The following is a 144,179-nucleotide window of genomic DNA, read 5'->3' as shown; positions in this document are numbered from 1 at the left end:
TGAGTCCAAACAGCCAGCTTTCAAGAAAGAAAACTTTATATTTTTCTTAAACTCTGGGTAGGCAGTATGACCCGGGGTATAAGGACTAAGAAATAATCGTCGTGACCTCATCACCGTGCTTATTGTCATCAACAGCAATGTCATGTGGCTAACACACTGGACATTAACTGAAAAGAAGCTTTTATTAAAATGCAACCGTTGTTAATTCAGCATCGCTGCAAGCAAATGACATTAATATATAAAATATAATTACAGAACTAATATACATGATTTACTGTACAGCACAGAACACGGAATGGCAGTATACAGTACAACAAACAGAAAAAGGCCCTGTAATGGAGACACAGGCATAATCAGGGTAATTTACATGTAACACATTAATAGGAAAATGATAATTGGTGGCTCTAAATTGTTGAGTAGCCTAAGAGAAGTGAGGAAACAGCTGTTCTTAAACTGTGAGGTTTTAGCTCTAAATGGCATATCTGAGGGGAGCCATTGAAATACATCTTGCAAGGAGAGTGATGGGTCTACCAAAATCCAGTTGGCACATTCAGTGGTACATTGAGCAGAAGGATGTGCCGATGAGTTTGATGCTTTTGTAAGAATACATTGGGGTCTTTCTCTTGTTAGGATCCCATACTTTCATGCCATACAAAATTGGGAAATGTCAGAATGCCATTCATAAAGGATGAGTAGACTCAGCCAAGAAGGTATTGCCCAACTGTAAATCTCTTCAGCTGTCTGAGGAAATACAGTCTTTGATGTGCATGATAATTGCCTCACAGGACAACAGCTACAAGCTCAGGTGTGTAGTATTTATATCTCCAACTGCTTATTTGTTCTATACTTTAAGTTTAGTACATGAAGACTGGTAGTGGCTCTGGGCCCTGGCAAGCCTCTTCTTAGTTTGTAGCAATGGTTTTCTTACTGCCACTTAGTCTCGCTGAGGTCTGATGTATAATATGTATGTCTGAATATGTATGAATTTTGCTTCATTCAGCTCACTGAATCTTGCATTCCTAAACCAATCTAATGCCTCATGAAGGCAGCACTCAAAGTAGGGTGGTCATTTTGAACCACAAAGATCAGAGGTGCGCTCTTTAACCTGGTCCAACAGACCACAAACTTCTGATTGCAATAAACCATCTACAGTCAAACAATTCCTAAAAAAACTTATTAGACATATAAATGTGTTTAGGGACCATGTTGCACGTGTTACTGTCCTGTGAGGCAACTATTACACAAGTTGTCGACTCTCAGAAACTTGTTTTCTGATTCTGATGTGGCTCTGGGTCTGCCAGACCTGTTCATGTCAGTTTCCTCCAGTTTTCAGGTTCCTTTTGATGGTGTAGGAAACTGTACTCAATTTTCAAGTTCTCTGAAGGAAAGACCTACATTTGAAAGGGATATAATGGTCTGTCTGCCTTCCTTTGTTAACTGACTTTTTTCTTGTCATTATGAGTAATGGAAAGATGCTATATAAATAAAATTTATTATTATTATAGCTTTATACTGTGTGAGGGCAGGGTGGTGGCTCTGAGGCTAGGGATCTGCGCTGGCAATCTGAAGGTTGCCAGTTCAAATCCTGTAAATGCCAGAAGTGACTCTACTCCATTGGGCCCTTGAGCAAGGTCCTTCACCTGCAATTGCTTCATCCTGGGTATGTAGTTAACCTGCATCCAGCCCTGAACGCTGGTCCTCCAATGTGCAGGCAAAACGTGGGGGCTGGTGGCAGGATTGGCACTCCAGCCATTGTAAAAAACCTCACACTGTTCCAGTGTGGTGCAGAGGTGTCACCCATTGCATAGCTGCACTCGGGTCCCAATCGTTTGTCATGTGGTGGGTGCGGCAACATGCTGTAATCAGCGCATGCTCCCAACCTCTCCTTTATACTGTGCAGTATTGTCCAAATGATGTTTCAGAGGATGTAGTAATGTAGTTTGTTGCAACACTGCTTTCATGCAGAGGGTTTGTAAGTAATCAAGTGAAGTTGGGACACCTGCAGAAATTGTTTGAATTACCTTTGAAGGCTTAATTAATTTCAATTGCTGCAGAAAAGTTGTAAGTTAACCCATTACTTGTTCCCTGAAAAGAGCCTATTTGTATCAACTCTAAACAGTTAACATTATTTTTCAGTTTTTGGTAATTTTTTAAACCTAGTTTACTGCTTACCTGTACAATTTCAGGTTATTCAGTGGACTTGAACTGAGTAAATATTAATAAAAACTGAAAAAATTGGGATGTTCTAAAAGTTTTGACTGGTAGTAAATAGTATATACACATACACACAGTCATATGAAAAACTAAACCCCATGAAATGTTTCTTTTTTAAAAAATGTGGACATTTCTTCTTTTAAACTATATCTGTAGATAAAGGTTATATACAATCATCATGTCACATTTACATTGCATACTCCATTATATAATTTAAATAAAATAATTGCAAATTTCACATTTGGAAAAAGTAAGTCCATCCCTTCATTTACTGTTATAGATGCCTGGGAAGGGAATTTAAAAATATCTCCAAACAAAATGCAAATCAACTGTTCTACTGTTCATCTACAAGAGGAGAAGATTTCAAACACGTGTAACTTTTCCAGGTCAGCCAGCCCCAGCAAGTTCAATCTGAAAGCAGAATGCAAGACGCTAAAGAAGACTTTCATCATGGGACCTACAGGTCGCTCTTGTCATTGTTGATGCCAGAGCGTATATCAGAAAAAGGCTGTACAAATGACATTGGCATGGGAGGTGTGACAGAAGGAAACCTTTCCTGTGAAGAATGAACATTATGGCAAGACTATAGTTTGTGGATTTCAGTAACAACGTGCTTTGGACAGACTAGTCAAGGGTAGAGTTATTTTGCCACAGCACTAAAAGATATGTTTGGAGAAAACCAAAGACAGCACTTGAGAAGAAGACCCCGATACCAATTATAAAACGTAGATTGGGGCTTCTTTACTGCATCAGGACCTCAGCAGCTCACCATCACTATGAATTCTTCATTGTACCAGAGGATACTTGAGGATAATGTAAGACCACCTCTCAGAAGACTGAAGCTCAACTGAGAGTGGACCTTGCAATATGACAATGACACTAAACATACAAGTAAATTCAGCAAGGAATGGCTAAAAAGAACTCTGCAAAAGCCAAGTCAAAGCCCAGATCTGAGTCCCATCATGATGCTGTGGTGGGATATGAAAAGGGCTGTGCATGCAAGACCTCTCTCAGACATCACACAGCTGAAGATATTGTGCATGGAGGAGTGGGAAAAACTCTCTTTCAGGTGATGTCAAAGTCTGCTAAACAGTAATAGGAAACACCTGCTTGAGGAGGATTCTGCCAAAGTGGGCAATACCAGCTATTAGAGCCAAGGGTGGGCTTAGTTTTTGTACAGATAAAAATGGCATATCTGTTCATTTTCACTGAATAAATTATTGCAAAGTCAATTTTGCATCATTATTTTTTCACCAATTACATCATTACGTCTATTTAAAGATTCTGTTTAAATGACGATCAAATCTTGTTATATCCACATCTCTCTATCAGAGCCGTTCTTAGCAGTTTGGGGGCCCTACGCAGTTCAGAAATGTGCAGGCCCTGAATGGAGGGGGGGGGGGGGGTCCAGGGGGGGCTCCTCAGGAAGGTGTTCTAATAAAACGTCCGGAAAAGGCCTTAGATGACCAGTAAGCCTACATGTACGCTTGTGTGTATGCAGAGTGGTAAAATATTGATTTTGTTCTTGATCTGGTAAAGGCCGGTAATATAAGGATATTTCATGACTTTATGGGAATCCCTCTGAATGAATCTGAAACGACTCTCTAAAATTAACGTTTGCAATAGTGCATTTGGCAAAGTATTGACGGCGTGACAATATTATTAGGGATTTAGGTGAAGATTGCAATTTGGATAATAAATTACCATTGTTAATAAGACTAAGAGATGCACTGAACTGAATTTCCTGGGACTGGCACAGATGGCTGCAGTGCCAGGGGCATGACAGGAGCCCCAGGCCTACAGCCCGACAAAAAAAAAAAAAAATTGTAAGTCGGGGCCAGGTTGGGGCCCTACGCAGATGCGTAGTTTGCGTATGCCTAAGAACGTCCCTGTCTCTATTATAAAAAAAAATCTTGGAAGGAGACAAGATGTGATTTTCTCGGAGAGACACTTATACGTCCCGCAAGACGAGTCTATGCCCGGGGCTGGAAATAAAGGAAAAAGAGTAGATGACAAAGTAGAACGTCATGAAGAATTCAAAAACGTTGGTGCAATACACTTGCAGAGCAGGTTACAGATAATGGAAGTACGAAAATTCTAAAGTCTCAAAAAAAGGATAGGAAAGATCACATTAGTGCAAACAAATGGAAATTATTACTCAGTGAAATAACAGAACAGCGAAAAGAAATTAAATATATTGTTTGGATTTAAACTTTAAGTCGGAGACTTGTAGATCGTTTAATTCGTGTTGCCAGCGAGAATTTAAAGATTCCAAAAACGTTGGTGCGGTATGAAGTCCAGTGAGACTGAGACTTTTAACATGAGATTCTTTCAAGTCACGCCCTACTTACAACTATTTTCAAACAAACCACGGTCATCTAACCTCAGTCGTGTGAATGCTTTTGTCAGACACAGTTCCTGTGCTCTCAGCTCTAATATAATATTATCAGGACAATAATTTTATACGTTCTAGATGAAACTTCAACGACTAAGCAAAGAAGAAAGAGCAAGTACAAACACTCGAAAAAGTCATTTTATTTATTAGAGAGAAAGAAACGATATTCACTCACAAGCAGTTACACGTTGTGTTGTCACAATGTAAGTCCAAACACGGAATCAAAATGTAATGCGATCTTGAAGAAAAGATCATTCCAAATATTGTTTTTACAAAAGTTTTAAAGTAAAAGTGAAAATAATGCATATGTAACAATTACCATGATAATGACAATCTCTTAAAATTGTATATCCGGTTAACCAAACCTGGGGGTGAGCGAGGAAAGCGAGCAGGGGGCAGAGTCCCCTAGTATGTTAAAAAAGAAACAATATTTGATGCGATGAACTTAGTTTTTCACTTGAGTGTATATGACATAAGCAAGTATGGTAATGTGTTCAAAATTTCAGCTCTCAAGTTTTAGGCATTCCTGTGCTCAATTTGTCTGCTATCTGTATATGTGACAGTCTGTAAACACGGTAATTTAAAAACAAATCACTCGATTTGAAATTAGACTTGGCCCTTTTATTAACACTCTAAATACATGTCATTAGATGTACACTTATTGTAAATATGTATTAATTTTTGAGAATTGCAAAATATATATTTTTTTCAGCACAGCGTGATTCTACCATTTTATTCCACATATTAAAATGCTGGCCTGTAATATTATACTGCTAACATGTCAGCTTCATGCAGGGAAACCGGTGACATTTTCTAAAATTGTACACTATATCTGTACTTAGATCCTTGACTGTTACAACACACTATGTTCCCCATATTGTGTGATTATTCTGCACACAGTTCCAATTGAGAAAATATTACTGTAATATTGCAAAATTCAATTTCAGACAATACTATAACAAATACTGTTGAATTGTGCTTGTTTAAATTTTCTTTGGCATCAAAGTGTCAGCTAGCTGAGATCATAAAAAGAAATCAATACTCATTTGACAGTAAAACTAAAAAATGGATTTTAAATCCAAGCTAAACATGACTGTTTATATATTATACTATTATTTCTAAATTTCCCCATAGAAAAAATAGTGTGCCATCTATCGATATATCATTCACCTCCCCAGGAAAGTCTTACTCACCTGCTCTTTTGTGTTCTGACTGCCAGTATTCTTCTCTCCGCCAAGGATAGTTTAGAGGGGTGCGTGTCACATCCATCACCTTGTGCCTTATAAACAGTGGTCTTTCCTGGATGTCCCTCTGGCCACCTGCTTACGCACAGCAGGGAGCCCCAAGACAGGAGATTAGCTCCACAGGAGTGAGCAATGACTGATCTGCCATCCAGGCTTAGCACTTAAAAATTGGAGAAGCTGTTCCATTAATTCTCATAAGTGCAGGATGCTGCTTCAAAGCTTAAATTGTACACACATTCTAACTTCAAAGTGTTTGATCACTTGTATTTAACAAATGATCTTCTCTATATCCAAAGCATATTATTTATAAAGCTTTTTGGTGGAACAGATTTTCTAGTAAATTGATCAAAGCCTGAAGGGTAGCAATAATTTGTCCATGAGCCACTTCAGCCTTGAAAGACAGGGCACTGCAAAAAGGAACTATACAAGCAAAATTAGGCAGGGCTCAGAGCATCATGCAGACCCGCGGTAGATACTTCATACATGTAATCCTAATTTATTCCAGAAAGAAAAAAAAAAAAGATTGTGCATTACAAAATAATATGCAGAGAAACAAATGATGACTTTTTTGAATCACACACACACTCCACAAGCAGCAAAAGAGACACTTCAAAATTTCTTAAATTAAACATTACAATGTAGTGATTATGATGATAAGTGTGCTTGAATGCCATGTAAGAGGATTAGCACAATAAATCCTTGTAAAAGGATAAAAGCCATGTGAAAGCCAGCTGAGACCACTGATGGGCACTGTGTCACTAATTGATGGTACCCTCCATAGAGCCTATTATCAGGAGGTGCTTGCAAAGCAGAAAAGAGAACAATTGAAAGTAACAAGATAAAATACAAGAGCATTAATTTATCTGTCCTTTGACTAAATTGGCTTATTCCAATGTAAGAGAATGCTGCCCATTCCAGAAGCATCAGGTGCAGGACTGGAATCAACTCTAGACAGGCCTCCAGACAAGATCATTCAATGCATGATTAACGTTTTTTTATAAAAATCAAACAAATCAATTACCATTGCAAGTATTGATGCCTGCTAGCTGGAATATACAGCTTTCATAGGAAAAGGAAAAGATGAATTTGTTTAAATGTTACAAATGCTGATATTTTATTGAAGTAGTATAAAAGAAATAAATGTAATTATAAAATGACGTTTAGAAACAGTATACAATGCCCATGTGTTTAGTTTAATGCTTATTAAAGATGTGTTTCACAAGAGATGGACTCTAATCAAAATGAGAATAAATGGGTCTGCAATGCTGTTAGTTATTAACACATTTTAATGTTAGTAACAAGCTGAAATATTGGTTAGAAAAACACAACAATGCAAGTATAACAATTTTCTGGACTAAAACATATAAACCAATAGGCTATATGGGTGAGAACACCTGGGGGTCTCTTTCATAAACCTTTCCATAGATGTGAGCATGAAGGTATGCTTATATCAAAAAACAGGTAAGTGAGTACCCAATGTACCTCTTAAAAATTACAACCATCTTGTAAATGTGTGTAGCTGAAAGTGCCTCAAACTCCTCCTGGTTGCAACCCTGTAACAACCATATGTTGACCATGGCAATCAACCTGGTACATACAGTATGCAATCATGATGCTGCAGACCTTGTGTGGCTGTTAGAGCAGCCTTCCACCTCATGCATCAAGACAATGTCACCTGCATTTCAGGAGTCCAATACTGTGCTCCAAACCTGAGCACTCAAGAGCATGTGTGGAATTATAGCACCTCTTCTCAGTGTTCTGGAGGTTAAGGAAAGGTGTAAGGAGCTGGTAGCCACCATCACTTTGAACATGTAATGACATGATGGCTGAATAGTACAGGCCATATGAAACACTAAGCATTCAGCCAGTTGCCTTACCAACAGCTCAGCCAATCCATGCAGTACCATCACATCTGCCAAAAATACTTTGCCTCAAAATAAATAAATCAGGGGTTCATCCAGGCCACCAAGCCATGAAGTTTGTCAGTATCATCTTGGCATTAATTTGTAAGTTAACACAAAGTAAATTCGTACAGTTATCAAAAACACCATCATTTTTGCTAGGTGCCCCTTTTGCAATAGGAGTGCAGTCAATTGCTCCAGTTACATTAGGTGAACTGGACACTGCTGAATATTACCTTTTTATATTGGCCTGTACACCCACACCATACAGAAACTGAATATAGAGCCTTGTCGGTCAGTTTACAGCTTTGAGTAGAGAAGGCATGAGGGAGCTAATGTTTGGCTGAGATATTGTTTCAAGAATGAGCCTAAATCAGCTCATAAGCCAGTCATTATCATGCGCAAAAAAGCTTGTCCCCTTCATATATGACCATTTGGATAGTTTTCAAGTAGCACCAAATAGGCCATGTTGTGTCAAACCATTAGGCTTTGAACAGGCCGTAAGGCACAAGATTTACAGCTTTCTTCTGTATGCAGGGAGTGAAACAAACCTGTTTTTTTACTTAATTCAATTATTGACAACAAGGGATTGCATTGGTTTCTAATACTGAGAAGTTACAACAGGTAGCCGATATAAACTGATGAACAACCAAATAAAGATCTTCAGTGGAAATATGCAGCATTGACCCTCTTAAAAAGGGAGCTAAAATAGCGTGTCCACATCATACTCATCACTTTTGCAGATCATGGCTCTACCGTGGGGCACTGGGGTCTCAGAGCCTTAGAAATGACTTTGTAACCCTTTCCTGATTGGTGGGTTTCAATTTCCTTTGATTGAGACACAATTCTCTTCTCCAATCCTTGCGGAGATTATTTCACACTAAGTGAGGGTCAATACGTGGTGAGGTCAGTTACAGGACAAGTTACATTTTCACATGGGCAATGCATGTGTTGGATAACTGTTACTTAAATAGTGGCTTACAAATAATGTTACATTTTTACTCTTGTTCCCTTTATCTTATATTACATTTTTTCTAAAGATTTCACACCACTCATTTTGACAATAAATATAAAATAAAACAGAAACAATCAGGATGAGGACAAATGCTTTTTCCCAGCGGTTCCAACAGTGTTGCTAGACAAAAGGCTTCCATTTTGATTATTATGATTTAACACCTGTTTGTGATTTATTGTACTTTTGTCATATCTCAAAAGCTGTATTAAATTAATGAGATATCGCAACTTCCTTTCTCTGTTTTTTTTGGAGGCTTCTGCAAAGTAGTTATTTTCACACGGTCCATCTCACTCACGTTTATTCTATCCAATAAAATAATGCATTCACAGCTCTGGAAAAACTCTTTCTGTTTCCGCTGTGCCAATAACTCATTATCTTTTCATAATTCAGTCATTTACCTGTGCAAGTCTGTTTTATGTGCACCACAAGTCTTCTTAGTCTGCTTTGCTTATTTTTCTGACAGATTAGTAAATGGTTGAAAATAACCTCTCATACAGCTGTATTTGTTCTCGATTTGCTTCAAATCTGAAGTGTATAAGAAAAATACGCACAAAAACAGATACATTTGAGAAGAAATCCAATATTAATGTAACAGTTTTAGCATAACACTGTAACTGGAAAGGAACTGCCATGGATCAGCAAATTAAAAGCAGTAATTGCACTGATAACTGCAACAAACATAAGAAATCACCTGTAATAGCACAAAATGCTTTCAAAATTAAACTACAAAATCAAAATGTGAATGACTTTAAATCTAAAGAAGACTGAAGATGCAGATAAAGTTCAGTAACCTAGTTCAGAAATTCTGAAATGATTGATTATGAGAAATACTAAGATATGAATATATTAAACATGACTTAGGCTTTTTCATTTTGAATACAACAACAACATTTATATATAATAGCACATTTTCATACAAATGATGTAGATCAAAGTGCAATTCCAAGATGAAAAAAGAAATTTTTATAAAAAATAAAAATAAGATTAGGCAATACTAAATAACAGAATAAAGTAATGTCTGATAGCCCGGAGGACAGAAAAAAAAAATCTGCAGGGGTTCCAAGGCCATGAGACCACCCAGTCCCCACTGGGGATTCTACCTAACATAAATTACCTAAATCAGTCCTCATGGTTTTGAGGCTTCACATGAAAGAATTTGATGATGATAGTCATTTGGACATCTGGCCTTCAATCCATTAATGTAGGGACTGCATGGTGCCTTGTTCAGGTGATGGTGGTGCAGAATGCCACCACAGAAAAAACAGAAAAAGAACAGCAGAGAAAGTAAGGATTAGTACTGATTGTGGAGCCATGATAAAAATGATAATTCAATGCATATACACTTTATCAGGGTTATACTAAAATGAAGCTATGACAAAGCCAATAGAAGGGAAAAAAAACAATCCTTGTTTCACTAGGGTGGTAGCATTGCTATGATGCCTGCCAGCTTACAGTTCCCAAGCATCCTGACACCAGCACTCCATGTATCTGTTGTTTGACTTCAAAGGCCATTTGCAATGAGATATTCTTACCACATCTGCTTCAAAATATGTACCATACAATTAAAACATACTAAATGTAAAAGCATTGGCTTCAGTTTATTTAATAATTTGTATCAATGGCATCATGGACTATCACGTTATCACCAATTTTTTACTCACACTTTCTTAGAAGTCCTTGCTTTATTGTTTTCTAACATTCTACAAGATTTTTTAAAATCTTTGCAATGTACCAAATGCTGTATTTCGTGAATGCTCATATACTGATGATATGGCTAGATTTAGCTTCTTGCAGCTGACTGACTGAGGGCGAATGACGTTTACTGGCATCTGTGTCCATATATCTGAAATCGACTGCTACGCATAAATCTCCATTTTAGGAGCTTTCGCATATAAAGTGTGAAGCGCCTATTGCTATAGCCTACGTCTGTCCGAGGATTCCCATTGGACCAATCTTGCTGAAATGCGATACATTTATTCTTCAAAGACATCTTTAGAAACAGTTCAGTTTTCGAATTTCGTTTTGAATTCTCCCATTGAAAAACATTGGTGAATCTACGTACTCATCTATCTTAAACCGGATAAATTTTTTTTATTGAAAAAAAATATTAATATTACCTTGACAGAGGTTACACCAACTTGTATATTTTGTATATTTTACTCTTTTCACCTCCGATTGCTGCTACTGAGTGCAAACAGATCCCGAATACAAGTGAACGAAACTCGAACCTGTGAGCGCGGGAAGAAGTTCCTGGCGCGCGGGCTGACGGGAAGTCCTGTCTGGAAGGTGTGCGCGGACTTCTCTGCATCAGCAAGTTGTTTCTGCTTTAATCAGTGTTCTCAACTGCTAGAGTACAAACAGACGTGGCCCAGCTCACCGGCATTTCACCCCTTGATGTTTAAAGGTAAATTAAACGATATTCATAACCATAAAAGTTTAGATATGCATGCAGCAACCCGTGACACGTAAGAAGTTATGCACAAGGTAAATAAACACGTACTCGATATTAACCTGACACTAAACCAACGTCACAGCCCCATTATCTGCATTTTATAGTGATTTACTATTTCTCTGATACTGTAATTTACCCGGGTGAGCGTGCTTCCCGATGACAGCCTGAAATCTGGACTGTTGCTAAGAATAACTGAAGAATATCTAAATGTCCCGGTTTTATCAGACTGGCCATCTAAACGTTTCTCCGTGCCACAAACATTGCTTCGCCAAAACAATCTCCACGATCTATTTAGGACAGCGTGCACGAAGATCCAAGGGGAACCCCTTCTTGATTAACAACATGAGTTTTACTTGAACAGCATCGGGAGGAGGTACAAGAAGTACACACAAAAAAAGAACTGCCATTTATTTGTTTCCACTTCAAGCACTTGTGGACTCCTATGCGTTCATTTTTGAAAGTGTGTTTCTTTCTTTCTTTTTTTTTGCCGTACCCTGGTTCATCTCTGAGGAAGATGAGATAAAGCAGCCATTAAACAAATGAGGATGGGCTTTATGGTGGGCATACATCCTACGCAAGTGTCCAGGTTTGGAACTTTGAAAATCTGATCGTCCTATACGGTCACAGTGCCACAATCACCTGATATCCATAATAGTCACTCGCTGTAGTACAGTTTGCCTTTAACTTTTATTATTCTCTAATATTTGTCATAACTGAATAGCTTTGCAAGTCTTAGTACTACCAGATATGCAAGGACAAAGAAGGAATTCGTTACAAAAGATTTGGATTTTTAATATCACTTAAGTTATGTTGATTGGCAGTTACACATTATTGATGTATATGGGAGTGGTGCCCGAGTCCTGCGCAGGCCAGTTTTCAGGTTTTTGCTGAGTCCAGGTGGGACAGCCCCTGTCCCTCACAACTGTAACATGGATTGAGAAGGTCCTAGAGCCTATATACTGAGCTCTATCCACAGAAGGCTGCAGTGCCTGCGCAACCACTGAATGCACCTGAATGTTATGCTATGTGTGCATTTTCTAACTTGGTTTATTTGGAAACAAAACATTATAACAGAACACATCGCAGGCATACGACATTAGCATATGCCTAGAAAACGATCAAAAACTCCATCTGACAGAGCAATGCAAATCGAGACTCCATCTAAAACAGTTCTTGATACAATAAAACAACCTGTAGAATAAAAAAAAAAAAGTTAAGCATGGGCCCAGGAAGTTACATTTTTCCATGTCTTTAAAATGTTGTAAACAGACCCTCATAATGAGAATTAAGATTTTTGTTTCAAGTTTGAGATAACATACACCACCACTTTCCAACTGAGCGATAGAAGGTGAATTGCATAAAATGTTTGCGTAAAATATTCTGCAGAGTGTGGTATAGGATATTACAACTCGCTTTATAACCATTTGTTTATTAAGTATTACTCCAAATAGTGATGTCAAGGTGTTGAAAGAGATTTTAATTTAAGACTGAACCGATTCCCAGTAAAATAAGCATGCAGACTTCTTAAAGGCTCATATTACAAAATAAATACCACGATATGTGTTAATACTTATAGAAACGTCACAATGTGCTTTATTTTAATAATGTTTTTAAGCAGTACTTTCCAATTACACAAGGGAAAATATCAGAATACATTTATAATGTGAACATATGAAGGTAAATCGGGTAGTCTATGGTGATATCCTTATGCTGAAAGGCCCCAAGATTATAACATTCCCTCACTTGTTGTTGAAGTGGGGGAATCCCCGTGTTTATCGCACATTAAAATGCAAGCCCTTGATGGATATACTAGTATTTTAAAGCTGTTGTTACTGTTAGTATTTATGTGTAAAAAGCTACAGTATTGTTCACATACTTATTCAATGTCGAGCCAAAAATAAAAATCCCATTCAAGCACTTTTTATTAAAGTTACATCCATTATTCATGTGAACAATATTGTGGCTTGGGGGTATTTCAGAATAAGGTTTATAGAAGGATGTCACAATTACCGGGTTTATCTTATGTTCACATTATAAATGTATTCTGATATTTTCTCTTTAGTAACTGTTAAGTACTGCTTAAAAACAATATTAAAAATAAAACTTAAAACATTAGTATATCTGTATTGTTGAATTTGTAAATTCCAAGATAATTCATCCATCCATCCTCTTCCGCTTATCCGAGGTCGGGTCGCGGGGGCAGCAGCTTGAGCAGAGATGCCCAGACTTCCCTCTCCCCGGCCACTTCTTCTAGCTCTTCTGGGAGAATCCCGAGGCGTTCCCAGGCCAGCCGGGAGACATATTCCCTCCATCGTGTCCTGGGTCTTCCTCGTGGCCTCCTCCCTGTTGGACGTGCCCAGAGCACCTCACCAGGGAGGCGTCCAGGAGGCATCCTGATCAGATGCCCGAGCCACCTCACCTGACTCCTCTCGATGCGGAGGAGCAGCGGCTCTACTCTGAGTCCCTCCCGGATGACTGGGCTCTCCCTTAAAGATAGGGTGAGAAACTCAGACACCCTGCGGAGGAAACTCATTTCAGCCGCTTGTATTCGTGATCTCGTTCTTTCGGTCACTACCCATAGCTCATGACCATAGGTGAGGGTAGGAACATAGATCGACTGGTAAACTGAGAGCTTCGCCTTGCGGCTCAGCTCCTTTTTCACCACGACAGACTGATGCAGAACCCGAATTACTGCGGATGCCACACCGATCCGCCTGTCGATCTCACGCTCCATTCTTCCCTCACTCGTGAACAAGACCCCAAGATACTTGAACTCCTCCACTTGGGGCAGGATCATAATTCTATAAAAAGCCACAGTATTGTTCACATACTTATTCAAAATAGAGCTAAAAATAAAAATCCCATAATTCAGAAATATTAATTAATTAAATATTCAGGATATTTTCATTTAAACAAATGCTTTAAACGCTAAGCTGCTTTTGTTGTTTTTTTTGAACAACATGCCTTTATAATCTCATCAATCAGAGAATCACTATGTTACGTTTGTAACATTTGCTACTGTAAGTATTCACATCATTAGTTCGAGAAAAAAACCCTAAAGAATTAATAATTAACAGACGAGTCAAACCCAGGGTGCTTTAATTGTTCACTGTACAAACTTTTAAGGTTTCCTGTGTGAAATCAACATTAATCCATTATTCCAGAAGTCTAGTGAAAAAGCCGTTTTCAAAGTATCTTACACGAGTGTTAGTGCTTATGTCTGTGTAGAAGTTTGAACAGTAACTGGACTGACGTTACCTGTAGTTAATTCATCTTAACCATTCAAATATAGGACATAGGCGCTTTTACCATGTTCACATTATAGGGTTTATTCTTATGAACGTTTAGATTTCCTTTAAAAACAAATAAATGCCACAGATTTAGTGTTTGCATAGTCATCTGCACTGCCAGCGTGCAGTTTCCTCACACGTCCCACTGTCCTACATGCATGATTGCAGAGGAGTGCTAAGTTTGCTCCGTGACCTTGCACTGAATATGCCGGATAGCAAATGCATGAAATTTTGGACATGAATGCGAAACTTCTGTACCTTCATCAAGACACTGTATTAAAGTGATTCATCTCACCATCAGGTTATCTCCTCTTACAAATTAGTGACACTGCAAGTTAAAACAATTACAGCTCGCATCCGATACTTAAGAAATCGATTTGTGCAGGCTTTGTAACTAACTTTATTATGAGATAAACGGACAAGTTTTTTTTTTTTTTTTTTTTTTAAATAGTAAGCACAATTCCCAGATCCATGCGCTTAAATTCTTTTGCCTTGAACACAAACCATTTCCTGACACTTTTGACATTTTTCTCTCCAACACCTATGCTGCAGGTCTGTATCATTACTACTGTATGCCATGTTTAAATGTAGTCTTTAGTCATGTATTATGCCTTTTGAAGTAATTCTTCCAGCTCCAGTCCCACGTGTGCACTACTGAATTTCATTCGGCATTATTGATAATATAAAAAACGCTACAGCAGTACCAATGCATTTTCTGATTTTTGGTATCAACTTGGTATTGAAGTATCACTTCTTGTGACATTATAGTTAACATTAATGTACATTAATGTATTCGTTCCAAAACTCTGGTCGTAAACCGATTTGGTCGTGAACCGAAGCAATTTCCCCCATTGGATTGCATGTAAATACAATTAATCCGTTCCAGACCGTACGAACTGTATGTAAATATGTATATTTTTAATTTTTAAGCACACAGTTAATTATACCATAGAATGCACAGCGTAATAGTAAACTAAATATAAAAACATTGAACAACACTGAGAAAACCTTGAACAACAGAGAAAACTAACACTGCAATAGATCGTGCTATAGTGCTAGCAATTGCTCTCTAAAAAACACGTTTTTTTAATGAGTTTTAAGCACAGGGGAAAAAATGAACATTTGAAAAATCCGTAATTTAATAAACCACCAAGAAAAGTAACATTGCAACAATGCAGGCCACGAACCGATCACTGTAAACAGAAGTGAAAACAAAAACAAGCCTCTACCTTATGCGTCCCTCCCTCCCTCTCTCTCTCTCTTTTGTGAGCCTGGAGCGCCTGTGTGTGTGTGTCTCTCTAGCGTGCTCCTGTGTGTGTGGGGCCTCTCTCTGGCGCTGCCTGTCTCTCTCTGGCGCTGCCTGTGTGTGTGCACGGCTCTCTCTCTCACGCGCTGCCTGTGTGTGTGTGTGTGTGTCGCACGCTCTCGCTCTCTCTCTTGCTTGCTGCACAGGAAATGCTCAGGGAGAGACTGAACATGTACAAACCGAAAGGGAACTTGGCTTGTTCATATACCGAGTGTGTGGTCGTGAACCGAGGCAAAAGTTTGGCGAACTTTTTTGGTCATAAACCGATTTGTTCGTGAACCGAGGTTCCACTGTACATCAAACAGATCAGAAAAGCAGTAAAATACAAGTCAATGTTTACATCCACTGATTCAGAAATGGAGAAACAATCAAACATAAGGTTTTGGAATAAAAAGTCAAACTGCCATGAAAAGCAACTTACTGCACTTCATAATACCTGTGTCTTACTGTAGTGCCCACAGGTTTTCTTCTCTTTTGCCATGTTCTTGCTCTGAAAAGTAATATGCTCCAATTGTTAATGATACTGCTCTCATATAATACATTTACTGCAGCTTCCCAGAAACAAAGTGAAAGTTGAACAGGTCCCAAAGGTCACAGGTTTTGCATACCCACACCTATTATACTGATACAGAATTAGAAATGAAAATGAAAAAAAAAATACAGAAAAACAATTTATTTCTTAAAATATTTAATTAAAGCAATATTACTTCCATTGAGAATTAAGTGCAAATATCAAGACAGCTGGGTACAACAGAGGTAACATAAACCCAGCTTCTTTTTAAAGGCAATAGTTTCAGTTTTCATGTAGATAAAATATATTCTGGCATTACATTAAAATAAATAATAACTTTCCTCCCCTCACTGCAGGGTTTCATAAAATGCTACAATGTTTTGGAAACTTTTTTCCTAACTACATTCCACAGATACAGAACTAAACAAATTAAGTACCTTTATGAAAACCATGGTGCCACTGTGGAAAGCAGCAAAAAAACAAAACAAAACAAAACAAAACTGGCTTTCTTCATTCTTATCCAGCAGCATCTGTGTACAAGAGTCCCTAGTATATTCTAGGTTAAAATAATCTGACCTTTACAGAAGTCAGTCACTGGAAAGAAAACCAAATGCACCAGCATCCCAGCACAAACAGTAGGATGACTCTTACACTAAGGATTCATTAGACTTAAAGCTTGAATTTTCATCACAAAAGCATAAATGACTCACATAAGTCTCCCACAATTACATATTAGAAACACACAAAGCAACAGGACACTGCCAGGATGATACATGGAACAACAAACAGAACCAAGACCTGCTTAAATGGACTAAATAAAAGGAAACAGGCCCTGAAATCTAACTGCAATTTGTGTCCAACTTCATAAATACGGCGGAACACTGGGCTCCATAACAAGTACAACATTTTATACAAGAAAGAAAGAACACTTAAGTGCTCAACAAATCAATTAAAGATTACTAAAAATAAACAAAAACCGGGTAAACTCAAAAAAAAAAAAAAAAAAAAAAAAAACAGTGTAGAATGCTCTTACAAAATACGCACTCCAACAAAAGATTCTGAAGTGGTTTTTTTTGTAACAATCCTTCATAATTAGTAGTATGAACAAAATGAGGAGAAATCAACACAAATATGCATCACTTAATTATGGGCTTTGGGTTTATACAAATTACATCTGAAAAAATTAAACACAATGTACACACAAGAGGGTCAAAATTAAATATTAACATTAAACTACTGCATGGTATGTCCAAAGATCCACTTCATTCATGGCAGGCACTGGCAGGATGTATGGCTTTTGGAACAGCTGATCAATCTGGTTTGGTTTGATGCTTTTCTGGGGAAGGAAAGAACACTTCAGCAATTAGCCTGATTTACTGTGGAAACTGGGGGAGATGAAGGAAGGCAGCTTATCAATACAGGTGAACAGTCTTCACTGCCTGGCATAGTTATCTGACACTTTGTGACATGTGCAAAGGTGTCAGCATCTCTTCAAAAATGGCCCCTTTGACATTGGAACCACGAAGGTTTGCCTCCTGCAAGTCACAGCCTGAAAGGTCACAGTTCTGGGAAAAAAAGAAAAATATAACCAATTAATTTGCCTCAACTGAACTTCAAGTTAGTCAATTGACAGTAGTTATATAAAAAAAAAAAAAAAAAATAATGTCTTTGAAGAAGTAGAAGACTACTTTTTGTAATTACAAAAGGTAGCTCTTAATGCAACTGAGAAATCTACTAAAACCACAGGTTTGTTTTATTAAGCATAACACAACCATGATTTATCACATTCAGTATTAAGGGTAGTCTGTGCCTACTCTGGCCACAGGGGGTACATAGGAAAAAACAACCCCTGGATAAACCACCCTTATCCAAAGCCAGTTTGAAATGGACAATTCCAGCTTAGATACTTCAAAACTGACATAAGTTATTCTTTCAATCAAAAAAAATGTACATCGTATTGAAATAAATATCTAATTACCATGCATAATACTTTTACACCCTGAACATACCTCAAGGTCTGTCCCTGCAAGTGTTGCACCTCGCAAGTTGCAGTTCTTTAGCTTTGCATTCTTTAATGTAGCAACCCTCAGATTAATGCCGGTCATCTGACTGCCCTCCATATCCACCCCTTTCAAATTTGCACCTAAAAGAAAAACAACTTTTTAAAATGATGGATTTGTCATAAAGCACACACACCACAGCATTCAGCTTACCTCAATAACTTAATATATCTGGTAGAAACATTACACACGTCATTTAAATATACTAAGTAAGAGACATTAATAGATAACAAAAGTAAAGAAGAATGAAAAATACATAATCATTAAAATATACCATATTGCAAATACTTTACACTCAAATATAAGACAAATGAAACTATGTAAAATATATAAAAATACCGTGGTCATGTAGAAAAAGAAAATTCCAGTGTTTATCAATATTAACAAAAATGAAACTATGAATATAACCAGTGTGAAAATTATGCAAAATTGACAGACTCATTCATATACTCAATAAAAAAAAACATTTGTTTAGTTAAAAAGCTGAATTTTGACAGGATGGTACATGTTTTGCTATAGCAGTCTACATTAAAATTGTTAGTTTTATATAATTTAATTTCCCCCTCCTAACTTGTAACACATGGGTATATCCTTAGCTCCATTACTGCCCATGCTCAACTTTAGTTTTAGTTTTCCTTTAACCAGATTGTATTACAGGTTAATGAGACTATCGTCTTTTACTTTCAAGATGTCACTGGTTAATGCATCTTTCATACTGTGTATGACTTCTTATCACAAGCCTATTTTAAAGTATACAGATTCTCAGTCCTTTTATATTCTTTTACTTTCTCAGCCTTTTACATTCCCACCCCCACAACGGAAAAACTAAATCTCCAAAATGCCTTGGAGGATTTGATTTAAATTTGGCAACGTTATGCAAAAAGGAAAATTAGTTGACATGTTTTTTTTAATTTTCAAATGTTCTTGGCTATGGGTAGATGGATGACTGAAGACAGGAGAGAGAAAAAAAAAAAAAAAGGACATGATTATGTTGTAAAATGGAGAAAGAAAGTTCAGTGAAGCTCAAGGAAGAAGCCAAGCTCAATGATTAGAAGTGCTTTTTTTTCCTGTTGACTAACGGCACTCACAGATGCCCACCAGCTCTCATTTCAGTTCGGCGCCAAACCCAGCACTGAAAAATCAACCCACTTCCCAACCCCACTATTCAAATGAGGCGCTTACCACCACTCTTCGATCACTGTGCTGCAAGCTCCAAAGGAGAAGCATTGGTCTTAGATACTGGAGCTTTAATTTCTAATGGGGAAGCCACAGAAATTGTGCTGGGATTCTTGTAATAAATTGTTCTGGCTCTTCGCTCTTCACATTAATACATTTGTGTAACACATAGGGTGTTCTGCCATTTATGTATATCCACTTCAGCACTACTTTGCAAATACATTCACATCTGTAGACTTTAAAGGGGGCCTACATACAACTGACGATAAACATGAAAATATTGTACTTCAGGGAAAAGCGTAAACAATGATAATACATACATATTTAAACTTCATATTTTAATACCCATTTCATTTCAAAACAACAGACTTTCCTGTAAAACTGTATTTTGCAATGGTCATCACCAAAGCCATGTGACTAGGAAAAGCAGAAAGAAAATGTAATGCAGGAATGTTTTATTCATGGACAATGGTGTATAGCATATTCAAGAGTAAGCAGCTCTAATAACCTAATAATATTTACTAGCCAACCAGCGGCATAGCATACGCCGCATAATTATGCCACTTTTTTAACGAGTTTTGAGGACAGGGAAAAAAATGAACATTTGAAAAATCCATAATTTAATAAACCACCAAGAAAAGTAACATTGCAACAATACATGCTACGAACCGATCGCTGTAAACAGAAGTGAAAACAAAATCAAGCCCGGTGCATTCTTTAACTGCCTTCTCTGCCTTATGCGTCCATCCCCCTCTCTCTCGTCTGTCTGTCTGTCTGTGTGTGTGTGTGTGTGCATTCCCTGTGGAGAGAGAGAGACTGAACACGTGCAGAAATCATCGGCGTGCACGGCTGCTTAGTGAATTTTTGGTGGGCGTGGCTCTGTCTTGCATCTTGCCTGCCATGGACTCGTGTGTGTGTGTCTCTCTCTCGCCTGTATGTGTCGCTCTCTCTCTCTTGCTGCACAGGGAATGCACAGGGAGAGACTGAACACGTGTGGAAATCATCGGCGCGCACGGCTGCTTAGTGAATTGTTGGTGGGCGGGGCTGAGTTGGTGGGCGTGGCTGTCTTGCGTCTTGCCTGCCATGGTCGGCTGCCTTAGTGAATTATGGGCGTGGCTCTGTCTTGCGTCTTGCCTGCCATGCGAGGGTGGATGCGGGCCGGGGAATAAGGACAGTTTGTGAGTTAGCAGCTGCGATAGTTTTACACTCCAGTACATTGTGGTGAATCCTGGTAACAGGTGGGCGGGCAGGCGTTCTCGTCCCATGGTCTTAGAGTTGGTGGGTGGGGCTCTGTGAGTTGGCGGGCGTGGCTATGTCATGTGTATCCCATGGTTGTCTTGCGTGCACTGGTTGGCTGCTTAGTGAATTTTATATATATATATATATATATATATATATATATATATATATATATTAGATACTTATTTGATAAAATCCTTCATCTAAGGCAACTTACAACATCTGAGATACAACTGATTATATTTTTCTTTTTCCAGTTAAAGCACAGACAGGTTGAAGTGACTTGCTCATGGCCACACAATGTCAGTAGAAGGACTGGAAGCCACAACCTCAGAAGTCTCAGGTTCAAAGCTTTATTAATGCACAGCATTGTGGGAATGACATCTTGTGTGTTTCAATCAAAGCAGCCGTTTTTAGGAACTGTTAAAAATATTTTTAGCAAAAAAAAATACAAACATTTTATATATACACAAATGTGCAAATTGCAAATGTGTGGATTAGCAGAATGGAGCCTGCTACAACCCCCTCCAAACCCCTCCGCCCCCACCCCCCAATTCGATCAGATGAAGGCATCGCCCTGCTACTGAACACAAGCTTAAAATAGAATATGTTTTCATATGTTATAGTAATAATGACATTTTGATGTGTAGTGTAAGATGTGCTAGTCATTTGCAAAACAAAAGCCGTTAGCACAGTGATAAGGAGCTACAAGCTTCTTTCCATATGTTAGGAAAATTTAAGGAGGTCAGGGACAATAGAAAAAAAATCATAAGCTTCAGGCATTGTAGTGTTAAAATTGTTCCAGTAGAAATCATTAAAGAATATAAACAAGACTGATTAATGCAGACATATGTTGTAGCCTGAACGGACTAGCAGAATCTTCATATTGGTGTGATTGTATCAATCAAGTGAAATCAAGCATTTATGAAGTGTTTTAGAGGAGATTTCATAATTCAGAGATATATATCATGTATCACAAAATACCCTAAAAATATTGTGAAATTATTTATAGACCATATCACCCAGCCCTATTGCACACACTACTGGTCAAAAGTTTTACAACATCTCAGTTTTTCTAGTTTTTCATCAAATTTAATCAGTTTAAATGTAATGAATGACATAAAATGGTGAAAAGGTAAGCAGTAAACTGCCAGAGGTCTAAATTTAAAGTTTAGCAAAAACTGAATAAACAGGAGATTTCAGAATATTACAAATTGGCCTTCTTCAGGGAACAACTAACAGGTTACAACCTACAGATGTTCTGCAGCAGTTAAAGTACATTATGCCATGCATGTTAAAGCAAATAATTTGCACAGGTGTCGTAATTTCTGCTGATTACTTAAAAACCCTCAATAAGCAGAGTTGGAACAGACTTTGTTACTACAACCTCTGAAGTATCACTTGGACAATATTACACTGTAGAAAGTTGTAAATCCCAGGGATAAGGACAAGAAAACATAAATTAACAAATGAAATGTGACACAGCATTATTACCCTTTAGAGAAATTGCCAAAAAAAAAAAAAAATCAAAGTGTCAGCAAGTACAATGGTGTCCTACACAATCCAAAGGTAATTAAACCTCTGATAGAAGAGATCTGGCAGACCCAAAGTCAGAACCCAATCAGAAGACAAGTTCCTAAAGGTCACCAGCTTGTGTGATAGGTGCCTCATAGCACAACGGCTTCAAGCACAGCTTAACAGTGGTCGAAAAAAGCAAGTCCCAGTTTCTTCTGTGAAGCGGACACTTTGTACTTCAGGTTTGACAGGACAAACAGCTGTAATAAAGTAATTCCTTAAAAGGACAAAACAGGGCCTTGAAATACTGTCTTTGGACTACTGCAGACTGGAAGAAAGTCTTACAAATCAAAAATATATATCTTAGGTTCATCATGCAGGGTATTTGTATGCCATTGAGCTGGTGAAAGGATGGTTCCTCGGTGTGTGAGACCAGCTGTGAAGTATGGAGGAGGAAGTGTGATGGTCTGGGGTTATTTTGCTGGAGGCAGAGTTGGTGACTTGCACAGTGTGACTGGCATTCTGAATCAAAAGCATTACCACAGTTTGGCTGTTACAGCAAAAGGTGGCTACTTTGATGAATCAAAAATTTGAAAAAAAATCTGGCGCACTTAATGATTCCTTGACTTATTTTTAATTTGCCATTATTTATTTGTTCTATACCTTGATTTCATGTAACACTAAGAACCTAAACTGAATGCATTATCATAAAACTGAAAAAACTGAGGTATTCTAAATCTTTTCACCTGTATTGTACAATATTACTTATTATATGACTGACAACTTTATCCAAGTCAGATTACAAAATATGAGATACAATGGGTCACATTTCTTTTCTTTTCCCAACTGGAGCACAGGCAGGTAAAGTCACTGGCTCATGGATATACAGTGTTAGTAGCAGGATTTGAACCCACAACCTCAGGGGTTGAATTCCTAGGATCAATAATGTTATTCTGATACACCCAATTACAGATATTACTACAGCTGAGGCCCATTGTGGTAACACAACTAGATATTAATAAAACAAAGTGCAGAAATATGTCGTTTTAACCAACCAGAGGGAAGGCTACAGTACTGTTAACTAGCTATGTTACACAAAAACAAAATAGGACCAACTCAGCTTCACCAATTCACTGCATTTGGACATGTTTCATGGAATCAAAGCTGCCAAAGCAAAACCACAGGAATATAAAGAGAATATACACATTCCAGAAAGAACCCAAGCTAGAAATCACACTGGTATCCAAGCTCCATAAGTCAACAGTTGTACTTTCTATACTGGATAGCATAATTAATACCAAACAACAAAAGGAGAAATAAAAGCAGTTCAAAAATGATTTACAAACAGCACATTAGAATAAAAACATTTAACATATTTAACATATTAACATTAATACTGATATAATGGAGTTCTTGACACTAAAACAAAATACATAATTTTAGTACCGTTTATCAATCAGAAATTTTAGAATACACAATTATCAGGTCTTTAAAAACTACAGAGCGAGTCAAAATTATGTTAACATTTGAATGGCGGAAACAATTTATTCATGAAACTTACTTCATATGTGTAAGATGATTTACAGAAATGTCTAAACCTGTTCACCATCATTTTCAACACAAAAACCAATGAGCAACAGTACCATTTAAAGCACAGACACACATTTCGTAGGGAATAGATGATACCACAGTCCGTATTCTGTCCTTCAGGTGATTGATATCACAAACTTTCTTGCTATACACACACTCCTTCACCATACCCCATAACCAGAAATCACAGGGTGTCAAATCAGGGGTGTGGAGGCCATGGCAATGGTCCACCACAACCTATCCATCAAACTGGAAAGGTGTGGTCGAGATAAAAATAATCCACTAGTGTTAACATAATTTTGATTCACCCTGTATATACTGTACATACATACATACATAGTATATATAATATATATATATATATATCACCTTCCAGATTGGCCTTGAGCCCTGAAGGGTCCTCAAAGTTGCAGCCCCTGAGCGAGGCCCCCTCAGCATTAGAACACAACATCTTCACTCCTTGTAAATTAGCTCCCTGAAGAGAAAGAAGTATAAAAGGGTACAACCCCAGGGTAAAATTACAATTTTCATTCTTTCAGCCAAACAGAAATAAATCTGTATTAGTCAGTACACAAAATGAGCCTCTGACTGTACTCCAATACAAAACATCAGTACTTACTCATGGTGTACTTCACAATATTGATCCCTCCCTCTCCAAATATATAAATCTATATGTAAAAATCTAAATACGGTTTACTGAGCAAATATGTAAAATAACATTAGAGAACATTAAATAAAATTAGATTTTCTAATTTCTTTTTCAGAACTACAGTAAAGAAGCTATTCCGCTTATATTTACACAGAATTTTTCATTGAATACTTAAAGTAGCATGAGAAAATTCAGATGAATATATTTAAGATGCTTAATAAGGGAAAATAAATATTTATAGATCTTGCTTATAAATAGATTTGGACTGCATGGTGGCGCAGTGGTAGCGCTGCTGCCTCGCAGTTAGGAGACCCGGGTTCGCTTCCCATGCCCTCCCTGTGTGGAGTTTGCATATTCTCCCCGTGTCTGCGTGGGTTTCTTCCGGGTGCTCTGGTTTCCTCCCACAGTTCAAAGACATGCAGGTTAGGTGCATTGGCGATCCTAAATTGCCCCTAGTGTGTGCTTGGTGTGTGGGTGTGTGCCCTGCGGTGGGCTGGCACCCTGCCCAGGGTTTGTTTCCTGCCTTGCGCCCGGTGTTGGCTGGGATTGGCTCCAGCAGACCCCAGTGACCCTGTAGTTAGGATATAGCAGGTTGGGTAATGGATGGATGGATGTTAATTGCCAGAAGCAAAACAGTAGCCTTATTGTGTGTATCATTTTTAAACACTTGCTTTGCTTGTTTTGGTGAAAAATGGGATGACAAGTCACTGTTCTACAAACAAAGTTTGACAGTGTTTAATACAACCTGGATACTTTAGTCTAAAAGAATGCCACTTAATTACCTAGCACACTCACCCAGACTCATCCACTCCTACGTATACTTGCTAAATGTCTATAAAAGTAGTAAACAAACCCTGTTGGGAATTTTATTGAATCAAGATCATAACAGCATAAATAACTTCAATTTTAGCATTGCTTTGTGTGTCAGGAGACAAAAGAGAGCAAAACAGTACAAATATCTGAATTCATTTTATTTTATACTAAAATAGCAATTACTTATATTGTCTACGTCATTATCTCAAAACCAGTAAAGAAATGGGGGAAAAAAAAAAAAAAGAGACGACCTACATCTAGGTTAGCTCCAGAAAGGTCAGCCCGTTCCAAGTTAGAACAGCACAGGTTGGCATGTGTCAGATTGCAGCGACTAAGATTGGCCATTTTGAAGTTGATGTACCGCAAATCAAGTCGGGACAAATCTGCACCACTGAAATTAAGACCCTGTGAGGCAACAATAGAGAAACAATTGCAGTAAGCTATGATAAATAGACCTAATACAGCAATAATGCATTTATAATGACACACATTACCATGACCAAAAAAAAAAAAAAAAACACTACATAATGCAGGCAGTAGAAAGAGAAAAAGAAAGTGCTAGATATTGGAGTAAGGAGATAGGGGATTAAAATTCAAAAGAGAGCTGTTACCTGGCAGCGCAGCTCTGATTTGGTTGGAGTAGCTAAAAGGAATCGGACAAACTCCTTGCGTGAAATAGGGGAGTGATCCTCAGGAGGCTGAGAATTCTGAAAAAAAAAAAAAACAAATTGTTAATGTTTACAAATTAAAAAAAAAAAAAAACCAAAAAAAAAAACCTTCATTTTAACAATAGAAATTATAAAAGAGCTCCTCAAATCTGTTTTATTTTTTAACATTTTAATTATGTGTTGGTAATGCTACATAATTAAAATGAAGTTATGCATTTTTGCTTTTCATGGCACCAGACAGTAACAACGTATTATATGTTGGTGGACACGCAAATAGAGTAATTAATCTGTATATGTTAAAATAATGTTGCTAGGTTTCATAACTTCTTTCAGTTGGCTGTCTAGAATGTTGGAATCTGTTTCTTTACTAGTTTCAATCACTTGATAAATAAATCAGACTTAGAATGCCAAATTAAATTGTTATTTAGTACTGAATTAAAAGCTTTTTTTTTTTTTTTTTTTTTTACATCAAAATTTGAAGAGCTCAGAGATCATGGAGCATCTAGTGAGTCACAGACCATGTTTTTTTTTTGTTATATATATATATATATATATTTTATATATATATATTATATATATATATATATATATATATATATATATATATAAAAAGTTATCAAGTACAAGAGACTTGTGACACAAGAACATCACAAATTAATTTTCCATGACTGATGGTATTATTGTTAACAAAGCATGATTCAACTAGATTATTCCTTCCTTAAAGAAACCCCACTATCTGTAATCCAGAACAGGATAGGTCCAAAACTTTCAGGACTAACATTGTTCAACTGTAGCAGGTTCTCTTTACCTTTATGGCAACTTCTAGCTGTTCAGCCAGCTGCTCTATTCCAAAAAAGCGAGCCTCTTCAAGCACACCTACACAGAAAGAGGAGCAGGCGAGTGTATGAATGCTGCCACCAGACAGAAATATTTGATCAAATGCAACACATCGCACCTCAACTATCTTAAATATGCTAACTTATTATCTGATATCGTATGACTTTGCTACTGACTGACAAAGATGTAATTCCAGCACTTCAGACTCTCATCAATACTTGTCTTTATCTGCAATACTTTGCCTGCCCCACAGTGAAACATTTTTTGACCCCAACATTAACTCTATTTCAGAAAAGGATATGCAACTCTTAGCAAATAGTTATGCAGCCTTGTGGCTTTGACTCTCTTCCCAAGTTTGTCTGAGAGTTACCAAAAGCATAAAAATTGAAATTGTGACTTAGAATCCACCTCTGTGCTTATTTTGTAGACCAGCTAAAACTGCATTTACTTTATTTTCAGATACTTGTGTTTATACTATAGTGATGACTCCACCATGTCTTTATTAACTTTTACTATTTTTTTCTATTGTATTGTTACTTTTTCAGGATCTTCCCTGTTCTTAATAATTTTTCACTTTGATTTATCATATTTTTGATTAATCTTTTACTAAACTTTGTCTGGTTGCTTTGAAATGCATTATTGCGTGTTCAGTAAAATACCTTATGGGTTTTCCCACATATGTGAAAACAATATAGACCACTTATTATATTATTGTTACAACAACACAGTGAAACCAACAAAATAGGGTATGTTTAATGTATTGCATTACCTTTCCTTACACGTTCCTTTATTAAGAAGATACATAAAATTTTATAATTTAAAAAGAACAAAAGTAAAACATTTTAAGTGCACTTTTAACTATTTTATTTGTGTTATCACATTAAATGGTTGTCTGAAGCTCAGCACCATGACACACACACACACACACACTCTCTGCAGAATATAACATTACACACCCAAAAGGTTGATGCCTTCATTGACAATTAGCTGGCCATGTCTTAGGTAGTTTAGGATTGGTTCAAAGTACTCAGGGCTACGATCAATCAAGTATGCTCCATTATGATCTTGCTTGTTTCCCCAAACATCTAAAAGGAAGAAAATAAATGTTTTCAAAATCCTGAACAGAGATTTTCCACTTAATTTACAATGCATGTGCATTTACAAGCTTCCTGTAAAGATTTTAAGGAGAATAAAGTTAGCACATTAAACAAATCACAGTACAGTAAATATGAGGTTTACCCTTGACTAAAAATGACTTACACCATTAGCAAAGAGCCATGTACAAAAATAAGTTTAGCAGCAGATGAAACACAAAAAAGGTAATGAAAAAAATAAATTATTTCAAATGCTACCACCATATAAAAATTCTGTAACACATCCATGTAGTCTGCCTAAAAACAGATTTGATTTTAGGGTGGATAATAACAAAAAAAAAAAAAGTAAAAAAAAGGAAGGGGAAGGACTGGTGGAGACAAATTATTAAGGGCATTGCCTTCCCTGGAGCACTAGGTGGCAGTGGTGAATCAGACTCCCACAAGTCTCCATGGAAGTTGGAGTTTGGCACAACCTTATTGGGTTCTGGGGGCGCTGCCAGGGGGTGCTCCAGGTACTGCTGTGCCCTTTGTTGAAGCACTTCCACATCACCCAGAAGTGATGCCGGAAGAAGTTCACTGGACACCTGGAGCACTTCCGGGTGCCCTATAAAAGGTGCCAGCTGCCACTACTCCAGGAGCCAGAGTTGGGAGGAGGGGAGACGAAAAGGAGAGAGAGGAAGAGAAAGGAAAAGAAGAGGGTATTGTGTGGTTTTTTGGTACTGTGAACTGTGCTGTACAGGTGGGAAACAGGGGAAAGTGATTCCCAGGGAGAAAAAATTTAAACGTGTGTGCTGAACTTGTGTCCTGCGTCTGTCTGTGTCAGGTTTGGGTGGCAGAAGTACTCTCTGCAGGCCATATACAGTTAGGTCCATAAATATTTGGACAGAGACAACTTTTTTCTAATTTTGGTTCTGTACATTACCACAATGAATTTTAAATGAAACCACTCAGATGCACTTGAAGTGCAGACTTTCAGCTTTAATTCAGTGGGGTGAACAAAACGACTGCATAAAAATGTGAGGCAACTAAAGCATTTTTGTAACACAATCCCTTCATTTCAGGGGCTCAAAGTAATTGGACAATTGACTCAAAGGCTATTTCATGGGCAGGTGTGGGCAAGTCCGTCGTTATGTCATTATCAATTAAGCAGATAAAAGGCCTGGAGTTGATTTGAGGTGTGGTGCTTGCATGTGGAAGATTTTGCTGTGAACAGACAACATGCGGTCAAAGGAGCTCTCCATGCAGGTGAAAGAAGCCATCCTTAAGCTGCGAAAACAGAAAAAACCCATCAGAGAAATTGCTACAATATTACGAGTGGCAAAATCTACAGTTTGGTACATCCTGAGAAAGACAGCAAGCACTGGTGAACTCAGCAACGCAAAAAGACCTGGGCTTCCATGGAAGACAACAGTGGTGGATGATCGCAGAATCATTTCCATGGTGAAGACAAACCCCTTCACAACAGCCAACCAAGTGAACAACACTTTCCAGGGGGTAGGCGTATCGATATCCAAGTCTACCATAAAGAGAAGACTGCATGAAAGTAAATACAGAGGGTGCACTGCAAGGTGCAAGCCACTCATAAGCCTCAAGAATAGAAAGGCTAGATTGGACTTTGCTAAAGAACATCTAAACATCTAAAAAAAGCCAGCACAGTTCTGGAAAAACATTCTTTGGACAGATGAAACCAAGATCAACCTCTACCAGAATGATGGCAAGAAAAAAAGTATGGAGAAGGTGTGGAACAGCTCATTATCCAAAGCATACCACATCATCTGTAAAACACGGTGGAGGCAGTGTGATGGCTTGGGCGTGCATGGCTGCCAGTGGCACTGGGACACTAGTGTTTATTGATGATGTGACACAGGACAGAAGCAGCCGAATGAATTCTGAGGTGTTCAGAGACATACTGTCTGCTCAAATCCAGCTAAATGCAGTCAAATTGATTGGGCGGCGTTTCATGATACAGATGGACAATGACCCAAAACATATAGCCAAAGCAACCCAGGAGTTTATTAAAGCAAAGAAGTGGAAAATTCTTGAATGGCCAAGTCAGTCACCTGATCTTAACCCAATTGAGCATGCATTTCACTTGTTGAAGACTAAACTTCAGACAGAAAGGCCTACAAACAAACAGCAACTGAAAGCCGCTGCAGTAAAGGCCTGGCAGAGCATTAAAAAGGAGGAAACCCAGCATCTGGTGATGTCCATGAGTTCAAGACTTCAGGCTGTCATGGCCAGCAAAGGGTTTTCAACCAAGTATTAGAAATTAACATTTTATTTCCAGTTGTTTAATTTGTCCAATTACTTTTGAGCCCCTGAAATGAAGGGATTGTGTTAAAAAAATGCTTTAGTTGCCTCACATTTTTATGCAATCGTTTTGTTCACCCCACTGAATTAAAGCTGAAAGTCTGCACTTTAAATGAAACAACTCAGATGCACTTGAAATTCATTGTGGTAATGTACAGAACCAAAATTAGAAAAACGTGGTCTCTGTCCAAATATTTATGGACCTAACTGTATTTATACACACACACGCGCATACATTTTCAGAGTACAATCCTGCAAAATAGATAAAAAAATTGTTGTGGCTGAAAATGAGATATGAAATTATATAAAAATGATTTCAAAGAAAATATTAAATCATTTTATGTTAACTATTATATCCTGCTGATGAAGGTAAGGACTTGCCATAATTCCAAGTTCAATTTACTCATTTTGCATCCATCTCCATACTTTAACTGCTTTATCAGCACAAACAGCTTTCAATTTCAACCCCTGATTTAATCAACAATAACTCACTTTTTAGCTACTGGACTAGCACCTTTCAGACCAAAAAAAATATCGAAACTGACTGTATTTTTAATAATAATAAACAACTTGTTAATGGGTATTTTGTAACTAAGAAACCATTTATGTGAATGTTGGAAGCTGTACTGTAGAGCATTACAAGCTTCTTAGCATTTAAGAACAACTTTACCAATTGCTCTTAAATGCTAGTGTTTGTAAATATAAAGATATTAAAACATTAAAGAAACATTCAAGTAAAAAGAACATTAGTGTGGCCTTGCTTTCCAAAAAACAAGGCCCTTGGCCCGAGAATTTCTCCAGGGATGCTGTACAATGGCTGATCTGCACTCTGAACCCCACAAAAGGTCATGCGAAAAGACAATTTCCCCTCAAGGATTACTAAAGAATATCCCAAAAAACTACACCACAGAAACAGACCACTAACACATCTAAAGGCCTTACATTTCTGTGTAACTAAACAAAAAGGTTTTTGTAACATTCACATTTTTTGCAAGAAAGAATAGCATGTCGATGTATTCTTTCATGAGGTATGATTTTGTTGGGCTGCAAATAAGCCCCAATGTAATGAATTCCCATTTCTGTAGCAACACCTGAAAGTATAGGAGCACACAGAGGAGCAATGCCACTGTTTATCTATTTGAGGACTGAAACGTTATAGCCTCACATTATATAGTACATGCGATTAAATTTTTAAACTGCTAGTAATAGAATAAAAATGTAGCACACTTTGCAGCGAGTGGTTAAAAATCAAGAGAACGATGGAACACTAGTGCTAAAGAATTCCGAATGAACATCACAGAATAAAACTATCCTGAATGTAAAAACCTCTCTGGCAGTGTCTTAAATTGGTTTGAGTCTTACTTAACAGGTAAAAAATTCTTAGTTGTGCTAATTATACTTTGAAGATGCATGATATTTTGTATGGCGTTCCACAAGGATCTATCCTGGGTCCACTGCTCTTTTCTATTTACATGTTTCCATTAGGTCAGATTATCTCAAGGCATAACATCAGCTACCACAGCTATGCCGATGACACACAGCTGCATTTACCAATAGCACCTGATGACAAACTCTGTTGGCTCTCTCTGAGTGGATGAGTAGTAATTTTCTCAAACTAGATAAAAAGAAAACAGAAATCTTAGTTATTGGCAAAAATGGATATAATGAGGGTATTAGAAATTAACTTGATCCATTAAGCTTAAAAGTCGAGATGGAAGTAAAGAATTTAAGGATAATTACTGGCTATGACCTAAAATTTAAATCACATATTAATCAGATTACCAGGGCAGCATTTTTCCACTTAAGGAATATAGGAAATGTTAGAGCACTTATAACTTTGCAAGATGCTGAAAAGTTAGTTCATGCTTTTGTTTTCAGTCAACTAGTTTACAGTAACGCACTCCTTTAAGGACTATCCAAGAAAGACATGATTTGTTTGCAACTAGTGCAAAATACAGCTGCAAGAATCTTAAACTAGGAAAAGAAAATCTGAGCACATCCTCTCCAGTTTTGATGTCATTACATTGTTTAACCATGCCATTCAGAGTTGACTTTAAACTACTGCTAATGCTTTACAAAGCCTTAAATAATCTCGCTTTGTCCTATATTTTGGAATGCCTGTCACCTTGCATTCCAAATCATAACCTTAGATCTTCAAATCAGTGTCTGCTTAGAATTCCAAGAGCTAAACTTAAAAGAAGTGGTAAGGCAGCCTTCTGATGCTATGCATCTAAAATCTAGAACAGTTCACTGATAGAAATTTGCCAGGTGAATACGGTGGAGCATTTTATGAAAATGTGCTAATATGAAAATGTGCTATAAAAATAAATGTTGTTGTTGTCAGTTAAATGAATAATGCATTAACTACAAAAGAAAAATGTTTATTTGGTTTGTACAGATTAAAACATTAAATCCCTACTTCAAATGCCACACTTTACAGGTTTATACTTATTAATGTTTCCATAATTTAAAAATAAGGTTCCTTCTATTGTCTCACGTGTCAGTCCTTCCAAATGTTTGACCAAATTGGCTGCGTTAGCCCCTGTAGTTGGTATTGCGTGTTAGCCAATCTTGCATACAGGTTTGCATTTATCTTGTGTTTTTGCCACCATTTGCGATACCATGAAAAATGAGTTTTGCAGTAATTTTAAAAAGTTAAAATTAATTCACAGGTCTACAAAAAAAATTTCTTTTCAGGTGCCAAGGTTTTTGTGAATGGATTTAGGGTATTTTGAGGGTGCTGAATTCAAAAATCCCATTACTTTTGCTGAATTGGTTCTAGTTTTTGAGATAATGAACATCCATGAAAATAACGCATTCCCCCAATGCGACTTGTATGTGATAACAAATGCAATAGCTTTTGGTCCGTCTTTTGACTCTTTAACAGTGTCTTAGGTAATGAAATATCCCATATAATTATTTTGTATTTCAATTTGTAGGCCTACAATGCTATAAAAGCGACTTTTTGAAGCCAGAATTCAACTGTGAATTTGCAGAGGAAAGAAGTTGGCTACAGTATAAGTTTGTCAACCCAGTCTTGGTTTACTGTATATCCAAAAAGTTCTGTCTTAATAAGTATATAAATACATGTAAAAATTATGACTTCATCAAGAACAGCCTGCATCAACAATCCTGATGTATTCTGCTACATCTGTGGAGAGTACATGGTTGAAAACCAAAGAATATCACACTTTGTGCATCGAGTATACCAGCTTGGAGACCAGGATACGTCTTGGGCTCCACATATGGTTTGCAAAACATGTGTGGAGCACCTACAACAGTGGACAAAAGGGGAAAGAAAAAGTTTAAACTTTGGTGTGCCAATGGTATGCAGAGAACCGAAAAACCACCATGATGATTGTTATTTTTGTGTTGTAAAGATTAAAGGCTTCAATCGTTACAAGAAAGCTCGGTTGGATTATCCTGATTTGGAATCAGCAAGACAACCTATTCCACATGGCAATGACATTCCCATACCAGTGTTTACCAGACTACCAAACCAGCCACTGTCAGAATCTGAAGAGAGGCAGGGATTGGAGTGTATGGGAGGTAGTAGCAGTTGAAGTGAATTTGAGGGAAGCTCTTCGATGCCTCAGCCATTAAGCCAAAAAGAACTCAATGACCTTATTTGAGACTTACATCTGTCCAAGCAAACATCTGAACTTTTAGTGTCCAGACTTAAACAAACCCTTATAATACGTGGAAGTTAAAATTGCAGCCTATTGGACAAGAGAAGAGAGGCTTCTCCCATATTTCAACCAAGAGGAAGAACTTGTATACTGCAATGATATCCCAGGAATTGTACTTCAAATAGGACTAACAGAATATCGTCCAGAAGATTGGCGGCTTTTTATAGACAGCTACATTAGAAGCTTGAAATGTGTTCTCTTGCACAATGGTAACCGTTATGCATCTCTTCCCATTGCTCACTCAACAAAACTTAAAGAAGAATATGAAAATGTAAAAATCATATTACAGAAAATCCGTTATCATGAACATCAGTGGTCGATTTGTGTTGATCTGAAGATGGTGAACTTCTTGCTTGGACAGCAATCTGGATACACAAAATACCCATGCTTCATGTGCCTCTGTGATAGCAGGGCAAAGCAAAGTCATTGGACAAAAGTGTCATGGCCTACAAGAGAAGAAATGATTGTTGGCGCTGCGAATATCATCAACAAGCCACTGGTGGACAAGAACAAAATCATTCTCCCACCGCTTCATATTAAGCTAGGATTGATAAAGCAATTTGTTAGGGCTTTGGACAAAACTGGTGATTGCTTCAAGTACATTTGTAGATCATTCCCTGGACTGAGCATGGAAAAACTAAAAGCTGGAAGCTCTCTGTTGTGAACAACTACGTGGGTAATCACAGAGCAGACAATTATGAAGAATTTGTGTAAGATATGCTTGCTAACTTCAGAAATTTGGGAGTTAATAAGTGCATCTTTATGCTCAATCTCCATAGCCATTTAAACAGATTTCCAGATAACCTTGGAGACTTCAGCGAGGAACAAGACAAGAGGTTCCACCAGGATATGAAGGTGATGGAGGAGAGATATCAAGGCAGATGGGACATACACATGATGGCAGACTACTGTTGGAGTCTCCAACGTGATTGTCCCGATGACACACACAAACGGAAATCGCATAAACAGCATTTTTTGAAGCATTGACATTAATAATTAATAACTAATTAATATTGTATTAATTAATCAAATCATACATAACTTTTTTCCTGTCACTGTTAGATATTTTTAATTTCTTTTTTGTATGATGTTAGACTGTTTACTTACTAGTAGTAACTAAAATAAAAATATTCTTGCAATTCTGAATGCTTTTCAAACGTGTTGTGTTAATTAATTAATTAACTATTAAATATCTCAGAAACTAGAGCCAATCTGGCAAAACCAAAGTCATATTCTTAATCAGCACCATAAACTTAATATAAAACCGTTCAGACATCGTTGCCACCAAAATCACTGTATGCCAGTGATACTTTTGACAGCCTTACTGGGTGACAGTCCTTCTTCAAACATAAGGACTCGTCTTATAAGTCTCCACGACAGAAGAATGTGTTCTGTGCACCATAAGGAAGGATTCACAGTTGTACTTTGGAGACCGCAAAGATGCTTGAAAGTCTTATTTTCTCTCTAGTGATCACAATCATTCATGTAACATCTGTAGGAACCTCATTAAAGAGCTTATCATATAGCTTAGGAGTAAAATTAAACCATAAATGTAATGAATTATTATTATTATATATTTGCACACATTCTTCATTAAATTTGCCATCAACTTATAAATGTATATCTGTTATTTCATATGTAAATGTGGTATGGAAAAATATGAAAGAATTTTTGAAACTGTAAAATAACATTGTTTGTGGAGGCTGGTATACAATGATCCCAATGCCATGCGGCGATTCTTAAATCAAAGCATTGCTTGAATTTTGTAAGGAAGAATTTTATGCAAAAAAAAAAAAAAAAAGAGGCCATATCAAAAGTATAAGTAGCACTTGAAATCTAAATCATATACACATTTGCTTGGAGCTTCTTTCTTTTAACAATTAACAAGATCACCTTAAATGCACACTAAGCATATGTGTGCAGAGATACCCAGAAACAAAATGGTGGACTTCAAAACCTGTATCTCATATTAGTCCGAATTCCCTTGTAACAGTATCCAATTATTATACAGATGTATTTTATATATGCATTTAAAAATTATTTTTGTCCAAGCTCATTTATGTTCAAACAAGAAACACTACTGAACAAAAGCCTAAGTCCTGAAGATGATGACTCTTTGGTGAACAGCCAACATGAAAAACCATTGGTATAATATACATTTTATTCCATGTACATGAGTATACAAATAGTATTACACCAGAATATTATATATGAAGCTTCTTCAACATACATCATACACTGCTATATTATGACAAACTAGCTACACTATCTTTGAAGACATGTAATACAATAATTTTAAAATATTTGCTCTCTCTTGCCCTAAGTGCCCCTTTAGTGCCTTTCTTTTCTATCCATGTGTCTAAACATTTCTTGACTGGTGCTTTCTCTTTTGAGCACATTCCTGTAAAAACTGCTTCTCAGGTCCTGTCATTACTTTTGGGGAGCCTTTCTAGTCTCCTGTCTGGTTTTATACTTCCTGTCTTTGAAGGGAACTATCTTAGTGTGCAACCTATGCCTTTTCTCTTCCTCATGTGTCTACCCTCAAACTTCCTCTTTTGATCACATCACCAAAGCAAATTTGATCAATTAGATTGCTCTGAGAGACTGGCCACACACACAGACCTTAACTTTTTTATTATATAGCACACAGTTGTGTTGAGAGTTTTCGGGTAAATGAGACAGTATTTACAAGGTAATTATAAATCGCTATTCATAGTGCCAGACAGTGTGCATGACATATGGCTCATTAATTAGCACACACCAAGTAAGAATTTCACTGTACTGTGCACATGACAATAATGACTCTATAAACCTATTACAATGTGTCTATATTAATATTAAAAACTGGTCACATTAATAGATAAAAAAAATATTAGCATTTTACACTAGTTTGTTCAAATGTCATTGCATTTGACTGGGTATATGCAGTTATTTGATGCACATAACAGTTTATCATCAGGTTAAATTTCTTAATATTGCAACTCAATTTTTGTAAAAACATGTTCTTATTTTTAGCATAAAACCTTTGTACCTCTACCAACTATTAATGTGCTTGAATAAAGGTTACCACACCAATAACTAGTCTGTGAAAGTAGTAAACATTTAGACTAAAATACACTCTAGTTGCTAATGTATGACTGAACTGGGTGAGAAGCAAGTGTGGCAGGTCTTGCTTCAGTTAAGGCAAGATGACAAAATCAGCAATGTTTTTCTGCTTGCATACTCACTCACAATATGTACTGTAAATCGGGGTCCAAACTCAATATTACCAACAACCAAAAATAACACTTGATTCTGGCCTGAGTCTGGCATAAACAACTGCTGGCTCTAGAGTTTTTGCGATTGGCATTAATTACCATAAACTTATAAATATACCACATTTTTGCAAGATAAAGGAGTAATATTATAATAAAGCAATCTTAGTAAGACTATACCCTAAATGGCACTTACAGTATTATACCTGATAGAACCACACACCTATCATTCAGCAGAAACCCACCTTTCTCTTTGAACATGTGTGCCAGCATGCTGTCTGGCTCCTTACTGACCAATGTGCTCCTAATAAAGAGGGAGGAAAAAAAAAAAAAAAAAAAAAAAGATTAGCAAAGAAATAGAACCACTCTATTTTTTAAAGACTTAGTGGTCAAAAATTTGCCACATGTCACATGGAACAACTTTTTCCTCTTCATTTCAAAGCATATTACACATTTAAAACTTCTAATGAGAAAAAAAAATCAAAAACTACCAAGTATCTCATTGGTTTTGAAATATTCATTTTTAAATAAAAATCTGTTTATAGGCAGTGAAAAATTACCAGACAGCTGGGAAACTACAGCAGAAGTAGTAAGGGTGACAGCAAGAAGGGTGATTGGCGTGACATCTGGAAAGAGGAAGGAGGAAAAGGAAACCTGGTGGTGGAATGAGGAAATACAGGAGAGTATACAGAGGAAGAGGATGGCAAAGAAGAAGTGGGATAGTCAGAGAGATGCAGAAAGTAGACAAGAGTACAAGGAGATAAGGCGCACAGTGAAGAGAGGTGGTGAAGGCTAACGAAAAGGCGTACGATGAGTTGTATGAGAGGTTGGACACTAAGGAGGAAGAAACGGACCTGTATCGATTGGCTAAACAGAGGGACCAAGTTGGGAAAGATGTGCAGCAGGTTAGGGTGATAAAGGATAAAGATGGAAACGTACTCACAAGTGAAGAGAGTATGTTGAGCAGAAGGAAAGAGTACTTTGAGAGGCTGATGAATGAAGAGAACGAGAGAGAGAGAAGAGGCTGGATGATGTGGAGATAGTGAATAAGAATGTGCAACGGATTAGCAAGGAGGAAGTAAGGACAGCTATGAAGAGGATGAAAAATAGAAAGGCCATTGGTCCAGATGACATACCAATGGAAGCATGGAGGTGTTTAGGAGAGATGGCAGTGGAGTTTTTAACCAGATTGTTTAATGGAATCTTGGAAAGTGAGAGGATGCCTGAGGAGTGGAGAAGAAGTGTACTAGTGCCGATATTTAAGAATAAGGGGGACGTGCAAGACTACAGTAACTACAGGGGAATAAAATTGATGAGCCACAGCATGAAGTTATGGGAAAGAGCAGTGGAAGCTAGGTTAAGAAGTGAGGTGATGATTAGTGAGCAGCAGTATGGTTTCTTGCCAAGAAAGACCACCACAGATGCAATGTTTGCTCTGAGGATGTTGGAGAAGTTTAGAGAAGGCCAGAAGGAATTGCATTGCATCTTTGTGGACCTGGAGAAAGCATAGGACAGGATGCCTCGAGAGGAGTTGTGGTATTGTATGAAGAAGTCGGGAGTGGCAGAGAAGTACGTAAGAGTTGTACAGGAAATGTACGAGGAAAGTGTGACAGTGGTGAGGTCTGCGGTAGGAATGATGGATGCATTCAAGCTGGAGGTAGGATTACATCAGGGATCGGCTCTGAGCCCTTTCTTATTTGCAATGGTGATGGACAGGTTGACAGACAAGATTAGACAGGAGTCCCTGTGGACTACGATGTTTGCTGATGACATTGTGATCTGTAGCGATAGTAGGGAGCAGGTTGAGGAGACCCTGGAGAGGTGGAGATATGCTCTAGAGAGGAGAGGAATGAAGGTCAGTAGGAACAAGATAGAATACATGTGTGCAAATGAGAAGGGGGTCAGTGGAATGGTGAGGATGCAGGGAGTAGAGCTGGCGAAGGTGGATGAGTTTAAATACTTGGGATCAACAGTACAGAGTAATGGGGATTGTGGAAGAGAGGTGAAAAAAAAAAGTGCAGGCAGGGTGGAATGGGTGGAGAAGAGTGTCAAGAGTAATTTGTGACAGATGGGTATCAGCAAGAGTGAAAGGGAAGGTCTACAGGACAGTAGTGAGACCAGCTATGTTATACGAGTTGGAGACGGTGGCACTGACCAGAAAGCAGGAGACAGAGCTGGAGGTAGCAGAGTTAAAGAAGCTAAGATTTGCACTGGGTGTGACAAGGATGGAAAGGATTAGAACGGAGTACATTACAGGGTCAGCTCAAGTTGGAGGGTTAGGAGACAAAGTCAGCGAGGCGAGATTGTGTTGGTTTGGACACGTGCAGAGGAGAGATGCTCAGCATATTGGGAGACGGATGCTAAGGATAGAGCTGCCAGGGAAGAGGAAAAGAGGAAGGCCTAAGAGAAGGTTTATGGATGTGGTGAGAGAAGACATGCAGGTGATGGGTGTAACAGAGCAAGATGCAGAGGACAGAAAGATATGGAAGAAGATGATCCGCTGTGGCAACCCCTAACGGGAGCAGCCAAAAGAAGAAGAAATAAAAATTTGTTTAAACAGATCTGATGTTAATGAAATGTAAATTGGGGTGCCTCCTTCCTTGTATCTTTTGCTGATCCGATGGGCTCCAATCTATGCTACTGAATTAACCTACTTTAATGTTAAGTGTAAGCCCACGCAAATTTAAAAATCTCAAAGACTCTAGCCAACCCTTTTCTTTTCATGTCGGAAATTATTTTAAATACATGCAAGTAGGTAAAGATCATCAGTAACATGCACTATATCCAAACATGCAATTCATACAAAAACTCCTTCATTTTCATTCAATCACAGCAGCCTTTAAATTAAAGAATGCATTACTGATGGTAATTACAATAAAAGTTTCAACACAATATAAAATTACCCATAGAAAAATAAACTGTTAAGAAGAATGCAGTTAGCCATGTAAATTAAATTTCTACTTATTTTGTATGTTCTCAAAAACATATTAACTTAGTCATTGATTTACAAATGTGAAAGACAAAGAGACTTGAAAAATAAACCAATAAGTAAACTAAGGTGATCTTTACTTTCTCCTCAATTTTAAAACATAGACAAATATATTCTCATCAATTAATTACATGGTTCTAAAGTAGTGTTTGGTCTAGTATGTGTTTTCGGAGCGTTTGTCTAAAAACGAAGGTTGTCATTTAGTCAGTATTTAGACAATTTAAAAACTATCTTTTAATGTAAGTACTTAAGCACGGTTGTAAAAAATCACCACCATTAAGTGAAATTACTAAAAGTAAATATTTGAAGGCGTCTTCACAAATTCTTCTATCTGCCACAGCAAGAACATAACTGGAACAATGTATTACTGAATGTTACCTCAAAACACGACTTGCTTTAGTGTGTACCGAGTACAACATTGAAAAGTACAAACATGGAATATGTTATAACTTTATTTTGTCTCTTCTGAAAGAGCCATGATAATGTAAAAGAAAGTTTGTTTTTTGGAAAAACTCAAGTTTACTCTTGGTTACTCACTCCAGGCCAAAAAAGTGAAGTTGTAAAGTTTTTTACAGAACAAAGTCAAAGCAATTATTGTGTTATTGATTCACACTTGCCAATGACCATAACCTTTAAAATCAAATCTCAAAGAAAGATCTATTCATAAGAAGGCGAACTTAAGTTCAAACAGATGCAAACTGAGCTGTTAGTTCATAGTACCGTGTTGTTGTGAAACAGCGTCCACCGATGTTTAAGGTCAGCCAGTCTGTATGATTACTCAAGCTATCAGCCAGCTTTGTTTCAGTTTGGGGATCTACAGGGGTAAAAAAAAAAAAAATAAAAAATAATAATATAATTTGTCTGATAGCTTGGTTTTGTACATTTTGATAGATATCAGAGGCAATAAAAGTGGAACAAGGTACTATCCCAAGTAAAGGAAGCAATACAAAAATTACTAATATGAAACACAATATGTACTGTACGCAGCACTATTAACTGTATAGAAAACAAGGTGATCAGACTCAGCTATATTAATGTGGCACAGGTTATAATGTTCAAACTATGTTTAACTAATTCACCAGAAAATTAATCAGGAACATTAATATTTAGGTAAACCTCATTTTAATTTTGATTTGACAATGATGTTTGCATTAGAATATATAAATGCCTATTTCATATGCTAACACAGGCTATCCAAAAATATGTCTGTTTTAATTTGTAGGATGAAAATAAAATTAAAGTTATGTCCCATTTCTATTTTTCTTGCAAAAACTAAACAGATTCTTGGCTTGAAGACAGGATTGTTAGTGCATAGAGAAGCTAAAAATGATTTCACATTAATGGCAATATTCCACTCATGTATGTGCAGCCTAATAAAATGCTTCTTTATTGGAAAATATTAACATTTTACTCAACATTATCAATATATCAGACAAATGGTCGAAGAATGTCTCTCAGAATTGCATACTAGATTTCACCACTCAAGAATTTATGCTTAACAAAATGACAGCTTCAACACACATTCCAAGTTTTAGACATGCACTCAACTTAAAGGTTGCAATAAATGACCATGAAACTTCCAGAGAGCTGCTGCTTTTATTAAATACTAGCTGTCCTACATGGCTACGCCCACGCAGTAATGAAACAGGACAAACTTTAAAAATCAATAAACAAACAGGTATCACCAGCTAAGCAGAGGCAAGGTAAACTCCAAAACGTGGCAACAGATAGACCAACTGGAATGAAGGCTGGCGCATTAGTGAGGAGGGCCCTGCCCAGCTCCCTGACGTCATGCTTCCCCCTCCCCTCGGCCCGCAGCCTATGTCAGATTAGCGCGAATATAGTTTGCTTACAGAAGCAATATGATTCTTAGCGCAATGAGAGAAGTCGCAAAATCAACCGGAATGTTCAAGCAAATAACGGATTTAAATTGGCTTTTATTCTGTAAAGTAGTTCTCTCGTTCACTAGCTAAGCAGAGGTAAGGTACACGTCCCAAGGCTGGCATGTGAGCGAGGAGGGTACCGCGCGCCCCCCCCCCCCCCCAAAGTCCGCTGTGTCTCCCTTGGATGCGTGCAAACAAATCAGTACCACAAGTGAACTATGATACAGAGCACGATGAGAGAAGTCACAGAATCAACTGGAATGTTCAAGCAAATTATAGAAAAAAAAAAAACCCAGCTAAATCCGTTAAATAGTTCTCTCATGAAAAGAAAGGAAGTGTAAAAACTGGTCAGGGTTCCCCACAAATATAAACCCAATGCAGGGAGATACAGCCTGATTTTGGACACTGGTAACTGCTAGCGTAAGTCAAAAAGCACTATTCTAAACAACAGCCTCTTTAAATACTGTACTCCAAAAGATTAACTATGGTGGACTACTGACAATATGTGTTTTTTTTTCCTTTGAAGTACTACTATTTTTTTGGTCTTAAGTTGTTAAGTACTGTACTCTTACTAAGCACAACTACGTTCAGCCTATTCTTGCACTTACTTTTTTAAATAAGGACCAAGGTTACCAAACATTGGTAACCATCTCCTGTTGATTAATACTAATGAACACTAAACTTAAAAGTTGTTTATTATTAATTGTTAACACTCACCTTTGTTCATCATTGTAAATAGTTATATTTTGCATTAGTCTGCCAACTGCTAAAACTATTTCAAAAATAATGGTAAACCAAAGAAGTTTACCAGAACTAAAAATACTGTAACATTGGCAGACTGGTTTTGAGAGAGACACAGACAGCAACATACAGTGCATACTGCTCATGGGAGGTTGGCACTCACCTGTTAAGAAGCTATTGCACATAGTTCTGGGGTTGTCTCGATGCTGGCATGAACCAGTTAAAGAAGGTGTGTGTAGGGGTGACTGAGAGCTTTAACTCCAAGCCCCATGTGAGCAGTGGGTTGGGGGACTTCAAATTGGTGCAAGTGGTGGACATGGAGGAAAAGAACAAAGCTAGGTGGGATAGAGAGGAGTGGAGTCTCAAAACAGGAGGTTGGTGTGATGAAGTGGTGGAATGGAAGCATGGCCAAGGATAAGACTGAGGTTTGCCTGCGTTGTCCTTTTAAGGTCCACTTTTTTACCCTGATTTTTTTTTTTTTTATTGTTGGATGCATTCAAGCTGGAGGTGGGATTACATCAGGGATCGGCTCTGAGCCCTTTCTTATTTGCAATGGTGATGGACAGGTTGACAGACGAGCTTAGACAGGACTCTCCATGGACTATGATGTTTGCTGATGACACTGATCTGTAGCGATAGTAAGGAGCAGGTTGAGGAGGTGGAGATATGTAACACCAAGACAGAATGTGTGTGTCTAAATGAGAGGGAGGTCAGTGGAATGGTGAGGATGTAAGGAGTAGAGTTGGCGAAGGTGGATGAGTTTAAATACTTGGGATCAACAGTAGAGAGTAATGGGGATTGTGGAAGAGAGGTGAAAGAGAGAATGCAGGCATGGTGGAATAGGTGGAGAAGAGTGTCATTAGTGATTTGTGACAGACGGATATCAGCAAGAGTGAAAGGGAAGGTCTACAGGATGGTAGTGGGACCAGCTATGTTATATGGGTTGGAGACAGTGGCACTGACCAGAAAGCATGAGACAGAGCTGGAGGTAGCAGAGTTAAAAGATGATAAGATTTGCATTGGGTGTGACGAGGATGGACAGGATTAGAAATGAGTACATTAGAGGATCAGTTCAAGTTGGACGGTTCGGAGACAAATTCAGAGAGGCGAGATCGCATTGGTTTGGACATGTGCAGAGGAGAGATGCTCAGCATATTGGGAGAAGGATGCTAAGGATAGAGCTACCAGGCAAAAGAAAAAGAGGAAGGCTTAAGAGAAGGTTTATGGATGTGGTGAGAGAAGACATGCAGCTGATGGGTGTAACAGAACAAGATGTAGAGGACAGAAAGATATGGAAGAAGATGATTCGCTGTGGCAACCCCTAACGGGAGCAGCCGAAAGAAGAAGAAGAAGAGTGTTACTTCACTGGTTGAGAACTGCTGCTATAGGCCATAACATCATTGATAGTGGCCTACTGTTATGCAACAATTGAAGAACATTTTGAGTTATGTTTATTTAAAAGCTAAGAGGGACAATTAAAGACAATCTTTAAAACTGGAATAACTTAACTTTTCTTAAACAATGCCAGTACGGTCAGATTTTTGTATACACACATTCAGAGTTCTTACCATACAAAAGTCAGGATTTATAAAAGAAAACAATGCAAGAACATGCATATATTTATGGCAACATATTTAAAAAAATGCTCTTCTGAACAAAATATTTTCTCCCTACGATATTGCCAAAATGAAACTCCCAAAGAAAAAAAAAAAAAAAAACACTTACTTTCAGCATCAAAACTGAAACAAAAGCAGTGTTTGTTCCCTAATTGTATATAGGAAGTTGGTTATGAGTGCATCTCAATTGTTTTGAGATTAAATGCTCTGTATAGACCTTAAATGAAATAGAAAAATAACCGCATCTTTAACACTGCTAAAAAGAAACCAATAATTTTAGACAACACCCATGATGACAAAACACTGACATAGTGGTTTGCACTGCTGCGATAATGCTTCAAGACAACAGATTCAAAGCCCAGCTCAGTCCTTGAACATTTGGAGTTTGGTCTTCCACCCATATCTCTGTATTTTGCAGGTTATGAGAATTTACAATGTTAAACAGGCCTAGTTTTCCAAGGCCACTTGTGCAGTTGGAGAACTATCTAGGCCAGGGGTGGGCAAAGTCATTCCTGGAGGGCCGCAGTGGCTGCGGGTTTTTGTTCCAACTCAGTTGCTTAATTAGAAAACAATCCTTGCCAATAATTACATTTCATGGCTTGTTAGTGCTTTAACTCTGCTATGTCAAGTCATTCTCATGTCCTAGATTTTTTTTCCATTCTAAGGATATCATCCAAATACTTTGAAGTGTAAAACGGATGGGTAATTCTCAATCCTTCACTTTTTTCTCTTCTCTTTCCTTCCAAGTATTTAATTAAACCAAATAGTGCACGATAAATACACACAGGTGTAAAGGGTAACAAGCAAAATGGATAACTGCTGGTTTCTTTTGTCATTTGCATCTTATTGCTAATAAGGAGCAATTAAAAACAGAGGATGCAGCTGTTTAAGACTTAAATAAGCAATAAGGGTTCAAAATCTTAATGAGGGAGACAACTAAAATGAAGCAGAAGTGTTTCTAGAGCAGTAAGTGCTTCTTATTAAGCAATTGGGTTAGAACAAAAACCTGCAGCCACTGCAGCCCTCCAGGAATGACTTTGCCCACCCCTGATCTAGGCAATACTGAGTGCCAGTCCACCACAGGGTCTACATATGCGCACAACCATACTAGGCAATTTAGAATCACAAACTAACTTTACATGCACATTTCTGGAATGTGGAGTACACAAAGAAAAAACAGGGAGAAACAGAAAAAATGTAAACTCCACTGTGACTGCACACAGTAAGGGAATATAAGATTCATAACATGTATTTATTTACCATGCCACTTATCAAAAAATTGATTTTGTGTTAATTGCATCCCGTATCTTGAGAAATTCAAGGCACTGGACCAATGAGGCAGCAGCATAAACCACTACACTACTGTGTTCCATAGCTCCAAAATAATATATGGGAATGCTGCCCTACAAAAATTTAAAAAATGGGATGGGAATATGCTACAACTGTGTCTTCTAAGTCCACTGCTTTCTCATATTATTTTTGAACACCAAACACATAACATTTCCACTAGATAGAAAAGCCAAACCTTTCATAACCCTTCAATAAAATTTTGTGCGAATACCATTCTTAGTGACTCAGAACATAAATGGGTTTACTCACCAACAAAAGGGTCACCTTCTGAAACATACAAGACGTCATCATCTCTGACATGAAAAACATAAAAAATAAATCAGTTGCTTGTATAATATATTGATTTGATCATTTAATTGGATATCGTAGAAGAATTAACATGTATAAAAAATATTAAGATTAATCTCATAACACCAAACTGCCAGTAAATAAGTATCTTTGCCCCCCAGAACCAGTTTTTCTATACTTAAAGCCACAAGCTGTTCTTCTATCTACATTAAGTTAGAAATGACATACCTGATGAGAGCAATATCATCAATCAGTCCTCCTTTTCCATTATAAAACGATGATGCTTTTATTCCTAGCTTGTTACTAGCAACTGATAACAAATCCGCCAGAGTGCCATAAACTGCAACCACCTGTTTATGGAAGAAGTGTACATTATTGCATCACTTCACTATAGAATAAGTCAAATTAAGAAAACTTACATGCTGGTTTATTTTAAAGTATGAAATCGTAGTAATTTAATAAGTGGTTTACTTCAACATTACGCTATTTATGTGTATACCGAGTTGAAAAATAACATTATCAAAGTCTTGAAGCAATTCATGGTCGTAATGTACTGTACATACCTAGATTGGGTTTACTTAGAATGGACAGCTGTGTAACACGGATTTAAAACCTGGGTAACCAGAGAAAAATTAGCGAACACAATATGAGAACATACAAAATTCAAGTACGGAATTTAAACCCTGGATGCAAGATACGTAATGCAGCACCAAAACCTGAGCCACCGGGCTGGCCCCATTTTTGTTACCCGATACCTAACAATGCATTGTTGTTTCTCTAGTTGTTGCTTCTTTCCTTTGTGCTATTTCAGAAAAACGTTTAATATTCTCGCGATTGTTGATTTGTTTTCAATGTTGTCATTATTTTTACTAATCTTTAACTGAACATTTTTTAATCATCGCCGGATTAGTACATTACTTCTCAATCACAGGATTAATAGCCATATAAAAACTACAATAACTACTAGTGTCAGTTGTCAGCAATATAACAGTACAAGGATAATTTACAAAGATAAACAAATATCTCCTTCATTTAGCTTTCGGGCGTCTCCCTCTCCATTTCGAACTTTTCCGTCTTTAACTCTCAGTCTCTTTCAGTTTAGGCTGTCATCTCGTTACTAGTGAGCATGCATCTCTGCATTTCTATTACTACCCGCTGTTTATTGTCTCTCAGATTCTCCTGTGTTAATTTTTCTCATCTCGTAGCATTAGACGTTGGTGTTTAGTGCTTTAATTAAATCATTCGCGTCAAACTACCTCAAGCTTTGCTTCTTACCTTGCCGTTTTTGGAAGTACCGTTTACGAAGAGTGTTACCCTCCTCATCTCTAGTGCACTGATTTAATAGTTTAAACAATACAAAAAATACATACATAAAAAAATATAACTTTTGTACTAATCAACCTTCCCTATTAAGAGAGGCAAAAAAAAAGATCAGCCTATCCTAAGTGCAGCGAATGGAAGCCTTGCAAACCAACCACGAGTGAGCAGGCGCGTTGCTAACACGTCTGACCAATCGAAAATAAGCATGCACAAGAATCCGGAAGAACAAGCACCCAATCAGCAAGAAGACAAGTGGCATCAGTGGCGTTGGATGAAATCGTGAAGAAGTCATCCCTTTTAAAATTTAAAGGGAAGTGTGCTACTTTTTAAATCAAAGACTAAAAAAAAAAAAAGAACAGCTTGGACCGGTAAACGTGAGTAAGACACATGTATTAAATAGAGTATTTAAAGACTGATTTATGTTGTACCACAAAACAATATTAAATTAAATATTACAATTCATTTTGGTTTACATTTGAGCAGGAGTCTTAACATCCCCCCAAGTTTGGGTGGGTTACCCTCTTTTTTTCCCCACATCATACATACTTGAAGATTATGTTAACTAGAGTGTAATAAATAAAGAGCATTATAACGAAATATTTCAACTGGATATACTTACATTGTCTAACAAATACAATTTTCTAAGGTTGCACAATCAAGTGCTTTAGACCCAGAAATGGAAGTATCACAGTCTAAGCAGCAGGAGTGTCCCTGTGAAATCACAAGATTTGTATCATATAATTGCATTCTGCTCTGGTCCAGCTGTGTGAATTTTATACCTCTATAGGTTGTTTTTTTTTTTTTTTTTACAGTGAATTCATTTCAAATGGATATTCACCATGAAATGCAATATAGAAAGTAATGTTTTTCAAATGAAATACATTTAATTTAATTTACTGAATATACTTTACAGTTCAGTTTTAACATTTTGCCACTTGTCCTGCTTATGTAGAAACATCAAAAATCCATTACAGATACAGTATATTGTATGATTCAATGACATAGTATATCAAACCAGATTACAAAATAGAGCAAAGGCAATAAGTAATTGCAATACATATTTACAAAATGCAAACTTAGCAAAAGAATTGTAAATCAATCAATTAATCAGTGAGCTATAAACTTCTGAACCAGACAGAGCAGATGCTTATTGGACAATTCCACTAGCGACCAGTTTACACTACTAACTCACTCTTACCATTCAGCAGTTTAGTTACTGGAAGTGTTTGTGTTATGGAGTTTTAGTCACAGGACAAGCAGATGATTATAAGATAGTTAACTGCTCAATGGCCCACAAGTACAAAGTGTTTCAAAGTCTTCTGGGACTGCATTGCATGCTACAATATTGATTACTAGGTAGCACAGGGCAAAGGGTGTGTTAATGTGGTATGTGGGGTTTGAGGTGATGACAATTTCTCTAACCAAATATCACTTTTTATAAATATCTTTTATGACTAGTCCAGTTTGACAAAGCTCAGTCACTGTATCACTTTTTGTGATACAAAATGTAAATGAGCAGTAAAGCCTTCTAAATAAAACTGGTGCTAAAGGCAGACCACAAGACATCCTAATGTGGATACCAAAGAAATTATACTGTCTTTCTTTTTGCAAAGCATTCCCATTAATGTTTATTAGTGCAGGGCCTCCAGTTCTTCTGAAGTTCACATCTTTTGATGTGTGCATCACGCTGCTGGAATTGTTATACCAGTCCAAAGTAGCCAATGTGGTGTTCTATGCTGCAGTCCCTTGGGGAAGTAACCTGAGCTCAAAAGAATCACAATGCCGGAACAAACTTATCAGGAAAGCCTGCTCCATCACAGGATGAACCCTGGACACACTGGAAACTGTTGTGGAAAGGATGATAATGGTAAAATTGGATGCCATAATAAAAATTCCCATCCATCCCCTCTCGGAGGCACTCTCTTGGAGCACTTTTAGCCATAGGCTCATTCTGCCATGGTGTGCTAAGAAGCACGTCTGGGGGTCTTTTCTTCCAATTGCTATTAGGCAATTTAATGCTTCTATCCAATGTACTTGTTTATATTTATTTATGCATTTATTTATTGATTGATTAACTGATTGATTGATTGGCTGTATTACCTGTCCTGTGAGTCTTTATCCTTGTTTTTTATTTTTCTGTTGCTCTATGCATCTGAATTTCCCCATGGAATTAATAAAATTTATCTAATCTAATAATAAACTATATAGGCAATTAAGTCCATTAATGTTGGCTATTTCCGAGGAAGAAAAAGAATTATGCCTTCTACCTGGAACATTATAGTAGGTGTGTATTGCAGTTTATCCAAAAAATGAAAGTAAAAGCCCATTAAATTGCACATACTACTGACCAATTTCATCACTGACTGCTGTAGCAAAAGAATGGAAAGTATTCTTCCACCTTTAATTTCACATAATTTCAAATAGGATTTGTTAAAGTAAATACTTTCAAATTCTGTCAAAGCTTCTTCAGTGGATGCTTAATCGTAAGATATTCTTCTTTAGCCAATGGCCTTCTTAAGGTTGTATTTTGAGTCAACAAGAAATATCTGCCTACTGTACTTCATACATTTTGGGTTAGAACCCAATGTATTTGTATGGTTTAATCTAGTAGACAACAAGCATGTGTTTTTGCAAATAAAGCAAACTCTGAATAATTTGATGTAGAGTTTGGAAACATACAGGGATGGCCCCTTTTGCTAGTCCTATTTGCCATGACTGTTGTAAATTTCCCTATCCATATTCATAAGCAATAAGATATTCTGGGGCCCATAAAGGAGGACTTGAACAGAAAATATATGCAGATGACATGGTACTTCATAATACTGATTCATATTCATTTCTATCAGGTGTATTTGGAAAAATCAGAGAACTTGTGTAGAATTTCAGATTAATATGAAAACCTCATAACAGTTATATACCCTGATATTACTATTAAAAATAATGAACATCTATTAAAATCTAATTTTTTATCTTGCTGGACAGTGTTAAACTATAAATAGAGCCTTTTAAAAGTATTCACAATTTTGAAGTTTTGACATTTTATTGTTGTCCAGCACTGAAATTTGGCCTTTACAGGGCCTGCTGCAGAGTAGCACCCCTATAACATGATGTTGCTATCATTACAGTGCTGCTGTGCTTCACAATGGGGATGATGTGTGTCTTTGAAAAAGTGCAGTATTTGGCATACTGTATGTCTAATATGGCATAAAGCTCACTTTTGGTCTCATCAGACCACAGATCCTTCTTCCAGCTGGCTTTAAAGTCTCCCTGTGCCTTCTGTGCTTTTTTACTTTAACAGTAACTTTCTCTTTTCCAATCTCCCAAATGTTTTCACTAGTGGAGCACCAGGCAAAAGCTGTTGCACAGACTCTCAAATCTAAGCCATTGTAGGGTGTAAGTCTTTCAGTTTCCATTGGTCTCTTGATGAACTCCCTACTTTTCATCTTGCACAATCTTGCACAGTTTTTGTGGATAGCCTGTTCTAGGCAGACTTACAGCTGAGCCATACTCTTTTCATTTTCTTAATGATTGATTTAACCAGACTCCAAGGCATATTCCTTGACTTGGATATTTTCTTGTGTCCATTCTCTGACTTGTGCTTTTCAATCACCTTTTCATGAAGTTGTTTAAATTATTCCTTAGTCTTCATTTTGTAAGGTATGTGTCACAACTTGGCCCTCTCATACATAGGTGAATTTATACAGCAGTCAGGTTATCTCCTTTAAACAAATTATGTGACTTCTAAAACCGAATTGCTGGTCCAGTTATGATTTAGGTGTGTCACATTAGTGATAGGTAATTTGGTGTTATGTATTTCTAAATAATTTAGATCACATTGCAGAGATCTGTACTTATTTTGACATTAAAGTGTGTCAAAAAAGAAAATTAAATTCAAATTAGTGCATAACAATAAAATGTGAAAATTTCCAAGAGATGAATACTTTTTAAATGCTTTGTATTGATAGTTGATCATCCCTTCAGGCTATGTTAGCTGTAAGATTTATTATAATATTATATATTATTTTTAATTTTACAGAGTATTCCTTGATACTATATTAATAAATATTACTTTAGAAACTTACACACAACTATATCCATGTTGACTTGAAATGCAAAAAGGTCATGGAAAGAAATTAAAATGTCCTGGCTTGCCTACCCTTGGAGAAGAAATCCTGTCTCTCACCTCATACTCTGCTCTATGCATCTACTGTTACTTACATTCTCAGTCTAGCAGGAATCTGGTGGTACAACATAAGTTCAGTATGTAAAGGCATTTTAAGTTTGAGATGTTATGATCATCTGAACTTACATACAATAATTATCTTTTCCGAATTGTTTTACATTAAAAAGTTTTCAATACATGTAAGATTCTTGGCACAGGGACTGTTAGATCTTTCTAACCACTACATTTCAAATTTAAACACTCAGCAACCATTTTCTTCTATTATGTACAAGTAAGAAAATTTACTAAAAGACTCTTTCCAGGTTTACCCAATCCTTCTTCTATATCAGTGATAGAAACCTATTCTTTCAATAATGAATTCACACAGTAACTACTATGACTACACTCTCTCTTTTTCAAAAGTGCTCCTTAGGTGACTTGTGGCAGTGCTGAGAAAAGAATCTTTCAAACAAAGTTTCAGATAAAGAATGTAAATCATAATATGACAATAAACATTCTTCATTAACCTGTGCAAAGTAGGTGTAAAACAACTGAAAATGTTGCACCACATGGTACAATATCTCTAGGTTATCTAGACGTACCCAGGCCAAGATCCTAATTGTGAATTTTGTTGTCCAGCATTTGCTTTATTTAGCCACATATTTTGGGACTGACCCATATTCATACATTACAGGGAAAAATCATTTTGTACATTTGACACTCCTGGAACCACACAAAAAACGATTTCTTTCAATCCACTTATAGTATATTCAATATTACCAAATGGGATAATATTACACAATCAAAAATCTGTAGTGATTCAACTGGAAATATCCCATTATAACACAAGTGGGTAAGTAATAATATATTTCCATTTGGAAAAAGACAAATTTTTAATTCATGAAATTTCATAAAATTTCTATTGTTCATGTGTAAATGGGTTATCATGGGTAATGGGTTATCTGATTTCATAGCTCTTCAGATGTGTAGGGGATGGTGTTGATGGTATATTCTATTGCTTATTGCTTACTCAGCCATTCTGTGATATATTCTTATAAAACTTGGAGAGGGGAAAAATAATCTCATTGTACTATGTGGGCATTATAATAAACATTTAATTATAATATAAAGTTTTGCATTTAAATTTACTTTCTAATATCTAACTTTTTCTCTTCTGAGAATAAGATCTTTTGAGATACATTTAACATATGAATTAAATGTTGTAAACTAAATTTAGCAGCTTCATGGTTTTGGTGAAATTATCTTTTCTTTATATGCATATAGTCAAATGTAAGACCTTAGTCAGAAATATTTAATCTGCATTCATTTAATTCACCTTTTGCTTGCAGTTATCTATGACATTTATCTTATTTTGCAAGTTCTGAAAGTAACTGATTGCACATGGTAACTAACATCGCCCACACTTCATTTTTTAGCCACATTGAACACAGCATCCTGTAGGTCATATACATTTTTACTTCAATGCTTTAACCTTTAATTGTTATAAGTACTATGTCACTTCATGTATGTTTTACTTGTGAATTTAATGCTTTGTGTTATGTGTCATTTTTATATTATCCCTTTTCTGACACAGTGTGTACAGAAAATACCCCCCTTCAAAATATTCACGTTTTGTTGCTTTGCAGCCTGAAATGAAGACAGACACAAAAAATATTTCTCTAGCTGTATTTACTCAATGCAACCTATAATAGCCAAATGAAAGATATAACAGCATCAGTTCAGAAAAATAAATAAATAAATGAAAAAACAGAATCACTAAGATAGTTAAAGGATCACCCCCCCGTGTCAGTACTTTGTGGAACCCCCTTTTGCTTTGATTACAGCCATGAGTCTGTTGGGATACTTCTCTACCAACTTTGCACATCTAGACTGTGCAATATTTTCCCACTCTTCTTTACAGTACTGTTCAAGCTCAGTCAAATTGGATGGTGACTGCTGGTGGACTGCAATCTTCAAGGCATTCCACAGATTATCAAAAGGGTTTTAAGGCTAGGCTCTGACTAGGCCATGCAAGGACATTCACTTTTTTCTCCTTTTAGCTACTGTGTGGTCAACTTTTGCATATGCTTCAGGTCACTGTCAGGTTAGAAGGTGAACCTTCTACACATTGACAACTTTCTGGCAGAGGGCAGCAGGTTTACCTCAAGAATTTGACTGCGTTTTGCCCCTTCCATTTTTCCTTCTATCTTGACAAGTGTCCCAGTCCCTGCTGCAGAGAAACACCACCCCAACTGGATGCTACCACCTCCATGCTTTACTGTAGGTATGGTGTTCATTGAACGGTAAGCTGTATTGGCTTTGTACCAGATATACCATTTGGTGTTCAGGCCAAATAGTTCAATTTTGGTCTTATCTTACCATAACACCTTTTTCCATCTGGCCTCAGAATCTTCAAGGTGTGTTTTGGCAAAGCTCAATCGAGACTTGATGCCTTTCTTGAGAGTGGCTTTTTTCTTGCAACTCTCCCATATAAGCCACATTTGTGGAGCTTTTGTGATATTGTTGTCGCATGCACATAATGACTGCTGTTAGCCAAACATTTCTGTAACTGCTTCATAGTTCCCATATGCCTCTTGGTAGCCTCTGTGACTAACTTCATCCTCGCTCTTCCATCCAGTTTGGAGGGATGGCCTGATCCGGGAAGGGTCCTAGTAGTACCAAACACTTTCCACTTCTTAATTGTGGATTGACAAAGCCTTTGATTTTTTTTTCAAACCCATCTCCTGACTTGTGCCTGTCCATAACTTTATCCCTGAGATCTTTTGACAGAGCCTAGCCATCCATAGTTGATTGTTTGCCTTCTGCTGCACTTCCAAGCACTGGAATGCTCTTGGAATAACTGTTTTTATGCTGAACTTATCAGAGAGATCACAGTTGATCACAGGTGGAAGTCAGTTAGCTTGGTGTGCAATGGAGAAGCTGATTACTTACATATGATTGAGTTTACGAGTATTTTATGTGTGTGTGTGTTAGGGTGATCCTTTAACCATCTCACAGATTGTTTTTTTATTTTTTTTTCTGAACTGTTGCTATTATATTTTGTATTGAGTAAATACAGCTGGGTCATTCATTCCATGTCAAATCAACTGATTTTTTCCAGAAATCCCATGTACTTAAGTCTCAAAAAAGTTTGAAAAAATACCAGGTGTACCAGGTTATCCAGGAGCCACCCTGTAAAATTATTTTGATGTAAGAGCAATACTTTCTAGGATAGAGCAAATTTTATAAGGGGAGAGGGGTGTCAAATTTGACACAGCTTTATTTTTTCATCAATTTCACAAGACAAGCAGACTCAGATTTAGCATACTGGTACCTTTATAGGTATAGTACATAACAAAATCAAAATATTTGGTCCAGATGATACCACTTGGTAAGATCAGACCTTCAAAAATGGAAAAAAATATTTTGCATCTTTGACTTTGCCATGTTTAGGCTTTCAGAAAGCATACTTCTAACTGATACAGCCTGCTGACATTTGTTCTTTGTTTAGATACCCACCCAGGGTTTTTCAAAAGGTTATAAACAAACAAAAAACTGCATTAGGGTTTGACCAGCAGACCTCTCAAATGTGAAAAAATCATTTTGGGTTTAATTGCCCAGACATTTTTGAATTTTTTTCCCTGTATCCTACATGGTCCTTTCTTTTTTAAAAACAAGACTTAGTTTTCTAAAGTAAATCTTTCATTTGTATTTTCCATTCTAAACATGGGTTAAATTCACCATTTGTCAGTAATGATAATCATCAAGTTCTTCATCACTAACATGGGTCTAGGGTAAATGGAATAACGGAAAAAAATAAATCACCAAAGGCACATTAAGTACAACACATTAACAACAGCTGTTTGATTTAAATAAATAAAATACAACACTAGTTATAATGAAATGTTACCATCTTGGTATTGCAGCAGCACAAATGTGAGCCATTTCATTTCTGTTTCAATCAAAGTGCAGAGTGTACTGTAAGACATCTTTGTCTTTGAGATCAAGATGGTACTGTCTCCCACTGACCGTTGTAGGTGCACTAAGCAGTGCAATGATACACTATAATGGCACCCAGCAAATATTGTCTCTAGGTGGCCAATGGAAAGACTATGCAGGATAGTTTGGATGCATAAGACATATCAGGATGTCCGATTCCGTTTCACTCTTGTCACGAAGCACACCATTCCAACATTTTTCATCATACTTGCATGCCACGTTGCCTCCAATAGGACACTGGTCTAACGTGAGGGATGTATCTGTTCCATCAGGCCTGTGATTGTGAAAGAGCAGGATCTCGGCTGCTGCTTCAGTGGTGAATATTCAGGCAGTCAATTGGCTGTCTTCATGAGACACCTGGCTGACTTTGAGTTTGCCATCTACTGTAATGATGTACCATGTACTCTTTTTGGCAATGGAGAATCACATTCTCTGCTCAGCAACATGAGATAGGACATCGTCATTTGATATGAATAAAAGTTTGACATTTTTGATAACATTGATTGAAAACTCAATGATTACCATTATTGATATGTGGCACATTCAGCCAATATTTAGAATGGAAAATAAACATGAAAAGATTTGCATAAGAAAAGTGAGGGACAATATAGAATAAATGAATAATATTTAAAAAAATTATCCACACATTCCCACATCCCATAAAGATGCTCTGAAAATGAAATCCAAAATGATTTTTTGGATTTGAGAGGTCTGCTGCTCAAATTCTGATAGTTTTATGTACAGTACTGTATATTGCTTTTCAGAAAGCCTATATAGTTATCTCAATAAGGAAAAAAATCAAAAGTCTGTGTTGGTTACATATGTGTTTCTGTGGCCTAAACATAGCTAAGCCAAAAACTCAAAATTAAATTTCAAGGAGCTGCTTTGACCATGCAGGGTCCTCTGGACCAAATGTTTTAATTTCGTCACGTACTATACCAATTAATGTACCAGCATGAAAAGTCTGAGCCTGATTGGGGGTTTAGTTCTTGATATGGACTTGTGAAGTTTAATGAAAAAATTAGGCCGGAAAAAACTGACACCCCCTCCCCTCTGTAAACTTGCTGTATCTTGGAAAATACTGATCTTGCAACAAAAAATAAAAATTACTGGGTGTCTCCTGACTAACATGGGTACACCTGGTAAATTTTCCAGAATAGTTTGAGTCCAGAGTGAATAACCAAGCTGGAAAAATATTTTTTTGTGTGTCTTTATTTAAGGGTGAAAGGCAAAAAAATATTAATATTCTGAAGGGGATAATTGTTTTCTATACCCACTGTATACTTAGTGTACCTATGCAATAATTTTAACAGTGTCATTGGTTTACCCTCACATTTAAAGTCATCTTCTTGGTATTTTTAAAATTACCCTGGATACAGGTATTGGGGAAATTATAGACGGTCTTAAAATCAAAATATATTGCTGCTCATCTCTCAGCTAAAAAAACACTAGGCTCCCCAGTAAAGAAACAGTAAATTGCATCAACAGCAGTCATTAATTTATTTTCCTGAATTTACAAAATAAAAAGTACAAGCAAATGTTTAAAATGTATTTATATGTTTCATTATTTCTTAATCCATTTGCATGTGTCTTTATCCTATACCATTTTCAATAATTTCCCCTCATTACAAACTTAATGTAAGCAGACGGGACATGTCTAACATACACATGAAAAGCCCACAAACCAACTGCTTCCTTCAGTGAAGTTCAATCAGATGGCACACACAAACCCTGCACAATCTCAAACCCTGAACATGCCCATAATGATTTATTCATGATTTTATAGCCAGAAAGAAACAGTATTAAATTGTTTTTATGTTGCACAGTTCAGACACAGGCATAAAAAATAAAAAAAATAAATAAATGCTTCAAGCAAGGTCAGATAGTATGAACAAAGTGTTAAAAAACTGTATTCTTAAGAGTAATTTTGGAATGTGTTTATTTGGCATCTTGCAGATACCAAATAATTATTTCTGTAACACAGATATTCATGTGAAGGTGTCTGAACATGTATTATTTTTCTAAAAACTTACATTTTTCAGCTTTATCTCCCAAACACACTTCTCAGGAAAATAATTTCAAAACAACTGTTTTCCTAGACTTATGTTAAAGAGATGTGCCAGCCCACCACTGAACAGTCATGGTATATGAGAGGTTACAAGTGTGATGTGTTCAATATCTTAATTGCACTCTTTTCTAGTATACTGTTTGGGGCTGATGTAATGAGATTGGAAACTGATACAAATGCTTCAAGAATGAACCAATGACAGACATTTTTTAAACCAAAAGATCAGATTCCCAAAGTTAATATAAATGTTTTAAGATGACACAGAAAAATAAAACTCAAAGCAGAAGTGAGGTTGGATCCTGCATGTGCAGCACAACTGTCAGAAGTCCTTGGATCTTAATCGATGGTTAGGATAGTCCAATTAATGATGATTCCTGAGTGATAACCGCTTCAGAACCTTCTAGGAAATGACAGTAAACAGGTTTGGTGTAGCATACAAAAAGCCTGATCATACTGCAATATTCAAAATTCCATCAGCAGCAAGTGCTAGTAAATCTATAGTAATTGACCTGTGTCTGCAACAAAAGGATGTAGGCCAAGATCAAAAAACAAAATGCACAGTAAAAATGCCACACAATATTTCTGAAGAGAAAAAAATAAACCCTCAGAAGAGTAAAATTAATCTTAATTATGATGTGTAAATGCTTGTTTAAAAACTGTACTATATTAATAAATAAATTGAATGGGTTGAAGACAATTTTAAGTTTATGACAATTAACTTTAAATTTCCTCAAAAGAATAAAAAAAAAATCTTTACCAAAATAAAATCTTCCATTTTTATAAGGCAACTGTTACATGAAGATGAAACTGAAGCCCAACAGAAAATTCAGCATGCCTCTGAAGCTGGGCTGAAATCAGACAGAAGTGTTTAATAATAGGAATGAATCTCTCAGGGCTTTAAATAATAATTAAATCTATTTGATATGGGTAATGAATTCTGATACATATTATAAATAATATATTTTCATAAACAAGTAAAGTTTATCAACATATTCTGAATGTCAGTTGTACTTTATAAGGAAACATGAGAAGTCGGGAGATAAAATGGTGTACTGAATGCAAGTAAATAACATATCATAAAGATAATCCAGCTACACCAAACCATTCAGAGAGAAAAGTCACTATATGGGCCAGTTCATGGAAAAATCAACTGCAGGGCAAAATGTTGGGACATGAAGAAAACATGCCAATGTCAACTCCCCTCTTTCTGCAAGACTGTGGGACTTTGAAGGCAGGGTAGTAGGAATGGAAGGGAAGGGAGCTAATTGTATGCATCTTCCACTTAGAGTTCCTCATTAAAATGTTTTCCTGTGGACTGCTCGGGCACCATCCTCTTCATACTCCTTCTTAGAAACCCACATCTTTTTGAAGGTGTCTAATGAAGCCAGGATAGAGCCACTGTGAAAAGTGAGGGAAAAAAGTACAAAACAAAAACAAAGACATCATTGTCAGTCACAAAATTACAAATTTAGTGACTAATTTAAAACAATCTATAAAGAAACCAATAAGACATTTGTTTTCCTTGTAATATAGAATCATGCAGCACAGCATGACAGGCTTCTTGAGTAAGGCATTTCAGGCCAACTGATCACTTTATAATTGGCTCCGAATGTGTGACTGCAGAGGTGTACCCTGCAACAGATTAGTACCCTATCCAGTGCGGATTGTCTTTCTCCTGGTGCTTCTTAAAAAATGCTTTAATCCCAACCATCCTGAACTTGACTAAGTGGGTTTGATAATAGACTGGATAATAGACTGGATGGTTAGTGCAGATTAATCTAGGTACAACACAAACACAAATTATATATTTATATAATTATAATTATATTATATATATATATAAAATTTATATAATTACACACACACTAGCTGTGTACGCAAGCACGGGGTCCTAGAAACTATTGAAATTGTCAGAAAAAAAAATTTGAACTGTACAGATGTCAGGTAATTGAGAGGAACTACTCTGGGCATCTCTGTCCTAGGAGGTTTCGTTTTGCCAACGTGCTCACATTGCTTGTGCATTAGCAGCTAAGCGACTGTCTTTCTTTGGAGGTTTTGTTTTGCCGATGTGCTCGCCTCACTTCTGTGTTAGCAGCTAAGTGAGTGACTCTTTCTTCGGAGGTTTCATTTTGCTGACATGCTGACCTCGTTTGTGTATCCTCGGAGGTGGAGCCCTTACCCCAACTCCACCTCTCACTTCCGGGATGGACAGACAGACACACACACTTCCACGCGTAGATGTTTATATACAAGATATAATTCATATTATGTATACAGTAATCCCTCACTATATCACGCTTCGACTTTTGCGGCTTCACTCTATCGCGGATTTTATATGTAAGCATATAAAAGCAGATTTTTCGCTGGTTCGTGGGTTTCAGTGGACAATGGGTCTTTTAATTTCTGGTACATGCTTCCTCAGTTGGTTTGCCCAGTTGATTTCATATAAGGGATGCTATTGGCGGATGGCTGAGAAGCTACCCAATCAGAGCACGTATTACATATTAAATAAAACTCCTCAAATATATTGTGAGCAGGGGGGCTGTTCGCACCCCTAGAGGATACGGACACTCCTCAAAAAACTCTGAAAGATTACCTTCACATTGCTCCCTTCCTTGCTGGGCTTACTTGTGGCTGCATTGTCGGGCGATATGCTTCCCGCACGGTGCTTCGCATACTTAAAAGCATGAACAGCACCTATTGATTTTTGATTGTTTGCTTTTCTCTCTCTCTCGCTCCGACATTCTCTGCTCCTGACAGAGGGGGTGTGAGCAGGGGGGCTGTTCGCACCCCTAGAGGATACGGACGCTTGTCTAAAAAATGCTGAAAGACTACCTTCACATTGCTCCCTTTCTTGCTGGGCTTACTTGCAGCTGCTTTGTCAAGCGATATGCTTCCCGCACGGTGCTTCGCATACTTAAAAGCCTGAACAGCACCTATCAGTTTTTGATTGTTTGCTTTTCTCTCTCTCTCTCTGACATTTTCTGCTCCTGACGCACACTCCTCTGAAGAGGAAGATATGTTTACATTATTTTAATTGTGAGACGGAACTGTCATCTCTGTCTTCTCATGGAGCACGTTTAAACTTTAGAAAAAGAGAAATGTTTGTTTGCAGTGTTTGAATAAAGTTCCTGTCTCTACAATCTCCTGTGTTTCTGTGCAAATCTGTGACCCAAGCGTGACAATATAAAAAATAACCATATAAACATATGGTTTTTACTTTGCGGATTTTCACCTTTTGCGGGGGGATTCTGGAATGCAATCCCCGCAATCGAGGAGGGATCACTGTATATGAATTTTTCCATAGAAACACTTGCCTTTTGTAAAAAAATAATTTCACTTGCAACACTGAAAAAAGCATTGTGTCAGCCACTGATGTGTAATAGCACAGGCAAATGCAGGGTAACTTTTGACATTATACCCTTATCCAGTAGCCTCTTGGCCAGTTTATCCTGACTAATTCAGGTGCATATCCTGACACAAAAATATGGTATACTTTTATACTTCTGGTTTATTCATATAGATATAACTGAATAGGTCTGCCTTCACATTGCTCCCTTCCTTGCTGGGCTTACTTGTGGCTGCTTTGGAATCAGAATGTTTAATATAAGGAGAAAATCTCCAAGTTGAAAAAGATACCAAGTGTAAAGTTCAACTTATATTCATTTTACAAGCACAGACTGAATAGTTTATGACTAGCCATCTATCAGCAATGATTTTTGAAAACTGCAACTAAAAGTTTAAATGCAGATAATACTCAAAGAGGTATCAGAGGCCTTTGATTGCTAGCCATTTTCTCCTATGTCTTACAGAGCACACAATATAAAATTGTTGATAAGAATCTGTAGCACAGCAGATACATTCAGCAACCTCATTTTGCTCACAAAGATATGACTGCATGAACAGTGTGCATGTGGAGCATAACTAATACTTTGTCTTCAAACATGTTCAATTTAAAGTCTGGCAATCTTTTACAATATAAAGCCAGACATTCAGCAGTATGTCTTAACATTGCTTTGCATAGTCTCTTTTAAAAGCTTGTCTTGTGTCACCAGATCTCATTATATTAAACTATTACAATAAGTCCCCTACATATGAACCTTCAAGTTATGAACTTTGAAAGATGTGAAAATGCATGTCTAATAAATTTAAAATTTAAATAAATTAAAAATTGTAGCATAACTTCAAATTTCACTGCAGTACGTAAGTTAGTTTCGCTTGTCTAGTGCCAAGCGGAGTACAAAAACCCTTGATATTACTGTACAGGTTTTCTATAGGAGTTGAGGGTTGCATTGTGTTCATTGGGTGATTAGGCCAACTTTGCTGGATTTATGAACAAATTGGATTTGCGAAGATGCTCTCGGAACAGAAGACTTACTGTATCCTTAATTGCAGGAATGTGTTAGTACAATCCTCTTTAATAAAATCCCTGTGTGCGTCCAGGTGTCCGTGTGTGTGTATCTTCTGGTGAAGTGCGCATGCGCGGGGCACGGTGCGATGCGCGATATTACTGTCAGAGAAAGTTAGAGGCGTTTTACGGAAATACAAACCAGTATTACTGCGAGAGGAAATTAAAGGTACAAAATACAGTGACTCATATTACAGCCACATACAAGCCAGTATTACTGTCAGTGGAGATTAAAGGCATATTACTGACGCTCACGCCTGTATTACCGCCAGAGAAAATTAAAGGTATATTACGGACGTACAAGCCAGCATTACTGTCACAGAAAATTAAAGACACACAATACACGGCAGCAGCCCACGAAGAACGGTCAGCTCAGCAAGTAAACATCAACAAAAGAAAGGCTGAAAGAAAGGAAAATATGACCAACAAAAAGAATGAGGTCAAAGTCCCTTGCCATTTAATATGGACTGTTCCTACTAATGTTTATGCTCTACTGTTCTAGCGCCCGTTATTGTAACGGGCTAAATGACTAGTATAATAATAAAAAAATAATCACAGTTCTACTATGGCATATTGCTGAAATAGAAGGAATGGCAATAGACATCTTCTGACTTACCCAATCCATGTTGAATATAGTCTCTCTTGGGGAGCTGAGATCTGTAAACAAAAGGCCTTTTTAGGACACATGTTGCTGATATAGACAAGAACTCATTTAAAGCCACTGTTTTGTTTTATTCGTCTCTGTGTGAATATTGTACTGCACAAACTCCCCACTTAATGCTTAATTTATTCAGAAAGAGTACTTTTCAGTATGAGGTAATTAAACATGTGTTTAGTTAACCTGTAGTTGTGCTTACTATTTTTTTTCCCATCAAAGTACCTATTTTTACCATTACAACTCTAGTAAAAGAGACATTACATCTAAATACAGCTTTTTTTTTATTTTTCTTGTTATTATAGTTTTATTTATTTTTATATTTATTTCAAGAGAAATGGGCAATATTTATTTGATTTTATTAAAAAAGTCATATAATATGCAGAGTAAATGTCCATACTTCATTTAGTCCTTGAAGCTCAATTATTTTTTTGAGACTAGGTTGTTTTGAAAACTTTCACAAATTAATTCCATCATAATATATACACTTTATACACAGAGTCTTGTAGACTTCTAAAACTGAATTTTTTTACAAGCAGGAAAACCATATTTTATTAACAGCTTAGACCACGGGTGTCGAACTCCGATCCTGGAGCGCCGCAGTGGCTGCAGGTTTTCATTCTAACCATCTTTTTAATTAGTGACCAGTTTTTGCTGCTAATTAACTTATTTTCCCTTAGTTTTAATTAACGTGACTCAGGCCCCTTAGTTATTTCTTTTTCCTTAATTAGCAGGCAAACATTAATGAGACACAATACGAGCCGCCACATGACCAGCTGACCTGTGCCCATCACACAATATCTGAAAATAAAGAAAGGTGAAGGTGGTCTCAGTAAGGTTGATCTCTCAGGTCATCAAAACATTTGAATGGTGTTCTTAGAAAAAAACACAAAAATCAACAGTTTTGGAAATGTCTGCTGTGGCAGAATGAGAGCAGCAACAAGCCATGGAATTAAATAACGGGTTTAATTAACAGCAAGAATGGGCTTCTCATTAAGAGACTGGCTGGAGTGAAATTAGTTGGAGTTTGACGTTTGAGTTTAGCTGGTCATCCGTTGGCTCGTCTCACATCTCATTTCTGTTTGGTTGTCATTTAATGACGAAACAAATCAATTCAGAGGACTAAATCCCTAAAAATAAGGCTATTAAAATGAAGGGAAAAAGGAGTTAATTAGCAATGAAAACTGGTCACGGATTAGGAAAAGGGTTGGAATGAAAACCTGCAGCCACTGCAGCCCTTCAGGCCCAGAGTTCGACACCCCTGGCTTAGACTGACAGTTCCTTCACCTGTACAACTTAACATGAATGTTGCAGTCATTTAGCATAACCTGAAGCTATATTGATAAATTGATATTGTGCAATGCTGAAGATCTAAAACAGACTTGCCTTAATTTTAACATCTTTAGGTGCCAACTTCTTTACTTCACTTAATAATCGATCACCAAACCCTAAAAAGAATTTTAAAAACACATTACTGCTTAGGAACATAACTCATCTTTAGCCCTTACTGCAAAATATTGTTTGAATGTTGCAAACAAATCAGTCTGTAAAATCCTTTACACACCAAAATCTATGAGAAAATGAATTGTAAGATACCAATATAGTAAAAATCTTGCATGAAACCATTTCTCTGTAATATTTGAGAATGATAATTATAATCATCACACTCAGTGGTTAACAAATTGAAATTGATGCCCCTCTAATTTTTGCAATCTGTCAGACATCCCCACAGCAAACTCTAGTTTGTTAGAATACAGTATACACTAAAGTCTTAAAGTCAATGACCTTTAAAAAGAGTTGATCCTCCTGAAAGCACAATGTTGGAAAAGAGTGTCCGTCGAAGGTCCATGTCAGATTTTTGGATGGCAAAGGCAAGAACTTCATGAATGCCATGGCTCTCATCTCCTATAAGGTCTGGCCGGAACAGAAGCTCTGGAGCCCGGAAGCGAGCAGGGCCAATCTAAGTAAAAAGCAACAAAACAAAATTAGGCTTGTCTATTGTCAGTGTTTCATCATTGACAAGTAGGTTTACATATAAGAAGACCTCTGCTTTCGGCTGAATATTATTATTCATTCTCTTTTGCATTTTGTACAGTAGTACTTTCTGCCTTGCAATATAACACTAGAATACTGCATAGAACGTGTACTATTTTTAGGTTCCATGAAGAACAACAAAAAGACAAATTAGATTTTTTCTTGAGTAGCTGTATAACACAATCATAACAGAGTTGAAAAACTTCACACATGCCTTTTATGGCAATAATGCATTAGTTACGAATTATCAGGATTTCTGATAAAACAAACTTGGTATTAGTAGATCACTAGGTCTCACATCAAGTGTGCTGCCATCTGGAAGAGTGTACTGTGCCTTCTCGGTTTCCAATGTCTCATCCTTTTGAGGATTTATTGACAAGTAGCAAGCTCTCTGCAAATAGGGAAATGGCAAAAGGTTAAAACTGCAACATTAAACACATGTGCAAACTATAACAAAACTAACAAGCCATTTGAAATACTAAATATAAACATTTCATAATTTATGTAGCATTCTTACAGAAAGAATGAAAACAAATCATTCATGTATTACTAATGGATGTGCAGGGTGGTATTTTGGTAGCATGAATCCAGCATTCTAAGTTCAAATCCCCATGTCTGGTTATTGACCATGTAGCTTCTGCACATTCTTCTCACATCCTCAGGGACATGCTGGCTAGGTTAACTGGTGGTTGTAAATTGGCCCTTTGTGACTATAATAATGTGTGTGCGAAATGCAACTGGAATGAATTGTTTTCATGTACTCAATGTTGCTGGGAGAGTCTCCAGCTTCTCCTGCAACCCTAAGTTGGACAACATGGGTTTGAGAATGTTATGTAATATATGTGCAATAGAAAAACTGACTACAATTTGTACAACACTATGTTATACATTCTATTAGTGATTAACATACTAAAATAACATCTTGATAATAACCATTTACGGAAATAGCTATATTCAGTTTAACTTTTATACAATAGTTAAAAAATCCACCCTTCCACACATTTTCAGACCTACTTAATGTTGTAGCACTGGCTTAAAGAATATTCAGAAATTGTATTGTTCATAGTGACTTGGCGGAGTAATGTATTCATTTTTTTGTATCAACCAAGCCTAAAAGTAATTAATAAGAGAAACAATTAAAGACCAAAATATCAACATACACATTATTAAACCTCTCATTTACTTTTCCGTTCAATTTAATGTTCAATGTAGCCAACAGCTTCATGTTTAAGTCATCCATATGATAAAATAACCAGTTTACTAAAAATTGTATTACTTGTAAATTTAGAGCTGTTAGGACAATGCTGAGAGGCTGCGGAGAACCAAAGTTAGACTTTGCATTTTATTTGTAGTCTCCACTACAATTAAATAATATATTATTAGTTATACGGGGGGCACAGTGGTAATGCTGCTGCCTCGCAGTTTGGAGACCAGAGTTCATGTCCTAGGTCCTCCTTGTGTGACATTTGCATGTTCGCTCCGTGTCCATTTTGGTTTTCTACTGGTGCTCCAGTTTTTTCCCACAATCCAAAGGTAATGCAGATTAGGTGGATTAACAATTCCAAATTGGACCTGTGTGTGGGTTTGCCTCGTGATGGAGTGGCACCATGTCTAGGGATCATTCCTGCCTTATGCCCTATGCTTGCTGGGACAGGTTCCAGCTTCCTTGCCACCCTGTTCAGGATAAAGCAGGTTTAGAGGACAGATTTATGCACTATTAGTTATATGTAAAACTAGAATGTTATAAATCATCTGCAAAAAACCTGCATATGGACATAGGTGTCAACACAGAAATTAATTACTTTTCTTAAAGCATTTTATATTTTTTTATACTTGTTCTTGCACTTTAATGCAAAAATAATATGAATTGAATTTACCCCTACCTCCCAATTAAATGTTACAAGTGCCATTCATTTTGCACCTTGCTGTTCTCATTTGCACTATTTAAATAATAAAGTAGGGATGGTAAAAACATTGAGGATTTTAAAAACTGTGACTTAGTATTGTTTCATTTATTAGATTTTAAAATGTGTAGACTTCCAGTATGAGGAATTATACAAGGGCTTTATAGTTAAAAGATGGCCATGTGAAAACCTTTATTTGTAAAGAGTAAAACTGCAGTTCCCAGTGTGTCAAGCCACTGTGGTCCAATTCAAAGAGGGCTGCATGGTACTGCAAGATGTATAGAGTTATATCCTGTTCAACCCAATAGATGCTACCAGATTCTCACCTCTAAGCATGATGGTTATGTTTAGATAAGGATATAGGCAGGCATATAATACATATACATACAACACACCTTGACATATGCATTTTATGCTATCTCATTTCATAATTAGTGTGTAAAATACCATGGGCATTTGTGTTATTACTTTCTCTATTATCTGACTAGTATACCTTTGAAGATTTTGACAGTTAAAACACAAATCTGTTTAATGGCTCTAAAGTTTTTTTTCAGCAAGTTAAGAATTATGCTGTTTTCAGCAAAATTATGTGACGATCAGGCATAAATGCATACCTCTTTAATGGTGCGAACCACCTCAAACTCAGCAGAGGTGTGAAAATCATATCCCTCTTTACGGAGCAGCAGCTTCAGGAAACGTGAAACATCTCGGCCTGCAATATCAACCCGCAAGATGGAGTGTGGCATGGCAAAGCCCTCATAGATAGGCACTGCATGGGTGACACCATCCCCAGCATCTAGTACAACACCTGTTGTTCGCCCTGTTGCATACCTAAAAACCAAGAACAGACCCTGCATTGAGGTGAACCACTCAAATTTTTAAGAGAAAATTATCAAGACACAACTAAGAGCAAGGTTCTTCAATTTTAGCTCGCTAAAAGAAGGAGAGTAGGAAAAAAACAAAAAAAAAAAACAAAACAAAAATCAGACAGCCGTGATACTGCCCATCAGGTTCTAAAGATAATTAAATGTTACTCACAGACTCAGAACAGCTTGCATGGAAATGAAAAGGGCTGGAACATTAAATGTTTCAAAGAAGACTTCGGCTGCCCGTTCTCGATTTTTGCTTGGGTTCAATGGGGCTTCAGTTAGTAGGACTGGATGCTAAAAGAAAATAAATATTTTTAGGTATGTTCAACGGCAAGATAACTAATCTTTGTACATTTCTGAAAACTTTACGTATTCACTAATGTGAAAATAGGCTTCTCAAAGCACCTTAATGATAAAACATGCCTCGATTTCTATGCTTTGTCCATGTTCCATAACTTAGCATCTCATTTTTCTATATTATCCTTTTCCTCAAATGTTCAATGGTCTCTACTTTCTTTTCTGAGTATATGCTAAAACTTTTTCTAGCACTCACTTCCCTGATAATTTTCAGACTATTCTGTATTACCATTAATATACCACCTTTTGATTTTTTCTCTCTCTAAGTTATTTTACAATATTTATTTATCATTCTCTGTAAACCCATATTTCTTTAAATTTTCTTGGTGAACATATTAATTGTTTATTAAAGAATTGCTTTAACATCTTTGCCACACCATGACTTGCTATTTGAGTGCACTTGGGTAGTTTTCTCAAAGTATAATTAATTCACCGTATACCATGTATTTAATGGTACATGACAACTGTGTCCCTGAAATGTTTGTGCTGGAATTTTTTTCCTCATAATTTTGTGCAACCCTTTATAAGAAAATTACTTGCAACCTTATATATGATATTATAAACATACCTCCAAAAAAATTTAGACATGCTTTGTTAACAGGGACCTTTGTGATTCATTGCCAGCAACTGTAATCCCCTTGTGCAAACACAGTGTTTTATTAAATTATACTGTCCCCGTCAACAAAAAAGTGCTTGGCACAGCTACTGTGAAAAAATAAAATACTGAACTTTTGTTTTAATTTCTCAAATATTCTCGCATTTGTCATATGTCAGCTTCTATCAAAAAAAATCAAACAGACAAACATCAAGATGGAATAAATCCAATACTTCCTGCCTTGAATGAGTTCATGCATGTGTATTATGCCACTACAACATTTATCAAAAACAAATAAGCAAGTAAAATGATAGTATTCTGGAGAAGTTATAGTGAATTAACTTAACTACACTAAATTATTTGTGCAAATAAAAATGAGTTTGCAGTACATGTCATAATGTTAATAACTCAAATGAAACATGATCACAATTGACAATCTGATGCAATCCACATTATCATAATTAATAAAAACTAAACTTAATTAGTCCAAATTTTAATAAAGTCAGCCATTCTAAGATTAAAAACTAACAAGTATAACACACAATATTTTATAGTATTCCATCAAGATGGGTTGCCACAGCGGATCATCTTGTTCTATATCTTCCTGTCCTCTACAGCTTGCTCTGTCACACCCATCACATGCATGTCCTCTATCACCACATCCATAAACCTTCTCTTAGGCCTTCCTCTTTTCCTTTTGCCTGGCAGCTCTATCCTTAGCATTCTTCTCCCAATATACTCAGCATCTGTTCACTGCACATGTCCAAACCAATGTAATCTTGCCTCTCTAGCTTTGTCTCCAAAACGTCCAATCTGAGCTGGCCCTCTAATGTATTAATTTCTAATCCTGTCCACCCTCGTCACACCCAATGCAAATCTTAACATCTTTAACTCTGCCTCCTGGTTTTTGGTCAGTGCCACCATCTCCAACCCATATAACATAGCTAGTCTCACTACCGTCCTGTAGACCTTCCCTTTTACTCTTGCTGATACCCGTCTGTCACAAATTATTCCTGACACTCTTCTCCACCCATTCCACCCTGCCTGCACTCTCTGTTTCACCTCTCTTCCACAATTCCCGTTACTCTGTACTGTTGATCCCAAGTATTTAAACTCATCCGTCTTCACCAACTCTACTCCCTGAATCCTCACCATTCCATTGACCTGATCTTGTTGTATTTATAAAGAGGCAAATACAATAGGGATACCAACCTCTTCTGAGAATGTCTGCAGTTGATCTTTGGAATACACATACTGCCAAATCCTCTCCATATCATTCCAGTCCCGAACAATTCCATGCTCCATAGGGTATCGGACAGAAAGTAGGCCTCTGTGTTCCTAAAGCAAATTCAAACAAAAGAAACTGAGAAAATATCTAAAATATATTAATTGTCAACAGTGTATAACACTCTGAAAAGACGCAAGCATTAATATATTTCTCATCTTTATAAACACGAACTCTTGCTTCTTCTATTTTATTTAATTTCATTAGTGCATATTCAAGACATCTCCCAATCCAGATGGTTCGTCGTGTGGTGGGTGCGTCAACAAGCTATCAGCGCATGCTCCCAACCTCCTCCTCCCATATGTCTTCCAGAATTTTTTAAATTCAATGCCTACATCATTTTTTGTTTCATTGATGTACTGTGCATTTTTGAAATTTTGACCATGCTGGTTTGGTTATAATATAGTATGTACATTACTTTACATAATATTGACATCCAAATAAAAATGTAGTTGTTCTTAATAAAGTGTAACACAAAATAAAAACTTCCATGAATAAAATATAAAATTAATATTGAGAATCAGAAAGAAGTTAAAATCTCCTTCTGCAATAGCTTTCATTTATCACGAAGTGCTGTTTTTCCAAAAGCTATACAGGTGACAGCTTCTACAATTTGTTTTTGCACATATCCAGAATGGAATTTAAAGAAGCCCTAACCCAGAATGTGAATGGACAGAGAGTGGTAGGCATAACTTAAAAGTTTCTTAGTGTGTGAAAGGCAGCAAGAAATTGAGAATAGAAGAAAGAATGAGAAGTGAGGGAGAGAACTGAATTTGGAAGTTGACAAGCCATCCTATTATATACAAAGGGAACCTGGCATTAGTCTCAGTATACTCAAGATGGGCAGATAGGTGTTCCTTGTTTTGTGCTGTTTCCATTTTTCTCAGTGTGAATCTTCCCTTATTTTTTTTTAATCTTTAGTTCTATACTGATTAGAAAACTCAAAAAGCATGAAATTACACACTTAATAGCCTCTAAAACAGGAATCAAACTGAGAAATCAAACTTCCTATTATGTTCCTGAGATGCAAATAAAATTTCAGAAAGTGTAGTAGTCCAGTAAAGACACCAATGTACATGGTGGTGTAAGTAAATCAGTTACCTCAGCTTTAGGACCAATGAAAAGATCCCCTTCAAGAGCTCCTGCCATTACCCGAACATGTTTGGGACGTCCCACACTAGAAATCCAATAGTATATTATTAGGAGACAATCAACAGTGCGCAAAGTCAGAAAAACAACATGATAACATTGTGGTTAAATTACCACTTTATATTGTATAAATATAAATTTATATTGTATAAAAATGTTTTAAACAAAAAAAAGACATTTTCACAAAGGTTTCACATCCAGCTTAATAAAAGCATACCAAGGGAAAGGTCAGCAGATTTAAAAGGTTGTATAACTGACAAAAAAAATAAAGCTTGATGTACACATTTTCCTTTATTGATTAGTATTAGAGGTGTACCAATCCACAAAAAAAACAAAAAAAAACACACATACACATGGGCTAACCTTACTTCTCTTTCCAATTTTAGAATAAACACCAATCCACAAATGTCACATATGCAATTTAAACATAGTCTTTATTATTACATAGCCTTTATGATGACATAGTGTTGCATATTTCAGTAATTTCCATTGCAATTGAAACCAATCGATGCCCAGCTGTGTTCTGCTCAGACACGTGCAACAATTGTTGCCCTAGAAAAGCAAGCAGTATTATTAAAGACCTCACTTATCCTGTACAGCACAGGACCACCAGCACTTGTACCAGTAGATTCAGGGAGAATTTCCATCACAAGTAGTAAGGTTACTAAACAACCAGTAATAATAATTGATGCTCTACTTAAAACAGTATAAATATATATTTATGTATTATGTGGATTTCAGCCAATAAATGCAGGTAAAATCTTCCACTTTATGAAAAGAAAGCCCAGAACTCATATAGTTTGCACAAAATGTAATAAACAGTTTTGTGTTTCTTTATAGAACATGGGAACCTACTGTAGATTTGGTGGTAAAGTAATTTTATATTATATATACACACACACACACACACGCGCACACACACACACACATACATACTGTATATCCACATACACAATTTCTGTGCAATAATCTCTGTTCTGTAGTCTACTAGGGGGCTCCGCCCCCTGCTCGCTTCGCTCGCCAACCCCTGGTGTTGGGAATGACAAAGAGCGTGATGTATGAATGAGATATAGAATAGTGTGACGGTGTAGATGATGCAAATAGAAAGCAAACAATAAAGTGTGTGGCACAGTGTAAAGGTTTATTTGAAAATTTCTTTGTACACGCCGTTTAAGTGTAAAAGGTAATTCCAGCTCAGAACTTGTAAGGTCATTTAAGATGGTTATTGTTGAGATCAGAGTCAAGTTTGTCAGAGCTTAGAAAGAGTTGTGTCTCTCCAGGAAGTAATGGAATGACTTGGGTATTAATGTTTTCCATATTAATATTTTTTGGACATAATATAGTGCGTTGTGTTAAAAGGGGCATTTGGTCTAATGAGATTGCTGTTCGAAATGTCTCTGTAACTAAGTTGTCGCAGATAAAGGCTTGAGGAATTGTAATAATATGTGGCTGAAGTCCAGCTGTATTGGTGAGTGTACCATCTCTCAGTTGTAATAAGCAATTGTTATGATCTGGTTCTGGACATCGTATCTTTTTTACTAACTGTATCTTTTGAAAGCAATGCCAATTGTCTGCGTATTTTAAGGTGCACTGAACAATAGCTGAGTGCATGGCATCTGGAAGAATAGCTAATCACTGTCTAAAATCTCCTCCTCATAAAAGTACCTTTCCTTCAAATCGAATATTATTATTCATAAACGTTTGTAGAATTTTATGAATGGTGTTGAGTAAGTGACTTCATGCCATTGAACATTCATCAATAAACAACATTTTTTCAAGACGGATGTCACGTGCAGTGCCACCGTTAATGTTCATAGTGGATACCGATTTGTAGGATCTAATGTAGTTGATAAAGATTTCACTTTCAGGTACATCGTCAGTTATAAGCCTCTGTAGATATTCAGTATATGAATGTAAAGAAGGCAGTCTAATTTGACCCTTTTGACAACAACGTGTAAATGTATAACTTGTATTTCCAGTTGTTTCTTCAGGGAAGTGAACTGAATGACAATGATTGCAAATGACATTCATTAATCCGAATGAATTTTCCTGGTGTATGTTTTTCTTGTGCCGTTTGAGAGGCGCGTTGTTGCATGTGTAGTATTTGGGACGTGTTGTTTTGGAGCTGTAATCGATTTGCCTGTGCTGTGTGAGAAGCCCGTTGTAGCCTTCGCTGCCATTAACGTATGTCTGAGACGGGAGGTGTTTCGTTTTGAATCCGTGCCTGTTGCGATGCAGCACTTTGATTGATAGTTTGCGTCATGTGGATCTAGGATGTAGATTTGTGCATATTTGCGTTGTTGATTTGTTTCAGGGTGCACTGTTCCAATGCGATGCAGTATTTGTGCACATATGCGAAAGTAGTATGGGCCATTGCCTTTTGGTGGCCTGATATTTACTCTGGTATATGCAAAAGCAAATGAACCATTGTAGGATCTAATGCAGTTCATAAAGTTTTTACTTTTAGGTACATCGTTAGTTAGAAGCTTTAGTTGAGCTTTGCGTTTTTGGAGTCGAGACATTTTTTCTTTTAGAAATATGGATAAGTAATAAGGAGAATTGCACTCACTGTTAATATGGAGCCTTTTCTGCGGTTGAACGGTTAATAGTGCCTTATTGTAATGAGATCCACCTATGCTGCATAGCCGTCTATTTTGTTGTTTCTTTCGTTTTCGTGTGTTTGTTCCTGTTATCCTTTCCTTTTCGTTTTGTACCCGTGACCGTGTATTCATGACTTGTTTCTTTCTCAGCATGCGAAATATGGATAAGTAATAAGAAGGATCGCAGTCACTGTTAATATGTTTCTTTTTCTGCAGTTGAACGGTTAATAGTGCTTTATTGTAAGGAGATCCACCAATGCTGACACCTATGCTGTCTAGTGTGAAGGTGTTGATGTTCGCTTTAGAATATGTGGCTTTGGGTGTCACTTCTTATGGATGTGTGTGTGTGTGTGGGGGGGGTTGAGGATTGTTGTCACGCGAGCGTCTTCTTTCTTTTTGTGTTCCTGTGTCTTGTTGAATCCCCCTCTTTGTGTGTGTCCCGTCCCTTGCTTGTAGGGTCTGTGGGGTGGTTTTGTGTTCTTTTTTTTGTGTTCCATGGGCTTGTTGAATCCCCCTCTTGGTGTGTGTCCCGTCCGGTGCCTGTAGGGGGGGGGGTGCCTTGCTGTTGTGCGCGAGCCTCTTTTTTTTTTTTTTTTTTTTTTTTTCGGTCTAGTTTCGTGTGCAATGTGTTTCGTGCTTTGCTTGCGTTTGAATACTTTTTTATGTGCCGTTTCCTTTTTTCGGTGCTCTTTGCACCTCATTTCTCAATTTTTCCTGTGCTCACTCCTTTTTTCTGTGGTCTTGTCCGCCTCTCGCGGCCCCTCATCCGCCTCTCTCGCCCTCTTCTATCTGCCTTTCTCGGCTCCTCAGCCGACCCTCGCGGACTCTTTTTGCGCCTGCGCAGTACGTCTTTTTGCAGCTATGGCCCATTGCCGGATGTGCCTGCGTCCATCATCCGGTTTAGCATTCTCGGTTAGTAATATGGATAAACAGAAAACTAGTGACTGTGTGTTGATAGTTAATTGGTAGTCTAGTGCTCAGATTTGTCTGGTGTTGGGTTTAAATACTAGTGCAGTGATTGTTTGAGGTTTGCATGTTCAAATAATACTCACAAGCATTTTCTCTTGATATTCCCATTTCCTCTTACATCCAAAAAATGCAGATTAAATGGATTTGGGATTGTAAACTGATATAATATGAGGGATTGTGGAGGGTTCTGTGATTAAGTGGGCCATGCAATAGACGTATTCAGCTCAGAGTTGCTTTTTTGCCTTCCCAACTAGGAATGATTCCGGCGCTCCACAACCCTGAACTAGAATAAGTTGAATGCTGTATGACAACAGCTCTCACTACTACACTATTTCCTATTGCAATGAATTATTAAATTGTGAAAAAAAAAACTCTGTCTCAACCAAAAGTACCTTTAAAACTTTCAACTATAGACTGACTCAAAATAATGTTCAATGTAGCAGCAATTTATGGTGCAATTTCCATTTCAAACAACAGGTGTGGAGGTTTGGTATAAACCTTTTCTCTAAACATGAGACCTACATTTGCCTTTATTCTAGATATGTTATTACAAAGGCAAACTGAAAACCATTTGACCTTAAGTTTAGTATGTCACAAATATTCATTTAGTAAAACTGAATAGTGAAAAAATTGGAAATAATACATGTATCTAAGAAGCCTGTTCTTTAATATTTGAAACCTTAGAAACATATAGCTCTCTTTCAGTGTTGAGAATACAAAAATATACTGTACATTATCTACATATAATTATTAATAAACATGTATCACATAAGCAGTACTCAAAGAACTGTATTGCTTTTTCTAATCATTCACTCCTAACTCCATACCTTAAGAAAAGAAAGTGTGCATATGCTGATACAACAGTAAACAACGCCCAAATAATACTTACTAATTAGGAAAGCAGTATTTAGGGATTTGATCTCCTGCAAACCCAGCTTTGATAACGCCTGATCCCTGAAAATAAAGAAAATGCAAAATAAATAAATAAATAGATAGAGGTATTATGCAGCTATTATTGTAAAGCATATATGTTGTGTATTCAGTAATTAAGACATTTTCTACAATTTTACATACTTCAAAAATGAAACATAATGTGGGAAAGATCAAAGACATATTCATATTTTAAATTATATACTTAAATCCAATGTACTGTCAGGAAATATAGTTTTCATTGCCTGTCTCAGGTAGCCATAGTCCGATCCCAACATACTGTACATCTTCAATTCCTCTTCATTACTTATAGTTAAACCTACTTTGAATGCAATTCATTTGTAAATATGCCAAGTATGAAAATACAAATGTTGAGGAAAGGAAAAACTCAGTGGAAATGAGAAGTACAAACGATAAAAAGAAGCAAGTAAAAGTTAGACATGGAAGTCGAAGTACAAATTGAATTAACCTGAAGATTAAACAGAAGAGAAAACAAGAGGATCAAAACACAACATCTACAAACTAGAAAACCAAGCTTAACCTACAAAAGACCACCAGATAGGCATGGTGGAATAAACCTTTAATGCTTAAAGGATGTATTGTCGTTTGTTAACAAAGAGAAACAAGACTAAAAGGCTACACTATTCAGTAACAAACAACTTACTGCATAACCTAGTAATGGTTTAAAGTTGCATACTAGTAAACAACCAACCAATCAAAACATACAATCAGCCTTGCTTGAGGCTACCTGTTATGCATAGAACTAAGAAACTCAAATTTGAGAGTATATCTTCTGAAGGATACTGGGGCATCAGCGAGCCCCAAACCCCCAAGCACGAACACAAAAAGAGTCACGTTCAAATAATGTAAGGTTTATTCAACTCACCACCATTAAGTATCACAAGCACAAAAACACAAGTTTTCTCTCTATCCTTAATTCTCTCACCACCGCACTGTCCTCCTCCAATCAAGTGTTGCCTCTCTACCTCCCAGCTCTGACTCTCCTGGATAAGGGAGTGCGGTCCCTTTTATTACAGGCCCGGGAGTACTTCCAATGCCAGGGTGATTGCCCGATGGAAGCACTTTCGAGTCACACAGAAGTCCACTATAACAGGGAGCTTGTCTCCATGCAGTGCCCTCTCGTGGAACCAAGTGACCCCAGCAGGGCTTCCCTGCCGGACTACATTTCCCATCATGCCCTGCTGACTTCCCACTGGGCACGGATATCTGGGGCTGCTGCCATCTAGTGTGCTGGGAGAGAAAAAAAGCCCCCAGCGACATCTTTACTTTTCAGTGGGCTGTCCGTCCATCTCTTCTGGTCCTTCCTTCTGGGTCTGATCCCTGTCTCCTCCCCAGCTGGAATGCCCATCTGCCTGTTAAGAGCCTCCTGTCCAGGTAAGGAACCATCCCCTCTTCTGGCTGGGATGCCTGTCCAGCCCCTGTGGCATCTACAATCTTTAAGAATGTTAACTGTAACAATTAAAATGTGAGCATTAATATTTTAATTTAGATTTTAAATTGGCTGGTGTGGCTAATTGACTTTTTATTATGAAGCACAAAAAACATGAATGTGAATGTTTCCATATCTGATGTACTGTACTCATAAACAGGTGTGTGTCTTCTCATTGTTCTTCTGCATTTTTTTTAAATACAAACATATCAGATAATATATAAACAAGACTGGGTACATTTTATTATATGACTATGTAAGTTTGAAATTTCTTCAACAGAAAGAAGCAAAAAAAAAGACAGCGATTACTGAAAGTTGTAAATATTTTGGCCAATTATACACTGAAGTAAAAACTGAACAGAACAATGACGCTGTTTGCAAACGGGGATTTCAATGCCTTTTTTGTCCCCTCGAAACTTTTACTATAGAATATGCAATAAGTATAAAGGCATGGAATGGTGAGGATGCAGGGAGTTAAGTTGGTGAAGGTGGATGAGTTTAAATACTTGGGATCAACAGTACAAAGTAACGGGGAGTGTGGAGGAGAGGTGAAAAAGAGAGTGCAGGCAGGGTGGAATAGGTAGAGAAGAGTGTCAGGAGTAATTTGTGACAGTTATCAGCAAGAGTCAAAAGGAAGATCTGCAGGATGGTAGTGAGACCATCTTTGTTATATGGGTTGGAGACGGTGGCACTGACCAGAAAGCAGGAGACAGAGTTGGATTTGAATTGGGTGCGATGAGGATGGACAGGATTAGAAATGAGTACATCAGAGGGTCGGCTCAGGTTGGACGGTTGGGAGACCAAGTCAGAGAGACGAGATTGTGTTGGTTTGGACATGTGCAGAGGAGAGATGCTGTGTATATTGGGAAAAGGATGTTAAAGATAGAGCTGCCAGGCAAGAAGAAAAGAGGAAGGCCTAAGAGAAGGTTTATGGATGTGGTGATAGAGGACATGCAGGTGATGGGTGTGATAGAGCAAGATGTAGAGGACAGGAAGATATGGAACAAGATGATCCGCTGTGGTAACCCCTAACAGGAGCAGCTGAAAGAAGAAGAAGAAGAAGCACCATCCTTCCTGTCTAACTGGTGTTAAATTAACTGATCACTTAACAGTATAGATTTGTGATTATTTTAACAAAGGGAAACAAATTAAATTTTGCTGAAATTAATGTTAGATTAAAAGTAGCCTGGGCCAAGCTGGACCCCAGTTCCACTCCCTATATTTTGAGTCCTGTTACATACACGTACAAACAAAATATAATGACTCATAAAGAAAGAGAAAAGTCAGCTTTACTTGCTGAGCTGTGCCATAAACTAGCGATTCTGTAACTTCTCAAATAGGGCATCTCTGTGAGGGATAACCTAGCCAATTCCCTGTTGCTGTTTTAGTCTTTAACTAATCTGCCCCTCCATTCACTTTTGGTAGGAGGGGAAAAACAGGCCATGATGCATAGCACAGGAATCTCACATGCTTCCTGCTGGAAAGCTTTATTGAGAGCCACACAATATTTGAAAAGAAAAAAAAATGTGACAGCTGCAATTTGCTGCTTTGGGGAAAGTTCTGCAAATGTTTGGTGCCAATTGTCGATTTTTACTTACATCAATGATGTGATCAGCCGAATGTGATGTACAATATCATCAACCATCACCACATCCCTATCATCCACATTAAATTACATACCATCTAATTAATAATAATAATTCTTTACATTTATATAGCGCTTTTCTCACTACTCAAAGTATTGTGCAAATAGATGATATTTATGTGACTAATTTACAATGTCATTTTTCATACAGACTTATTCAACAATTCACTAAAAACACAACATTGGCACAAGATTACTAAAAAAAAAGAAAACCAATGTGTAATGTCTTTTTTCGTATTAGTTCAGATTTTTTCTCCAAAAACAGACCTAAATAAACACACCCATAAAGCAGCTATTATACCCATGTTGGTTACAAATTCTAACATGTTGAAACAATGCATACACAGTCCTAGGTATTATTTTGAAAACTGCTCTTCACTGCAGCAAAAAATAAAATAACAACAACTAATGATTAAAAACAAACATTTAAGTTGAAATGGTTCTGGATAGCTGCACAGCCCGATGTCACAACTTGGACACTACAAGTGCGTTTCTTTGTGCACATCTCATAATATTTTTTTCAGTTGCTTGTGCATGAGAGGGTGGAATTTCAGTGAGTGAACAGTATGATTGACATGCCCCTTGTGTAGGGATGGGAATTGATAAGATTTTCACGATTCCGATTCCATTTTCGATTCTGTTTAACAATTCGATTCTTTATCGATTCTCCTATCGATTCTTACTTTTAAAAAAGGAGAACACACAGGTCGATTAGCTTAGAACTTTGTTTTATATCTTATCTTTGAACAAGACAGAAATTTAGGAGTAGCATGACCTTACAAACCCAACAGTGAGATCTTAAGAGATCCACAGCCTATGGCTCCTCAATGGGGTGCCACGGGGTCCCCAGAAAAAAATTTGTAAATGTAAAATAATAATAAAATAAATATTCTTCTGTAGCAACAACAAAGTATAACATAAATAACTCTGTGGCAATTACACAAGAATGTCCAGTAACATTTACACTCTCCTTTTTAAAAGTATATATGAGCTGAGCACTCAAAAATAAAACTACATCAGCCAGCAACAAATACAATCAACTCAAGTCCAATGGAACTGTGCACTGTGCAATTCTGCAACCATCAACTATGGAGAATTAACAATTCTTTTGCAGAAATATAAGCATATCTGCTTTTTCAGGAAGGAATTTTTACTTTTCCCCACCTCTGTGAAAGGAGAAGCTACCGGTAGACTGCAGCGAGAACTGCCAGCATCTAAGCCAGCCAGACTCTGTCTGTCTCTCTCGTCATGGTCATCTAAATGCAATGTACAGTAATAGCAGGTCTTGCAATAAGGCAAATCGCGCTAACATAATATGCAATGTTAGTTGATTAGTTACCTGGCGTATTAACGGGAGAGGACGTGCAAACGTTACCGCTGCTGCTGGGTTGAGATTCACTAGTCCGGAGCGGATCAAAAACACGACATTCATTTAAGGTTATCGCGTGAGCAAATGCTTTTTCATATTCGTAGTGTTTCCTCCCTTTGATGAAATATCTACTTTGCAAGTATTGCAAGTTGCCCTGTTGTCATCCTTTCTCGTAAAGTATAACCAAACTTTTGAGTGTTTGTGCCGCTTAGGCGTCATGTTTCCTGCTGGGTAAATGACGCTACGCAACGTGGTGACGTCATTCGAGGCGACTGGAATCGATAGGGGAATCGTTTGCAAAAATGGCAAACAATTCCATGGAATTGAAACAGTGGGAACCGGTTCTCAACAAGAACCGGTTTTCGATTCCCATCCCTACCCTTGTGTTACCATAGGCTACCACAGCGCAAAGCTTAGTGACTTCCATATTTCCCATGAAACAAACATTGGCATTTGCTACATTGCAAACAGTGCTTAGCAGGCTAATGTCTGTCTTGTCCTTCCATGTGATCACAGACATTTTGTCTTTTTTGCCACAAAGCTACTCGCACCATGGTAAAGCTGGAAGGGACTGAATTCATCAAGCATACCATGGCAGTTCAGTCATACAGTGCCATATGTATCAGTTTCACTATCTGTGCCAACGTCTGATGAGCAATTCATGTTGTCATCACTGTTGCTTGAATCATCTCATGGTTCAGTTGGGAGTTTGTTCTAAAACTGGCTTTATAGCTTCTCATTTACATGCCATTGTGCTTTAGTTGAAGGCTCCACTACACTCATGAATACTGACGAGTGACTTTAGCGTTGCAAAATAGAAATATTCATTATTTTTTTAAACATAACATTATTTCATGCACTAGATGGCAGCAGGATACTTTCCCAAGAGCTAGTCGTGCTTTACCCTGTAAAACGTTACATTAAACATCACCCCAAGTCCGACTTGGGGTTAACCATCATAATACAGAATTCCAAGCACAAATCACGTTCGAGGTTAACGCCAAGGAACTTAAAACAAATCATACATAAACTACAGTAGCCCTGAAATGCAAGTACAGTAATCCCTCCTCCATCGCGGGGGTTGCGTTCCAGAGCCACCCGCGAAATAAGAAAATCCGCGAAGTAGAAACCATATGTTTATATGGTTATTTTTATATTGTCATGCTTGGGTCACAGATTTGTGCAGAAACACAGGAGGTTGTAGAGAGACAGGAACGTTATTCAAACACTGCAAACAAACATTTGTCTCTTTTTCAAAAGTTTAAACTGTGCTCCATGACAAGACAGAGATGACAGTTCTGTCTCACAATTAAAAGAATGCAAACATATCTTCCTCTTCAAAGGAAACAGAGAGGAATGCAAACAAATCAATAGGGCTGTTTGTTTTTAAGTATGCAAAGCACCACCGGTACAAAGCTGTTGAAGGCGGCAGCTCACACCCCCTCCGTCAGGAGCAGAGAGAGAGAGAAAAACAAAGTCAAAAATCAATACGTGCCCTTTGAGCTTTTAAGTATGCGAAGCACCGTGCAGCATACTTAAAAGCTGCACACAGAAGGTAGCAACGTGAAGATAATCTTTCAGCATTTTTAGACTAGCGTCCGTATCGTCTAGGTGTGCGAACAGCCCCCCTGCTCACACCCCCTACGTCAGGATCAGAGAAAGTCAGCGCAAGAGAAAGAGAAAAGTAAGCTGGGTAGCTTCTCAGCCATCTGCCAATAGCGTCCCTTGTATGAAATCAACTGGGCAAACCAACTGAGGAAGCATGTACCAGAAATTAAAAGACCCATTATCCTCAGAAATCCGCGAACCAGCAAAAAATCCGCGATATATATTTAAATATGCTTACATATAAAATCTGCGATAGAGTGAAGCCGCAAAAGGCGAAGCGCGATATAGCGAGGGATCACTGTAGAAGCAAATTAAAAGAAGTGACATGCACAAAATACAGGAAGAAGATATGGTAGCAATATATATAGTGTTCGAGTGTGCAAAATGAAAGAAGTGCCTGTATACAGTGTAAGTATTTAGTCTTAGCAATGGCACAGAGATACAATTGTAATATAAGTTGCCTCTCTGCCAAAAGAATGCCTGATTATTTCTAATATGGAATATGTTCATTCTCCTGTACTATACATCCTACTTCTTATAAAGTATTCTTTCTACAGCAGAAAATTATATACAGTAATCTTACTACTGTAATTAACTAGCGTAAACCTGGAAAGAGTTTCTCACTGCAACAGTCTGTTCAGCATCATATCTGTGGTAAACTTTGGCTTAACAATATTAAAAATACAGTTAGTAAACACAATTCAAAATGCAAAGTAAGAACACCATTCACAGTTTTGTTCTACCCTTTTATTCTGTGAAAAAAAAAATTGTTCTGGATACTTTTTAATTGAGTACTAATTTGCAAACAGGCAACAAAGCAGAAACAGAAAATATGCTTTCAAACCCCTCCTCGAACCGCCACCTTATCGTGGTGGAGGGGTTTGCGTGTCCCAATGATCCTAGGAGCTCTGTTGTCCGGGGCTTTATGCCCCTGGTAGGGTCACCCAAGGCAAACTGGTCCTAGGTGAGGGATGAGACAAAGTGCGGTTCAAAAGACCTTCTATGATGAACAAAAAATTTGGACGACGTTTTCCCTCGCCCGGACGCGGGTCACCGGGACCCCCCCCTCTGGAGCCAGGCCTGGAGGTGGGGCTCAACGGCGAGCGCCTGGTGGCCGGGCTTGCACCCATGGAGCTCGGCCGGGCACAGCCCGAAGAGGCAACATGGGTCCCCCTTCCCATGGGCTCACCGCCTATGGGAGGGGCCAAGGAGGTCGGGTGCAGTGTGAGTTGGGTGGTGGCCGAAGGCGGGGACCTTGGCAGTCCGATCCTCGGCTACAGAAGCTGGCTCTTGGGATGTGGAATGTCACCTCTCTGAAGGGGAAGGAGCCTGAGCTAGTGCGCGAGGTCGAAAGGTTCCGGCTAGATATAGTCGGGCTCACCTCGACGCACAGCTTGGACTCTAGAACCAATCTCCTTGAGAGGGGCTGGACTCTCTACCACTCTGGAGTTGCTCCCGGTGAGAGGCTCTGAGCAGGTGTGGGCATACTTATTGCCCCCCGACTTGGAGCATGTACATTGGGGTTTACCCCGGTGGACAAGAGGGTAGCCTCCCTCCACCTTCGGGTGGGGGGACGGGTCCTAACTGTTGTTTGTGCGTATGCACCGAACAGCAGTTTGGAGTACCCTCCCTTTTTGGAGTCCCTGGAGGGGGGGCTAGAGGGCATACCTTCTGGGGACTCCCTCGTACTGCTGCCCCCGCGACCCGACCTCGGATAAGCGGAAGAGGATGGATGGATGGATGGATGGGTGGATGGATGCTTTCAAACATATCTGATTTCAAATTGCATGTTTCATATCAAGATCTTTCTTCCCTGTAACATTCTGAAAATATAAATGAATCCAAATACTCAACATATTTTGCATCAGCATCTCAGCAGCATTTCTAATGTTAACAGTTGCTACTGCTACATGCACAAATGAACAAAAAATTGTTTAAGAGATTTCAGTGCAATTGAAAAATAACCAAAACCAAAAGAATAATCTTGAAGTAAAAAAAAAAAAAAAAAGATATTTGGTCTCATTGTACTTCATGATATATTGTATCCAAAAAATACTGTAGTTCTATACTGTTATTGATATTTTTTGCTCATACCTCTGGTAGAAGGGGCACTCACATGCATACATTCGTACCAACTCTGGCCAGGTAAATTTAGAGTGCCAGATAATCCATTGTGTACATCTTTGGATTCTGGGAGGAAAACCCACACTGACATTGGGACAATTTACAAACTCCATACAGACGGTAACCAGAAGAAATGCACCATTGCATTATGGGTATAAAATGTGTAAAAGTGCCTTGTCCAAGCACTTTGAAAACCAAAACCCTTTTTTCCATTCAGAGACTTAAAAAAAGATTCTCTATTTAAGGACTACACGTTTTTTATTATACATCTGTCTTAGGTAAGTGTGCATTTTTTATTTTACGTCTACAATTTTTTCATTATTATTCTTACCCATTTTTAATTTGTTTTTTTCTTTGCTTGTAACCATTTCTTTGACCTTTTGTAAAGCATTTTGAGCTAAATACTTTCTATGAAAATTTACTATAGCCTGAATATGCTGGTTTCAAGTCCAAATGTCTGTTAATGGCATTTTCATTAGAGAGCCATTATTCAGCCAGCTCTCTGGCACTCTTAGTATTGGCCCTGAATTTTACTTTCAGTGTCCCAGTTAAATGCGTGTCCGGTGGAACTTGTGTGTGCAAATCAGAGACTGTGCATATGCTGGTTTCAAGTCCAAGTATACAGGCTTAAAAAGAAAAACATCTAAATAATAAAAAAGACTTTATGTCCAACACCTTCCGAACCCCCACCTTACTAATCCACCCCCACCTCACAACCTCCCCCTCCTTCCCCACCCTTCACCAGCAATATATTGCCTTTGATTCCTGTATGTCTTATCATTTTCCTCTGATGATGACAACTGGCAGGTTATCGAAAGCTTAAGCTTAGGAATAAAAAAAATACATTTTAAGATACGTGACTCATTTTCTCCTTTTGTGGATCTCGCTACAAATATGCAAACCACATCAAAGACCTTCGCTTCTATATATGTTGGCCTTGCAATTCATGGATTTACGATTTGTGGATCCACTTATTTGTGGATTTGTCATCGATAATTGAATTGAAACTATTTTGCGAGTTTTGTGAATTACTGTGGGGAAAAAAACAGACAATGCTGTAGCTGTGCTATTTAAATGGACTACAACTCCTAGAAACCCTACAGTTGAAAGATGTGCACTAGCTTTAAAAGTGAGTCACAAACAATTGCTTTGTGTTTAGTTTTTTGTTGAATTACTTTTGTATCTGTAATATTAATCATTTTTGTTGTTTATTACCAAAGCTGTACACACAAATTTACTATAATTTAAATTTTATAAAGAGTTCACTAAAAAACTGCTGAACACCACGTAGTCTTACACACATGATTTGATTGTGCAGCGATTATTTTATCTTGCGTTTGCTGCAGCATTTTGCATCTTATTTTGTGAAATAAACTTAGAATATACAGTAATCACGGGCCCAAAATGTATTTGCATATTTTTGCATTCTCGGGGTTCTGCACTCTTAACCCCTGTGAAACATTAAGGGATTACTGTAGTCATAAAAGAGCGTTTAAAGGAATAAATGAGTACTTTACTATATTCCCTTGTGAATAAAATAATGGAATTAAGAACATACAGTACTGTGCAAAAGTTTGAGGCAGGTGTAAAAAAATGCTGTAAACAAAGAATGCTTTCAAAAATGGAAGTGTTAATCATTTATTTTCATCAATCAACAAAATGCAGTGAATGAACAAAAGAGAAATCTAAATCAAATCAATATTTGGTGTGACCACCCTTTGCCTTCAAAACAGCATCAATTCTTCTAGGTACACTTGCACACAGTTTTTGAAGGAACTCGGCTGGTAGGTTGTTCCAAACATCTTGGAGAACTAACCACAGATCTTCTGTGGATGTAGGCTTCCTCACATCCTTCTGTCTCTTCATGTAATCCCAGACACACTCGATGATGTTGAGATCAGGGCTCTGTGGGGGCCATACCATCACTTCCAGGACTTCTTGTTCTTCTTTACGCTGAAGATAGTTCTTAATGACTTTGGCTGTATGTTTGGGGTCGTTGTCCTGCTGCAGAATAAATTTGGGGCCAATTATACGCCTCCCTGATGGTATTGCATGATGGATAAGTATCTGCCTGTATTTCTCAGCATTGAAAACACCATTAATCCTGACCAAATCTCCAACTCCATTTGCAGAAATGCAGCCCCAAACGTTCAAGGAACCTCCACCATGCTTCACTGTTGCCTGCAGACACTCATTATTGTACCGCTCTCCAGCCCTTCGACGAACAAACTGCCTTCTGCCTACAGCCAAATATTTCAAATTTTGACTCATCAGTCCAGAGCACCTGCTGCCATTTTTCTGCACCCCAGTTCCTGTTTTCGAGTCGCTTGGCCTTGTTTCCATGTCGGAGGTATGTGTTTTTGGCTGCAACTCTTCCATGAAGACCACTTCTGGCCAGACTTCTCTGGACAGTAGATGGGTGTACCTGGGTCCCACTGGTTTCTGCCAGTTCTGAGCTGATGGCACTGCTGGACACAATAAGTTTGATGTGTCTTTCATCTGCTGCACTAAGTTTCCTTGGCCGACCACTGCGTCTACGATCCTCAACGTTGCCCATTTCTTTCAGCTTCTTCAAAAGAGCTTGAACAGCACATCTTGAAACCCAAGTCTGCTTTGAAATCTTTGTCTGGGAGAGACCTTGCTGATGCAGTATAACTACCTTGTGTCTTGTTGCTGTGCTCAATCTTGCCATATGAAACTGTCTTCCACAACCTCACCTTGGTAGCAGAGTTTGGCTGTTCCTCACCCAGTTTTAAGCCTCCTACACAGCTGTTTCTGTTTCAGTTAATGAATGTGTTTCAACCTACATGAAACATTGATGATCATTAGCACCTGTTTGGTATAATTGGTTGATCATACATCTGACTATAATCCTACAAAATCCATGACTTTGTGCAAGTGTACCTATAAGAATTGATGCTGGTTTGAAGGCAAAAGGTAGTAACACCAAAGATTGATTTGATTTAGATTTTTCTTTTGTTCGCTCACTTTGCATTTTGTAAATTGATAAACAATCATTATTTATATTTCTGAAAGCATTCTTTGTTTACAGCATTTTTTCATACCTGCCTAAAACTTTTGCACAGTACTGTATTTCACTGTTCAGCACTGTAATACTGTAACCAAGCTTCTCTGTGGATTTTGTGCAAAGTTGAATTATACAGTAGGATGGTGCAGGTGTAAACAAATTCTTCTTTAGACATAGGTCAGTGATTTTTGCAGTGCAATTGAACTAAAATTATTAATATATGGCAAAGTAACTAAAGGTTACTAAACTCACAATGCAAGTAATAATAATAGACCATAAAAAGGATGTGCACAGGCAGGCAAGTTTTTTTTTTTCCTTATTTACACTATGGCAGATCTCAATTGGTCCTGTGTGTGTGTGGCAATATGCCCTGCAATAGACTTGCACTCTTTCCAAAGTTGGTTCCTGCCTTTCACTCAAAGAATAGGCTTTGCCCCAAACACTATGTGGTTTTGAAGATAAATGGATGATCCAACAAAATAGGTTAACGTATTACCCCACATTTTTATCATTCAGTTTTAAAATCAGAAGAGTATAGTCCATTTTATTTCTGCTGCTACTATTAAAGCGCTGGCAAGTTACTAAAACTTTATCCTTTCCATATACACATGAAACGTCACAAATTTAAGCACAGAGCAGGTGTGAAATTACAAAAAAGGAATAATAACTAGACTGGAAAATTATGCCATACAACTCAGAAATATTTAGTGGAAGCTTAATGAAGTTAATAAACTATGAAACAGATGTTTTTTTCTTTTTTCCTAATCTAGATCCAAAACATCAACTTCAGATACATTTATATTTACAACTGAATTGTAATCCAAACATTTTGAAAATATACATGTGCTAAAAGCAAACAAAGTATTAAAATTTTTAGCGTTTTGTTCTGGAAAATATTAATATTGTTGTTTTAATAAATCGTCAAAAGTAACTTGCTGTTTTAAATATTCAATGTATGTGATGCTAGTTTACAAAGGTGACACACTGGGGTCGATTGTTTTGGTTTTTTTTTTTTCAAATTTTGCACATCTGTAACCAACACCCCTCCCTCCAAAAAAGGTACCTATCCGCCTTTGCAATGGTGTTACAAGAGTACCCTGCATCACCCTTTGTTGTCAGGTTATCCCAGTACCACAGGCTTCTGGATCTGGAACATGTTTTTTTTCACTAACGTGGTGTACCGAAACCTCGCCGCACATGATCGATATAATTAGACTGGGTGGGGACAAATCCACAAGCAAGCAAGTCAAGCCTTTATCTGAATATTTTGTATTCAGCAAAATAAACGAAGTGGTTTATTAATGATTTGCTATGAAGGAGTAAAATGTTCAATAGATGACGTTGCACATATATTAAAGCGTGGCATTTTTCAGAACAGAGTATTAATTGATCGAAGTGCAACTACACAATACGTTTGATATTTAAGCAACACTTCACTAACAGCGTACTTATTAAATTTAATTCCGATTCTGCATGCACTGTACTTCTCAAACCAATAAGTGATAGCAAAAAGACGGTGATATAAACAATATTTGTTCTTTCCTGTTTCAACAGTGGAGGAATCCAAAACGATTGCAGTCAGAGCCGCTATCCACACAGTAACTGAAATAAATTTTCAATCAGTAAATTCAGTACTTACATTATCAATTACTACAGGTTGATTTGCAATAATATCATAGGACTCCATGGTGGCCTCTACGGAAGCGTTAAACGCTTTATTGAAAAAAAAAAATCTTAATACCAATCAATCTGTTTTTGACTTCAAAACAGCCCTGTCACTTTAAGGCCCCAGCGCAAAGCTTTGGCACAGCCTAGCATGTACACATCCCCACCCCGCCCTCACACCGTAATTGACAGCATTTTTGACCAATTGCTATGTGCAATATTAGAGTTGTAAAAGAGGCACGCACCAATACACAATCAGAACCAATTGAAATCAACTTAACGAGAGAGAAGAGTGGTTGGAAGGAAATATATGATGTCATCGTAGCAAAGGTTAAAGGTCTTAAAGGGATGGTTGCGTTGGCTGAAGTAGGAGGTAGTTGTGATGAGCAAGGAGTTAAGGAAATTAAAGTTTATTATATCTTTATTCACTTTACGTAATGTAAGAATGTTAATATGAACTGTTCATACTTATTAAGGGTTGGTTATCAGTATTAATAACTTCTTGAAGCTTCCCATGGACTTTAATAAAGATTAAACAATTTATAACTTTTTCATTGAAACTTATTTTAAGGAGAGTAAGAGGTTATATGTTGTGCTTTTGGTGTTTGTTTTCTCGTGGTTGTTTAAATGTTAATTTACTTTAATCTGGGGACTGAAAACAGAACCTCCCGGGAAACCACTAATGGGTGCGTCCAGCTGTTTCACTCAAATCAACACACGAGTAATAAATCTTTGCGACCAGATGCATGGTGTGCGCGATATGATAGAAACTGCCTCTTTACAGAAGGGTAGATAGACTGTTGTTAATGTGGGATGTTTCTCGCTAATCATTATTTAGTTAACTTAGTAAGATTTGTTTACTAAAGGGGTGTAACGTCAATAGGTAAACTATTCGCTGCTATATTTAATCTGCTTAACTTCGTCATCATAAGATCGGGTCTTGATAACAGAGTACAGTATATTCCATTTGTCGAACTAATGGGTTCACCTGTCTGTGACAAAATACATTTTTATTCTTAAGCGTAAAACTTGTTGCCTTCGTTTCATAACAGCTAAATTACAAACGACACATCACACATTTTGCTGCTGTTTATTTGTGAGTATACCAATGGAATTTTAATTGCAGCATCTTCCTGAAGTCATCGCAGGGCTGCTGTGCCCATTCCACTGGATTTGGTTCCATGCCACCAACACAATGGTAGTAAATACGTGCATGATTATCCTAAAATGGCATTAATTTGCCTCTGGCAGTCTGACACATGGTAAAATAATTTTAAAAACTGAAGGGTGAATGTCATAAAAAAATATATATTGTAGCTAGTTATATAAATGAATACCTTGCTGAATTAATTTCACAGAGAGGGAAGGTTATCCCTTCCTGTGCAATCCTGATTGTTTTGGATTGGGAATGTTATCGAACAGAAAAACATTAGGGTGGCAGTTTCCTGGAGAATATGGACTACCTGTTCAAGGCAGGACATAAACACTGCTATCTGGGTGACGTCTGACATCTTTGTCATTTAGAAGTACAGTACATCACCAATAGATGCCTTTGTTGACTAGCTATGCCAGATTGTGCAACAAGTTTGCAGAAAGGTGCTACCTCTCCTACCAAAAGTACAAAGGGGATCACTCTGATAAGGGACACCAATTAATTGTAGTGTGCATTCACACATGCACACACACCTTACTATTCATAGGGCCATCTTAGAATTGTGAATCAACGAAACAACATGTCTTTGGTCTGTGAAAGAAAAATAATCTCCAGAATAAATGCATACAAGCTACACATAGAATGGCATGCTACACGAGTCAATCTGGATCAGACTGCTGCTGTTCCACTGTGACCCACCTTTCACAACAGTTAGTTCAGTATTGATTGGTACAAACCCAGAAACAAGACCAACAAAGCAAATGCAAACAACAACTTTTATTTGTATAGCACGTTTTCATACCAATGATGTCGCTCAAAGTGCTTTACAAGATGAAGAAAGAAAAAAATATATAAAAATAAGGCAATACTAATTAACAAAGAATAAAGTAAGGTCCAATGGCCAGGGAGGACAGAAAAAACAAAAAAACACCAGAGGGCTGGAGAAAAAAACAAAATCTGCAAGGGTTCCAAGGCCATGAGACCACCCAGCCCCCACTAGGCATTCTGCCCAACATAAATGATCTCAATCAGTCCTCATGGTTTTCAGGCTTCACATGGAAGAAGTAGATGATGATAGTCATGTGGACCTCTGGCCTTCAATCCATCAATGTAGGGACTGCATGGTGCTTTATTCAGGTGGTGGTGGCGCAGATTGCCACCACCAAAAACCGGAAAGAGAACAGCAGAGAAAGTAGGGGTTAGTACGGATTTTGAAGCCATGAAAGAAAATTATAATTAAATGCATATACAGAATATAAGAGTTACATTAAAATGAACCTATGAGAAAGCCGTGTTAAAGTAATGGTTTTTTTAAAGAGCTCCACTGTATTAGCCTGGCTAATTTCTATTGGTAAACTATTCCAGATTTTAGATGCATAACAGCAGAAGGCTGCCTCACCACTTCTTTTAAGGCTGTTAGAATTATAAGCAGACACTCATTTGAAGATCTAAAGTTACGATTTGGAGTGTAACGTGAAAGGCATTCCAAGATAAAGGATGGAGTGAGATTATTTAAGGCTTTGTAAACCATAAGCAGTATTTTAAAGTCAATTCTAAATTACATCGGTAACCAATGTAGCGACATCAAAACTGGAGAGGTGTGCTTGGATTTTCTTTTCCTAGTTAAGATTCTGGCAGCTGCATTCTGCACTAGTCCCAATCAATTGATGTCTTTTTGGGGTAGTCCTGAGAGGAGTGCATTGCAGTAGTCTAGTCAACTAAAAACAAAAGCGTGAACTAATTTTTCAGCATCTTGCAAAATTATAAGGGGTGTCACTGGTGCAGAGGTGACAGTGACATAGGTTACAACAAGGTAGACTTTGTCTCTAAAGCAACAGGTGCAAGGCAGGTAACAGCACCCCCAAGACACTAGTTTAACACATTGCATGCGCAAAAATAAACACAGAAGATAACTGGAGCAATTTAGAGCTGTCAAGAAACTTACATGCTGTAAATATTTTGCAATAAGAAAAAAACTGCATTCTTGAACAGTATTCTTCACCTATGTATAACAACAATATCAGAAACATATTTATAGTACAGGGCTTTAGCCAGTTTTCCAAACTGTAATATGTCAGCAGAACCTGTGGATACATAACATTCCCTGTCATTGGTTTAATAAGTTAGAAATGTTTAAAAATAACATGCAGCTGGACATTATGTTTCTAATTGCCTAAAGAAACAAGCCACTTAATTTTATCACTGGTTTGCCAATTTTTGGTGAATGAATGTGTTACATTTTTATGGAGGCCATCACCTTGTTATCGTACTTACACTTTTCAAAATCTCAGCTTAATGTGATATCTAGATTAAGATGCACAAAAGTTCTTAGATCGTCCATTTTTGATCATTGTTCAGATATATTGTTACAGTAAACTAGTGACTATCCCAAAAGAGTCAAGTTCTAGGCTGCAACCATCTTAGGATATGATGTTGGTCACACATTGGGATAATTTATAGTTGCCTGCACTTCTTTAAAATCTGAAAGGAAACTAAAGTTCTCAGAGAACAGCCACAAACATGCTGGGACAATGTGTTAAGTATTCTACACTGGCAGTGACAGGACTTGGATTTGAATACAGTACTAGACTCTACAAATTGTGAGGCAGCAGTAATGATAACTGTGTTACCACATTACATGTGCATGGAAGTGGTTATAAATTATTTTGAATGTATTTATTTTTATTAAATTCCTTAAATTTAATACAGGATACAGATTTCTACAGTATGTGCATATTTTACTTCTTTCTCTCTGAGACTACATGTTATTTCTCAATAAACACCTTGTAATTAGGCAGTCTGCAGACAATGCTGAATTCATATAAGTTCATGTTTGATGTGTGTGCCAAGTAGGACTCACTTGTTATAAAGTGATGAAAGGATATATCATAGCTATAGAAATGAACTCCTGGCTTTTGTTGTTGATCCTGTAATTGCTGTGTACTGATGGGGAACGGATAGGAGACAGTTGCAATGAAAGGCACAAATAACTTGCATGTCCATAGAAATGATAAAGTGGGACTCAGACACCCTCCAGCAGCATTGCATAAGTAGTATTTACTGTATTTTAATCAATGCATTTAATATGTACAATAAAACCAATACAGTTATATCATTAGATATCTTAAATGCTTTTCCAGATATCATAAGAAAGCCTACTATACATGTTGATATATCTATGCAATTCAAGATATCTCAAATTAATTGAAAGATATCTTAAAATGACAAGAAGTACCACTGAAAACATTTGGTAATTTTACAAGAAGTCATTTTGAGATATCTTAAATTACTATATTTTTCAGGTATCTCAAAATGCACAAAGAGGTATTTTCAGATATCTCAAAATGTAGTATATATAAGATATCTGAAAATGCAAGGGAACCTATTTCAAGATATCCTAAAATACATTTATGATATCTTAGAATACATTTCAGATATCTTGAAAGTGATGTGGATATCATTTTAAGTCATTTTATGTCATTTGTATCGAAATGCACTGCATGCATAATGTATGAAAATGCATTTCGAATATCATGGAATATATGTATTTTCACATATCTATAATTCATTTTAATGTACAGTATTTTAGTATTTATTTTGAGGTATATCTAAAAGTTAATTCAGCTTGTCATACCCATAGGACATCTGAATTTATTTATTTATTTATTTTTTTGATAATATGTGTCCTTCCTTCTTAGTAGCGGTCTTTTGTTTTTCTCCCTAAAGTTTAATGCTCCATGTTACTAAACTTGAAAAGTCTAGTAAGTCTGCTTTCTTATTGCTTTTCAATGTACTTTTGCCTTTATATAATAATATTACTACATACAGTACATAATATGTACACATGACTTGTTGATCAAATGGTGAAACAGTTAGTGCTGCTACCTCTTAAATATTTCATTCTGGATTCCAATGCCATACCATACCTGGCCACTGTCTATTTGGAGTTGACATATACTGTTTAAGTGCTTTTTTCCTCTGGCTTCTCTGTTTTTCACCTTCTGCATCTTAAACAAGTGTGTCAGGTTGTTTTGCATCTTTGTTTGGTTAATACTGTAAATCTCAGACATTTGTAGGCATACTATTCATACATGTCACCTATAGCAATCCAACGAATATACAGTGTATTCCTAAAAGAAGTCATGGAATAGCATTAGATCACATTAACACATTTTGTTGTTAATCTATGGACTCTTGAATTTGTCATATTTTTTCAATATTTTGAGTTGTGCACAGGTTACCACTGGTACATCACAGTCTCAGAATCTGCTTCTGGGAATTCTCTTTGTGGAGTAGGTACATTCCCACCATTTTGCGTGTATGGCATTTTCTTCAGGTTCTCCACTGTTCCTCCCTCATCCCAAATAATGGATGTTTCCAAATTCTCCTTCTGCATGAGGCTCCTACCCCTAATTCCTAACCACCAACCAGAACAAATCTACGGACACGTGAAATACAAGTGCAATATTCATGCAAATATCATTGTTTGTAATTACTGTATAATAGACACTATCTATTAACTTCATTATACTAGCTGAGTAGACAGCATATACTACATAATTTCCACAACCGTGATTTTTGTTGGGATTAGTATGCTTTGCATGAAGAGGTGGCAATTGGGAAGAAACACAATAGCCTATACTTGATTTGCATTTAATAAAAAAACATAAATGCAGGAAAACTCAGCACTAATACACCTTAATAAAAGAATAATTGTCTTTATGTCTGTCTGTCCCTGCCAGGTCGTTATGTCTCTGTCATTCCAAAGGATTATGCATCACAAACATCCACCTTAATAAAAGGATAGGTTTCTGTGCACTGCGAATGTTAGTGGTGAGGTCTACATTGATTGCTTAGATTTCAACCAGTCTTAGACAGCTACTTAACACAGCTACTTGAGAAATAATGAAATAGTCATCTGGCTGCCTTCCTTTCCAACAAGTCTCTGTCACTAGTTTGCTTGAAGTGAGATTATCCTTATTAAAAGCTACTGAACACTTGAATTTCCATCCATCCATTATCCAACCTGCTATATCCTAACTACAGGGTCACGAGGGTCTGCTGGAGCCAATCCCAGCCACCACAGGGCGCAAGGCAGGGAACAAACCCCGGGCAGGGTGCCAGCCCACCGCAGACACTTGAATTTGCTGACAGTAAAGCACTGATTTCTATCCAGTGCTATGACCAGCAGTGAGGTGTAATAGAATAATTTTGTAGAGCTACAAACAATACCATTACATCTATCAACATCATCTCAGTATAATATCATAATATCCTAGCTGAACCAGTCAGTATAGACCAACACCTATTGCTAGAACTAAACACTGTAGAAAACACTACTGCAGAAGAAATATGAAACAATAATTTTTCATGGTGCCCTAATTACACAAGGGTCCTGAAAGTCCACTGAAATGGCAATTTAATCGAAAAACTGACTTTTTGGTGAACCAAAATCCTTTCCACTGTGCTGAATCCAGCTTTCAAGACCCAGCTGGTTTTATTTTCATGAGGGCCACCCCTTACCTTTGGGCTGCTAAGCCTGGGCCTGAAAGGTTATTTCTGGGATCCATGTATGTTTTTTATGATTATGTGAATATGTGGTGTGCACCTTATGATGGCCTGGTGCTTTGTCCAGACAGAGTTGGTTATACCATTGTTATTAATATTCTTGCAATAATCTCCAGCACCCACAACCTTGAATTAAGTGGGGCCAGTAATGAACTGATGAATGAAGGTTTTGACGGTTCATGTGTTTTAAGTATAGTCTTTGTAATTACTGTATATGTTTCCATCTTTTCACTTTACTGATTTACAACTTTCACCAAATGGTTGCATGAAGTATTCATAACAGAACACAAACCAAACACATGCAGGCACTGTTGCAGGTTGAATCATATACTGTAATTATTAAAATATATTTTTGTAATTGTTATTTTATTCTGCATTTTATAATTCTATGCTATAATTATAATTGTTAATATAGTTAATGTTCTCTCAAGGTTTTGGTTATTAGTTTATTATTTCTGTAATGTATAAACTTTTTTAATGACAGGTGTCTGAGATACATTAGGAGACAATGTTGGATGGGATGCCAGTAAATCACAGGGCCCACACACACACTTGCACTCACACAGGCTCAACTTAAGATAACCAGCTAAAATAACATGTGTCTTTAGGGACTTGGTGAGGAAAATTGCAGTATCCAGAGGAAAAACCATGAAGGAACTCCACAAGGAAAATAATTGAATGTGGAATTTGAACTCTAGACGTTGAATCTATGAGACGGCAGTACTAACTAACCACTGCACTGTCCTGCTTTGTAATAAATTAACTCAAATTCCATTTAAAGTTTTTATGTCTCTTTACTGTTTATTTACTGTAATACTTGTATTAAACAGCAAGCACAGTCTTAAACTAGAGGAAAGCAGTTCTGAACTACTTGGAGTTCAGGATTGCCAGTTGTTTTTAAGGCAAAAATAGCACAAAGCCCATTAACAATCTGAACAAACAAACAAAAAGAGAACCTAATATGTGGAGATAAAAAATCTTAATCCCCAAGGACTATGGGTTGTATAATTTTAGTTAGTTTAATGCCTGGGGGCCGAGCCAAGGAGGTGGTTTTCGGTTTTTCTCCAGGACTTGCAACATATTTTGAAATTATTTGTCTGTCATTTATGTTACCACCAAATGATTTAAACTTATTTCTGTTTAGACACAGGTGAGCAGAACTCTGAAGTAGCTTCTCCGGTTACAAATCAGTGTCATTTGCACCTGTGTTTGCACTGCTCATTCTTTAAATGTTAGTAGCCTATAATAATAATTCTTTGCATTTATATGTCGCGTTTCACATTACTCAAAGCGTTCAGCAATTGTAGGTTAAGGGCCTTGCTCAAGGGCCCAACAGAGCAGAGTCTCTTTTGGCATTTACGGGATTCTAACCGGCAACCTTCCGATTGCCAGTGTAGATCCCTAGCCTCAGAGCTACCACTCCGCATGTATAGAAATAAAAATTTGAAATACATCAGTCTGTGTGTAATGAATGAATCTAATATACAAGTTTCACTTTTTGAATGGAATTACTTAAATAAATCAACTTTGTCATGATATTCTAATTTTATGACCAGCACCTGTATGTTCAACTAAGGGAAGAACTCAATGTGAAAAGGTGAATAAAAATGAAATTGACAGATAGAAGAAGAAATAAAAGTCCAGCTAATTAAAAATTAGGATCAGTTACACATACAAATGACCCGTTTATTTGCGAAACCGGTTGGAACAAAAACCTGTAGCCGCAAGGGTGCAGCACCAGGACCACTGAGAACCAGCGCTTCACTGTGTACTGTAATTTGACTCAGTTACAGCTGTTGTATGAAGCGGGTGTGGTGGTATACGTACAGAACAGTAGCAATTTCTTTATTGTCCTAAATAAGCGTACATTGACATGTCTACCCCAAAACACAGTCGTGAGTTCTGAACAGAGTCCAAAATAACGGAATCTGGCCTGGCTCCTTCTATATGTTACTTCAGAAAGTGCAGTCCCTTTAACGACTCGCAGGAAGTCGGAAGAGCGCAGTGAATGTCAGTGGGCGGGACGAGGTTTTGTTTTTCTTTGCTCAGAGTGCAGTTCGCGGTTGTTCGTTTGTCCGATCTCTTATGGGTAGCGTGAACGCGTCTGGTGGCTTCGTGTAACGTGAGGTCGCGACAGGTGAGTGTTAATGCTCCTTTTTTTAACGCTTACATATATCGGATCGAATCATGTTTACTAACTTTTCTTTAATTCTATTTGTTCATTTAAAAGAATGGAGCCGTGGAACATAATTTTCAGATCAAAACACAAGTTACTGTGAAATATTTATTGCGTAGTGTTACACAACCAGAACTTTAGTGCGACGCAACAGTACCTGTGCGGCCCACTGCATTCCCGTAGGTGTCACACGTTTTTTGGAATTTCAGCTTAAGAAGGCATTTGCCCTTGCATTGACTTTGGATTTTTAAGTCGATTGTTCATATATTACTTTTTCACTTTCGCCGGGTGATTGTGTTAAAAGCCACAAAGAACTGAGTTATGTTCGTGATCCGAATCGTACCGCAGTTTGCATCGACACCCAGTAGTATCCACGGCACCAGTCCCTTTACCCGCATCCTGTCGACAGACGTGTTATTGCGATTATCGAGTTGACGTTGGTGAGTGTAGGTGGCTCGCAGTAGAATGCTATCCCGGCTAGGTTTGGTTACATATTTGCACTCCGTGATATCTGGCTTCCCAAGGACTTGACAGATAAATTGACAGGTTTTCATATTGATGAAGAATTATGTTTTCTGTTTGGACCTCGCCTAAACTCGAAAATAACACTCGTTCAAAATCAGAAACTGCTAGAACCCATCGTCGTATGGATTCTTTCTAATCGAGAGCACTTAGCACCTTGTGATCTTAGTGGTTTTTATTAAAACGTTCACTTTATGCAGCCAATTTTTAACAGATTAACAATATCAGGCAATAATATTTAGTCTTTAAATTGCTTTACTTGCTAACCCCGAGTTATTCTAAAATACTATTTCAGCACTCTTCTAGGCAGCAGTGCATTTTGAATTAATATTTTGTCATAAAATGTTATTTTTTTGTGCTTTTCTTCATCCTACAATTTTTGCATTGTTTCATATTTTTACTGTGGCTTTTATGTTTATTGACGGTGTGTCAAGGAATGTAGTTTTTTTCATATTTAATAATAAGAGGTTTCTTGAATTAACCCCCAGCCACTTGTTAAGAGCAGCAGAAAGCATCAGCAAAAATGAAGGTGAACTAGGGAAAATAAAAATATGAAATTAGTTAACTGAAAATACAGTTAAGTGCAGTCATTTCAATGTCACAATAATAGTAAAAATAAAACACACTGCATCTTGAGCTGTAAATTCATTCTGTTCTGGATCATTTATCCTGGAGTACAGACTCCTTTTTCACAGAAAGCCATCTTTGAACACACTTGAAATAGCAGAATTGTCCCAGAAGTGAAGTCTTATTAATTTTAAATGGGTTCTCTTGTTGGTAGTGTATATTTGTAAAGAAATAGGAATATTTAGGTTTTATTATTAAATCCATCATATTGTAAACATGAGCTATCAACGGCTGCAAAAAGTCCTTTTCAGAAAATTGAAGAGCACATTTAGCACACATCCAAGTACAAAAAAAGGCTTGATTAATGTAGCTAAGATGGACAAGGTAAAGTTCACTGTTGATGTTGGAAGGCAGATAGAGAGAGCTGTAGGACGCAGAGAGTCATGTATACAAGGACAACACAAGGAAGGAAATTACATTGAGACTCAAAGCTACTACTGTTGGAGCCTGGCACTAGAATTTAGAAAATTTAAATATGCAATCAGTAAAAGCTTTCAAAAAAAGCAATGATGCTGTTATTATTTAGTGGATATTTATGGGAAGCTGAATATTAAAAAAGCTTTTTTTACACTGCAGTTTAAGTAGGTCATTGTTTTTTGGACTGTTTTTGGAAGACCTGTTTGCCTGTAGGTATTCATTCTAACCAATTGCTGCTTTTAACTGTTTCTTTAAAAGTTTCTTGCTGGTGAGCATGTTAATTTTTATAGACATTTAAGATATACTTGTTGCGGAGAGAATATGGTTTCCAAAATTTCTAATTATTTTGCCCTTTTATTCTGAAACACTTTGCTTATTTATTTGGTTGCTAGTAAAGCACACAATTGGAAAAACATTGAAGCTGTGATTTCTCTTCAGCATTCTTTACAGTTTGTTGTTGTGTCAGTTGAATAAGTACCACCAATTGCATGCAAGTAATGGATCAGATTTATAGGAAAAATGTAAATTTAAAGGAAATACAAACACAATTCTTATGTACTTAAAGGTGGCACCAATTACAAAGGTCAGTGAATTTCAGTTTTAAGTACAAATATAGACCCTTCAGACCCATCAAAGCCTGTCAGTCCTATTCCCCTAATTTCTCCAAAATAACACTTATTTGAGCTTTGATGATCCCAAAAGTAACACAGTCTATCATTGCATCAGTACACCCCCTTCAAAATACTCACATTCTGTTGCTTTGCAGCCTGAAATGAAGATACACATAAAAAAAAATCTGGTTGTATTTACTCAATGCAACTTATATAACTTATACAATAGTAACAGTTCAGAGAAAAAAAAACAGAATCACAGAGATGGTTAAAGGATCACCCCCTCCTAAAAATACTTGTAAACTCAATCATGTGTAACTAATCACCTTCTTCATTGCACATCAAGCTAAATGGCTTCCATCTGTGATCAACTGTAATCATTCTGTTGAGTTACGCATAAAAACAGTTATTCCAAGAGCATTCTAGTACTTGGAAGTGCAACTAAAGCAAATATTCAACTATGGGTTGCAAGGCACTGTCAATAGATCTCAAGGATAAGTTTTGAGCAGGCACAAGTAGGGAGATGGATACAAAAACATTCCAAAGGTGTTATCAATCCCTAGGAGCACAATAAAGTCCATAATCAAGAAGTGGAAAGTATTTAATAGTAGGACCTTTCCCAAGTCAGGCCATCCCTCGAAACTGGATGGAAGATCAAGGACAATACTGGTCAGAGAGGCTATTCTTTTTTATAACCACTGTAACATTCATTTTTTATTGTTAATTTGTGTCAAAAAAAACAGCTAATTCAGCAAGGAATTTTCCTTAACCTACTTAGCGCTACCCCGGTCTGCCAATCCAATCCAATTCTATCAGGGACAGTGCCTCTGAATTGGCAGACCGGGGTGGTGGTCCCCCTCTTTAAGAAGGGGGATCGGAGGGTGTGTTCCAACTACAGAGGGATCACACTCCTCAGCCTCCCTGGAAAAGTCTATTCAGGGGTCCTGGAGAGGAGGGTCCGTCGGATAGTCGAGCCTCGGATTCAGGAGGAACAGTGTGGTTTTCGTCCTGGTCGCGGAACAGTGGACCAGCTCTATACCCTTAGCAGGGTCCTGGAGGGTGCATGGGAGTTTGCCCAACCAGTCTACATGTGTTTTGTGGACTTAGAAAAGGCATTCGACCGTGTCCCTCGGGGAATGCTGTGGGGGGTACTCCGAGAGTATGGGGTACCGGCCCCCCTGATAAGGGCTGTTCAGTCCCTGTACGATCAGTGCCAGAGCTTGGTCCGCATTGCCGGCAGTAAGTCGAACCCGTTTCCAGTGAGAGTTGGACTCCGCCAGGGCTGCCCTTTGTCACCGATTCTGTTCATAACTTTTATGGACAGAATTTCTAGGCGCAGCCAGGGTGTTGAGGGGGTCCGGTTTGGTGGGCTCAGGATTGGGTCACTGCTTTTTGCAGATGATGTTGTCCTGTTTGCTTCATCAGGCCGTGATCTTCAGCTCTCTCTGGATCGGTTCGCAGCCGAGTGTGAAGCGGCTGGGATGAGAATCAGCACCTCCAAATCCGAGACCATGGTCCTCAACCGGAAAAGGGTGGAGTGCCCTCTCAGGGTTGGTAGCGAGATCCTGCCCCAAGTGGAGGAGTTCAAGTATCTCGGGGTCTTGTTCACGAGTGAGGGAAGAATGGAGCGTGAGATCGACAGGCGGATCGGTGCGGCATCCGCAGTAATGCGGGCGTTGCATCGGTCTGTCGTGGTGAAAAAGGAGCTGAGCCGCAAGGCGAAGCTCTCAATTTACCAGTCGATCTATGTTCCTACCCTCACCTATGGTCATGAGCTATGGGTAGTGACCGAAAGAACGAGATCGCGAATACAAGCGGCTGAAATGAGTTTCCTCCGCAGGGTGTCTGGGCTTTCCCTTAAAGATAGGGTGAGAAGCTCAGTCATCCGGGAGGGGCTCAGAGTAGAGCCGCTGCTCCTCCGCATCGAGAGGAGTCAGATGAGGTGGCTCGGGCATCTGATCAGGATGCCTCCTGGACGCCTCCCTGGTGAGGTGTTCCAGGCACGTCCAACCGGGAGGAGGCCCCGGGGAAGACCCAGGACACGCTGGAGGGACTATGTCTCTCGACTGGCCTGGGAACGCCTTGGGATTCTCCTGGAAGAGCTAGAAGAAGTGGCCGGGGAGAGGGAAGTCTGGGCATCTCTGCTCAAGCTGCTGCCCCCGCGACCCGACCTCGGATAAGCGGGAGACAATGGATGGATGGATGGATACTTAGTGCTAAGCCCAAGCATGACTGAGGCTCAGAATTCTATGAAATTATGGCTAAATCTGAGTCAGGTTCAGGGTGATGTGTTATGAGGCACTTTTATAGTGTCAATCCCCAACAACTCTCAGGACAGTATTCTGCTGCAGTCTAACAGATGAAATAACATCATGCTGCAAAAAAAAAAAAATTCTATGCTCTCTGCAACCTTATGGTAACTAAGGTAACTCGTCAGTTTTCATGAGTGTGATGGAGCACACATGAAAAACACAATGGCAAACAAAAAGCCATAAATGCAGTTTGAGAATAAACTAAAACTGAACCGTTGCTTGAATTGAGCGATAGTAGTGATGATGATGATGTGAATTGGTCTTCAGATGTTGACACGTGAAGTGAAACTGATGCACGATACGGTACTGTATGATTGAATTGCCATGATATTCCTGGTGAATTTAGCACAGAGACCTTCACCATGATGTGATAGTAGCTGCTCTGTAAGAAAGCTAAATAATTGTGATTAGGAGCAGGGGCAAGCAAGATGCTGGCCCCTTAAACACTGTTTACAATACAGCAATTCTCAATGTTCATGTCAGTGGAACTGTGAAAGTCACCCAGTGTTATGCTGAGGAAGCCTGCAATAACACCAGGGATGCAATGATCGTGAATGTCAGATATTGACATCCTACCATCTCATGTGCAAGCAACAGAAATAAATATAATAAAATTTCACAAAGAAACAAGCTTCTACTGTCCTGACTGCTGCATTGAGCTGTGCATTGCTGACCATCTCAAAACATACCACAAAAAGGATGTGTACTAAATCTGCATCAGCACAGCAGTGGACACTAGACATTCCTTTTCTACTGTATTTATGTTGACATTTTGGTATTGACATGTTTTTGTTAAAACCAGAAATGAGTCACTGTTTGTAAAATTAATTGGAATTTGAGCTGAGATTCACTGAAGTGTAAAAATATCCATGTGTTTCACAGTGTATTTTGTATTAACAACAAAAAGTTAAAAAGATGACCCAAGCTTTGGAATGGGAATTTTTACATATAAGCCTATGGAAATGTTATGCAAACAAGCTGAATTTTATTTTTAGAAAGTGTGCCAGTGCCCAGCCTTCTGTTTACTGAAGCAAACAATCGATGCAGAGAAGTTGGCTTTATTTTCATAGCTACGGTTATTTCTCCAAAATAAGATATGTGCAGACTTGTTACAGCAATAGCAAAAGATAATAGGCAGCTCAGCAAAGCACAACTGAATGTGCTGAACAAAGTTACATGGCAGTTAAAGGTGAGTCAATAGTAATGCTAATGTAAGTAAAAATGATCAACTTAAAAAAGACTAATTTGAAAAGGAAAATTAAAAAATTGGACAATGGTCATATGCTCAATAGAAGAAGAAACAGAAACCAAATCCAGAAAGGGCAAAGAAAAAATTGTAGTTAAAATAAAAAGGCTAATGGGCATAGATTGGTATTACAATAGTAACCAAGACTCTAAGCCAACTCAAAAATCCCATTAAGAAACCAAAGTTCAAAAAACAGAAGAGTGCTAGGGAAAATCACAAGAGAGGGAAGCTCTAGATGGTGGATGTTGCAAAGGTAAAAATGCAAATTCCCGAACAATGCCGCCATCAATAGTTTTCCTTATTTCCCTAACTTCCTCATCATATGACTACTGCACAGTATGGGTTTCTAGGCAGGAGCAAAGGGCATAGCCATAGCCCATTATGTAATACTAATGTCCTAAAAGCAGCGTATATTAGGGACCCATTGGAAATTACTCCTTTTCCACTGTCACTAGCAGTACCAGCAATCCACAAGGAGCTTTAAAGGTTTAAAAAGAAGAAAAATGTTATGGGAGCATAGCCCATATTACTATACAGTATGTGTTCTGTAACTGAATACATTTGTGTCCAGAATGCTGGGAACCAAATAAAATTTAGTAGTGGCAATAAATCTTTGGGGGTGGTGAGGTTTACTCGACTGTATTTATACAGTGTAGGTGTTCTAATCGAGAGCTGCAATTGCATGTTCCTACCCTTTTTCAGTGCTTTTCCACCTGGGATTTGGTGGACATGCTAATGTGTTACTTTATCATATTTTGATAAAGCTTTTATTTTTTAAGTGGAGTTCTAGGTTAATAACTTTTTTTTTTTTCATTTCTTTGCTAGTTCCTTCTGTCATTAGCAACTTTATTTATCGTTTTGTTAGCATTTCCTTTGCCTACATGGGATTCTCAGAGGAGTACATCACAGAATTTATGAGGAAGATCCTATGATAGGCTTTGCAGCTGCACGACCTCATTCAGAAGAGAATGGCTTCAGGAGATGAAGTTTCAGAAAAGTGAGTAATTCACAAAAAAACCTACAGAATATCACAATCACTGCTTACCAAACAACAAAATAGAGCTTCTTCCTAGCATTATTTGGTCCTTGATATTTTGTCTTTTATTTTGATTTTGTTTGTATATGTTAAAAATGTCAAATTTTAAAAGGGAGTGATTTTAAGTAGCTTTCAGAAGGTTTGTGCCAGTAGACAGTTTTTTAATATGCTATTTACCCCATGATAACTACTATATATGATAACCATTTCTTATTGTACTCATAATATTATGTCCTGAATTCAAGAAACCTCTGACACATATTTTTCTTAGTTTTCCCATGCAGCAAACTCCAGAATCTCAGTCTGAAGCTTTCTCTCTAGTTTGTTTGCAGGCTACCTGAGTAACCCTTGCCATTGCTTCTATGCCTGCATTATAAAAGGTGCTGGTGCCTGGACACTTAATGTATTTAAAAGTTCTTATCTACCCAGTTTACCTGGTCTGCCAGAGGATGTTTTGCTGGCTGTGATACTTGATTAAGTTGTGCAATTTTGATTTATAGGATCCATATGCATTTTTGACAAGGAAGCTACATTGAGGTCTTGTTTTCTCAGTAAAGTGCATTGTGGTTGGAAGGAGGAATGTCTTGGGTGCTAACCGATTGTGTGTGTTTTTTTTTTTTTTTTTTTTTAAATTCTTAAACCCCAATAATTTAATTCCCATCCCCAATAACTAACACATCCTCTCTTCTCACCCACCCAATTTACAATACTGGTAAAACAGTCTACCTTGACCTGCTGTCTGTTGATATAGTACAGCATAGGTCTACATTAAATTTCCCACAAATGGCAGTGATGAAATCTACGCAGAAGTTAATTTTAGGTCAGATTGTGAATGACCACCCCCATTCCTGCTTAAGATGGATATACAGTAATAGCTCAGTTTAAGAATCCTCAGAAAATGTAGCTTTTTTTATTAAATAAAATTGGCACATCCTACCATCTCTTGTGCAAGCAACAGAAATAAATATAATAAAATTGCGCAAAGAAACAAGCTTCTACTGTCCTGACTGCTGCATTGAGCTGTGCATGAATACAATATGTATTCATCATATTGTATTCCTTTCCTAGACTAATATGATAGTCACTATGCAACCTCCCTGTGTGGAATAGTCATTGTCTTTCATTGATATTGTGCATAGAAAAACATAATTATTTTTAGATTGTGCAGATTGCAAAGGGCTAGAAACTGAACAATAAAAAATGCCATGCAACAGAATCACTGGGAATAGTACATGGCCATGAAAGGAACCGGTGGAGGATGGGGTACGAGTAGCAAACAATTATCTGAAATAATTCATGTGGAACTTTGCCTCTGCTGAAATACATTGGCCTGACTGCATCCTCACTGGCGAGTCACCTTAACCCTCGTGTTTTGTTTGTTTCTCAGGAACAGCAATGATGTTCCTGGGTCAGTTAGACCCGGGGCATGTTCTAATTATCCAAAGTGTCAGAAACCAAAAATTCCCAATAAACATTGTTTATATCTCATTATTAAGTCCATTACTAACCATTTCAATCAGTATTTAGTGCAGTGGTGTTCCTAATCTCTCACAGATTGTGGTTCAATGTGGATAATTCACTCATTTTTCATAAAAATGCATTTTAAAACTTTTTTTAATGTACAGTACATTGGAAAGACCTACATGTAAAATACAGTAGTTTTACATGACATTGATTTTTTTTTTAAATTTTGTTTTACATTTTGATTATTTTTCTTTTTATTGAGTGATGTTGTTAAATTAACACGAGACACCTCTTCTGTTCAAGACTTAAAATCAAGACAAACGAGTCATGAGGATTTGTGTTGAAAGTAAACTATTTAAACACTGTTTTTGATCTAGAAATGAACAAAATAACAAAACAACAAAATAAGAGATGAGTAATATGAACATGGTACGTGTGTATGTGTGTTTGTGAGTCTTCACAGCACACAAGTGACGTCATCACGTTGTGATAGTGAACACTATGCAATATTTAGAACCAGAAATACACAAAAAATATGTGGAAATGAACAAGGTGCATGTGTATGCATCTACATGGCACATGAGGGACATGTCATCACAGTTTGCTTTGTGCAAATTAATTTTGCACATTTCACACAGGCTCGTCTTGACATCATCAGATGGCTTGTAGACCTGGAACCTCTTTTTCTTCCTTTTTCCCCCCAGGCAGCAACCTAAAAAAAGAGGACAATGATTACTTTGTTTTTTGCTGATCCCAAGACACACACACACACACACTTATCTCATGCACTGGTGTACTAGGTGAAGTCCTCTCCTGGATCTCCCACACTGTAGCTGCAGCAGCTGGGATCCTTGGCATATGCTGCCTCAATTGTATATGTGGTACCACAAGCGCTTTCCCAAGCTCCTCAAGGAAGATGCGCCTCTTGTACAGCTTTGACACATTCCATTTGGGAAAGATCTCCGTTCAAATGACAAATGTGTTGTAGGTTAATGCATCAATCATATTGTAAAAGATGACCAGCAGGCAGCGCACATTCGATTGGTGCTGTAGGACCCCATGACTTTGTCCAAGTTTGCCACCCAACCCCACCTTTGGTGGCAATGTAGTCTAGGATCACAGTTGGTTTCTGGTCCCCTTGTGTGTTGATTTCAGCATTTTTCTGCAAAGTGCTCATGATCACAACATTTTTCCCCTTTTTGGGGCAGTAAGACACTAGGGATGTGGTGTCTGTGAAGGCAAACATGGAAGACTGAGGGGCCCTGTACTTGGTTATCAGCAGCTCAGCAGGGAGTTCAGCCCTGTTCTTTTGGACAGTTCCGACCATCATGATCTTTCTCTTTAGAAGCTCCTAACCCAAGTTGTAGCTTGTGAAAACATTGTCACAGGTTATGTTGTGCCCCTTGAGACCTTGTGCTATATCAAGCATGACCCTCGTACCCTGATTCTTCTCTGGGGCTCCTCCAACCGACTTTCCAGTGTAAACCTACATGTTCAATACATAGCTGTTGTTTGCATCACATGCTGCCCAGATTTTTATGTCATATTTAGCTGGTTTGGAAGGGATATATTGCCTAAATGGGCAGCGACCTCTGAATGCCACTAGCCTTACATCCACTGTGACATTAAGGCCTGGGTTGTAGAGTAGTTGAAGTTGCTCTGCCCACTTGTCCCACACTGTCCTAATATCTGCTAGCTTCTCTCTCTCCTGTCTGACAGCCCTTGTCTCTCAATTATCAAATCGGATTACACTGGAGAAAATATGAAAAGTCTCTAGAGACATTGTGGCACAAAATATATCCCTGATTGGCTGTTGATTCATCCTTTGACTTAGACCCCAGCCAGGATGAGGAACCCCAAATATCCATGTAAATGCATTTTATTTAGTTCCTTCTACTTCTCCCCCAAAACATACCTTCCTTCTAGATTAGTCATTTCGAGAATGATTTTTTTGTATTGAGTTGGGCATGACCAGTTCAAAAGCTGACTTGATGTCTGTCACACGAGTCACTGCCATTTTTATGTTTAGTTTTTTGCAGACAGTTTTGCCTGATGGGGATGAAGACCACTGTATTTCACCATTTTTTGATGTGAATGTCTTGCTTGGAGGAATATGAATAGCAGTTTCCTCACTTGGTTCATAATCAGAATCATAAGATACAGAATTGACCTCAAGATGGTCATCTTCAGACACATCCTCCTCTATTTCACTGTCATGGTCAAAGATGAGTTCCAGAGCCTCCAGGGCTGTCACCTGTTTACTACTGCTGCTTATTTTGTAAAGCTCTGAGAGAGAGTATTTTACATGTAGCTGCAGAGTGTAATGTTGGTAGGACTCCCTTTCAGAGAATCTTTATATGATTTGCTCCTCCTCTGCTGACTGTCCACTTAATGTGATGGAGTTTGCCCACGCGAACAGAAAAGGCTCCTGTCAAACGTCATAATAACACCTGCATTCTCACACTTTACAGATGAGGTCAATCAAATAGGGAGTGTGTGCATGTGTGCGTGTGTGTGTGTGTGTGTGTGTGATTGGAGTGAAATATGTCTCACAGTTGCAAAGAAACAAATAGTATTTGACACTTCTGACCCCTTTAACCTCCACTTTGACTGCTGGGTCAAATTGAACCAAACAGTATCTATGTAATATAAACATGTGGGGTTGCAAATATGTGAAAGGAACCATTTTCATTTTATATGTTGATTACACTTATTAAGCCAAGCAGAAGAAGTTTCATACTGGAAAATACTTTGAACTATTTTTAGATTTTTTTAACATTTAAAATGGGTCAATTTGACCCGCAACATAACAGGAGGGTTAAGGATCCTGGCCTGGATTAGCCCGTGGAGTTTGGAACAGATAGGTGGGTGGCATTGTCTTTGACACTAAGTAAGGTGTGTGGCAGTGTGAATATTCACACAGTGAGCAACGCAGAAGAGAGTGTGGAGTCACATGGAAGATCAGGAGGGCAACAGCAGGGAATGGAGGGCATCTGAGGAAGGAGACAGCAGTTTTGGCCAGGAATAAAAAAAAAAAAAAACAGGTCTCTTACATTTGAGTCACTACAATATGCATCCATATTCCTCCTATGGTGCATCTGCTTCTGATAAGGAATTTTCTTATAATGAACTAAAGTCCCGGAACTCATTTTCTTCATCAACTGAGGTATTGCTTTACATCTCTACACCACTGTCTTTATCACTGTTGACCACAGTACTGTTGTGAAATGGCACAAGAATTATAATGAAATGTTTTACACATTAAAATGTTCCTATCTCTGTGAGTTGTATGCGCTAAGCAGTTTTCAGGGGAAAATCTAGTTGTTTCTCCTGTGTAGTTCTACATGTTTCCATAATTGAGTTGTTTTTTGTTCAATATCTAGATTCAGTTTAGTTGAATTCAGTTTTTTTTCTCAATATACAGTATGTATAGCACTCTTCACTGAGTTCAGGCTCAGAGGGCATACACTGTTTTTTCAGCGATAATAAAAAAAAAACAAAAAAAAAAACAGTACAGTACATACATGAATACACAGTAAAAAGAGCAATTTCAATTTTATGGAAGTGGTGGGCTTGTGTTTTTATCTGTTTAACATTTTAACTAAGATATAGCCAGTTGAGAATACAAAAGTGTTCAAAGTATTACTACAGAAAATAAGTCACTTGTAAGTAATACAGAGTCACAGTTCTGGTAACACAGGCCAACTGGCCATTTACCCGTTTCTGGGCATTCTATAATATTCTATGTATATACTGAGTGGTCTAATAAAATTAATTGCTTTTCATCTTTGGATTACAAGGCTTCCAAATATCTGTAGATGCTGCTAGTAGGGAATTTGATTCTTCAGCCTGAACTTGTTTTACTTATACCTTGGTGATATCTAGGTTTCTTTGCATGCACATTTGCCTTTGATACACTGGAAGTTTATCTCCATTACATCAGTGTGTGGATATCTGTTGTTTTCCTACAGTTAAACAGAAGATGTGATCCCTGCTACCAAAGATTTACTCCATTATTTTGTGTTCGTTGTAATCAAAATTTTATACTCCATAAGTTTTTAATAAGGCAGCCCACAAACAAATTGAGGGTACTGCTGCTCCATGCATTCAGGCAAAAGTGACAAAAAGACAGCTTGGGCATTTCTTTTCAGGATCTTGTGTACCATATTAGACTTTAGCTGGAGCATTATGTGTACTTAAATAGTAAAACGATTAGTTTTTTTTTGTGCCAGAGTGGAAAAATGATTGGCAACATGCACCAAGACCAATGATTTTGCTTTATCTTTGTGAAATATACTTTGTGATGATGTACTGTGAAAGTGATAGTAATAATAATTCTTTCCATTGATGCAGTGAAGTATTACTTTTTAGGATCCCTAATGTAATACTCCCATCATGACCTTGATCTGTCTGTACATGGTCTTCCAGTATGTCATACCTTGTACACTTCCCATGGTATGTATAAACTGAGCACTCTAACTGCATGCCCATACCACTTCAATTGGTTCCTCTCGATCCGTAGAAGTAATGATTCTTCTCCCAAGTCTTGCATTATTGTCAAGCTCCTCACCCTATCATCTATAAAAAGCTGGTTGGTTGAGTCAATGGGTGTGGAACCCATGGATATGAAGGACCAACAGTATTGATTAACAGGTTTGAATAATCCTGATGATTATTGTCTGGGTTGCTTTTGTGCTTTATATGTACAAAAAAAGCAATGGAAGCTGTGTCCTTTTCCACACTGTCTTGGAAAATGTCCATCTGTGCACAAAAAATCCCTGTTTTTGTGAAGGGTGTATTTTATCAATTTTATTTGATGGCTGCATTTTTCACTTGATTCTTTTCTGCAGATGTACATGAGTCATTAGCATGTAATGGTTTACAGACAACCCTTGAGTGAAAAGGTAAAACTTTTAATAAAACATAGAAAAATACAGTGCAAATATACATGTAAAATCCAGAATTTTAACATAGGTTTGAGTATGCTTAATTTTAGTATGAAATTTTGAATCCTAATTTTGGTTATTTTGATAGCCCCAATCAACACCCAGGGTATTGAAGTCTTCCAGTAGTACTATAAAATAAACGGTGCTCTTTTGTGCATTAAATCTCTTAAAAGTCGGAATGCTCTGAATAATTGTTTGCCGTATACTTTGTTAATCTTTTTTGTTCCAGATAAATGCAGCATAGAAGAAGTTAAATAATATAACTTTCTAATATAAGTTTCACTAAAACAAAGCTACAAGATTTAAAACAAGTCTCTTCAATTACAGGCAATCTCATAACACAGAAACAATTGAAATATGTAATCCTATATCACTTGAAAACCCTCACCCAGAACAGATAACAAATTTTTAGTAAAATGAGAAAAAAATCTTAAAAAGCATGTTAATATTATATATTAAAAAACTCCAATCAAAGACCAGTCTTTTCTTTTAACAAATTGATGGTTGTTCCATCTCTGTCCGTTGACAAGCTTGAGATACCTTCAGAGTGCTGACCCATGACTGCTTGAATAGCAGTCCTGACTTCCCCAAGAACTGCTAAAGGAAGAATCTTTTTGTCACTCCAGTTGCTCTCTCGTAAAATATCTACAGAGTATGTAGCACAGGAGAGTTATAGATAAAGTTAGCAATGCATGGTCCTAGCCTTTGCTTATATCGCAGTGTGCCTAAAGGTTCCAAAAGGAGGGAAAACTGGGATTTTATAGGGCATGCTTAGGCAATGATTCAGTACTGTGGTTGCCATCAGAAACCAATCAAAGTCCTGTTACTTGCCGGGAAGTTGATTGAGCTTATATGAACAAATACTTTTTTTCAACTCATAGTCCAAGTTAGACCATGTGTGCTAATAATCTTTCCTATTTTATGTGCCAATTTTGGCATCAATCTTTATTTATTACTTATTTCTTTAATTCACAATTTCTACATAAAACGATTAATTAAATTGAGTTTGATTACCCTTTAACAATTAGCTGCAGAATCTTCTATACAGAAAAATTTGATTCAAAGGCTGTGGTTGTGGTTTGTTTGTTGGGTTATATGTGCTACCATTTAGCAATTCAACAGTATTAAATCCCACTTCTTCTTAACGTTATCCAGTGTTCTCCTTTTTTGTTAAATTTAGCACTGCCTATGAATCTCAGTGATACTGGCCCTAAACTCCACCCTTGGTTGTCCATGCTGCTATTTTCATGCACTAACTTTATTTAATATTTTTTAGTATTCCACTGGTATTATTCCTAATGGTTTTAGGATAAAGAGTTACATTTTGTGTAAGTCATGTCTAATTCACAAAAATACAGCTGGATTTTTGGCTTTCTTTTTAGGCACTGCTGGGTGTGTTTTGCTACTGAACGGGATGACAGGTCAGCAGAATGGGTAAGCCCTTGCAGATGCAAAGGTAGCACAAAATGGATTCATCAGTCCTGTCTACAGCGCTGGCTGGATGAAAAGCAGAAGGGCAATGGCTCCTGCAGTGTGACATGCCCACAATGTGGCACTGAATACATTATAATGTTCCCTAAACTTGGTAAGTAAAATAGACATGAATTAAACATAGTAGTTTGTTTTTAAGTGTATTAGTAACATTAACCATGTTCAAAAAATTAGAATGAGTTTTAGTAAAGTTTAAATTATGTGTAGCAGAAAACAGTGATGGTGAAGATCCGTGTATTTGAAACTTTCTGTGCTTCAATGTGGAAATCAAATGATGTTTCTGCTGGTTTTAGCACAGTCTAGTAAAGAGTAAGAAGTGATAGAACTTGAAGGGTGTGTTAAAAAAATTCTACTGCATTAACATGGGTAGAGCATGTGAAATCAGCTTCTTTGTTAAAACAGAACTGGAAAAAGGTAGAAAAAGATACAGTATATAACGCGCAGAGATGTTTTCATCTTATCAATATTAGGATTACTAAAGCAGAGACATCCAAAGAACTTATGATATCCCATATGCGAATAAGAAAATAACCATTGGTGTTTTTTTCGACTAGAACTTGCTTACATACTTCTTGCTTGCATTTAATGGTTCATCTGTTTCTAAGTCATTCCCTTGTCTCACAAATGGGCCACATATCCTTAAGATAGTCATACCTATAGCACCAAAAGGACAGGGTGATATGGACTTAAATTGATATTGCAGGTATATCCAATATTTTTCATATGTTACAAAAATACCTTAAAGATTGAAGATCACAATATATCAACTTATATATACACATTTTTTGTAAAGAGTCCAAAACCGGGTGTAATGTCTCACAATAATATTATGAAGTATTAGCAAAGGAAACATTTTTTTTCTTTTTAAAATGAAATATTTTTATGAATAGATGTGCCTCAAAGAAGCAGCTCAAATAACATGTTTTTTCCAACCATTTTTGTTTTAGATCTCCTCTGAATATTTTTAAGCTTTCATTGTATGTTTTGCCTGCCTTGATGTTGTTTGTGTCTCCCAATCATTAAATCTCTCTCTCTCTCTCTGAGTTTTATATAAGGAAAAACAAAGTTGTTTATTCATTACCGTGCTAATCATAATACATATTATATCTATATATTCTATGTGGGTATTTATTTTATAACATTCCCCTGCAGTTAGTACTGACTTTGCAGCTGGTGTTCTTAACAGCTTCTTAAATCCTTATTTTTTATGGTGTACATAGGTACTTTACATAGCCACCTCCAGGTAGGAATTTGTAAGATGCACTTGAAATTCATTGGACACAGAGTTACTGCAACTACCTAGTGAAGCTTTACTGTCACTTTCAATCTGAATAAACATTGAAGTAAGATTCCCCCTATTAAAATCTGACATTATAAAATCACACAGTTTTTAAAATTTCATTAATTTTTATTTTCCTATTACTAACCTCTGCTCACAAATATGGTTGTATATTTGACTTCCAGTAATCATGTGCTTTTACAAATGTTAATTCAAAATGAATGGGCTAGTGTGAATATCCATTGTTATAATTAGGAAGCTCAATTCAACTGCTAAACAAATTAAAATAAAATGGCCGGTAATGCAGTTTTTCCCATACATTAACACTGAGTAATTCACACAAAAGAAAGCCACAGAGGCTGCTGTTTTTATTTATGCTTGTAGCTTTTCAGTAGAAGAGCAGAAGCCTTGTGAAATGGATGGATGAGGGCTTATGTTGCGCAGACATTACTGGTTAGTAGTTACTTAACCACAGACAAAGTACGAGTATTTTTTAGGGTGCAAGTTAATTAGGCGAAAGTATGTTTTACAATACAACAAGTCACTACACCTTTATCTCTGTTCCTCAGCTGCTTGTCTGCTCTTACAGGAACAGTGAACACCTTATGGAACTTTGCTTAGAAGTTGTGCCTTCAGGAGGCAAGTTGCAGACACTGCATGTGCCTGGATGACCTCTTCATATTCAGTAACGTGTTTTATCTTTCAATATTGTACTACATTAACTGACATCCTGTGTAAAACCAAACCATTTGCAACCACCAGATCAAACCTTCCCTGTTCTAAACTCTTCCTCTTCTGATCTTCACTCAGTTTTTTTTTTTTCATTCTCATAATCAACAGGGAACATGGTAGGAGCAGACATAAACACACTTAGAAAAAGCACTGGAGGTTTTGCGGATTTTATTTTTTAGCTTTACGAAGACAATTAAATAAAAGTGAAATATTGGCGTTTGCAAATTGATTTTGATAAAAAACCAAACTGAATCAAAATAACAATGGATATGCTAAAAAAAATATAAGCTAGGCACTGATGTTTACCTGAAAAGGGCTAGGTGAGCAGATTTGGCTATTTTTGTGGATGCTAAACAATGAATTCAAACTGTTGATAAGCAAAAGGGGGGAAAAAAGAAGTAAAAACAAGAAGAGGATCCAAACAATATTTGGCTTTTTATAGAGAGCTAAAAGTACCAATTAAGTCAGTAATTTTTGAGCTGTCATGGTCATGGTGTTGCATTTTGTTGGATCAGTTAGACATGCAAATAAGAATCTCACTTGACTCTGTATGTATACCAGTAAACTTAAATACATTGCCTCAGTAATATCCGGCGCCGCCGTGAGTGGCAGCCTTTTCAGCAGCTCCGTGTATGAGTATCTATCTATCTATCTATCTATCTATCTATCTATCTATCTATCTATCTATCTATCTATCTATCTATCTATCTATCTATCTATCTATCTATCTATCTATCTATCTATCTATCTATCTATCTATCTATCTATCTATCTATCTATCTATCTATCTATCTATCTATCTATCTATCTATCTATCTATCTATCTATCTATCTATCTATCTATCTATCTAATTAGGTTACTTGTAATGTCAGTAAAATATGTCACAAATGTGGAAGGAAGCAGTTAAGTCTCTTTAGGCCTAGAAATAGTTAGCATTTTTAGATATACTGTATGCTGCTTACTGTATATTTATAAGTGATGAAAAATATTTTAATATAGTAATTTTTCTTTCATATGTTTATATGTATAATTCCATAATTTATGTGTTTGTGTGTATATAATAATATTGATAGACAGTAATTGATGCATTTTAATTGATTATTTTCACTAAAAATGAATAACTCATTTAGTATCTATACATTTTTTGCTGTACTGAGTAAGTGGTCTTAAGCCATTTTCATTATGAAAATATTTGATCTGAATTTAATTGTGTGTATTTGCTGAAGTTAGGATTTGTTATATCTGTCTTCCAGGCCCTTTGGTATATTTTCTCCAACAGCTAGATCGTGCACTGTCCCGGTTAAGTCCATTTGCTGCAGCTGGTGTGGTGGTTGGAACGGTGTACTGGTCAGCGGTCACTTATGGAGCAGTAACGGTAATGCAGGTATGAACATAAAAACATGTTTGATAAGAACAGGACATTCAACCCATATACACTACGTAAAAAAATGAAGGGAACACTTAAATCACACATCGGATCTCAATTAATGAAATATTCAACTGGAAAATCTTTATTGATTAATACTGTGTAATTCGTTGAGAACAAAATGATGTAACAACATTCAATGGAAACCAAAATCACCATCCCATTGTGGGCCAGATTCAACATTATGCCGAAAATCAAAGTCAAAAATTGAAATCACTGGCTGATCCAACTTGCAATGAATTTCAACTCTGCAACTCATAATGTGACTCAGTAGTGTGTATGGGTCCATTGTGCTCATATACACTCTTGACATTGTGTGCACATGCTTCTGATCAGACAGGAGATGGTGTCCTGGGGGATCTCCTCCCAGACCTGGATCAGGGCATCAGTGACCTTCTGGACAGTCTGTTGTGCATTTTGGCGGCGACAGATGCAACGATACATAACATCCCAGAGGTTCTCAATTGAATTCAGGTCTGAGGAATGTGTGGGCCATTCATTGGCATTAATGCCTTCATCATCCACATTTGCCTATACACTTTGGCCACATAAGGCTAGGCATTCTCCTGCACTGTTTATTAAAAGATGTTCAGCACTAACGTGTGCTTGCTATAAACATACAAAGGTGTTTGAAATGCTTTTAGTTTCAGAACTATGAATAGTTTGAATGTGTTGTGGAGAAATCTTAAGAAAAAACAAGCAGAGTCTTCAGAAAGGCAGTCAGAATTTTGACTTTATTGCACGGCATAGAAAACATATTCAATGCACATAAAGCCTGTCCCAGTTCATGAAGTGAGCCCCGAATATATTTCAGTTCTTATCACAAAAATGCCCCCCTTTCACACTAGTTTCCCAATATCTACTGTACAGGGTTTCTCATGATGTTGTCCCCATTCCGCACCTTTTCCCATTACAATCACCTGGTGTTGCACACCTTCTCATAACAATATTCTTGCCCCTTTAGACATCGCCATAATAATCTTCTTCCCAGTAGACTTTCTCATAACAATATTTCCTTCTCAGTCCATCTTCTCATACCAACTACTTTGGCTGGCAGGACATATTTGTCATCTGGCGGTGAGCATCACCTGATTACCCCTCCTTTCATTCTCACGGCCTAGTCCTGAGCTGTTAAAGATCGATGGCCTTTCAGTTAATCAATTCTTAACAATTCAATTCCTAACAAATAAGTTGGAATCAGAAGGACCCATATATGAAAACTGGACTGCATCTCTTATATATATTTCTCTTCTGGTTCGTCCTGCTTCCACTTCAAAACCGGTCCCACCCACACGCAGCCGACACAGCATTTCTCGATTCCTATTCGTTGTCTTCCATGTCATGCACTATACTGGCCTGCTGAACGTAACACATCCAACAAGTACTCGAGGTGCTGTCACAACGGTAAAGTAGCTTTATCACCCTTGCGGGAGCCACCTGTGTCTTTACAACAGCTTCTTACACAGCAAACATCAGAAGCTAAAAATTATTGTGAACACATTCGAGAATACAACCCTTCTCTAGCGTTTGCTTCCATGGGTGCACAGATAACTCAACCTCCTGGCCATGGACCATACTGTTTCAAAATACATGGGCAAATTTATCACCAAATCTCTCCACTATACGCTAACACTTCTAACTCTCCAGGATATGGACAGTCGTATGTTTTTGACACAGTGGCAGCTACTAAAGTACGCTTACAAAATAAAGCAAATTCTGCATGCAGCGAAAATGTACTTCTCCAGCTAGATTCCATGCTCAGAAACATCAACCCCTTCGCTAAATCATACAAACACATGCATGAAATCGCTCAGTCCAATCCAACAGCATCTGTACAAATGGTAGGATTTACGACGATACAATGCCTCGACATGTCACACCAATGTTGCAGTGATTTTCCTCGGAGAAGATGGCGAAATGCCTGCTGAAAGGGACATTTGCATCTATCCTATAGGCAACTCCTGTAAACAGATTTCCTCGCTCAATATGAATTTCGGTCCTATGGTTTACCCACTTTTATCCCCTTACGGAGACATTGGCTGGCACATTTACAACATGTTCCCGATAAAAGAACCGCCAAGCAAATAAGGCTTACTCAGTGCCAATTTTACGTGTCAATGAGGAATATATTAAGTATTTTGCACTCCAGCGGCAAACTATTCCCACAGTACGTCGTAGATGCATATGTTAAAACATATGCGTCTCAACTATCTCAGATTACATCAACAAGATCTGCGCGTCGAACTATCAGACGCACTGCAAGCAAACACTGAAAATAACAACGTTCGTGTAGGCAAAATGATCATATTACCGTCCACATTTCCAGGAAGTCCAAGATACATGCATCAAAACTATCAGGATGCCATGGCCATAGTACGTAATTCGGAAAGCTTGATTTATTTATCACTTTCACATGTAATCTTGCTTGGCCGGAAATTCTATATGCACACTGTGTCTTTCAAGAAGTATTTCATTCTTCTTGATTTCTGAATTCCTTTCTCACCGTTTTCCGTTCCAATGCTACGGCGGGCGTCAGCTAGCAATGAATAATTCAATAAATGATTGCTTGTTGCACTAGCGTCCTGTAAGGGCTCATTTATACTTCACGCTCAGAATGCGTACGCGCTCGCATCATGGCCACCACGTGTTCTGAGCGTTCATTTGATGCGTCCTCTGAGCAGGTCCTTTTTGCAGTACCAGCAAAAAGTCGGGGGGCGCAGTGTGCTAAAAGTTGGAATGTGACGTCAGAGTCTCTGTTCACTGTCTACATGTGACAGAAAGCCGCTTTGTGGATCCTACGAGATCGGTGTGCGCGCTTCGATATTTGATAAATGGTTCGATGTGGTGAAGCAAAATGCCGACATACAGATGTATTCATGGTGCTTTTATATTCAAGCGTCGCATATTCCCGATTGTAATGACACAATACGTTTTAAAATTCTCACATACTGTGCCTTCTTTTTTTCTAGGGCTTCCTCTGCTCCTGACAGCAGCGAATCGCCAGCAATAGATCTTCACTCCGCGCACATTAAATGTATGATATTCCAACTCTCTGCACATTTAGAGTCCTTAGATTTATACTTGATATCACTTTCATGATGAAAAGCATTAAAGTATGTATATTACATTTTACAGATAAATCGGTAATTTCATTTAAACAATGAATAATGTTAATAGGATGGAGTGGTGGCTCTGAGGCTAGGGATATGCCCTGGCAATAGGAAGGTTGCCGGTTCGAATCCCGTAAATGCCAAAAGGGACTCTGCTCTGTTGGGCCCTTCAGCAAGGCCCTTAACCTGCAATTGCTGAGCGCTTTGAGTAGTGAGAAAAGCGCTATATAAATGCAAAGAATTATTTTTATTATAATTACACACATGGGGTGACACAGTGGCGGAGTGTTAGCGCTGCTGTCTTGCAGGGAGTCATGGTGCTGATATTCCCTGCCTGGAGTTTACACGTTTTCCTGCTGGGTTTCCTCAGTGTGCTCCAGTTTCCTTCCAAAGATATGCATATTTGGGGATTTGGTGCCGCTAAAATGACGCTAGTGTATGTGTGTGCTTGTATTCACCTTGCGATGAGCCAAGGCATCATCCAGGGATTATTTCTCACTCGTGCCCAATGCTTGCTGGAATGGACACATCCCTGGATTTAATCAATAAACCTCCTTTTCAGAGATATTGTGGTAAGGTGTCATCGGAATTTAATGGGTGTTCTATGCAATTCACAACACAGAGAAGCCGAACATGTTCTCACGTGATAATATCTCGCACTGCCACCTGGCGGATTCCTCCAGATTTACATAAAGTACGCGCGCAAGTATAAACACTTCAACACTTGCGTAGCAGGAGCGTCCGCTGCAGCATGCGTCACGTCGCGTGAAGTATAACTCCGGCCTAAGGCTAATGCTAACATAATAGGCAACTGTGCCAGTGAGCGGCAGCACACAGCTTCACTGATAAGAACCAAGCTGCGAACATCCTTGACACAGTGTTTCATGCTTGAGAGAAAGAAAAGAAAAAAGACAAGCCTTTAACAATTGCTTCTTTATACTAACTAATAATGTGTTGCTGTATTTTTTGTCATTATCACTAAGATGTATAAAAAAGCATTGGCATATAAACTTAAATGCTAGCTAAATTAAATATAAATGTGGATGCTAATATAAGAGCCCACGGCTGCAGACATCAGCGCTGTTAAGTCATGGCATGCAGCTGCACAGTGGTCTGAAAGAGGCCAAGCTACTGCTAACATCACGGGCACATGTTCAGGAAAAATGTCCCTAACTTTCAACATTCAACTCTTAAGCCCCTATAGTGCTCAAACTAACTAATATCATAATATATTTTAATTTTTTTCCCTAAGGTATTGAAGAGCCCTAATACTTCTAAATGACATTTGAGTGCTTATATGTTTTATGCACTAGCTTGAGAGCTTGCCCTTTACTCACACTACAAAGTCCTTGCATGCAGGTTGTTTAGTCTTCTTTCAGTAAGAAGCTCCGCGCCTACATTCTCAAAACAAAATCTGCCTGCTTTCTTCTTCAGAGTGCATGATGACCTTTTCTCACAGCTTGACTCACAGAAACTGAAAACAAAGCAAGTGAGAAGGACAGGCAGGCAAGAGGCCTCTCTAATGAAAAAATGGTGTCCTTTCAAAGCTTTTTCAGGCCTAGACTTTACATAGCCAAGAGCAGTGAAACTAATAATGAAGTGCATTGATCCTTGATCAAAATTCTCAAGAAATGCTGAACAGTTACTACATTGTTCTACAATGCATCCTGTACTTTTCTGATACTGTGATTTCATTATTGCTTATAATATTATTATTATTATTGACTTATTTAGCTGATGTTTTTATCCAAGGTGATAAAACATATGTATATACAATAGATACACAATTTATTACATTTATTTATGTTATCTTATTAAAGTGACTTGCTAAAGGTCACATAATGTCAGTAGTGGGATTCGAAGCCACAGCTTCAGGATTGGAAGTCCAAGGTATTAACAACTACACCAAAATACCTGCCATTATTGTCTGTCTGACTGAGGGTGATGCTGTTCAATCGTTGTATTTTTTCCAAAAAAACCCACCAAAACAAAAACCAATTGTGTGTATGTGGTACAGATTTAAAACTTGCACGTGAGTCAGTTTGAATCTGTTTAGATATTATAGTATGACTAATTGCACACTGGGAGAAACTACAAACTAGGTATTCAAAATGAAAAAACTCAACTGCACCCATGCTATTTTTACAATATTAATGCCTTCCAGTGGTTCAGTTTAAGTTATGTACTGTATGTGTCCAGTTTTTAACAGCTTTTTGAGTTTAAGTGTCTCCATCATTTTCCGGAGTTATCAATGAATTAGGAGTCCATAATGGATCAGATTTTATTTACCATCTGCCACAGTGCATGTTAATTTGTTCACACACTCAAGACCACTCTGGCCCTAAACTTCATAAATTAAGGCTATGTGTTTGAAATGAAAGCTATGTATTTTTGTAAATTATATATAATACGTCTTTACTTCACATACACATCTATATATCTGTTCTCCCCTCATTTAATAAGTAAAGTTTTACATAAATTTCATTAGCTGATGAGAGTAGTGTAGTTTTGAGATTTATATTGTATGTCATGGTCACAATGTCATTTTAAATGGTTTGCTGGATTTCCAGTAGTTCTAAAGTTTTGGAGAAGACTAGTCTAACTTATTATAACCATAATTAAAGTTGAGGTTTTAAAATAAGTGATACACAGAAGGACTCTTTAAAAAAACCTTAAACATATCCTCCATAAGATTCTCCAAGTCATAGGGAAACTGTGATAAAAATGGTGAGTTTTTCAGATTTACCGGTACCTAACTTTTACCATTTTAAGATCAGTAAATCATACTATTAAAAAAAGAGTCATAGAGCTGTAGGTATACAGTGTTTTTTTTTTTTTAGATTTGCAAAGTGCTTTATACCTAAAGAATCTGAAGCATAAAAAAATCATAAAAATGCAATGAAAGTAATGATGGTCTCAAAAGTAAAGCAAGTACTGTATATGGTTTTTAAGCAAACTTTTGTAAATAATTGAGAAGTTTGTTTAATTTTGGTTATTGGTTCCACTTGTATTATGCAGATTTTCCCTGATGTATTCCCAAATTATTTAAAGTAACGTTTAAATATTAAAAAGGAAATGAAATAAGTGAACAATAAGAAGTAGTTTAAAGAAGTCAGGTCTTGTGCATCAAGCAGAGAAGCCCCAACCTTGTTTTAAAAAAAAAAAAGAGCAGTTTTGGATTAGGCTGTAAAACCCTGAAGATAAACAGAGCATGTGAAAAGGGAAGAGGAGCAGTTTTCATGTCTCTAGTGTACTAGGTGAAGACATAAATAGAATTAACAAAGAACAGATTCATGGGAATTTGAAAATATGCAATGGGCATGCTTGGTTATAATTACTGAATAATATTCCTCAGTTTTATATATTGGAATGTAACATTCTTAGGGTCTTGGCCCTCTATTTGTTGAACAGGTAAGATACCATTAATGCTGGTTAGTGAATCTCGTGAAAGTTTCACTGGGGAAAAGACGGATTTGCAAGAGAACATCACTGCGGGATTTTGGAAAAGGGCAAAAGTTAGCCGGTGATTCCCAGACAACTTAGTTCTAGTTTTGTTATGTATACATAATAAAATGAGATTCTTGTCATGTCTTGTATAGACTGTTATAATACAAACACAACACAATGAAAACAACAATTTACAATATACTCGTACTATAAATATATAGTACTGTTTTCTGCTTTGTCTGATTCATATTTTTGATGTGCTAGACAAGAACCAATCTTGGACATGGCAGAAGTTCATCACAGGGCTCAGTTATACATACACATCTAGACCTATAGTTCAATTCTCAGTTACAGGGATCAGGCAAATAGATTACCCTCTTATAAGTAGGTTTATGTCACCTTTTCAGGGTGTATTTTAGACACAGATAGTGAGGGCATATGAGAACCAAAGTCCTCAACAAATTGGTTATGTAGGTTTATGAAATGATGATACAGTTCTGACTAGTCCAACAGCCCACAACTAGGTGCCACAAAAAGTAATTTGCAGTAATTAGTGATAAAATAGCAGCTGTTTGTGATGTACAATTATAACAGCTAGGAAGGAATATTAAGTGGTTTTAAAACTAAGGTAAAGGTAAGGAAAAATCAGGTGAGGGCTAATGCTTTATAAATGGCAATTAAATGTACTAAAATGGACACACAACTAGTCTTCTCTTCATTAACCTTTTCTGATTTGGGATGGGATAAACTTTTATTAGGAGTTAGGAGCGATATATTTGCTATTTCTCTTCAATCTTTTCTAAATTAATCCAAAAGCAGATTTTCATTGGCTACAGAATTGCTTTTGTAATGGGCTGAAACAACCATTATAGGCAGTGGCGGATTTCCTGCTGATACAGGACCTAATTGGTCTCTTTCTAACACCAGGTGGTCGGCCATAAAAAGGGTTTGGATGTAATGGAACGAGCTGACCCTCTTTTCCTCCTCATGGGTCTCCCAACAATTCCGGTCATGCTGGTTCTTGGGAAGATGATCCGCTGGGAGGACTACATCATACGTCTCTGGCAGAAGCATTCTTCCAAACTTCAGTTGCTAAACAGCATTATGCCAGGTAAGATATGTACAAGCTAGGGGTTGAATTTTGGTTTTGATTAACTAGTTACTTTATCAGATTCATCACCATCAATACACGCACGAAATATTAGCTTAATACTCATTGAAAGATTATATTTATTGGACAAGTCAAATTAATTAAAATTACAATTTACACATGGGGTCATGGTAGCCCCTTTTAATATAGGAAAACAAAAAATTGTAATAAAAGCATAAGTATTTGGGTGCTTAATATACTGTCTTCTAGGTTTTCAGTTTAGGAGGCTTTTCTGAAGAGGAGTTTTTTCTCCTACGGATGTAAGTTCGCTATTGATCTCTCACATCATATTAAATTACTTATTTATGTTTTTGTTTTAAACTAATATTTTAGGTATTGGAAGACCTGTCCCTCGTCTGCCAGCTGAAGGCAGCTATGTTAGTGACCACTTGTCCATGTCACGCACTCTGTGTGGTGCCTTGGTCTTTCCCACTATTGCCAACCTGGCAGGTCGCCTCATGTTTCGTAGAGTACACTCCAATTTGCAGCGTACTGTACTGGTAAGCTATGTATTACATATAAAGTATACAGATACATGAAAGCACATGAATATTAGTGTTTGTGTGTATACATTTATACACGTGTTTATATGCATGAGGTAGTTTGGTGTTGCGGACAGTTTAGGTATAAAGAAGGAATATTGGTCACAGGCAAGGCCAGTAAAGTCTCTTGTAATGTGCAAATGATCAGAGACAAAACATCAAGCCATGCTATTGTAGCTGGTTTACAGATAGGTGGCAACATGATGGAATTTTAGGGGTGCCCAGCAGGAGTAACGCACAAAGACAGTCCTCTAATAGAGGACAGAGGATGTCCGGAATGGACCTGGGCAATATTTGTCTGGAACATTCAGATGCTGGTAACCCAGTCATTCCTTGGATTGCCTGATCTTTTAAAAGAGAGACAGAGACTAAGGAGTATGGGTGTTGTTCTTCAAACCACACAGTCGACCACAGAGCAACATTGAAGAGCTAACTATTTTCAAGGCTATGGAAGACTTTGATAAAGGGGACTCGGGGCTGCCAAGGGTAGTCATAGCCTGGTTTCCCTGGAGCAAATGGAAGATCCATGACCCTATAAGCTATTCAGTGTAAAGTAGCCACATTGCCAATACCTCAGTAAATATGGAATTGGCAGACGGGATAATATATAAGAGAACTGATAAAGGTGAGCAGTGATCAAAATAAGAACATGGACAGTTGGGAGTGCCAGTACACATAATGGAAAAGGTACTGGAAAGTAGGCTCAAGTAGGAGTTGCTTTATTACATACTCCATTTGTTTTGTAAGTTTTGTTGCTTCCATTGTTTATCCCTTCCTATATGCTTATTTGTTTAGTAAACATATCCTTTTGTAGGTTTTGGCTACCTTGACATTATTGTGGGTTTGAGTCTGACTCAAGAGTATTCACATATTTTTGCTTAATACATGAAATGCTTAGCACTAATGTGTGTGTGTGTGTGTGTGTGTGTGTGTGTGTATTTGCATACAGTAGGATGAACTTGATAAGTTGCAGCAAACCTTGTTGGAACAAAATCAGCCCCAGATAGGTTCTGGAAGGCACAACAGTTTTCATTTACTTGTATTATACTACTGTTACCAGTAGAAACCATCTAGGAACTCGGACAGAACACACTATGACAGAAACTAAAGTAATTTTAGAAATTTTTCAAATTTGGAGCACTCATTATTATACAGCAAACTCCAATGTAAGGGTTGCTCTCGTACAGCCATATTGGTACATGCATAACAAAAAGCATACTTTTTATATAGTAAGAGTATGAAAAAATGCTGTGAAGAATTTGTATTGCATTTGTGCAAGAGAGGTAATGGCAACCAGTAAAACTAAATAGGCTACAGAAATTCCAGTACAAAAGGTTTGCCGCGATTAAATGTGAGCATCTGTGAAACCAAAAACTCTTCTTGTGTTTCAGAGAAGAAACTGCTTGATTTAAAATATGCAAAAAATTAAGTAGTTGTATACGCTAAAAACCAGTGCAGTCACATTAATGTTTGAATTTTGAATATATTCAAATGTTAAAAAATATACCCTTCCCAAGGGTTAACCTGACCCACAACCTGTGTTCTATTTCCCCTCTTTTATAGCCCTACTCCCAAAAGTGATCAGCAGGGAGGCAGAAATCCAAGGCACAATCCTATCTTGTAAGAATGTATGGTCTCTTGTAAGCAGCAGGCAAGATGCCCTCCTAAAAAGCAATTAACTATTCATTGAAAAAAGTGGCATTTGTCTACATGTTATCAATGTAGACAGATTTCACTACTAGCTGTACCTGAAAAGAGTAAAAGGAGAAAGATGGAATATGTCTTGTGGAAGGAAAATAATAAAAAAACAAATGCAAACTGAAACTAAATTTGTGCAACTTCTCAAGTTAATGAAAGTCTGTGTTTGTATGTATGTGTATATACTGTACATTAGCATTCCCTTTCTGTGCAAATGTCCATACATCTATGTAACATTTGCTAAGGCAATGTAATGGTAGACTCAGAAAAGGGGGACACTGTTTGAAGCAATTCAAAAAGCTATAGGAAACACACATCAGAATGAAGCTTCTCAAACATTCTGTGCAAGAAACCTTTAAATCATTCCTAAGACATTGCAGCTCTCTGGTTTAAATTGCTTTGTATGTATTTTTGTGCTTTAGAAAATTATTTTTCTTTGCACTTTTCCTTACCTGAATAGTGGTTAATCCCTGGACATTAGATACAACTAAGACTAAGAAAGAAGAGGATAATGTCCCTAGCAGAGGTGGGTAGAGTAGCCAAAAATTGTACTCCAGTAAGAGTAGCGTTACTTCAAAATAATATTACTCAAGTAGAAGTAAAAAGTAGTCATCCAAAAAATTATTCAAGTAAGAGTAAAAAAAAGTATTTCGTGAAAAGACTACTCAAGTACTGAGTAACTGTTTGAACTTAATAAATTATTTATTTTTTAGAAATGGTGTAATAATGTGCAAATTCTGCTATTTCCAAATAATAAAAAATGAGTAAAAATAAATAACATCTTTACAAAATAAAGATGCACAAACAACACAAAGTTCCAAAACTCAGTTTTTCACAACAAAGCTTTTGAAGCCAATACCTACAGTAGGTAACGTATATGTTTGAACAGTGCAAACTACTTACAGTGACGATATACTGTACACTGACAGTATAATACTGCATATTTACTTTGTGGTGTAGCAGGTCCGCAGCTTCAAAAAAAAAAAAAAAAAAAAAAGGCCACTTTCAAATCCATAAAGCCGTGTCACTCTCCGTGAGCACAATTGCATGACCGCTGGGAGTTAATGAGGTAGTTGGAGCAAGTTACACCTGCACGTGCGGATGCAATCGTTCTCAATTGCTTCATTGGCTTTCTGTGGCTTGTGATTAAGGCCCACGGAGACGGGAGTGTGTATATATATATATATATATATATATATATATATATATATATATATATATATATATATAATATATATGGGTCGGCACAAAAAAAGAAGGGGGAATCAAAGAAAAGGAGAAAAGAAAAGAGTCTGTAGGGGACCGGCATCTTCACATACTTGCCCTCCAAATAGCACAGCTGATAGAAAATAACATTAGAACAAGGCAGCTTGTGCACGTACAAGAAGTCTCACTTTACCATGACTGTATGTGTCTGTGCTTGTTCATTACTCAATGAAGTGATGGTTAAGCTTCAGCAGGAGTTGGCTCTCAAGGTTCTTGCAGTGAACAGGAGCTCCGCATGACTAAAAGTCTCACAGGCTGCAGATGCAGGAAGTTTGTGTGTGGTCATGTGACTGCATGGCTACATCTGATTGGTGAAACGTAGTCATGTGATTATTGTTGCTACATCTGATTGGTGAAACGTAGTCATGTGATTATTGTTGCTGCATCTGATTGGTGAAACAGTCATGCAGTAGATCCACTGGCGACTTCTCTCTGGCAAAAATACAGTGTATCTAATGTGTAAATGGAAAAAATTAACGAGTCGAGTTTTGCCCAATGTAGCGGAGTGAGAGTAACGATTCTTTTTCACAAATGTACTCAAGTAAAAGTAAAAAGTATGATGCAGTAAAACTACTCTTAAAAGTACAATGTTTTTTAAAAGTTACTCAAGTAAATGTAACGGAGTAAATGTAACTTGTTACTACTCACCTCTGGCCCCTAGGCTGAAGGAACATTGCTGTGTAGTAAACTACTCAGTGTTACATTTTTTTGCCAAGCAAATTAAGAATTGCAGAGAAGCATCAATTCACATTTCATACCATAATACTTTTTCTTTTTTGTACCAGGTAGATATTATCTGCATAACCTTTTTATATGCTGTTTAAAATTGCAAAAAAAGTTTCATTCTTTTAAAAGTTTGAGCATTACTCAGTTGTTTTTTTAAAAAATGAAGCAGGTCTTCAGTCAGAAGTTCATTTAAGACACATCTTAAACAATTTTTCTTTTCCTTTTCTATTACTTCACCTAGGTCGAGACACAGTATATGGCTGGTATTTTTGTTTATTTGTAGCTCAAGGAGCATCACCAATTTACATGTGCCCTCCTAGCTGTGACCAAAATATAATATGGAAACTGTTGCTGTAACTTGAGAAGCTCTTTTCAAAACTGACTTTTCACTCAGATCATAATTTAAAGTTGTCTTTGCAATTGCAGCCTCTAATTTTATTCAGTTGTTTTTATTGTGTGTTTGTTTGTTTTTTTTTTAGGGTGGAATCGCTTTTATTGCTATTAAAGGTGTCCTCAAAGTGTATTTCAAACAGCAGCAGTTTTTAATTCAAGCCAATCGACATATCTTGAACTATCCAGAGGAAGAGGACGTGGATAACAGAGTGGATGATTCTTCTGGGGAGAATGGAGACAGTGGCAATGAGTAACACCTTCTCAAAATTAATGGACCTGTTTGTGGAAATGGACATAATGCAGAGCCCTGGTTTCTGAGGGGAAAAGGAATGTTGATAAATTGCCTCAGTAATATTTATTTGAAAATTTTCCATTTTTTGTCTTTACTTGGCAGCACCTGTACAAAATGTATAATCATTGTCACTATTTTTTGCCTTTGGAGAAAACAGTAAACAGTCGTATTGTATTACTGGTATGTTTACATATCCTTCCCAGTCACATTTTGCAAATGTTTGTAAAAATACATATTTTAAGAATTAACTGGAAAATATGAAAAATACATCCATATATAGAAGAATATAGATGACATGTTTTTTTCCTTTAATTTTGACATTTAATAAACTGATTATGTGTTGGGATATACTGAAATTTAACAAGTTTAGCAAACTAATTTATATTATTTAAATTGTTTTTGTTATATTAGATATAAGACCTATCTGGTTTCTTCCATAGTATACTTTTTCTTTCTTTTTTTGTCCAATTTCCATATATTTCATAGATTTGAGGTAGCAATACTCATTTATGCATGCATCAGAGATAGTCACCCAGATCAAAATTGTCAATGTTAACACACTATTGAGACTTTAATGGTTACAATAATATATGAGAGAAAAATTAATACTGCCCTTTAACATGAGGCATTGTATGCAGTTCATAAAGCTTTTTTTTTTTGTTACTGTTTAATCTTTTGTCATATATCCAGAAGGTGAAATAATTTAGTCTTTTAGCTATGTAGATACAATTATTCTTATTTTTATGGGTGGTGACAGAAAAAGTCAACACCCATGTCACCATGGAAGCTATAATAAACAAAAAATAGTGTAGTATTATATTGCAGTGCACCTAAATGAAATAAACATACTTAGTTATACTTACAGTATATTACCATTTGGGGAAGTAAATGCCTTGTTCAAATCTAGGGCTGAGGTTGTATTTAAGAAAAAAAAAAACTTTATCGAGTTACCTTTATTTATTAACTTTATTTTATTTTGTGTGATTTGCAGGTTGTTGATAGTCCTTTAGTCATAAAGTAGTCTTGATAAAAACATTGGAATTAGAAAACCAGCTATCCATTTCATTTGTAACCTTTCTTTATGCCTTCAAATCTTTAGAAGTCCTCCAGTTTTTAGTTTTCTCAGTTTAAGTCTGCTTGGTTAACATCAAATGCAAAAAAGTATCCTATGTTAGGGTAAGAGCTGCTTCTGTCACACAAGTCAGGAGGGTTAAGCAGAGTAAGGATGGGTGCTGCTTTACTGGTTCAGAGAATGGCATTAAGGAAAGAGCATCAGTGTACACCTGAGAAAGCTTCTGTTTTCAGTTTTGGGATAGAAAGTTTCTTTTAATGCAGTAGCTCACTCAGCTGCACCTGCTTTTTTTGGTATATGGTTCTTTTTTCTTTGGCACATAGGTGTTACTGCTCAAATTCCCCCATAAAGAAGTGCTCCAGGGCCTAGTGAGCTTTCACTGATGAATTTTAGTCCTACATTTGCCAACCTTGGTCCTCGTCTAAAAGATTTGGGTTGACCTGGGGACCCACCTTAATTTCAAAAGTTATTACAATTGTGCAAAGTTAACTCCTATCTGAGCTAAACTACGGGCTTTAGAAGGGCCCAAATAGTAAAAATCTTACTGTTAATAGTAACTTTATACAAAGCAAGAAGACTAGCTTAAATTGTCCCTTTTTTTTAGATTGAGGAATTATTTGCACAAAAATGAGGACAGATTTTTTAAAAATCATACCTTTTAATGTTATTTTGGCAAAATGTGCAGAGTAAAAGAGAGAGATCAAAAGTATGTATAATATTTGATTTTGTTCTGTGGTGCCTTTTTTAGATTCCTCAGAAGACAATTTTGGCTTTAGTCTCATCCTCATAAATTCATTATTTGAGTTTATTTTATAACATCTACACTATTCCTTCCATCTTAGCACCCATTCTTCAGACCATTTACATTGCCACAGTCACTACCTAAGGACATATCTCAAGCCAAGCAATTGAAATAAATGGCTTTGAAAACACTATAGTAGTGTTTATATTAACTAGGTAAGATATACAGTGGTGTGAAAAACTATTTGCCCCCTTCCTGATTTCTTATTCTTGTGCATGTTTGTCACACAAAATGTTTCTGATCATCAAACACATTTAACCATTAGTCAAATATAACACAAGTAAACACAAAATGCAGTTTGTAAATGGTGGTTTTTATTATTTAGGGAGAAAAAAAAATCCAAACCTACATGGCCCTGTGTGAAAAAGTAATTGCCCCCTGAACCTAATAACTGGTTGGGCCACCCTTAGCAGCAATAACTGCAATCAAGCGTTTGCGATAACTTGCAATGAGTCTTTTACAGCGCTCTGGAGGAATTTTGGCCCACTCATCTTTGCAAAATTGTTGTAATTCAGCTTTATTTGAGGGTTTTCTAGCATGAACCGCCTTTTGAAGGTCATGCCATAGCATCTCAATTGGATTCAGGTCAGGACTTTGACTAGGCCACTCCAAAGTCTTCATTTTGTTTTTCTTCAGCCATTCAGAGGTGGAGTTGCTGGTGTGTTTTGGGTCATTGTCCTGTTGCAGCACCCAAGATCGCTTCAGCTTGAGTTGACGAACAGATGGCCGGACATTCTCCTTCAGGATTTTTTGGTAGACAGTAGAATTCATGGTTCCATCTATCACAGCAAGCCTTCCAGGTCCTGAAGCAGCAAAACAACCCCAGACCATCACACTACCACCACCATATTTTACTGTTGGTATGATGTTCTTTTTCTGAAATGCTGTGTTCCTTTTACGCCAGATGTAACGGGACATTTGCCTTCCAAAAAGTTCAACTTTTGACTCATCAGTCCACAAGGTATTTTCCCAAAAGTCTTGGCAATCATTGAGATGTTTCTTAGCAAAATTGAGACGAGCCCTAATATTCTTTTTGTTTAACAGTGGTTTGCGTCTTGGAAATCTGCCATGCAGGCCATTTTTGCCCAGTCTCTTTCTTATGGTGGAGTCGTGAACACTGACCTTAATTGAGGCAAGTGAGGCCTGCAGTTCTTTAGACGTTGTCCTGGGGTCTTTTGTGACCTCTCGGATGAGTCGTCTCTGCGCTCTTGGGGTAATTTTGGTCGGCCGGCCACTCCTGGGAAGGTTCACCACTGTTCCATGTTTTTGCCATTTGTGGATAATGGCTCTCACTGTGGTTCGCTGGAGTCCCAAAGCTTTAGAAATGGCTTTATAACCTTTACCAGACTGATAGATCTCAATTACTTCTGTTCTCATTTGTTCCTGAATTTCTTTGGATCTTGGCATGATGTCTAGCTTTTGAGGTGCTTTTGGTCTACTTCTCTGTGTCAGGCAGCTCCTATTTAAGTGATTTCTTGATTGAAACAGGTGTGGCAGTAATCAGGCCTGGGGGTGGCTACGGAAATTGAACTCAGGTGTGATACACCACAGTTAGGTTATTTTTTAACAAGGGGGCAATTACTTTTTCACACAGGGCCATGTAGGTTTGGATTTTTTTTCTCCCTAAATAATAAACACCATCATTTAAAAACTGCATTTTGTGTTTACTTGTGTTATATTTGACTAATGGTTAAATGTGTTTGATGATCAGAAACATTTTGTGTGACAAACATGCAAAAGAATAAGAAATCAGGAAGGGGGCAAATAGTTTTTCACACCACTGTACTGTAGGTGGTAATGGGACTCTTCGCCAGTGACTGAGGAGGGGAAGCGGGACTCTAATTCAAAAGCTTGGTCCCATATCAACACATTTCCTCTATGTGCATTGTTTCCATTTAATGATTTAAAGTATAATGTAAAGAAATTTTTAAAAGAAATGCTAATTATTTTTTTTTTACCTGGTTTAAGCATACGACTGAATGACTTGACATGTGGCACAAGTAACTTTGAATGTATTCATTGGCATTTTTATACTGTTTGCTGTGCTCAGGTATCGTTGACCATAGACTCACATTATATTGGAAATTTTGTTATCTTTTTCATGAAAATATGAAATGAAACATTTTGCATGGCCATCACTACATATGTTAGGGGGTGCGTAACATGCTATATGGCCAATAGTATGTGGACACCCCTCGAAATAATTTAGTTCAGGTATTTGAGCCACAGGTGTAAACAATCGAGCACGTAGCCATGCAGCCACCATTGACAGTAGAATGGATTGTATTGAGGATGCCACAAGTCATCATGTGAAGTTGCTGGCCCTTGGCCAACTATACTAACATTGTGAAGTTTGAATTGTCTAGGAGTAACTACAGCTCAGCCACAAAGTGTTAGAACATGCAGACTCACAGAGCAGGGTCAACAGGTGCTGAAGAGCATAGTGTGTATAAAACAAAAAAATCTATCCTTTGCTGTATCACTCATGAGAGTTCCAAATTGCCTTAAGAAGCAACATCAGCACAAGAGCCGTACCCCGAGCAGCTACACACAAGCCCAAGATAACTGCTGTATGTGCAATGCCATGTGTCAGCTAGAGTGGCGTGAGGTGCACCATCATTTAAATCTGAAGTAGTTGTAACAGTTCATGCCTCACTATCTGGCAGTCTGATAGATGAATCTGGTTTTAGCATATGCCAGGAGAACTAACTCTACTATGTAGTGCCTACTGTTAGTTTGATGGAGGATGGATAATGGTCTGAAGCTGTTTTTCAGGATTTGGACTATGCACCTTGGTTCCAGTAATGAGTACTGTTAACGCTACAGCATACAAAGACATTTTAGACAATTGTGACAACCTTGTAGCAATAGTTCAGTGAAGGTCCTTTTCTGTTCTATCATGACGTAGTGTGACAAGTTTGGTGTTGAGAAACGTAGTTATCTGCACAGAGCCCTGACCTCAATCCCAGTGAACATCTATGGGATGAATTGGAACACCAATGGTGAGCCAGGTCTTATTGTCCAACATCAAAACCTCACCTCACAAATGTTCCCTTGACTGAATGGAGTTGGTGTGGGGCACATATGTGATGATGCGGTGTCCGCAAACGTTTGGCTTTGTATGGTATAGAAAAGTTTGTTTTAATACAGCTGTCTACTTCAATTTCAGTGAGCAACCCATTATGTGAATTAGCTTCAGTTCTCTTTCTCAATGTGAGGAGGACCAGTAATATAATTTATGAAAACTTTTCTCTCAGTTGCCAGCAGAGGGCACTAATAGTTTTTTTTTGTTTGTTTTTAAACTTGTGCTCTGCAACAAAGTCATTGCAGTGCAGGTGAGAACTCCACTGGCTTACTGCTGCATATGACTTTCAGGATTTAAAAGGGGTTTGTTAGTCCTGCTGCTGTTTGAAATATAAAACCTTCAAAGATTCTGAATTAGAATACAGCAGCCAGAATGGCTTTTTAGTGGAATCCTTGGTACCAAACAAATTAGTGAAGGGCATCTGCAAAAGAAAGAAAGGTAAAGGTTATTCCTACTCAGAAAAAAGCAAGGGAAGAGACACAATGATTTTGGCTGTTTAGCGTTTATCAGGTAATCTGATGAAGATGACACCACTGATGAAGGCTACACAAGCCACATTGTGTCTCTTACTGTATCTTCATTTTTCAGCGTGGAAATAACCTGAATTGTGTATTCAGTTCTTTTTAAACTTTTAAGCAGACTCAAACATTCAGTGTTTCATACATTAATTAGAAATGAAGTATTGATAGAAATACACAATGCCCCATGCAGAGATCACCATCACAAAACTGCATACCATAAAATTCAATGCTTAGGGAAGGAAGCGTGTGATCCTAGGCACCTTGCCTACTGTAAGTGATGGCACCCATATAAGTACTCAAATCTGTAAGAGTGTGCTGAGCTGAAGAGAAGGAGGCATGTGTATGTGTGTGTGAAATCTGACCACAAGACATTTTGCACGCCTCTGTGGGGGAAATGCAACAAAAGCTCACCAGCTCTTACCTTCAGATGTTTCCTCAGCCTCTATGCCATTCTTGTTCAACAGTCATTTTCCTATGGAAATTTAATAAAAACAGCTTTTAGTTCCTCTATTTGTAAAAGAGCTTACTTTCTTGGAAAACTATGTGCATGCCATGCAACAGATGCCAGCTAATCATTTTGGTAATGTCAAATTGAAGGTGACATATTTTTGAGCAGAAGGTTGCCAGTAGTTAAAAAAAAAAAAAAACAGTAATTATAAATATGTGGGCATATTTTTTTGTTCAAATACTGTATTTTCATTTTTTTTTGTTTGTAATTATTTACAAGTTACTGGTTGAAGTTAGGTGACTCTTTGCAGACATCACCAAGACAGTTTCTCAATTTAGAGGACCACATCCTAATCAGTCTGTGTGTTTTGTTTTATTTAATTCTGTGCAGCATTTGTTTTCAGCAGTCCTGGAGAATGGTGTTAGTATTATCTACTGCAATTAGAGATCAGACATGTTCAGATGTTAACACATGAAGGAAGGATTTCATGCCTTTGACTGCCAGGTGGGTTTCCTCCATCCATTTATTTTCTGATGCCTATCTGGGTCTGGGTTATGTGGGCAGCAGTCTAAGTAAAGATGCTTAGACGTTATCTTTTCCCCACCACATCATCCAACTCCTCTGGGGAGGATACTGAGGCATTCCCAGGCCAGCTGGGAGATATAATTTCTCCAGAGTGTCCTTGGTCTGCCTTGAGGTCTCCTCCTGGTTGGGCATGCCCAAAACACCTCCCCAAGGAGGCTTCCAGGAGGCATCCTGATCAGATGCCCAAATAATGTGGCGAAGCACTGGATTTACTTTGAGCTCCTCCTGAATATTTGTGTCCTCACCTCATCTCTAGGGGTGAGCCAGTGGTTCTTTCGTTCACTACCCAAAGCTCGGGACCATGGGTAAGGGGATGAAAGTTCATCAACCAGTAAATCAAAAAGTTTGCCTTTCAGCTCGGCTATCTCCTGAGCACAACTGATATAGAGGGTCCGCGGCTCTAAACATATGGCCAGTTTTGAAATAAATAATCGCCGCACTCGCTGCTTTACGGTTGGGGGGGTGTAGTAGTGTGGCGGGAGCGGTTCCTGGGCACGTTGCGGGCGTGCGCGTTTCCGCACAGAAGTGCGCAGGTACAGGATCGCCCGAGTCTGGTACTGATGCCAGAGGCTGCTAATCTGGGCCTGTGCCACATCCCCGTTATAAAAGGGGGAGTGCGGAGAGGAGAAATAAGGGGGAAAAAAGACTGAAGAATGAAGGTTAGTGGAGAAAAGAGGAAGGCAGGAGAAGAAAAGAGCCAGTGCGGGTGTGAGTGAGCAGGAAGAGCAGGCTCACTGGTGAATGCAGGCAGCCGGGAGAGAGAGTCTTAAAAGAGTGTTTGGCCAACACTTGCAGGCAGTAAGAAGCGGTCACTCCAGCTGAGCAATTTAGAAGAGCTGGAGTGACCAGAAGTGTAGACGACTCGCTGCGGGAGTTGAGGAGGCTTGGGAGGGAGAGCCCCAGTGTGAGCACCCTGATAACTGAGGACCTGAGTCTCGGTCTGGCGGATAAGATGTATGGACCTCGGGGATGGAAGGCAACAGAACAAAAGTAAGGCCAGCCGCAGCTACTGATAGGGTCACTCCCCTGTTGCAGGGCCCGTATGGAGAAGCAGGAGCTCCCAGCTAAACGGAGAAGGCACCAGGTTTTTTTTAAAAAGGACAGCATCTAGCCTGTTGATTTTAATCTCATTTTATAGATTGTGAAAATGATCAGACTCGACACTCTTAAAAAGATTTGTTGCAGCCACCTGTATATTATCCCTAGCTGTAATGGGATGAATTCTGGTAACAAGTTTCTTGGTTGGAGTCCCGAAATGAACTGATGATAGTTTGTAAAGATGGTGGTTTTAAATAGTCAGACCCGAAGTGACATAGGGGAGCCAGAAGTGACCTTCTTCTGATGTCAATCACGGTGTCGGAACCAGAAGTGATGTTAGTTGAGGCACCGGAGCTGGAAGTGACAACTTCAAGGTTGAGTCAGACAGGTTTTCCCGCGTCTGGTCTGCAGAAATAACAAGATTTAGTGCACTCCACCACCCCCTGGCCTGGCGTGGAATTACCTTCCTTTGGTCCATACAATGTCCTCCTACTTGCACGTGCGTGACAAGGATTATTTATTGATCTTAACTTCCACCTTTATTTCATTGTTTTTATGGATTATTTATTTAATGGCGTTTAGAAGCACTGCACTTTGGACACTGTTTTGGATTTGTTTTTAATAAAAGTACTTGCACACTTTACACCATCCCCTTGCTCCATGTGTGATTTGTCCTCATTTGCACAGCTCATCCGGTTACATTACCGATGGTGTTGGGTTCAAGAGGCTCCCAAAACTGGAAGAGGGAGCATGGAGCAGAACCCGTATCGTCACTACGACTGACCGCTCCTATCCACCTGCTCCTTTCATCCCTCACTCATGTCCCTGGGACACTTAAACTCCTCCATTTGTGACATCACCTCATCTCCAACCCAAATAATGCACTCAGCCTTTTCTAGTTGAGAATCAGGATCTCAGACTTGGACATTTGGCTGCGAACCACTCAAGTGCACATCTGAGGTAACAGCCCATCCTAAGATCACAGACCTGGACACCCTACACCCCTTAGCTGTGCCTAGAAATTCTGTCCTTAAAGATTTTGAGCATCATCAGTGACAAAGGGCAGCCCTGGAGTAGTCCCACACTCACTGGGAAAAAGTCTGACTTACTGCCAGCAATGCCAACAAGCTATCGATCCAGTTGAACAGAGAGTGAATATACTCTTACCCCATACTCCCGAGATTCCCCTCATAGAATATCTCAGGGGTTGCAGCCGTGAGCCTTTTCCAAGTCTACAAAATACATGTCCACTGGCTGATCATACTCCCATGAACCATAAAGACATAAGGGTGCGGTGTATTGTGTGCTTTGGGTGGCAGTGCCTTGGTGGACTGATTTCCATCTACCAAAACTGACTCTTTGGACATGGAATGTGACCTCTCTGAATGGAAAGGAATCTGAGCTAGTACAGTAGGTATGGAGGTATAGTTGGGCTCACCTCAACCACAGCACAAACTTAGGAACCAAACTCCTGGAAGGGTTTGAACTCTATTTCACTCTAGAGTTGCCCAGGGTGTGAGGTGTCGGGTATGTGTGGGCTTATTTATAGCCCTCCAACTTGGCACATGCAGCATGAGGTTACCACAGTAAACAAAAAAGTCCTCTCACTGCAACTTCCGGCCTTGGAGGGTGGATGGTTATGAATCTTGTCTGTGCTTACACGCTAACAGTTGAAAAGTTTTGGGGGAGTCCTGGAAAGAGCTCATATAGTTGTTCTTCTGGGGGCCTTTAATGCTCATGGGGGCAACAACAGTGAAATTTAGAAGGGTGTGATTAGGAGGAGCAGTCCTTGAAGAAAACCTGTTCCAGATTGTAAGCTATTTCAGACTAGGGTGATGGTTTGCCTTTCAGCATGACAATGACCCAAAGTATACAATCAAGAGAATGCTGTAGTGGCTTTGGGACAGGACTCCGAATGTCCTTGAGTGGCCCAGCCAAAGTCCAGACTTAAACCTCATAGAACATGTCTACAGCAACCTGAAGATGGCAGTTTATAGACACTTCCCATCCAGTCTAACAGAGACTGAGAGGATCTGCCAAGAAAGCTTGTAGATACCCACCTAAGAAGATGCAATGCTGAAATTTCTGCCATAGGGGCTTCTACAAATTACTGAATAAAGGGTCTGAATACTTTTATGAGAGACTTCAGTTTTTGTTCTTTTATACATTTGTAAACCTTTCTGAAAATCATATTTTCACTTTATCATTCTAAGTTATTGGGTGTAGATTGTTAGGCAAAAATGTCAAATGTATCCATTTATAATTAAATCTACAGCATAATAAAGTCTGCAGAAATCAGTAGGTTCTGAATACTTTCTGAATCCGCTGTACATTGATGCTGTGAGAGGAAATACTAATGAACCTAGGGAATGCGTTCAAGATCCACAGAGGTGCCCTCCAACTGGGCTTTAAATGCTATGGAGTCAGTCATCACTGGCTTGGCTGCCACATATATTGTTATCCAATTTAACAAATTAACTGATGTTACTTCTTGCCTTCAGGTTTTTAGCAAAATAATTGTTGTGGAGTGTGGATGCTGGTTGGGGTTAGTAGTGTCTAGTCGGATGGCCCAGTGACACCAGTAATATTGACGTTTAATTTATATAGCACATTATCATAGAAACAAGGTAGCTCAAAGCGCTTTACAAGAAGTCAAAGAGAAATTACATGAAAAAACAATTAAGATTAGGCAATAATATTGAAGAATAAGTAACAAAACAAAAATCTATACGATCTACAAAAATGATGCAGTAAATATCAAGTAGAAGAGTAGTGTCCATTGTGAAGAAAACACAGTAAACAATCAGTAAGGGTTGGGGATTCCATCCCCGTATACTGTGGATTAAAAATAGCAAAGCCAACGGTCAGTCAACAAACAGTGTATAACAGACAAATGATTGAAATGAAGCACGAACATTTATTGAGGTGGGAACGGAAGTGGGGAAGCTGGGAAAGGAGGCGCTGAGGATCTTGGGATGGAGTGCCGTCATCAAAGCATGACCGGAGGGGATAAAGGAACCCGGAAACAAGCTCGGTCTTCTGGTTAGGATATTGGAGACAAATTCACGGCGGTGTTTTCTCGTCTTTCCTGTTGAAATAAAGAGAGATCGGTTAGTACACTGTTGCTGTCCCCTGCCTTGCGGTTTTACGCTGCTCATCGGGTCCTTTAGCTGTTCCCTAATCGCTCGTGTGTGACTCCATATATACAATATCATGATTTAAGTCACTATGAATGAATATACTGATAAGGTCAGATGGATGGGAGGACAGAAAAAAAAGTTCAGATAAGATGGAGAAAAAAAATACATCTGTGGTAGGTGGTCCAAGGCCAAAAGACCACCCAGCCCCCACTGGGTATTCTGCCTATCATAAATATTCTTACCTCATTCCTCTTTGTTTCCAGGCTTAATATGAGAGGATTCAATGAAGTTGGTCTCGTGGGCTGCTGAGACACCCACCTTCATTCCAGCACTGTAGGTGGCTACACGGTGCCTTGATCAGATCACCTCCACAGAAGAACTGCAAAAGACAGCAGAGAAAAACAGAGATTATTATTGCAAATACTTAAAGAATATGATCATTCTAGCAGGAGATCATCTCCACCACTACCCCTGAAAGTGGCAATGTGAACCCCACCTGAGCAGGTAGTGGGATCCAGTGATCATTAATGAAGAGGTAATATGGCGGTGTGAGTGCGGAGATTTACGAAAGCCTGTGCATTTCCCTTCATGTAAATGTGAGGACATTCTGTACGAAATGTGGCTCCCTGCTGTCCTCAGTAAACAGTTTTTTGATTTTCATGTCTTCACTTATAATTTATTTCTGGATGAGAACCGAGAAGTGGGTAGAGTGAGGATCTTAAGAGTGAAAATGAAGCATTTGTCAGACACTGACTGAATGTTTTTAGATGTGAATGGAGACAGATAGGAGCTCTCCAGACCACACAGCCAACCCTTCACAGCTGGAAGGATGTGGAGAAGAAGCTGAACGTCATTTGCTGTGGGTGTCAGTTTGGGACAGAATAGCTAGAAATGTAAGCTTTTGTCACAGGAGTGTGGCTGTCATGAACACTGTCCAGCTGTTGGCTGATATATACTGTACTGTACTCTCTCACAGCACGGAAAAAGAACGAAAATCAACATGGACATCGTTATCAGTCCAAAGTCTGAGTTCACTTGGGTTCTGGCTCATTGCTGGAGGGAATGTGCATGGCTTCTGTATTCTGGGACGAATGAGATGGTTTCCATGGCAGCAGCCAGTCTCTCTCTCTTTCTCTCTCTCTCTCTCCATATACAGTAGGAACCTAGTCAGGAATTTAATATTCCATTTATTATTCACAGGCTGGAAAGAGCTAAACTGACTTAGGCAGAAGAGCAACAAAAAGGAGAAAAGTTTTATCAGATGTGAACATGAATGGTAGGGTGTATCATCTGACCCATAATTTTAGAAATTGCAACATAAGCTGTTGGCCCCATGCTGATTTTGTTCTAGCGCCAATACAGATGTAAGGTGCAAAATATGATGAAAATATGGCCATGCCTATGTGGGCCTCGATCTATATGAAGTTAAAATAGCTAAAAAATTTTAAAATAACAGCAAAATACGCCATATTTTTAATTCTATGAACAAAATAACTGCATATGAGTACATTAACACTTTTCTCACAAAATCAGTAATAGGTGTTCCCTGGCGTTAAACAGAGAGTTAAAGAGACAAAAAAACACTGCAACAGTACAATAAATGTTTGTCATCATCAGTCAACAATCAACATGCATGTGATTTCTTAGGTTTGAAGATATGGAAAAAAATGATCCACTGTGGCAACCCCTAACAGGAGCAGCCGAAAGAAGAAGAAGAAGAAGGTGTCTGACGATGATCATGTTCAACATTTTACAGCGTTGATGTTGACTGTTTTGGTGTTTTATCATTAACATCCATGCTGCAGCTCTCAGTGGGAACGTCAGTGTCATAAGCAATGTCAGATGATTCCTGCTTTTTATGTTTTGCGACAAACGCATCATACCGAGATTGTCGGAGCCTGTTTGCGCTGGATTTTTTTGTCCAATAACACATCACATGCACCAGATGTTGCTGTACGATCGTTCTTCATAGCAAAAAGCGCAAGTTGTCTGGATTTTTTATAATCTTTTCTGCATTGGAAGGCCACAACTGCAATGTTCTGTTTGTGAAAGTTGGCGACACACGACGAGCTTTTGGTATTGCTCTTAGCTTAGCATTGTCATCCAGAAGTTTTATCATTTTTTCACACGCTTCTCGTTGTGTTATACCAGGATGTTCACTTCTTCATAGAATGTCTTAACCTGCGACAATACCAGCTTAGCTGCTTCCCATTTGGTGCGGTTCTCATGGGTCCCACCTTGAATATGAAACATCAGACATCATAAGATGTGAACCAGTTATTTCTGAATCAGCCTGTGTCATTCCACCACCTAATCCATACAGTGCCACATTCTGTCGAGTACTTGGGCTGTGCCACAGCTTCTTTACAATAATGAACTTTTGTCACTTGATTCTGTCACTGAACTAATTTTATCTACAAATTAAACGCAATCAAAAATGTTTATACTTTGTATTTCTAGTATCACAGGAAATAACTGGTGAATGTTTATGAAATAAATGTGTCATTAAAAGTCCCAAATGAAATAACTATAAGCAAATTAGGCAACTGCCGCTCAAATCTTGGTACAGGGTAGAAGGGTACTGTATATGGTTTATGGGGCATTGGGACTCCTTTTGGAACAGATGGGACCGTGACGGGTTACATCTGAACTAGAGGGGCACCAATGTATTGGGGAGACGTATGTGTAGGCTAGTCGAGGATTGTTTAAACAATGGAATGGGGGGTTACAGAGAGTTTAGGACAGGTCAGGTTGTAGATCTATACATGGAAGAACAAACAATGGTGTAGAAATAAAAATGCATAGTAATGTAAATTCTAAGCATTCTAAACATTTAAATGTAGAAGGAGTAACACATTAAAAATAGCTTGCCTTAATGCTAGAAGTATCAAAAATAAGGTAAGTGAGTTGGAGTTGTATGTAGCAGAGCATAATTATGATATTATAGCAATAACGGAAACCTGGCTAAATAACAAAGATGGGGATGAGTGTAGCATAGAGGGATACACATTTTTTAGGAAGGATAGACAGAACAGAAAAGGAGGTGGGGTTGCTGTTTATGCCAAACAGAATTTAAATGGAAGTCCTCTTCAGTTGGATGATGAGCCCCATCTTAGTGAGGACATGTGGCTTTGCCTGGAAAATATTAGGGAAAGAGGTCTTATTTTAGGAGTGTGTTATAGACCTCCCAATTCAGACAGTAATTTCAGCACACATCTTTTTAGTAATATCAAAAAGGCAAGTTTACAGGGAGATATTATAGTCATGGGGGACTTTAATTATCCAAATATTAACTGGGATAACCTTGCAGATGGAGGAGCACAAGAGCAGGAGTTTTTAGAAGTAATCAGTGGCTGTTTTTTAACACCGCATGTTAAAGCACCAACACGGGGTGAAGCCTATCTAGATTTAGTATTGTGTAATAATCAGGATAGAATTGGGGGTGTAGAGGTGATTGAACCACTGGGGTCACGTGACCATAATATCATACAATTCTCAGTGTTTTGGAAGAGGGTGAATGCAAAGACTAAAATTGTTAAGTTGAACTTTGGTAGGGCTAATTTTGAGCAGATGCGACAAAGTCTAAGTAGGATAGACTGGGATAAGTTTTTAAGTGTGGAGACAGTCGAGGAGCAGTGGAACAGGTTTAAAAATGTTTTACATGTAATGCAGGACAGATATATACCTAAATTTGGAATTAATAGGAAACTAAAAAAAACTCCACGGTGGACTAATAAACATTTAAAACAGAAGCTGCAACCAACCACAGATATGAATGCAGCCTGCCTGCAAAGTACTGGCAACTACAGTATATTTATACAGAACTTTTCAGAACCAACCCGGCCTGGTCCACACCTCTCACAGCGAGCCGCAACCACTGCTCAGCCAAGAAAGCTGTTGGTCCTTGTGATACCTCTTCTTCATGGTGGGTCTCTCATTAAGTTCATCTTCTAAACCCACTTATCCATAGCAGCATCTGGCCTTAAAGCCAGAGTTTCAAAGAAAATGCCATGTCTGAAACTGACAAATAAAATGAAAAAATGAAAATGGGGAAACAAATCCCAACATCACTTCTATCACTTTACCTGCATTGTTATCGGCATTGTTATCACTCTTTAATTTAATATTGTTCTTTATCAGTATGCTGCTGCTGGAGTATGTGAATTTCCCCTTGGGATTAATAAAGTATCTATCTATCTATCTATCTATCTATCTATCTATCTATCTATCTATCTATCTATCTATCTATCTATCTATCTATCTATCTATCTATCTATCTATCTATCTATCTATCTATCTATCTATCTATCTATCTATCTATCTATCTATCTATCTATCTATCTATCTATCATGATCAGCACCTGGAGTCATCTTTTCTCTGTTGCAGACAACGCTGGTATTTACTGTGTATTTAGGAAGAAGCCTAATGAAGACCAGTAAGCTTCTCAGACTGTACACTTTTTCTTATCCTTGTATGCAGTTGTCCACCTGACCCTTCTTTTTCTATCTTTGTTAGATGCAGTTTGGCCTCTTCTGTCAAGACAGTAATAGATACATTGCATGAAGTCTTCAATTTCTTGGTCATCTGTCACATGGAATAACCTTCATTTTGAGAGAAAAAAAATTAGACCGATATGTTTCTTGAGAAATATGTTTTATTTGGGCCATTTTTAGAAATCATCGTAATATCTTGGCTGTATTTTTAAATCAATGCAATGGTATCTTGATATAAAGGTATCAATTTATATTAAAAACATGAACATATCAGGGCAAGCCCTGACTTTCAGACTAAATGGTATTGTATATTGCACATATGAACCAGTTTTATACATTTAGTCTGTATACTAACTTATAATTTTACTATATTACAAATAGTTTCCTTTAGCCTCACTTAAACATGGCATAGTATGGATCAGTGATAGGTTATGGATTTGAGTTTCTTACCTCCCTAGTAACTTTCCACAGTCTACAGGATGACTTTCTACTTTTTAGCTGTCATTATTACCTTTGTCTATATAAGCTTAGGAATCTCTTTGTCAAGTCAGCTTGGTTCAGGTAGAAAGAAGAGTTTACTTGCCTTTCTTCAATCAATCTGTTGAATTAAAATGAATGTATTTATACACCAAACCCTTTGAAGTATGATTTTGATACATTTAATTAATAGAAATCCCTGACATGTACCTGGACTTAGATATCTGAGCTGAGATATCTAGATATCTGTAATGAAGCCAGTGAGGATGAACTCCACTATGCACCTGTAGAAGTTAGTGAGGACAGATGGAAAACATTCAAGCTGTCCTTGGATATTAAGAAAGTACAATAAAGGCACTGGTGAGCTTTCTTGACAGTAGTCAAAATGTTCTCTTGATCAGTGATGGTCACTTCAAGAAATGTAAAATCTCTCACTTTCTCAACAGCATCCCCTCTATAGGGGATGTTTATAGATTTTGTCTATAGATTTAAATGAGATGCACCAGCAGGTCAAGAAGACACCAGATGTGGCAGTGGCCAAAGTGAAGGATTGTGTGACAATGAAGTTTGGACCATGACTTCAAAGGAGTTCTGGTAAACCATT

At 37.7% G+C, this 144,179-nt stretch overlaps 4 protein-coding genes across 5 annotated transcripts in view; 1 reads left to right on the top strand and 3 right to left on the bottom strand.

Moving 5' to 3' along the window:
• The window catches only part of LOC127527969 (progonadoliberin-1-like), a 19,444-nt gene extending 13,540 nt beyond the window's left edge, over positions 1 to 5,904 (bottom strand). The window contains exon 1 of the mRNA XM_051928447.1: positions 5,803 to 5,904. The gene's annotated coding sequence lies outside the window, so the exon portion shown is untranslated. The remainder of the gene's footprint in view (positions 1 to 5,802) is intronic.
• A 10,584-nt stretch (positions 5,905 to 16,488) lies between these two features.
• kctd9a (potassium channel tetramerization domain containing 9a) lies at positions 16,489 to 47,577 on the bottom strand. Its single transcript, XM_028799435.2, has 12 exons — positions 47,365 to 47,577; positions 46,318 to 46,439; positions 46,051 to 46,094; positions 40,932 to 41,025; positions 37,468 to 37,526; positions 27,832 to 27,960; positions 26,847 to 26,914; positions 25,982 to 26,077; positions 25,626 to 25,775; positions 24,278 to 24,383; positions 18,338 to 18,471; positions 16,489 to 17,893 (listed from the first exon to the last, which is right to left on the bottom strand). Exons 1-12 carry the CDS (start codon positions 47,410 to 47,412, stop codon positions 17,777 to 17,779), a joined length of 1,167 nt encoding a protein of 388 aa, XP_028655268.1. The 5' UTR covers positions 47,413 to 47,577; the 3' UTR covers positions 16,489 to 17,776.
• A 9,469-nt stretch (positions 47,578 to 57,046) lies between these two features.
• Positions 57,047 to 88,431, bottom strand: actr1b (actin related protein 1B). Its single transcript, XM_028799423.2, has 11 exons — positions 88,257 to 88,431; positions 75,353 to 75,417; positions 70,847 to 70,922; positions 69,673 to 69,798; positions 67,678 to 67,802; positions 67,254 to 67,470; positions 65,034 to 65,126; positions 64,487 to 64,661; positions 64,088 to 64,149; positions 62,663 to 62,703; positions 57,047 to 59,036 (listed from the first exon to the last, which is right to left on the bottom strand). The coding sequence occupies exons 1-11, from the start codon at positions 88,302 to 88,304 to the stop codon at positions 58,934 to 58,936; spliced, it is 1,131 nt and encodes a 376-aa protein (XP_028655256.1). The 5' UTR covers positions 88,305 to 88,431; the 3' UTR covers positions 57,047 to 58,933.
• Positions 88,432 to 97,005: 8,574 nt separating this feature from the next.
• Positions 97,006 to 129,917, top strand: marchf5l (membrane-associated ring finger (C3HC4) 5, like). 2 transcript variants are annotated; one of them, XM_028799404.2, is made up of 7 exons: positions 97,006 to 97,140; positions 103,780 to 103,911; positions 111,743 to 111,945; positions 115,117 to 115,247; positions 122,774 to 122,957; positions 123,330 to 123,496; positions 127,708 to 129,917. In XM_028799404.2, the coding sequence occupies exons 2-7, from the start codon at positions 103,883 to 103,885 to the stop codon at positions 127,873 to 127,875; spliced, it is 882 nt and encodes a 293-aa protein (XP_028655237.1). In that variant the 5' UTR covers positions 97,006 to 97,140; positions 103,780 to 103,882; the 3' UTR covers positions 127,876 to 129,917. The 2 variants fall into 2 exon arrangements, with proteins under 2 accessions (XP_028655237.1, XP_028655245.1); XM_028799412.2 differs by lacking the exon at positions 97,006 to 97,140 and having other exon boundaries at positions 103,755 to 103,911.
• The last annotated feature ends 14,262 nt before the right edge of the window (positions 129,918 to 144,179 follow it).

This window comes from Erpetoichthys calabaricus, chromosome 1, assembly GCF_900747795.2.
Source record: "Erpetoichthys calabaricus chromosome 1, fErpCal1.3, whole genome shotgun sequence".
Classification (NCBI taxonomy): Eukaryota; Metazoa; Chordata; class Cladistia; order Polypteriformes; family Polypteridae; genus Erpetoichthys; species Erpetoichthys calabaricus.
Note: the sequence above shows the minus strand (reverse complement) of the source record. Positions and strands in the feature narration are given on the sequence as shown.

Bases quoted from the DNA above. Each gene is read 5' to 3' on its own strand.
- kctd9a (XM_028799435.2), bottom strand. From the start codon at position 47,412: ATGAGGAGGGTAACACTCTTCGTAAACGGTACTTCCAAAAACGGCAAG. The intron at 46,095-46,317 runs GTATGTCATTTC...TTTTCATGTCAG, and splicing joins GATGATATTGCTCTCATCAG to AGATGATGACGTCTTGTATG. The intron at 41,026-46,050 runs GTGAGTAAACCC...TTACCCCTGTAG, and splicing joins AGAAGGTGACCCTTTTGTTG to ATCCCCAAACTGAAACAAAG.
- actr1b (XM_028799423.2), bottom strand. From the start codon at position 88,304: ATGGAGTCCTATGATATTATTGCAAATCAACCTGTAGTAATTGATAAT. The intron at 67,803-69,672 runs GTTGGTATCCCT...ATTTTCTTTTAG, and splicing joins TGCAGACATTCTCAGAAGAG to CATCCAGTCCTACTAACTGA. The intron at 67,471-67,677 runs GTGAGTAACATT...CTTGGTTTTTAG, and splicing joins ATGCAAGCTGTTCTGAGTCT to GTATGCAACAGGGCGAACAA.
- marchf5l (XM_028799404.2), top strand. From the start codon at position 103,883: ATGGCTTCAGGAGATGAAGTTTCAGAAAA. The intron at 111,946-115,116 runs GTAAGTAAAATA...TCTGTCTTCCAG, and splicing joins TATAATGTTCCCTAAACTTG to GCCCTTTGGTATATTTTCTC. The intron at 123,497-127,707 runs GTAAGCTATGTA...TTTTTTTTTTAG, and splicing joins ATTTGCAGCGTACTGTACTG to GGTGGAATCGCTTTTATTGC.